A 144,179-nucleotide genomic window follows, 5' to 3' on the forward strand; every position below is an offset into this window, starting at 1 on the left:
TAGCTTCCATGCTATTGTCTGGCACTCTCTTAAGTACTTACCTAACCTTCATTAGCTTGGTTAATCCTTACAACAACCATCATGGAGGCTGAGAGGTTCTATGATTTTCTTATGATCACATAGCTAAAAACCTGCAGAGCTAGGTTTTATATCCAAATCTTGGACTTTAAGGTCAGTTCTAGTAACACATTTAGCTGATTTAGTCTCTTTGAAATAACATTTCCACTGTAAATCTGTCTTTGACTTAAGGTAGAACGAATCACTCCTTCCTTTGTGTTCTCATAACAATTGGCGTCTGTTTTCAACAATGCTAATGATAATAATAGCATTTATTAAGAGCACTTTGTTGAAAACTTTATATGAATAATCTCACTTAGACCTCACAAAATTCTGAGTTAGAAACTATTATCTCCAGTAGGTGAGGTACCTGAGGCTGACAGATTAAATAACTTGCCCAAGTTTACCCAGCCACAAAATGGCTGAGGTAGCATTTGACCCAGAGTCTAATGACATAGTTCAAGGTCTTAGCACTAAGAGACTACCTTCCTTGCTAAGCTGTGAACTCTTTGATGACAGAACAGGTTTTTGTTTTTATTTAGGCAACCCTAGATATTTGAATAGTGCCTAACTTATAGTGCATGAAGAATGGTAAGTGAGAAGTTAAAGCACTATCAACTTTCCTTTCTACAAAAAGAGCCAGATTGTTGGACTATATGTGAACTACCTCCTCTCTCCCACCCATAACCACAGTCTTCCTGATACATCCCTCAGAGGTACTGTAATTTCTTTTCCTCCTTTAGACATCATTGGGTGGTCATTTTCACCTCTGAAAATGTTGGTTTGGGGCTGGGTGAGGTGGAGCTTCAAGCTGTAATAGTTCTATTTCAAGAATTTCCTTCCTTTTTTATAGAACCTTTCAAGTGAAATTTTACATTCTTATTTCCTTAGCTACAACAACTTACAGAAGTGGGTAAAGAATACATTATTAACCTATTTCATAGGCTAAAACTAAGGACATTATTTTCTAGAGGTTAACACAGCTAGAATACAATACAGCCAGGACTTGAGTTTAGGACTTCTAATTCCCAGGTCCTGGACTCTTTTAAGACACGTTGTCAACTTCCACTTCCCTTAGGATTGCAATCACCAGAGGAAAGATTAAATCTTAGCACTTGGTGGCGATGGGGGAGCAGCATATCTTAGAAAAGGAGAAGAAATTGAGGCAAAAATATAAAGAAAGCTGAAGTAGGGAGCAAAGCAAGCAGGGCAGTTTGTGCAGCAAATTTTGAAAAATGAAAAACAAGTAGGATGTGGAAGGAGCACTCAGTGATGGACATCGGAACAAGACCAGAGTGGAGAGAGAGGATTACAAAGCACAAGAAGGTCCTGGGATTGGGAATCAAAGCACCCAGCAGCGCCAGGGCGGCGAAGGACACGCCACGGTCCGGGACAAGGGTGGCGGGGAAGCACACCTCCCGCGCGGGTCGGAGCCTGCGTTGCCCCGCCCCACGCCGAGTCCGCGCCGCCCCGCCCTCCCCCAGGTCTCTTAGGTGATGCTGCAGCCAAGATGGCGCCGGCGGCGGCCACGGCGGCTTGAGAGCGATGCGCCGGGTCCTCGGCAGCAGCGGCGGCGGCTGTGGCCTCGGCCGGGGCCTCCGGTCTCTCCCGGGCGTGAGCGCTCAGGCGACTCTCCTCCGGCCGGGTTAGTCCGGACAACGAGGAGGAGGCCACGAAGAGAGGAGGCAGGGAGAAACGCGGAGAGAGCGCGACGCCTCCTGCCGCGGCACCATGGCTGGGCTCATCAAGAAACAGATCCTGAAGCACCTCTCCAGGTCAGCTAGAGCCTCGGGCGTGGGAGGCCAGTCCGCCTCCGCCCTAGCTCGCCCGGGAGGCTGCTTGCAGCCTCGGGGGCGGAGGGACTGGCAGCCGTGCGGAAGGCGACTCGGGCTGCCAGGTCTAGCAGGGGCAGGGGTCGCGGCCCGGGTCTCCCGTCGCCTGTGGCTTCCGGCTCTGGCCTCAAGAGTCGGCCCCCTGGACGGGTTCTCCCCCAGCCGGCTCGCGGAGCAGCGCGGAGGGTGGCGGGGGGAGGAAGCGCGCTGAGATCGCTCCCCGACGCGGCGTCTGGGGGCGTCCCGGCGACCCCGCTTGGGCGGTCCTTTGCGGAGGCTGGGGATGGTTTATGTGGCAGGGTGAATCCGAGCTCCGTGCTTGCCTCGGTTCGGATCAGAGCGGTTCCGCTAACCGAGGGCATTTGGAGCAGTGTGGACTCTTAGGGCCGAGGCTTATCTTCTCCGTGAAATGTTAACCTTGTTATTTTCTGAACTCACCTCCACCTCGCCGTTCCCACTTTGATGCATTAGAGGGTGTGCCTGTTTGCACAGTTAGGATTTGTTTTAGGTAAATAGCCAGAGTTCCCAGCTTTGGCAAGTTCTTTCTGGAGTCGTTATAGTTCCACATCATTCTGGCAAAACAGTTTTTTGCTTTTTAAAATTTGAGATCCATAAATTAAGGTAGTCAACATCTGTGGTGATAAACACAATACTTGTCATTCTTTCCATTTCATAACGCGGTTTAGTCAGAAACATGACTCAGTAAAGCTGGCAGTTTGTTACTTCTGACTTCTCCATATTTGTCTCAAGACAGGCTAAATGTGGGATCTTGTTTCCGACTTGTTAACAGCGAATTCAAAGCACTTGGTTATGACCCTTTTCTCTGGTTTTTGTAAGTTAATGATATTAGGAAAAAACTTGGGTATACTGGTATGTTTATATGGTAAAAACATTTCCTTATTCTCCAGATCATTGAGTACCGCAGGTTGTACATTGGGGAACAAAATCAATATTTCTGTGAATCAGCAAATATTATCTAAACTTAAAACATTAAGCTATAACATCTTTTTAAAAAAGTAGCAAATTATAGCAGCATTTATGAATATACATTTCTTAATATCACCAATTGGAAAGTTTTAATATTTAATATATGGTCCAATACTGAATTATCTTATTTTGGAAAAAAAATTTATCTTTTTAATTATTATTTAGGTAATATCTGACTTAATCAATGGTCCTCTCGCCTCTCTCATACTCCATTCCGTAAGAAAATTGAGACCTAAAGAAAACGATTTGACTGTTTTTCTTCCGAGGATGATGGTATATGACTAGTTCCATTCCAAATGCTTGGGTGGAAAGTAATTCAGTCAATGATTGCCTTAGGGTGTTAGTTTAATTCTCTTGTAGAACTTCATTTGGGAAAGACTCTTAAAAATTAATAGCAAAGGTGATGACTTATTTCACAAAAGAGACCACAACTACATATTCAGAATTGAGTCCTTAGGAGTAGTTTTTAATCTGTATGATTTCTAATACCTTTGTGGTAAATAGTAATGAGGATTTTTGTTTTTGCACCTTTGGCCATTGGTATGCTTGTTTGCTTGCTTGCTTGCTTTCTATTGACTTACAGTTGTTACACAATGTGAACATTAGTTTCAGGTCTGTAACATAGTAATTTAACAGCTCTATGGGTTATACTGTGCTCACCAGAAGTGTAGCTACCAACTGTCACCATACAATGCTATTACAGTACCATTGTCTGAATTCCCTAATGCTGTACCTTTCATCCCTGTGACTTAATCATTACATACTGGAAACCTTTACCTCTCACTTTCCTTCACCCATTTTGACCATTCCTCACCGTTCACTCTGCCAACCATGAGTTTGTTTGTATTTATGAATCTGTTTCTGCTTTTTGTTTGTTTCCTCCTTTAGATTCCATATATAAGTGAAATCATATGGTATTTGTCTTTCTCTGTGTGACTTATTTCACTCAGCATAAAACCTGGTAGGTCCATCCATGTTGTTGCAAATGGCAAGATCTCATTCTTTTTTATGGCTGAGTATAGAGGTGAGTTTTTGAAAACACTAGAATCTTTAGTTATTTCATATTTCAAAACAACTCAGGTGATTGAAGAGTGTCAAATTCATATTCTTGGTTAATATATTAATCTTACTGTTATTGCTGTCAGCTCCTAAGAAAAATAGTTATTTATAAATGTAAAGGACAACAATAGATGAAACAAGGTGGGTGTTGTGATAAATTACAGTTATTGAAGTAAGGGTGAACTTTTGAAATTACCTGGGGTTAAGCTTAATTTTACAAATTATCCAGTAATAAAGATGTCTCTATACTGCAGTAATCATCTGGAGGACAATTTAGTAATTTTTAACAGGAAATACTTAGAACACATTATCTTGCAATAATAGACATTTCTTACGGCCAGTGGATGCCACTCATGACACCTCAAAGGAGGCCTTACCTGACAACCCTCTTCATCCTTCTCTGCTTGTTGTCTTCTTCACTTGAATGTAAACTACATGATGGCAGGGATTTTGTTTTGAGTCAAGCATAATGTAGGCACTCAACAACTATTTTTTTTTTTAATGAATGGCACCAAAGGGTTGACTTTCCCTCACATTTTCTTAACTGAGGGAAGACTATATGCCACCAGTATTATCACAGATATTGGGTATGACCAGTTTCCCTGTGGTTTTAGGAAAGTAACTGAATCATTGAATAAATGAGCCTTGTTGTCTTGTAAAGGAAAGACTAGGAAAATGACCCTTTCTATATGGGGGTCTTCCAGTAAGGAAGAAGACTTTATAGGAACCAACAGGAGTAAGAGAATGCTTACTCTGAGCCTTGAGGTTGAAGTATGGTGCAATTGTAACATTAAAACCAGTGTTAGGCAGGTATAGGGGCTTGAGAAACTGGTGTAGTGGAAAAGTATAAAAGAAATTCTTAAGAGATTAGCACTTTAAGTAAATGCTGAACTATTTGAGAAGTGTAAATCTGTATACTTGTTCCCTGCCTAATTGTTGTTTAGTTTGTATCCTAAGCATCTGTTGCATTATTAATAAAAATAGTTTGCGTACTTGGAACTGATCTGAAACTGAACAGGGAGGGAGGGAGAGAGAGGGAGCAGAGCTGGGTGGATTGGGCAAGGGGGCAGGGCAAGAGGGTGAAGGGAGTGTGTGTGTGGTGAGGGTGGGGGTTGGACTACTTACATTTTAAGAGAAGTGAAACAGGAAAAGCCTTTGAAGAGAAATTACTCTAATCTTTCATACTATAACCAGCACAGAATATGTTTTGGAGTCTTCTCCAGGAGAGTATTTTTTCACAAAGGAATGGAGAGTTCTAAAGAAAAGTTAAAACAAATGTAAGAAAGGAAATAAGAACAGGAGCTACCTTTCAAGGCCTCATGTTACTGTGGCATTTGTACTTGTGTGCTGGAGCAAAGGAGAAGAGGAGGAAAATAGAAAGTGGAAGATAGAGTATATTTAAGCCAGGACCTGAAAAGGAGTAAGAAAGATTCAGATACAAGTGCTTCCTCTTCCCTTCCCCCTATGCTTTCCCTTTGGCTCGTACATACTATGCTGGATGCAGGGTTAACTAGAGGTGGGAGCTGGCAGGACAGACATTCACCACACCTGGGTGGAGTCTTTGTATAGTTTAAAATCCTGGTTTTTCCATCAGAGGTGATTTTGCCCCTTAGGGGACGTTTGGCAACGTCTGGGTACATTTCCAATTGTCACAACTTGTGGGGCGGGGACAGAGGCTAGGAATGCTGCTAAACATGCTGCGTACACAGCACAGTCTGCCACAACAAGTAATTATATTGCCCTCATGTTAGTAGTTTTGAGATTGAGAAACTGGTTTGAAGTATACAAGCATGTCAGACGATTGAACTAGGGTACTGTGCTACTTAAGGTTATTTTGTCTGCAAACAACAAAAATCTCTGTTTAACTTAGGTAATAGGAGAAATGTGATAAAGCTGTTGGGGTGGGTCACCAAGTCTGGGGAAGGGCAGGACCTAACCACCTCCTAAAACCTCATTGGACAAGATAATTCTTTTTTTTTTTTTTTAAAGATTTTATTTATTTATTTGACAGAGATAGAGACAGCCAGCGAGAGAGGGAACACAAGCAGGGGGAGTGGGAGAGGAAGAAGCAGGCTCCTAGCGGAGGAGCCTGATGTGGGGCTCGATCCCATAACGCCGGGATCACGCCCCGAGCTGAAGGCAGACGCTTAACCGCTATGCCACCCAGGCACCCCTGGACAAGATAATTCTTTATTGTGAAGCCCTGCTCTGTGTTTGTGGGATGTTTAGCAGCATCTCTGGTCTCTACCCACTAGATGCCGGTAGCGCTCCAGGTATTGCCAAATGTCCCCTGAGAGTAAAATCTCTCTTGGTCGAGAACCACTGCTTCCACCTCTCACAACTCCCAGTCTGTGGTCTTTCCTATCAATTTTGAGATTCCTGGGGGAGAGAACCTGTTTGGTCCAGTTCTGCTTACCAACATGGATCAGTTAACAATGGCAAAAGGTCCTAAAGCAAAGATATGGTCATAGGGAGAACTGTTTTGAGTGTGGCTTGCTCTTCCATTTGGTGTCTTTAATAGGCACTGAACTAAATTAGATTGCAGAGGGCCTCATTTGCTACATTAAAGAAATTGAACTTCATCTCGGGAGGTGACTGCTTATAAGGAATTCCAGACAGAAGAGGGACATGATCTTTAAAGATGCTTGGTTATCAGTTTGGTTTTGGAATCCAGGGTTCAGGAGCAGTCACTGTGGTAGAAATGTAAAGTCTACAGAGGGTCTCTGATTAACTTAAATAGAAAAGTAATGTACTGTAAAGATATCATCCTGCAGAATTTATGGAAGGTTAGGGGACCATACTTGGAAAAGGATCGGATCCAGGCCAGTTTTAATGATCTAGGTAGGAGAAACCACTTGACAGTCTCAACAAGATATGGTCCCTAACCTGAAGGAAAAAATAGGGAGGGTGGCTTGAGAAGACTGTTGGATATTTGGAATATTTGTTAGGGAGATTAGAAATGGTTGAACACTTGCCAGGTCTTGTGACTGAATGGCAAAGTGATAGAGAGTTTAGGGTGCCTCATGGTGTATTCATGGAATAGTTTACCCTTTGCAAGGAAGAAAAGGGGGGAACAGCAGCTGATAGGCTGGAAAGAACCATCAAAGGATTGGAAATTTTATCTGAGTGGGAGAGCAATTGAGAAAAACAAATGAGAGAACTGGAAGGATTGGAAGTTTTGTCTAAAAGTATTAAAGTTTAAAATTTCAAAGGAGAATTAGGCCTAATTTAGGGCAAGGTATCCATTAAGACCATGGAACTAAATTGCTGAAGAGAAGTTAAGGTGCATATAATCTTCTGGAGTGAGGAGTGAAGTAAGTAGAGGAAGATGAGATCAAAGAGAAAACCGGGCCAGACCTTGTGGGGCCTTGTAATGACTAGGTCTATAATCATTCCTGAATTAAACATTCTTAAAAGGAAACACAATATGATTTAGACCGCCAGGAATTATTTTTTCAAATGATAATTTTGTATAATTTTTGATAGGCTAATTACTTAATCTTTCACTTTTATGGTAAAGCTCAATAAATAATTTTGAGAGTTTATGTTTATCAGGTTCTTGACCACTGGACATTGGAGATACAAAGATGGGTAAGACATGATCTCAGCTCTTGGGAAACTTCAGTTATTCCTATTGTGGCATAGCAAGCATGAGTAGGATCACTAAATGTAACCTATTTCTAGGAATATACTGCCATATGAAGTTTGTGAGATTTTGATTTACTTGGGTTGGGCAACTGGGAAAAAATCAAGTTAATTATTACCTTTTAGGAATAGAGATAAATTTACTTTTGTAAATTTGGGAATTCTTTAAAAGTAATTTTTAGTTACTTAAATTGACAGTATTCTTTTTAAAATAACCCCCCAAAACTGTTGATTTTGACACTAGATACATAACATTTATTTAACAACTGTTTACTGATTGCTACTTTGTACCATGCACCAGTCCATAGTGCTGTGGCAAGAATCCCTGCCCTCAGTGGAATTTACCTTTTTTTTTTTTTTAAAGATTTTATTTATTTATTTGACAGAGATAGAGACAGCCAGCGAGAGAGGGAACACAAGCAGGGGGAGTGGGAGAGGAAGAAACAGGCTCCCAGCAGAGGAGCCTGATGTGGGTCTCAATCCCATAATGCCGGGATCACGCCCTGAGCCGAAGGCAGACGCTTGACCGCTGTGCCACCCAGGCGCCCCACCAGTACTTTTTTAATATGATTATTCAATGCTGCCTACTCCGGCTATTGTACCTACCTAACAGTTTGCTTTTCTTTTACTCTATTTTCAGCATTTATTTATTATAAAATTTCAGTCTTACTACTCTTTCGTGGTATTTCACCATCCTGTTGCAGTATCCCTTAGGAGATTCTTTTATTATATGGAAATCCTTTGACTCTGTAGTCCTCTGAAGCTTGGGAAACATAGCCTTCTGACTTAGCAATTCTGTGAAGTTGGGAAAGCACAATTTCTCCTTTTCTTTATACTTGTATAATTTTTTTGCAATATTACACTTTGCCTTAATACTGCAGTTGCCAATCTAAATATTTCCTTAGTAGATCTCTTATCAGTTATATATGTTCTAAACGCTGCACATTATTTTGCATATATTAGGATGAATAATTTAATATTTCTGTTAAATATTGGCATTTAACTAGTTGTTATTAGTGACTGGAGCTCAGATTAAATGTAAGTTATAGGTGTAACTTTATGACTGTTTCCATGAGTGACATATGAGCAGTTATCACATCAGGACCAAGTTATTAAAACAAAATTGAGAGCTGCAGCAAATATGATTCAGGATATAATAGTTATTGTTTTTTTTTTTTCAGACATTAGATTTACTTTAGTCTGATAATTCATTGACTTATTTTGAAACTTCTCCCAGCCAAAATGAATGTTACACATAAATTTTGAATCTCTAGGTGAGTCCCTTCTTTAAGACTTAATTTTAGCTGTATGTGTATGTACTCTTTTCTACCCAAAAATACCATTAAGAGAGAGCTCTCCGGCTTCTTTTTGCCACTGCTAGCATGACATCAAGTGTTGTTTACCTCTACTGTTGTCTGTTTGTTAAACCTTTTGTTTGTAATTTTATTGTTAGGAATTAATATTTAGAGAGAAACTTAAAAATACCAGAAAATTCAGTCGTTTAAAAATTTGCTGAAACTATGTTGTTAGATATTAAATTCAGTTCCTTTTCCAAAGTTTTCTTCTGCTGTGATGGAATTTATATATAAATGAACTATACTATAAAAAGGGACATTATAAATCTAAGATTTATATTATCTTTAAGGAGTATTATAAGTATGATTATTCCCATTGATAAATCATTTATCCTTTCCACCAATACTTACAGAAGATCTATAAGATATATAAATGAACTTAAGAACTATAAATGCCTTCTGAAAACCGTATGGTAGATAATTAGATATCAGGATAAAATGTAGGTCTTAAGAGATAGGCACAAAGTACCATATGCAACTTTAATGGAAGTAGAGACACTGAGACAGAGATGGTCTAAGTCCAGAGAAACTGTAAAGAAGTAATGAAATAAAAATACATAAACAACAGTTTATGTGATATAAAATGGATAGTTATTAAATCTCTTTGCTTGAACAGTGGCATGCATACCAAGGGAATATTTAAAGTGGTTATTTAGAGAAGTTAGGGATACTCTACTTTTTTAAAATTTAAAAAGATATCTGTATTTACCCTAGAGAGAGAGCGAGAGTGTAGACACACGAGTGGGAGGAGGGCAGAGGGAGAGGGAGAGAATCCTCAAGCTGGTTCCCCAAGGTCAGTGGGGGAATTGGGCTCCATCTCAGGGCCCTGAGATCATGACCTGAGCCGAAACCAAGAGTCAGACACTTAACTGAGCCACCCAGGTGCCCCATTAAGGATACTTTAGATCCTAGAAACTTGGCTGCAGTTTTTTCCCCACTGTTTTCCAATGCTACACTTTCTGTCCTTTTTTCGGTTTTCGCCCATCTTTTGTTGTCTTATTACGGTAGCCAGATTGTCTACGTTCCTTCCTGCCAGTTCATCCTCTCGGGCTTCATTTTGCTTGCACATCTTACATAGGCAGCTTTAACTAAGTAGGCTAGTCTTCATTGGTCTTCATTTTTTAATTCCTTTAGGTTTTAAAATATTTTATTACAACAAAAATTTCATGTTTTTAGTCCTATAGATTGTCGTCTCTTTTTTTCTTTTTTCTTTTCTTTTCTTTCCTTTTCCTTTCTTTTCTCTTTTCTTCTTTTCTTTTCTTTTCTTTTCTTTCTTTCCTTTCCTTTCCTTGTCTTGTCTTTCTTTTCTTTTCTTTTCTTTTCTTTTCTTTTCTTTTCTTTTCTTTTCTTTTCTTTCTTTTGTAGGCTCCATGCCTAACCTAAGCCTTGAACTCATGAGTGTAGGACTTGAACTTGTGAACGCCGTGCTCCACAGACTGAGCCAGCCAGGTGCCCTCTAGATTGTCAGCTCTTTAAGGACAGAATCACTCTGACAGACTGCGTTCTGAAGGCAGTGATTGTGTTTATCTTGTTCACTGTTGTACCTTTAGCATCTGGCACATTATTGTTACACGTAGTAGTTGTTCAGAAACATTTTCAGCTGACTAGAGACTAGATTAACTTTGGCCTTTATAGAATATATAGGATATAAATTGGTTGCCCTGAATACATTTTTGGCAGATGACTCATATCCAAGAAATTTAGATTAAAAACTTTTTTTTTGATAAATACTCTAGTTCTCTGATTTGCTTTTGTATCTATAGATATAATTTATTGCTGGATCTCTCTTTGGTTTGTGGGTTACTTTTCATAGCTAATTTACTTTTTAGTATTCTCCATAAAATGAATTGAAGATTACAGTTTTAAATGGGCTTTTTAGCAGTTAAACTAATTTGATAATTTTTATTTGTAAATCACTTGTCTTTTAGAGTGTTTGTCCTATTTGATTTGATTTAATGTTGAATTACAGTAAAGTCTTCGTGTAACTTGTATAACAGAGCTATCTCATTTTTGTTAATGTTTTTAATATAAACATTTTTTAAAATATTGTTGGAGTAGTAGTAATACCAGTGGTAGAGAGAGAATGAGGGAAAGCACAAATGATTAATTTATCTTAGAATTTAAGCAGTATTTGCCTTTAGTTATTCCAGTGTGAAATACAACTGTATTTTTTTAAGTGCATCACAGCTAAATATTTTTATCATATCATTCCTTTCCTCTTCCTTCCCTTAAACTTGCTCCCTCCTATGTCCCCTGTGTACCCATTCCCTGCAGCGATCCCTGCTGGCTGTGGTGGAGATTGGTGTGCTGTGAATTTCATAATCAAGGAGTCTAAGAAACCCTGGCAACTGACTACTTGCTTTCACCAGGAATTAGGGACCTTTTGTCTGAATTTCCTGCCCTCAGGTAATACTTCTATTCCCCATCGTTTTGGGTTTCTTTTTCTTTCTTTTTACATATGCAAGCACTTATTTTGCCCCACATAAAGATACTTTGAGAATATTTTTTAATTCTTACTGTATTAGTCAGATACTGATTTCTTTTTCTTATTCCTTTTTTTTTGTTTTGTTTTGTTTACCGTAGCTACAGGCTCATGCAGTTCCTCTCTTAGAGTGTCTTTTCTAATATGTAAGGTTTGGCAATGCACTTAAAGTTATAACCAACTCTTTCTGTTGTTAAAAGAGTTTTATAACTTACAGTCAGCTATTTGGAAATAGTAATTAGCATTTGATCTACTCTTTAATGAGTAAGATTTCATCGTCTAATGTAATTAATGAGGTATGAAGGCTCTTTTGATAAAGAGAATGTTTTCATCACTTCTCATTGAAGGACTTAAGAGTTTATTTTGTGTATTTAATGTTAGTTATAATATTTATCAAAGATATTGAAGTGATTCTTACGAACAGTAGTGAAAATAGAGTTGAGGAATGTAGGACTTGCCACCCCATTTATTACTTCTCCTTACCCCTTTTAAAAATTCATTATCAGGGAAAGTAATTATGTTATAAAACCAGATTCAAGGAAATGACACTGAATTTCTTTCAAGTTGGACTTAATGAAAAACCTAGAAACTTATTGAACACTTGTAGTGCTTGGGAAATTTATCTGCATAAATACTTTGAACCTATTCTAAAAGTCTAGTGAGAAATTGGTAATTAAAGATTAACCATGATTGGGGCACCTGGCTGGCTCAGTTGGTGGAGCATGTGACTCTTGATCTGGGGTTGTGAATTCAAGCCCCATGTTAGGTATAGAGATTACTTAAAAAAAAAAAAAAGTCCTAAAAAAATGATTAACCATGAGCAGAATTATGCAACTCATTACAGAGGAGTAATGTGACCTTTGATAAACTTCCTGGCCATATGTTAGCAATTGTGTAGATATGATCAATTAAATATTGTTTTCCAGTATTCTTGTCTGCCTTGATTCTTTGCTATCATTTGGGTGTCTGGGTCTAAACCACAATTGCCAAGGGAAAGATGCCAAGCTTTAACCTTAGGTAGACCATTAGGGAAACCTTTGAGATTATCTTTAGGATATTGGTAGTTAAGAATGTTGTTTATAAAGGCATTCAAAGATGGTTCTGGTTTTGTATATACCTCTAGTAAATCCTCTGGGACCTTTGCCCCTGAAGTATAGCCATAGTTGTAATCCTTTGCTTTTTTTAGATTACACTTCCTTAACATACCTTTATTTGGCTTGGTTTGTGCTTAGCTTATTGAAGATGAGGTGTTACAGTTTTATTCTTAGTTTAAACCACAGCTATCCATTTGCTTATTCAAGTCACCTACGAAACTTAATTCCTTTTCTCTCTTTATCTTCTCATTTTATTCAATTATGATACCTTTTTATTTAAATAACTCTTAAATTTATCTTCCTTTTCCTGAACCTAGCACATAGCAGACTTCTTGGCATAATGTAGACATCAGTAAGACTTGAATATCTCTGTTGTCATGACCCAGATTTAACTTATCATTTCTTGTGTTACTCTTGCAAATAAACATTCTCATTTCCTTCTGGTCTCATACTTTTTTATTCTATCCTTGGCACTGTTACTGGAGAGATCTGTTCAAAATGCTAATCTTACCATTTAACTTCTTGGTAAAAATCTTTTTTTTTTAATTGAAGTATAATTGACACACAGTATCCCATTAATTCCATGTGTACATCATAGTAATTATTATTATTATTTTTTAAAGATTTTATTTATTTATTCGACGGAGACAGAGACAGCCAGCGAGAGAGGGAATACAAGCAGGGGGAGTGGGCGAGGAAGAAGCAGGCTCACAGCGGAGGAGCCTGATGTGGGGCTCGATCCCAGAACGCCGGGATCACGCCCTGAGCCGAAGGCAGACGCTTAACCGCTGTGCCACCCAGGTGCCCCCATAGTAATTATTTTTTAAATTTTATTTATTCGTAGAGAGAGAGAGCACAAGTAGGGGGAGCAGCAGGCAAGGGAGAGGGAGAAGCAGGCTTCCCGCCAAGCAGGGAGCCTGATGCGGGGCTCAATCCCAGGATCCTGGGATCATGACCTGAGCTGAAGGTAGACGCTTAATGACTGAGCCACCTAGGCACCCCCATAGTGATTTTTTTTAAAAAAAGTTCTTTTATTTATTCATTTGAGAGAGAGAGTGAGCTAGAGCCCAAGCAGGGGGAGGGTCAAAGAGAGAGGGAGAAGCAGACTCCTCTGCTGAACAGGGAGCCTGACTCGGGGCTCAATCCCAGGACACTGGGATCACAACCTGAGCCAAGGGCAGATGCCCAACTGACTGAGCCACTCAGGAGCCCCCATAGTGATGTATTATTTTTAAAGATTTATTTATTTATTTTAGGGGGAGAGAGAGAGAGAGTGAGAGAGTGAAGGGGAGAAGGAGAGAGAAACCCAAGCTCTACTGAGCGCAGAGCCCAGATGCAGAGCTCAGTCTCATGACCCCGAGATAATGACCGGTGCTGAAACCAATTGCTGAAATCAAGAATTGAATGCTTAACGGACTGAGCCACCCAGGCGCCTCATCATAGTGATGTTTTTATACATTACAAAATGAACCCCACAATAAGTCTAGTTACCATCTGTCACCATACAAAATTGTTACACTATTGTTGGCTGTAGTACCTATGCAGTACATATATCCTCATGACTTAATTATGTTATAACTGGAAATTTGTGCCTCTTAATCCCCTTCATCTATTTTGCCCAGCCCCCAACCCCTCCCCAGTCTGGTAGCCAATAGTTGCTTCTTATATCCGTGAGTCTCTTTTTGTTTTGTTTGTTCATTTGCTTTTTTTTTTTTTAGATTACACATATAAGTGAAATCAGATGGTATTTGTTATTGTCTGATTTATTTCATTTAGCATAAAACCCTCTAGGTCTATCCATGTTGCAAATGGCAAGAGTTCATTCTTTTTTATGGCCAAGTAATTTACATTATGTATTTATACCACATCTTTATCCATTCATCTATTGATGGATAATTAGATGGCTTCCATATCTTGGCTATTGTAAATAGTGCTACAGTGAACCTAGGTGTGCATCTGTCTCTTTGAATTGGTGGGTTTTTTTTTTTTGTTGTTGTTTTGTTTTCTTTGTTTTTTGGTTATATACCTAGAGGTATAATTGATGGATTGTGTGGTAGTTCTAATTTTAATTTTTTGAGGTTCGTTCGTTTTCTTTTTCTCTTTCTTTCTTATTTTAATTAATTAATTAATTAATTTGACAGACAGCCAGCAAGAGAGGGAACACAAGCAGGGGGAGTGGGAGAGGAAGAAGCAGGCTCCCAGTGGAGGAGCCCGATGCGGGGCTCGATCCTAGGACCCTGGGATCACGCCCTGAGGCGAAGGCAGACACTTAACGACTGAGCCACCCAGGTGCCCCTTGAGGTGTTTTTATATTGTTTTCCGTAGTGGCTGCACCACTTTACATTCCCATCAACAGTGTATGAAGGTTCCCTTTTTCCACACCTCACCAACGCCTGTTATTTTTTGTCCTTTTGATAATAGCCAATCTGACCGGTGTGAGGTGGTATCTCTTTGTGGTTTTGATTTGCATTTCCCTGATGATTAGTGATGTTGAGCATCTTTTCATGTGTCCATTGGCCTTCTGTATGTCTTCCTTGGGAAACTGTTTATTCACATCCTCTCCTCATTTTTAAATAGTATTTGTTTTTTTGTTTTGTTTTGTTTTTTGTTTTAAAAGATTTTATTCATTTATTCGACAGAGATAGAGACAGCCAGCGAGAGAGGGAGGGAACACAAACAGGGGGAGTGGGAGAGGAAGAAGCAGGCTCATAGCGGAGGAGCCTGATGTGGGGCTCGATCCCATAATGCCGGGATCACACCCTGAGCCAAAGGCAGATGCTTAACCGCTGTGCCACCCAGGCACCCCTGTTTTGTTTTTTTTATATATTAAGTTGTATAAGTTTATTATGTATTTTGGATATTCACCTCTTACCAGATACATGATTTGCAAATACCTTCTTTCGTTCAGTTAGGTTGCTTTTTCATTTTGTTGATGGTTTCTTCAGCTATGCAAAAGCTTGTAGTTTGATGTAATGCCACTTATTTATTTTACCTTTGTTGCCCTTGCCTAAGAAGACTGGTTCAAAAAAAAAATATGGCTAAGACCTGTGTCAAAGATTACTCTCTGGGGGCGCCTGGGTGGCTCAGTTGTTAAGCGCCTGCCTTCGGCTCAGGGCGTGATCCCGGTGTTCTGGGATCGAGCCCCACATCAGGCTCCTATGCTGGGAGCCTGCTTCTTCCTCTCCCACTCCCCCTGCCTGTGTTCCCTCTCTCGCTGGCTGTCTCTCTCTCTGTCAAATAAATAAATAAATAAATAAAATCTTTAAAAAAAAAAAGATTACTCTCTGTTTTTTTTCTAGGAGTTTCATAGTTTCTGGCTTCACATTCAAGTTCTTAATTCATTTTGAGTTTATTTTTGTAAATGGTATAAGATAGTGGCCCAGTTACATTTTTTTTACATGTAGCTGTCCAATTTTCCCAACACCATTTATTGAAGAGAACTGTTTTTCCCCATTGTGTATTCTTTCCTTCTTTGTCATAGATTAATTGAACATATATGTATGGGTTTATTTCTGGGGGTCTCTTTTCTATTCCATTGATACATTTGTCTAAGTTTTCATGCCAGGACCATACTTTTTTGATTACTTACAGTTTTGTAGTATTTGAAATCAGGAAGCATGATAACCTCCAGCTTTGTTTTTTCTCCAGATTGCTTTTGCTGTGCAGGGTCTTTTCATGGATCCAGGCAGGTTTTGGGATTCTTTGTTTTAGTTCTGTGAAAAATGCCATTGATGTTTTGATGGGGATTGCATTGAATCTGTAGATTACTTTGGGTAGTATGGACATTTTAACAATATTTTTTCATTCCATGAGCACAGAATATCTTTCCATTTATTTGTGCTGTCTTCAATTTTCTTCTGTCGGTTTCTTACGGAGTATATAGGTCTTTCACTCTCTGGTCAGATTTATTCCTAGATCTTTTATTCTTTTTGGTGCAGTTGTAAATGGGATTGTTTTCTTAACTTCTTTCTGATAACTCATTATTGTGCAGCCCATTTCTGTATGTTAATTTTGTATCTTGTAACTTTATTGAATTCATTTGTTCTTATTAGTTTTTTGGTGGAGTCTTTGGAATTTCCTATATATTGTATTATATCATCTACAAATTGACAGTTTTATTTCTTCCTTTCTAATTTGGATTCCTTTTATTTCTTCTTCTTGTCTAATTGCTCTGGCTAGGACTTCCAGTACTGTGTTGAATTAAAGTGGTAAGTGTGAGCATCCTTGTCTTGCCCCTGATCTTGGAGGAAAATCCTTCAGCTTTTCACTGTTGAGTATAATGTTAGCTGTGGATTTGTCTTTGGGCCTTTATTATGTTGAGGGGTACATTTCTTCAATATCCACTTTGTTGAGAATTTTTATCGTAAATAGGTGTTGAATTTTTCACATGCTTTTTCAGTGTCTATTGAGATGATCGTATGATATTTATCCTTTGTTTTGTTAATGTGGTGTATCATGTAAAGATTGGTAGAAAATTTTTAATGGCTTATGTTCAAGCTTTTTAAAAAAATAAATTTCTTTATAACAGTAGAAATTTTGTCCAAAGAAATATTAAAATAGAACTTAATTGCATAAGATAGGCAGAAAGTAGGGCTCCTTGTTAATGGAACAAAGACCATCTAGCTCATAAATTACCTTTTAGTAATTTGGTTGAATCAGTAATTAGGGTGATCAGCTATTACATCTTTTCCCTTTTTATTTCTTCTCCCAGCTACGTTGAATCATGAGTCTTCTTAGGAGCATTGTGGGAACAATACAGATGTGTAGGATGAAACCTACATTCCTTGGCATGGGATGCAAGAGTCCTTCATGATCTTCAGTCCATCTTTCAAAGTCATTCCGTTTTTTAACAAACTACCCAATGCCTTATATTTCATCCATGCCTACTGTATGTGATCCTGTAACCTTGAACATGCTGTTGCTGTGCCTAAAATGTCCTCCTCTCCCCTATTCACCTGGCAGAAACTTAACTCTTAAAAAACATAGCTCAAGTTTGGCCTCCTCCATGAAGCCTTCCCTAAACAGTGTTTTTAACAGATGATCACTATTTCTCGTGTACCTCCATCTTATCCTATTCTCATTTTTATTGTAATATCTGTCACACAGTGCTTTGCACATTATAAAACTATAATGTACTGCCATGATTTGTTTATGTGCTTGTAGACTATGAGGTTTTTGAAAGCTGTAATTATGTCTTATTTGTGTAAGTTACCCAAGAGCCTAATCATTGCTCAGTTTTTGCCATGAAGGATGCATGTGTAGTTGTGTCAGATCTTCCAATATTTCAACAAAATTAGGAAACCCAGATTTTAATACGGGGTCTACTCATTTTAAATGTTAGCCACCCATTTAGGTTTTTTAAAACACTGTGCAGACAGACAAAATGTATTTGTGGGTAAAACAAAGCTCATAGGCTGCCAGCTTATAACCTCTTCCATTTTTTAAAACTTTCAGTTCTTTAAATGTGAAAAAACTGGCTAGACAAGATTGGTTGATTTCCTTACATGTATATTATAAAAACAACCAAGCCAAACAAACTCTGTAAATTGAGAATACTAATATATGTGTATATATATATATGTGTGTGTGTGTGTATGTATAGAACATAACTTGATTCTTATTCTATTAACACTATCATTTTCTTTGAAGAAAATAACATTTATGCCTTAAATATTTAAAATGCCTCAAATTGACATTGAAAGCTCCTTTAAGATAAGAATTGCCATATACTCCTATAATGCCCAGGAAATGTTTATTAAATATTGTTGAATTGAAAATCAATCAGTATGATAATGAAATAGTAATTAATCTTGAAATACCTTGTAAGTTAAAATTATACAAATTTGATTATAGTCTTGGCTCTGGCTTGGTATGACCTTAGCAGTTGACTTAAACCCTTTTGGGCTTCACATTTTACACTATAAGATGAAGCCTGGATTAGTGGAACTTTTCAGGTGCTAAAATTCTAAAATTATTTGATATTTTTTCATAGTATAAAGGCTACTTATTGATCTACTCGGTTTTTAATTTTTTAATTTTTATTTTTTTAAAGATTTATTTATTTATTTTGAGAGAAAAAGAGGGAGAGAACACAAGTAGGAGGGGCAGAAGGAGAGGGAGAGAGAATCCCAAGCACACTCCGTGCTGCGTGATCTACTGTTTTTTAACTTGGCCTAAAATTGCTTCTCATATCTTCAGATGACAAATTACGAATGGTTTTCAAAACCCACGGTTCATATATCTTAAAAATTCTGATTTCCTTATATTTTATTAAGTAACTAGTCCATTTTCTTTTTTATTAGGAAGTATATATCCACCAGTATACGTAGGGTTGGAGGTGTGTGTGAGAGAGAGAGAGAGAGAGAGAGAGAGAGAGAGAGAGAGAAGGTGTGCTCGTGATAAATTACCTTCTTTATTGAGCATTCTCAATTTATAGTTTGTTTAGCTTGATTATTTTTTTAATATATAAGTAAAGAAAATCATTCTTGTATAAGCATTTTTTATATATGACTTAAACAGCTTTATTGAAATATATTTGGTTTATATATAGTGAACTGTACATATTTAAGGTATACAGTTTGATGAAATTTTGACATATGTCCTTAAGTTTCCTCATGTCTGTTTGTAATCCTCTCCTTCCTCCCCTCCTGCCACATCCTTTATTATTATATGATCTACTTTATTTCACTTAGATTAGTTTGTATTTTCTAGAATTTTATATAAATGAATCATATACCTTCTTTTGGCCTCTTTCCCTCAGTATAATTATTTTGCAATTAATATGTTTTGTTGTATGCATTCTCTCTTTACTGCTGAGTATATTCCATTGTGAATATTCCATAATGTGTTTATCCATTCGCCTGATGATGGTCATTTAGATTGTTTCCAGTTTTTGACTATTATAAACAAAGCTGGTGTAAACATTACACAATGTAAACATTTGTGAGGACACATGCTTTTCATTTCTCTTGGGTAAATGCCTAGGAGTAGGTTGATTGGGTTATACGTGGGTACATACATAAGTGTTTAAGAAACTGGTAAACGGCATTCTGAAGTGTACGTTTTATATTCTCACCAGTAGTGTGAGATTTCCAGTTGCTCCGTATCTTCAACAGTCTTTTAATTTTCTCATTTTAGTGGGTAAATGGTGGAGTGTTTTTAATTGCAATTCCCTGTTAACTGGCTATATTGTACATCTTTTCATGTGCTTATCTGCCATCTGTATGTCTTCTTTGGTTTGGGAGTCTGAATCTTTTGCTTATTAATGAGTTGTCTTATTTTTGAATTATAAGAGTTCTTTATATATTGTAAGTAAAAGTCTTTTTTCAAACATGTTTTGTAAATATATTTCCTCCCCCTCTGTGGCTTCTCCTTTAGTAACAGTGTCTTTTGATGGGTGGGGTTTTTAATTTTGATAAAACATAATTTATTGGTTTTTTGCTTTTATGATTTGTGCATTTTTGTTTTGTTAAATCTTTGCCAGGCTCTGGGCGCCTGTGTGGCTCAGTTGGTTAAGCATCTGCCTTTGGCTCAGGTCATGATCCCACTGTCCTGGGATTGAACCCTGAATCAGGCTCCCTGCTCAGCAGGGAGTCTGCTTCTCCCTCTCCCACTCCCTCTCTCTCTGCCTCTCCCCCGCTCCCTGCTCGTGCTCTCCCCCCCACCAAATAAATAAATAAATAAAATATTGAAAAAAACAAAAAAAAAGGATATCTTTGTCAGGCTCTAGATCACCAATATTTTCTCCTCTATTTTCTTAAAGCGATTTTATGGATTCAGTTTTTAGATTTTGGTCTGTGGTCTATTTAAATACATGTTTATGGTGTGAGGTAAGTATCAAGGTTCTTTTTTTTTTTTTTGGCAGTGCCTATACAGTTGTTCCAACACAATTTATTGAAAATAGTATTTTTTTTTTTTAAATCTACACGCGGTCTTAAGCTCACAACCCTGAGATCAAAACCTGAGCTGAGATCAAGACTGAGCCACCTAGGCACCCCTATTTTTTTCCCATTGATTTGCTTTTGCACCTTTGTTGAAAATCCCCTTACTATAAATTTGTTTCTATTTTGGGACTTTCTATTTTGTTCCATTGTTCACGGGTCTGTCTTTACACCAATCTTAACCATCTTGAATACTATAATTGTTTTTTTTTTTTTTTAAACTAAGCACTGTGCCCAACGTGGGGGTTGAACTCATGACCCTGAGATCAAGTTTCATGCTCTACCTACTGAGCCAGCCACGTGCCCCACTGTAACTTTTTTTTATATATATATATTTTTAAAGATTTTATTTAATTGTTTGAGAGAGGAGAGAGTAAGTGAGAGAGAAGGAGCAGGGGTTGGGGGAGGGGCAGAGGGAAAGGGAAAAGCAGACTTCCCGCTGAGCAGGGAGGCCGATACTTGGTTCATCCCAGGACCCTGGGCTCATGACCTGAGCCGAAGGCAGACGCTACACCGACTGAACCACCCAGGCGCCCCCCACTGTAGCTTTTTAAGAAGTCTTGAAGTACAAGGCCTCCCAGCTCTGTTCATCTTTTTCAAAGTTAGTTTGATATTCCACATCTTGTATATTTATATAAATTCCAGAATCAACCTGTTTCTCCCAAAAAGCCTGCTGGAGTATTTGCTCAGTATCTATAAATCTATTTGAGGAGAACTGACATCTTAAAAAATATTGAGCCTTTTGATTTACTTATGTGTTTCTCTATTTATTTATGTCTTAAAATTTCATCAACATTTTATGGTTTTCACTATATAGGTCTTGCATACCTTTTGTCAGATTTATCCCTAAAAATTTCATACTTGTCATGCTAGTGTAAATGGTACTTTAAAATTTTTAGTTTCCTATTGTTGCTAGGATATGGAAACAATTGATATTTTTATTGCAATAACTTTTTAAAATGAAATTTACATACAGCAAAATGGATAAATCTTCCATATGACGCTCAAATGATTTTTTTAAATATGATTTTTTGGTGGGGAATACTTTTAGGTTTATAGGAAGGCAGTAAGTATAGTATAAAGAGTGTTCATATACCTCACATCCCATCTCCCCTATTATTTGTGTGTGTGTGTATGTGTGTCTGAGAGAGAGATTTCCTTTATTATAGATCTTTTTATTTTTGTAGAAGGATTACCATGTAATTCAGTAAAACACTGTTCATACATCTCATTTTACTAGGGTATACTGGTCAGCTTCTCTACTGAAAGTCTCTATTAAAAATATCTTTCTGTGGAAAAAGAAAATAGGCTTTGGATTTCTTGTTTGTATTCACTCTGTAAAAATCAGTACCAGGTTGTCAGGTTTGGAAGTATTTACTTTGGGTAGCAGTTTTGAGGCAGTCATGTATTCCCCTGCACAATGCTCTCTGCTAAGTTACTAATAACAAAAATCTGGATATAAGAAATTCTGAAAAATTTTATGAATCAAGAAATAATATTGGTTGAGAGACCTGTAGCAAAGATTTTTATTAGGCTTCTCATAGTCTTAATAAGAATTTACTCCTGTATTATGCTTTGGGTTTATGCTCTCAAACACTTTTCATGAATCATTTACCCCTTTGAAATAAGGTATGCATGACAGATTTTCTATGGTTGAGAAAAACAGATTTTAAGAATTAGCTATTCATGGACTATTTGAAAAAGTTGAAAAGGACACAGTTCACTAGCATTGGAGTCCATCCCTTTTATTAATATGTTACATAGTATGGTACATTTGTCACAATTAATGAACCAGTATTTATAAATTATTATTAACTATAGCCTATACTTTGTTCACATTTCCTTAGTTTTTTTTTTACCTAATTTCCTTTTTTAGTTCTAGGATCTCATTGTGAATATCACATATTTTGTTATCATTTTGTTTTAGACTCCTCCTGACTATGACAGTTTCTCAGACTTTCCTTCTTTTTGATCTTGAGAGTTTTCCGTAGTATTGGTTAGATATTTTGTTCAGTGTCTCTCAGTCAGTATTTGTATAATGTTTTTCTCATGATTAGAATGGGTTATGGCTTTTAGGCAAGAAGACCACAGAGGTAAAATGCCATTTTTAGTATTTCATATCAAAGATACATACTATCAACGTGTCTTTTTGTTGATGTTGGCCTTTGTCAGATTCTCCACTGTACCGTTACTCTTTTGCCCACTTTCATACTGTATATTTTGGAAAGAAAAGCAGCCACAGAAAGGAATGAGGGGTTATGTTCCATTTCCCTGAGGTTGGAATAGAGAAAACCTACGTTATTTGGAAATTTTCTGTATGGAAGATTTATCTCTTCTCTCCCAGTTATTTATTCAATCATGTATTTGTATCTATATATACTCATGTATATTTATTTTATATTTTGAGTTATAATCTGATAATTTATTTTGTTGCCAAATTGTTCCAGCTTTAGCCATTGGGAGTGCTTTCATTTGATTCCTGTGTCCCTCCAACTGATTTCCTTTTTTATATTGTTCATCTATCCTATAACCTCGCTACACTCATTTATTAGTTCTGGTAGCTTTTTTAAAGGATTCTGTGTGGTTTTCTATATAGATGATCATGTCGTTGGGGAAAAAAGGCAGCTTTATTCCTTTCTAAACAGAATGTCTTATTTTTTTCTTGCCTTATGCTAGAACCTCCAATACAGTGCTGAATAGAAGTGGTAAGAGCAGATATCCTTGTCTTGTCTCTGTCTTAGCGACAAAGCATTTTAGTCTTCCATCTTTAAGTATGATTTTAGCTGTAGGATTTTCATAGATGTCCTTTGTAGTTTGGAGGAAGTTTTCTTCTGCTTCCAGTTTGTTGAGAGTTATCTTCCCATGTATGGTGTTGACTTTTGTCAAGTGCTTTTTTATGTCTCTATTGAGATCATCATGCGATTTTACTTTTTAATATGGTGTATTATACTGGTTGATATTTGAATGTTCATCTGGTCTTCATACTCGGTCATGATGTACTTATATATTTTTTTATTAAGCTGGGAGTTATAGCTTACTTTGTGAAGTCTGTGTGGTATGTTGTAATTTTATTTTATTTTATTTTATTTTATTTTATTTTATTTTATTTTATTTTATTTTTTGAAGATTTGTTTGAGAGAGAGTGAGAGAGTGCATGCACATGTGTTGGTGGTGGGGGAGGTGTGGAGGGAGAGAGAGCCTGACATGGGTCTTAATCTCACAACCCTGAGATCATGACCTGAGTTGAAATCAAGAGTCTGCCGCTTAACTGACTGAGCCACCCAGGTTCCTTGGGATCACTATTTTAAAAGAATGAAATAGAATAGAAAATACCAGACTGTATTAAACTATTGTTCTGTGAAATTTTCATCTTAATTGTGTGTGTGTGTGTGTGTTTCTGTATGTACTAGGCTGTAACAAAGTATTTCTTGACCTAGTTTATGTCAACATTTTAAAAAGTAACTAGTTCACTTTTTGACCCTGAAGTTAATATGGCATAGAGTAGGGCAAGAAAGCAAGTAGCCCCAAGAAGAGAGTGCCAGATTAAAAGAGGTACAACTGGGGTGAAAAAATGTGGGCTTAGATAATGGAGAAAATGAGGAAATATGGGTTTCTTTAGAAAAGCCTCATCCATTTCTTTCTTTCTTTCTTTCTTTCTTTCTTTCTTTCTTTCTTTCTTTCTTTCTTTCTTTAAGATTTATTTATTTATTTGAAAGAGAGAGAGGAACGAGCAGGAGGGGCAGATGGGGAGGGAGAATCTCAAGCAGACTCCATGCTGAGTGTGGAGCCCAATGCGGGATCAGTTCTGGGACACTGAGGTCATGACCTGAGCCGAAATCAAGAGTTGGATGCTTAACCAATTGAGACACCCAGGTGCCCCTGTTTCTTAGTTTTGAGTGGAGTGATCTTTATGTCTGCATGATGAAACCCATGGACTATAAAAGGATGTGATTAGTTGCAGGTTAATAATTTAATGTTCCTAGCCAAAGGACTTGGTAGTCTTTCAGATTTTGGGAAACATCCTCTTTTATTTGACTCTCTTATATGCTTAAGGTACTTTGTTCTCTTCTAGAAATACTGTTTTGAATAAAATCAAGCAAAAGCTGTTAAATTTGCCTAAACAAAGATAATTGGTTCTTATAATATCTCTTCATATACAGTGAGAATTTAATCCTTATAGGGATGCACAGTTTTGAGATACTAGCTAGTGATTTCAATTACTAGTTCATTTCATAGGTTTGAATTGGGCCCAATTTAGGAGAATGGAGCGGTGATGGGAAAAGAATCTTTATGGTCTCTTTAAGTTCTAAAGTATTGGATCTGTGTTTGTCTGGCAGTCATATTCCTTTATTATTTGTCATCTTGATACTAAGATAGTGTTGTAGTTTCAAATTTCTGTAGGAAAGAATCTGATTAAATAGCCTAGATGCCTTTTCAACTTCTAGATCAATCAGCTGTACACAAGGAAGTATGTCTTAGGTGTGCACTTTTCTCCTGTATTTACAGCCTTTCTCTGGAAAGATGGAATCAGTGGTAGCTGAGTAGCCATCCTAAAAGGGGTTTGTTAATAAGTTAATTATATTAAATAATAACAGTATTGAAAATCACCTTATAATACTGAAGTAATTTATTTTTTTTATGGTTAAAATTAATCCTTTTTCTTTAAGTCAATGGTTCTTTTTTTTTTTTTTTAAAGACTTTATTTATTTATTTATTCGACAGAGATAGAGACAGCCAGCGAGAGAGGGAACACAAACAGGGGGATTGGGAGAGGAAGAAGCAGGCTCATAGCGGAGGAGCCTGATGTGGGGCTCGATCCCATGATGCTGGGATCACGCCCTGAGCCGAAGGTAGACGCTTAACTGCTGTGCCACCCAGGCGCCCCTAAGTCAATGGTTCTTAATTAGCCTTTTTTGTTCCTAAAAGCCCCATTTGAAAATAGGATAAAATATCTTGGACCCCTTGAAGTCTATCCAGGAACTTCATATTACGAGTGCCTACTTTAATTTTCATAATCAAACAGTTTAACATGCGTTGTTAAATTCCCTGTAAAATCTAGTTGTTCAAGCTATAGCATGAAATATCACAGAATAGAAATGATTATTTCTAGTTACAGCTGTTATTTGAGAAAATAATTATCAAGTAGCAGAGCCAGTTATTAAATTTAGAAGAATAGTAGGCACTGATGTGAATCTTTAATAACATGTACAATAACAGGAACCATAAACAATTTCAGGACAAGGTGAATAACTCAAGAAATGCATATTTACTGATGAGGTTTGAAAAGAATTTCCCAGGGTTTTAGTATTTGAATGCAAAGAAGTAAGTGTAGAAGAAGGAAGGTAACTAGGTCAGAAAAGGGTCTATAACTGTGTTAAGATTCTTCTGAGCACTAAGATTTTATGATTCTACCTCCAAATAAGTGTATTTAGCCTGAATATGGTACATTTGAGAAGTCTGTTTCAGGTTGCTATAGCAAATAAAACAACTGTATTATCTTTGTTTTTATGATGTAGCTATAGAATGGATCTGATGAAAGTTCAAGTAAATCATGACTAAAATTTATAGTAACATTAGATATAAAATTTATGCTTTTTGATTTATGATCTGCATACTTAGTGTTTTATCAAGACCCCCAGTTTTTGGGGGGGGGGTAAAATTTCACCACCGGTTATATCAGGTCTCTGTGTTCATATTCCTATTTAACTTGTGTCTTTGTATTAGTAATAGCTAACACTGAGTTTTCCTGTGTATTAGGACAGTTCCTAGCATTTTACATATTCTAACCCAGTTACTCATCAAAACAGCCCTGTAGAAGCAGGTATTATTTTGTTATCTCCATTTCACAGACAAGGAAACTGAGGCATACAGAGGTTGAGTAGTAAGCGGCATTTTTATTCTTGCAGAGCTGGAATTCTTAACTTTTTGTGCATTTGTAGCCTGTTACCTTAAGCAAATTATAAATCTTTGATTATGGACCTACTTTCTTTGTTTTGCCGTAAGTGTCTACTTACTTAGCACAGTGCTTTGCATGTAATTTAGACTCTAATAATTATGTATTAATTATAAAATGCATAATCTAAGTCAAACGCGTTCTTTCCATTTGCTTGAAATTTTTATTCCTCTAGTTAGCTATTTCTGTTGTTAATACTGAAAAAAACTAGTAAGTGTATTTTCATGTATTATGTGTAATTAAAGAAGATTTTGGATAAAATGGAAGCCTGTTTTCATATTTTATATGTTTTCAAATTGTTACATTGTTAAAAAGATGGTAAAAGTTAACTAATAAAATATACACATTCACATTAAAATTTATTTCACAGGATACTAGAGTGAAGGATACGTTTATTTTAAAATAAACCTCTTTGCATGCCATAATGTACATAGTAATGAGTGTGTTTCTTAATTTTAAAAATGAAAAAAAATCAGTAAAAGTTGTGCCCTTTTTACATATCGCATGACTTTCTTCTGTGCTGTTGTGACTTTGATATATTCAGGTCAATCAGCTTTCTCCTTTATCCTCGTTTTGAGTCTTCATTAACAGCTACTTTGGTTTTATATATATGCTGTGCTTCATTTCTCCCACCCCTCCCTTTTATCTTAAGTAAAAAAAATAATTATTCAGAAGTTTAAATTCATTGACTTAAATTTCTGCCCTATTTTTAAAAGTTTGGTTTTAAAATGTTTGTATAACTCTTTAGAGCTTTAAATGGTTCTTTAGGGAGTGGAAGTGGTTTATTTCAGATAACAATTTATTCTCTTTAGGATCAGACCCTTCTCAATTATAATATTCAGTAGAGTAATACAATTATCTGGGGATTTCAGATGGCAATTAATTTGAAGAGCTGGAGCAACACTTGGAAAAAGTAGAAAAGGTAGAAAAAGGTAGAAAAATACCTCTTCCAAGCCTTAATGTTCTTTTGTGAGTTTCCCTCCCTTTGTTTGCCTAGTATACACTTAAAGTCTGCTTTTCCTTTATCAGTTAAATTATGAAAAATGTGGGGGCGCCTGGGTGGCTCAGTCAGTTAAGTGTCTGCCTTCGGCTCAGGTCATGGTACCAGGGTCCTGGGGTCGAGCCCCGTATTGGGCTCCCTGCTCAGTGGGGAGCCTGCTTCTCCTTCTCCCTCTGCTGCTCATGCTCTCTCTCACTCACTCTTTCTCTCATATAAATAAATAAGATCTTTAAAAAAATAAATTATGGGGGCGCCTGGGTGGCACAGCGGTTAAGCGTCTGGCTTCGGCTCAGGGCATGATCCCGGCATTCTGGGATCGAGCCCCACATCAGGCTCCTCCGCTATGAGCCTGCTTCTTCCTCTCCCACTCCCCCTGCTTGTGTTCCCTCTCTCACTGGCTGTCTCCATCTCTGTCAAATAAATAAATAAAATCTTAAAAAAAAAATAAATTATGAAAGATGTGGCTGAACAATCATTCTCCAGTTTCTGTTTTTGGAAGAAACATATTAGTAAATGATTGGGACACATTTGTGGAAAACTAAAATATGTGTAAATTAAAGCCTAACATGAATAATGGAAGATAAATAATTTGATATATACACTTTTTACCCAATGTAGGGAACAAGATGTTTAATAGCTGTGAATGTAAGTTACCAATATATCTTCTGCTTTCTAATTAAAATAGTTCAGTGATGAGCAGTATTAATTTAATATATTTTCCAGATTAGCTCTACAGCTTGACCATTTTGAAGTCCTTTTTGGATAAGCATGAACTTTTGATATTGCTTTAGCTAAAACTATAATCATTGTGTCCATGATTTAAATAAAAAGAGGGAAGGAAAAAGAGAACTCTTAATGAATATCTGTTTTGTACCAGATGCTTTACATATTATCTTTAATCCTCACTAAAAATTTTTTGAGGTTGGTATTATTTCCCCCATTTTATAGATGAGCAAACTGAGACACAGAGGTACCACAGTAAGTAGCTAATCAAGAATTCAGACTTGTGTGACTATTTAAGGCCCATGCTCTTTGCAGATGTTGTCCCTTTGGTATGAACTAAATTGAAGGTAGAATTTCTTGTTAATGACATGTCTTTTAATCTTTCCATCTTTCACTTTTACTCTTGCTAGGCCTGTCTTTTTGGGTTCTTGATGAACTTTTGTCTTTATAAAAGTGATATATGCTCCTTATTAAAACATTAAACAGACAGGAAAGTATTAAGACAGATCTAAAATTTTACCAACCATAGGTATAGGTACTCTTGATAGTTGACATTTTATAATGTATTTTTTACATAATTGAAGTCACAGTATGTAATTTTAAACCTCAAATTTTCACAGTATATAAGCATTTTCTTTATATGGTTGGCAACACATATTACTTAATATGTATGTAGCATGATATAATTAAAGGGATTATTTCCGTTTGGACATTTAAGTGCTTTCACTTTTTTCCCTTTGTAAAGGTCATTGAGATGAACATTCTTGTATATACCGGGTCAAGATGTTGCTTGATTTCTTCACTAACCCCTCCCACATGCACACACATACCCTTACATCCCTTCTTGCCCAGCACTAAGGATATATAGTCAAATGTTGTTACTCAGATTAGTCTTTGCCCATCTGTCCCTCTGTCTGTCCTTCCTCTCTTCCTCTTTCCCCTTAAATATGCTTATAGTATTTCTGAAGTATAATTAGGGTCATTTGTTTCAGTTTGCTTTCTGTTTTAGGTGCTTCCCCTCTTCTCATTCTTTCTCATTTTAGTTTTTACATATATAGAGTATTAACATGCTTTCTGATGTCAGAACTAGTCAAGACCAACCGCTCCTCGTGTATACTGCATCTGCTGTCTTCTGATCATGGATTTTGCTCTAGCGGTTGTCTGTCCTTACTGTACCATGAGTAGTTTTCATTTTTCTGCATCATTGTCACCAGTTTATAAGCTTCCTGAGTTCTCTTACCTTATAAAGAAAACAAAACTCGAGAGCAACCTGGTTTCTCTCCTGCCTTACTGGTTCTTTTTAAATCTCCTTTATTGGTTTCTTTCACATTTCTTGGCTTCTTAGTGGTCTCTGACCATAGTCCTTGACCTATTGGATTTTCTCTCTCCATCTTGCAACCACAGATGCCATCTATAACATTGGTGATTACCAAATTTGTATCTGCAGCTGCTGAATGAGATTTGAATTTTTACCTAATTGGCATCGCTTCTTGGATATGTGATGGACATCTCTTAAACTATTCAAAGCCTAAATTCTGATCCTTAATCTCAAACTAATTTCTCCCTCTATTTCTTTACCCTGATAAATGGTAACTCTGTCCTTCCATTTACTCAGACTAAAAACCTTGGAAGTCATCCTTGACGTCATTCTGTACAATTAAATCATGTTGGCTTTACTTTCAGAATATATCTCGACTGTTTCCTTTTTATCACTTTTTACTCTTTTTTTTTTTTTAAAGATTTTATTTATTTATTTGACAGAGACAGCCAGCGAGGGAGGGAACAGAAGCGAGGGGAGTGGGAGAGGAAGAAGTAGGCTCCCAGCAGAGGAGCCTGATGTGGGGCTTGATCCCAGAATGTCGGGATCACGCCCTGAGCCGAAGGCAGACGCTTAACGACTGTGCCACCCAGGCGCCCCTCACTTTTTACTCTTCCATCTTGATCCAGGGCAGCATCTTTTCTTACCTGGATTATTTCAGTAGCTGCCTATCTGGGCTGCCTGCTTCTGTCCACGTCCTACCTTTCATATATTCTCAATGGAGTGAACCTTTGAAAATGAAAGTTTCCAAGGGCGCCTGGGTGGCTGAGTTGGCTGAGCATCTGACTCTTGATTTCAGCTCAGGTCATGCTATCAGGGTTTGGGATCAAACCCTGCCTTGGGCTCTGCACTCAGTATGGAGTCTGCTTGAGATTATCTCTCCCTCTGCCCCTCCTCCCTGTGCTCGTGTACACACACTCTCTCTCCCCTTCAAATAAAAAATGAATATATCTTAAAAAAAAAAAAAGAAAAGTTTCCTATTCTAGTCAAAACCATCTCCAGTCACTCTCATTTTTACTCAGAGTAAAAGCCAGAGTCCTCAGAGTGGTTTTAAAGATCCTGTGTGATCTGGCCCCTATTATTTCTCTAACTTAATCTCATTTCCTTGTACTCTTGCCTTTCTGCTCACTTCCTCCAGCCGCATTGACTTTCTTGCTGTTCCTAGACATGCCAAGCATTTTCCCACCTCAAGTTTTTAACCCTTGCTTTTCCTTGGCCTAGAGCATTCTTCCTCTAGATATTTGTATAGCTTCTTCCTTCACTTCCTTCAGATCTTTGCCCAAATGTCATCTTTTCACTGAGGGTTTTCCTGTCCATCCTTTTAAAAATTAAAAGGTCCTCTGCTTATGTGTGCTATCTTACTATTTTGCTTTTTTTTTCCTCCATAGTCAGAATCTGACTTACTGTGTATTTAACTTATTTTTTTTTTCATTCTCCATGAAACTCTGTCCCCTTAAGCCCCATGAAAGCAGAGATTTTTTTTATGTTTCGTTTAGTATCATATCTCCACTGTCTGTTAATTTATAGGTATCAATTAAGATTTATTAAATGAATGATTGAATGAAATGGTGAAGGCCTTGTGGAATCAGTCCCTTCTTTGTCCCTTCTGATTTATCTTCTACTCTTTTTGTCCTCTTGCAGCTCTATGTTATACCATGCTCCCTCCAGACTGAGAACTTTTCTTTGTGTTTTATTCCCTCTACTTGAAATACTCTTTCTTCCTGTCTCCCTTCTTTTCCTTGCCTAGTTAACTTCTACTACTCATTCTCAGATATCATCTCAAAAGTCCCTGTTTTCAGTGAAGCTCTAGATTAAATCCCTGTACTGTATTCTCTCTTAGTCATGCTTTTTGGTGTTCTGTCTACCAGCTGAACTGAGAACTGCACAAAGGCAGGGACTCCTTGAGTGTACTCCTTGTCAGTTTATGTGTCTGAATAGTGAATTCTCAGCAAGTACTTACTGAATGCTCCCTTCTGCCTCTAATAATCTGCCTTGAGGTAGTGGCAGGCCATTCCTATATGATTAGGGAAAGCCTGTCAGGAAACATCATAGTATTAAACCAGACATGATTGGTGGTCAGTATAATACAACCCAGCATCACTGGTCAAATATGGGTTAAATGCAAATTCTGTGACAAGATATGAATCCTGATAAAATACGGCTCAAGAAATTCTGGTGTCGAGTCAGTGGGAAGCATGAAATGAAGCATGTGTATATTTATTGATATTCTTGTTGATGTGTAGGGCTTGTAAATAACCAGTACATTTTGTTACTTTAATAGTTTCAAAAAAAGTGAAAGACTGACTGATCACTCTTGTTAGCTGGTAGTTAATTTTGTCAGTAGTTTCATTTTTGAAAAAAGTACTTCCTCGGCAGAGTGAGCATTTTTTCATTTTTGTAGGGTTATTTTATGTATTTATGGTTTTCATTTGAACAGTTTTTATTTAAAGTCATGTATTATAACATTACTTTATTCCTGCATCTTCTCAATTGTTTCTTCCTTATATTTGCCCTTTTCTTTCCTACTTGGCAAGTTTTGGGCTTATGTTCAAGGATCTTTTTGTAGTCTTCATCCAGTGATAACCACCTTGCTGGGGTGAGTGGCCACATGGACAGTTGTGCTGTTCGCCTTCTCTCACTATACTTGTTCAGTGTAGGTGACGTATTTCTTCCTGTAAACCCGGACTACTCTGCCAATCTGCTGACCTTTGTAGTGTCCTTGCACAACCTGTACTTCATTCTCCTTTTGGATGGGCATGCATCGAACGTTGTACTTCTGTCTCAGCTCTTTGGAAAGAGGGGAAGACATAACCTTCCTGTGAATGTGGGAAGGCGCATTGAAATGTCTTTTATGGTTCTTGCTCTGCTCAGAAGTCACAAAGGGATTGAACTTCATTTTGGCTGCTGTTCCTTCAGTAATGGCTGCAAAAGGAAAGAACTAAGATTGCTGTAAGGATCAAATAAAGTGATACCTATGAAAGTACTTTAATGTATATGCATTATTTATTATTATTACTGTTATTGTCTTTATTAGTTGTGATATTGGGCAAGTAAGTTAGTTTCTCATTATGTTTACTTATCAAAACAGTGGGAATAAAAATAGTATTGACCTTAATGGTTTATCATAGGAATTAGATGAAGTAGTAATGCTTGCATTCAAAGAACCTGGTACAAGGTAAACCCTTGGAAAATGTCCAGTATTGTTTTAATTATTATCGTTATTTCCAGTCTCTTTTCTTAAATTTAAGAATTTTGATTTTTAATTCATCATAGAGAATCTGTGTTCTTTAATTAGAATTTAGGGTCCAGTCTCCCATGTGACTTTTGCTACTTTCACTAAGCCCTTTATACTTCATTTATCTTAACTCCTACAGAAAGGATAAATGGTATTTGTACAGCCAATTTAGGATTATAAGTAATCAGTATTTTTAAGTCTCACATAGAAAACACCAAAATTGTCTTTCAAGTAGAGTTGCATAATCCCCTTCCTGAGAGACCTTTTAGAAGAAGATTTGTGTACTTTAATTTATTCCTGAATTATTTGGGTCAGTTTCTGAAGCTGGGAATCTCTGGATGATTCTAAAAGGAGTGCTAATATCCTTTGATATTGTTCTTGGGATGATGAGTGGGTAGCAGCTGCTATTGCTACTTCTAAAGGGCCCCCTTATTCCCTTAACCTTCCTTGTAGGTTGGTTAGTAAAATAGGAATATCCTTTTCTGTGATGTGGTCTGTAGCAAAGAGTTTTATATATGTGGAAATATGATATTCAAATATATGCTAAAAACACTGTAGGCTTTGTGTAAGAGAGCTATGTTAAGAGAGATCAAAACAATAATAACAAAACCTCACTGAAGAACATGGATTAAAGTAGAGCCGGTCACTGAAGTTTTGTGTTTCTTTGTGCTGCCGTTACATTTTTAATGCCCCGTATATTTGCAGGAATGACTGGGGTACAGTAAGTGACACTAAAATGAATATCAATGTATATTCTCTTTCAGATTTACTAAAAATTTATCTCCTGACAAGATAAATCTAAGTACCCTCAAAGGAGAAGGTGAACTGAAGAATTTGGAGTTGGATGAAGAGGTGCTCCAGAATATGTTGGATTTGCCAACGTGGCTTGCGATCAACAAAGTTTTTTGTAATAAAGCATCTATTAGGGTGAGACTTTGATACCTGTGGAAAGCATTTTCTGTTTTCATTTTTTATTTCATTCTTATCTCTTAAATATTTTGTTTTAGATAGTTCTATAAAAAAGTATTTTCATTAACATAATTTAAAAAGACAAATACCTGTGTCTAAGTAATTGCATCAATGTGTGCCGGATAAATTTAACTGAAGTCATATACTAATATATTATTAATTTATAGTTTAATTTTTGCTTAAAGTTTAATATTAACATTTAAATAAAATATGGGTAGTTATTAATAAAATAATTGGTTAAATTTGGCACATATTCAAAGATATTTTTCATAGAATTTATTGTTAATAGAGACAATTTAAATTTGTAGTAAGTAAACAAAGACATGAAACTATAAATCCTTATCTTACTCTGTACATTATGCTTTTATTTGAAATTTTCTTTTCCTCATTTGTTTTTTCCTCAAGGATTTTTAAGTTTTCTATCATTATTATTATTATTATTATTATTCCTCCTTATTAAAATTTATTCCTGTGTACCTTTAACTCTAATTGTATGTCATATCACTTCTTGTTTTTGAAGACCAGTCTTTTTGAGAGTCTGCTCAGTAGAAATACTGCATGAGTAATCTGTTTCATAAAATTAAAATTGGACTCCAAAGAAAAAATTGTGAAAGGTTCCTATATTGTTCAATGGTCACCTTTAACCCAAATATCTATAAATATGTGACTTTTTAGTGTATGTTTGAACATTATTATTTGATATTGCCTACATTTTACATGAGTGGCCTTACCTTTGTATTTTTCATGACTATCTACAAAAAGATTGGTCAGAATTTTATTTTATTTTATTTTATTTTATTTTATTTTATTTAAAAACATTTTTTTAAAGATTTTATTTTTAAGTAATCTCACACCCAGCATGGGGCTTGGACTCATGATGCTGAGATCAAGAGTCATATGTTCTTCTTTTTTTTTTTTTTTTTTTTTAAGAGTTTATTTATTTATTCGACAGAGATAGAGACAGCCAGCGAGAGAGGGAACACAAGCAGGAGGAGTAGGAGAGGAAGAAGCAGGCCCATAGTGGAGGAGCCTGATGTGGGGCTCGATCCCAGAACACCGGGATCACGCCCTGAGCCGAAGGCAGACGCTTTAACCGCTGTGCCACCGAGGCGCCCCAAGAGTCATATGTTCTTCTAAGACTGAGCTAGCCAGGTGCCCCATGGTCAGAATTTTAGACTTTAAAAAACTTCAATGAGTAAAAGACTGATTATGCTTTGCTGGGAAATCTTAGTTTAAACTACAAAGTTAAGGGGTGCCTGGCTGGCTCAGTCCGAAGAGCATGTGGCTCTTAATCTCAGGGTGGTGACTTCAAGCCTCACGTTGGGCATGGAGCCTACTTAAAATTAAATCAATCAATCACGAAGTTAAAATGTATTTTAAGGTTTAGGAAAATAGAAACTTATGAGGACCTAAAATTCTTATTTTAAAAGATGACTAAGAAAATATGATTAGTAGTCTTATACAAAATAGGTACATCCGATTTCTAGAGTCTAAAAGAGTTGCTCAATTTATTACTTTGCATTTGAAAAAAAGTCATAAAATTTGGTATGTCTGTCACTATATTTAGAGAGCATCTGTGTTGATTACTGTTTTAAATTATTTTTTAATGATTGATTTTAAAGAAAAAAAATTTTGTTTGTTGTTTTTTTTTTTTTTTTGGTAGATTCCATGGACAAAATTGAAAACACATCCCATCTGTTTGGTGAGTCTGACTTGCCTCAGTAATAAGCATTTATATGTGCATATGATCTAACTACTCGCTAATATTAATTCTTTGTTTCATAAAAACACAATCTTCTGGCTTTTCTACAAATTGGCTTTCATTTTATTTGGATGGTACTTAGTTTTGTCAGCCCTTAAGTGAGAAGTTTGAACTTTAAAATGGGAGGGTCTTTAAAATTTTTCAGGTGTATTATGTTCTAAGTTGGTATATTTTTATTGTATCATCTAGCTCTTTATTGTCATACAATGACAGTTTTAGTAACATTTAATTCAAACTTTCTGTGTTTCTGATTTTATTGATCTACTAAATTAAATGAGTAATATGCACCTGAATATACTTTCCTGTTTTTTTTAAGATTTTATTATTTATTTATTTGAGAGAGAGAGCACACACATACAAATACACAAGAGTGGGGTGTGGAAGGGGAGAGGGAGAGGGATAAGCAGACTACCTGCTGAGCAGGGAGCCCAAGGGGCTGATCATAGGACCCTGGGATCATGACCTGAGGCAAAGGCAGATGCTTAATTGCCTGAGCCATCCAGGCGCCCCAGCGTACTTTCCTTTTTTAAGGAAAATTGAAGAAAGATTGGTCATTTGGTCATTTATTGATTCATTCATTCCATAAATATTTATTGAGCACCTACCCTGTGCCCTGAGGGAGCTTAATATTTTTGTAGAGGAGACCAACAACAAACAAGTATACAAGATAATTTCAGATAATAAATGCTATATTAAAGTAGAGAATGAAGAGTGACTGAGTTGTGTTAGTGATGACTACTAAGGACATTTGATCTTCAGGCAAAACTATTATCTTGAAAGAAAGTTTTTCATTATGGCAGTGTTTATTTTTTCACATTTCTTGCATATTTCATATTTTTCATTGTTGTATGTCTTAAATCTCAAGTCTTAGATTGGGATAAACTTTTATAGCTGCTTAAATCCCATTCTCTAACATATAATCTCATTTAGCAGTTAATAATATCCTACATTCTGAGATTAGAGATTGCGCTTCTGTAAAATCTGATGATTTCAGCAGCATATGGCTACTTGTAGTTTTTTTGTCTCTTACTCCTATATGCCCATAGCTTTTTTGTCAGATAGTAAGTGCTTTGAGAAAGGACTGAGCACATTTTCTGTTTTGGTATTTGTCTTTTTAGACTTTTAGAGAGACATTTAAAGTGACTCTGCTTACTTACTGTTTACATTGTTCCTAAAGAAATGAAAGAGAAAATAGTGTTACATGATATTTTCATAAAATACATAAAGTAACTAATTTTTTACATTTTTAATGGATTTTTATTAGTCCCTGGATAAAGTAATAATGGAAATGAGTACATGTGAAGAACCACGAAATCCTAATGGCCCATCACCAATTGCAACTGCTTCAGGACAAAGGTAAGCTATATCCATTAATCTGCATGACTTGCAAAGGGAGTTCTTTTCTGTAGTCACTCTGTTATCTGTAGTAATGGAACATAAAATAAAATTTCCTAACCTCACACAGTTTCTATTTTAGTCACCTTTTCCCATCAGACGTTTTGCAGTTTTGGTATTATGTTACCAAAGTAGTAGAATTGATTTTTAGCCTCTTTTATTCATCTTGCTTTCCTTGATATTAAATAGTAATGATCAACCAAAAGCATTCTATAAATCAGATAGTCTCTTAGTCTCTGAATAGTTTCTTTGCCTATCATTTATTCTATGCATCAGTGGAACTTTTATGACTCTTAAGGGTTAAAAGTTGATGCCTTAGAAAATTATAAGCCTTTTGGATTACTCTAAAATTCATGAAATATAGAATGTTCACACTTTATATAAATTGGATTTTGATAGATAAAAATCAGATGCTAATAAAGTAGAAGCATGGGGGCCATTTTGCAAAGTCTTCTTGAGAAGTTAGATCTTAGAAGAGTAGATCTTTTTTTTTTTTTTTTTTAAGATTTTATTTGTTTATTTGAGAGAGAGAGCACCAGGGCACAGGCAGGGGGAGGGAAGAGGGACAAGCAGACTCCCAGCTGAGTGGGAAGCTTGATGCAGTGCTGGATCCTGGGACTCCACGATCATGACCTGAGGTGAAGTCAAACACTTAACCAACTGAGCCACTCAGGTGCCCCTTAAAAAATAGATCTTTAAAAAAATTGCCTGTTTATTATTGCATTCAGTAAATTTGGCTCTCATACTGTATATCATTTCTTTAAGGCAGGATTTCTGTACTAATTTTTGTCTATGCACCTATTCATGGAAAATGTTCACTTAGATTTTAATGTGATTAGTTCCTGCTCAAGTTGTAGAACACAGCAGCCCTGAACATTTTATAGTATTCCAGGTGCTGTGTCAGACCAATGATAAAACTCTAATTTGGAATGAACGTACATGGGGTGCCTGGCTGGCTCAGTTGGTAGAGCATGTGACTGTTGATCTTGGGGTTGTAAGTTTGAGCCCCATGTTGGATGTAGAAATTACTTAAAAATGAAATATTTAAAAAGATAAAAAAGAGAAAGAACGTGCACATCAGATACACAGACACCCCCCCCCTCCACGCTCATTTCCACCTTTCCCTTTCACCAGGGTTGAACCACCTTTGCATTAGTGCTTTCTCCGAGAATACCTACAGCCTGATCAGTAGAGTTCCAGAGGAATCTGATCGTGATCCATCAATCCACTGCTAAGAGTTGACTGAAGGCCAGGTTTATCAGATGTACAGTTTATATTTGGCCTAGTGACTGGGAAAAGAGCTTTCACATTAACTTCTTTGTAGTTTATACATCATCCCGCAATTTGAGATTTTAAAGTTTTTGATTTCATCTGTGATAGAGTAGATTGGAGCAATTGGTCAAGTTGGGTAGAGTCAGAAAATTGGTGAAAAAGTAGAGATGTTTATAAGATTATTGAAAGTGGAAAAGAAGATCAGGAAAATTGCTGTTGTTGATAATGTTCTTCCTAACTCATGTTTTTATAGTATCAATAAGCTTTATAATTTTGGCTTTGTAATCATGTGATGATAATCCTTATATTTTTATGTATGGCAGTATGGTTAATCTATTTCCACATTTTCCAGACTTGCCTGATTATAGCAATCACTTAGGATGCTTATTAAATCTATATTCTTTTAGGTTCCTTTTTTTGAAATTATGATTCTTGCAGTCTAGAATGGTTATCTAGAATGTGACTATGTATTGTTAACAATTCTTTATACTTATACAACTTGGAGAAACACTGATTTATTTGATTTTGTCTCTATGAGATTAAAATACAGGGATATTAATATTTAACACGCTGGCCTTACCTTCTGTGCAGGACCTGTGAGTTGATTATGTTCCCATAGATTAATGATTTAGTAAGTTTGTAAGTTCAGAAATTTGACTTTATCACTTCGTATAGAGGAGATCTACATCTATGTGAAGATTAATCAAACTTAGAATAGACTTGTTTGAAAACGGGAATTTCACCTTTTTAATTGATAATGGATGACATAGCCAGAAACTTGTAGACTTTAGTCATTGATTCAGTCTTCACCCCTTTGGTGATAAATCCTTCAATACAATTGTAACACTTTAATGCACAAGTTAGAACAGATGAGGTTGGAAATTCCAAAGGGCACTGCCAGATAATTATTACAGAATAATATATTCTTTCCAACTCCAGGAATATTTCTAGCCAAGTGACCAAGTATTTGTCCTTGGGATTAAAGAAGCTTCTCCCTAGGATGCTGATGAGTTCTTCCTCTTTAGTTCTCAATAATACTGTAAATAATAGTTATATTTCATAAAATATCATCAATCAAGAAATGGGCTGTTTGGTTCATATGCATTATTTCATGTAACCCACATGTAACCTGCAAAGTATTACCTGATTTAAATGATAGGTCATCTGAGGATTAGGACGTTTAGGTAATTTATTCAGTAAGATAGTAAGTCAAGAAGCTTAGTGGCAGGTATAGGAGAAGGATGTATATGATCGATAAAAATGATGGGTTCACTTTTATACATGTTGGCTTTGAAATGTATGGAGGCAGCCTGGTGAAAATATCTGCTGGGCATTTGAATTTTAACACTCTGAAGTTCTAGGGAGAGATCTGGATAGAGATAGATTTAGGAATAATGGTCATAGTGGTAATAATTGAAGTAATGTGTTGTTTGGACAAACTTTTACTACCCTTCCTGCCAAAATATATTGATAGTCTATATTCCATTCATACTGTACTACTCATTATTCTCAAAATGTGACCTCTTCTTTCCTACTTTTCTGTGCCTTTGCTTGTATTTTTCCCTAATATAAGATTTCCCTTCTTCCCATCACCCCCTGTAGAAAATACATTTTTCTTTCCTGGATAGATTCCCTAACGATGAACAATTTCTTCCTCTACCAAGTGTAGTGATGATTCCTTTTTTAAAGCACTAAATTACAGACTGCCTAATGTTTCAATTCCTAGGGCGTATGTGTTTTTCCTCTCCAAGTAACTAGTGAGCCCTAGAATACCACAACTGTATTTTGGTTTTCCTTATGTCCCAGCATTGTGCACATGGTAGATTCTCACTAAATATTTGCTGAATTGCATTAGAGAATGTGAACTTTTTCTGACTTTATTCCTGAATTTGAGATTATATTATAGTTATAGTCTATAGCCTTCTTTGTGTCAGGAATTTAGTTCTCTTATTTACTTTATAGATTCCAGTTGTTTGAACATCTGACAACTTGAGTGTAGGCAGTTTTGATAGTGATTACAGTAACCTAATCTGAAGAGTAACCTTTCAGAGGGGCCTGGGTCACTCAGTTGGTTAGTGTCCAACTCTTTTTTTTTTTTTTTTAGTGTTTTTTTATTATATTTTGTTAGTCACCATACAGTACATCTCTGGTTTTTGATGCAAAGTTCGATGATTCATTAGTTGTGTATAACACCCAGTGCACCATGCAATACGTGCCCTCCCTACTACCCATCACCAGCCTATCCCATTCCCCCACCCCCCTCCCCTCTGAAGCCCTCAGTTTGTTTCTCAGAGTCCATAGTCTCTCATGCTTCATTCCCCCTTCTGATTACCCCCCTTTCTCTATCCCTTTCTTCTCCTACCGATCTTCCTAGTTCTTATGTTCCATAGATGAGAGAAATCACATGGTAATTGTCTTTCTCTGCTTGACTTATTTCACGTAGCATTATCTCCTCCAGTGCCATCTATGTTGCAGCAAATGTTGAGAACTCGTTCTTTTTGATAGCTGAGTAATATTCCATTGTATATATGGACCACAAATTTTTAATCCAGTCATCTGTTGAAGGGCATCTTGGTTCCTTCCATGATTTAGCTATTGTGGACAATGCTGCTATGAACATTGGGGTGTGTATGGCCCTTCTCTTCACTACATCTGTATCTTTGGGGTAAATACCCAGTAGTGCAATGGCTGGGTCATAGGGTGGCTCAATTTTTAACTTTTTAAGGGACCTCCACACTGTTTTCCAGAGTGGCTGCACCAACTTGCATTCCCACCAACAATGTAGGAGGGATCCCCTTTCTCCACATCCTCTCCAGCAATTGCTGTTTCCTGCCTTGTTAATTTTTGCCATTTTAACTGGCGTCAGGTGGTATCTTAGTGTGATTTTGATTTGAATTTCCCTGATGGCTAATGATTTTGAACGTTTTTTCCTGTGTGTGTTAGCCATTTGTATGTCCTCATTGGAAAAGTGTCTGTTCATATCTTCTGCCCATTTTATGATTTGTTTATTTGTTTCTCATGTATTGAGTTTGAGAAGTTCTTTGTAGATCTTGGATACCAGTCTTTTATCTGTAGCATCATTTGCAAATATATTCTCCCATTCTGTAGGCTGCCTCTTAGTTTTTTTGACTGTTTCCTTGGCTGTGCAGAAGCTTTTTATCTTGATGAAGTCCCACCAGTTCATTTTATCTTTTGTTTCTCTTGCCTTTGGAGATGTGTCATGAAAAAGGTTGCTTTGGCCGATGTCCCAGAGGTTGCTACCTATGTTTTCCTCTAGGATTTTGATGTATTCCTGTCTCACATCGAGGTCTTTCATCCATTTAGAGTTTATCTTTGTGTATGGTGTGAGAGAGTGGTCAAGTTTCATTCTTTTGCATGTAGCTGTCCAATTTTCCCAGCACCATTTATTGAAGAGACTTGTCTTTTTTCCACCGGATGTTTTTTCCTGCTTTATCAAAGATTAGTTGCCCAAAGAGCCGAGGGTCCATTTTTGGGTTCTTTATTCTGTTCCATTGGTCTTTGTGTCTGTTTTTGTGCCAGTACCATGCTGTCTTTGTGATCACAGCTTTGTAGTACAGCTCGAAATCCGGCATTGTGATGCCCCCAGCTTTGTTTTTCCTTTTCAACAGTTCCTTGGGGATTCGGGGCCTTTTCTGGTTCCATACAAATTTAAGGACTATTTGTTCCATTTCTTTGAAAAATGTCATTGGTATTTTGATCGGGATAGCATTGAAAGTGTAGATTGCTCTGGGTAGCATGGACATTTTAACTATGTTAATTCTTCTAATGCATGAGCATGGAATATTTTTCCATCTTTTTGTGTCTTCCTCAGTGTCTTTTAAGAGTGATTTATAGCTTCTAGAATATAGGTCCTTTACGTCTCTGGTTAAGTTAATTCCAAGGTAATGTATGGTTTTTGGTGCTATTGTAAATGGGATGGATTCCCTAATTTCTCTTTCTTCAGTCTCATTATTCGTGTGTAGAAATGCACCTGATTTCTGAGCATTGATTTTGTATCCCGCCACGTTACTGAATTGCTCTATAACTTCTAATAGTTTGGGAGTGGATTCTTTTGGGTTTTCCATATAGAGTATCATGTCATCTGCGAAGAGAGACAGTTTGACTTCTTCTTTGCTGATTTGGATACCTTTTATCCCTTTTTGTTGTCTGATTGCTGTTGTAAGGACTTCTAGTACTATGTTGAATAATAGTGGCGAGAGTGGGCATCCTTGTCGTGTTCCTGATCCTAAGGGAAAGGCTTCCAGCTTTTCCCCATTGAGAATGATATTTGCTGTAGGCTTTTCATAGATGGTTTTTATGAGATTGAGGAATGTACCCCCTATCCCTACACTCTGAAGGGTTTTAATCAGGAAAGGATGCTGTATTTTGTCAAATGCTTTTTCTGCATCTATTGAGAGAATCATATGATTTTTGAATTTTTCCTTTTGGATAAAATCTAAGACACCGATTGATTTGCGAATGTTGAACCACCCTTGCATCCCAGGGATGAATCCCACCTGGTCATGATGGATAATTCTTTTAATGTACTGTTGGATTCTATTAGCCAGGATCTTGTTGAGAATTTTGGCATCCATATTCATTAGGGAAATCGGTCTGTAATTCTCCTTTCTGATGGGGTCTTTGCCTGGTTTGGGGATCAAGGTAATATTGGCCTCATAGAATGAGTTTGGTAGCTTTCCTTCTGTTTCTATTTTTTGAAATAGCTTTAGGAGAATAGATATTATTTCTTCTTTGAATGTTTGGTAGAATTCCCCAGGAAAACCATCTGGTCCTGGAGTTTTGTTTTTTGGAAGGTTGTTTATCACTGTTTCAATCTCTTCATAATTAATTGGCCTGTTTAAAAAATCAATTTCTTCCTGTTTCAGTCTTGGTAGTTTATAGGTTTCCAGGAAGGCCTCCATCTCTTCCAGATTGCTTAATTTATTGGCATATAGCTGTTGATAAAAATTTCTAATAATTCTTCCAATTTCATTGGTGTTGGTTGTGACCTCTCCTTTTTCATTCATAATTTTATTAATTTGGGTCCTTTCTCTATTCTTTTGGATAAGTCTTGCCAGTGGTCTGTCAGTTTTATTAATTCTCTCAAATAACCAGCTTCTAGTTCTGTTGATCTGCTCTACTGTACTCCTGGTTCTAATTCATTGATTTCTGCTCTAATTTTGGTCAACTGCTTCCTAGTGCGTGGATTAGGCCTGTCCCTCTGTTGCTGTTCCAGCTTCTTGAGGTGAGAATATAAAAACTGCATTTTAGATTTTTCTATTCTTTTGAGTGAGGTTTGGATGGCTATGTATATTCCCCTTAGGACTGCCTTTGCAGTATCCCATAGGTTTTGGACCGTTGTGTTTTCATTCTCGTTGGTCTCCATAAATTGTTTAAATTGATTTTTTGATTTCCTGGTTTATTGAATCATTCCTGAGCAGGATGGTTCTTAGTCTCCAAGTGTTTGAGTTTCTTCCAAATTTTTCACTGTGGTTGAGTTCCAATTTCAAAGCGTTGTGGTCTGAGAATATGCAGGGAATAATTTCAGCCTTTTGGTATAGGTTGAGACCTGTTTTGTGACCCAGAACATGGTCTATTCTTGAGAATGTTCCAGGGCATTAGAATAGAATGAGTATTCTTTGGTTCTGGGATGTAGTGTTCTCTATATATCTATGAGGTGCAACCCGTTGAGTATGGCATTCAAAGCTCTTGTTTCTTTGTTGATTTCTTGCTTAGGTGCTCTGTCTATTGCTGATAGTGGAGTGTTGAGGTCCCCTACTATTAATGTATTTTTATCTATATGTCTCTTTATTGTGGTTAAGAGTTGGCTTGTGTATCTTGCTGCTCCCCTGTTGGGAGCATATATATTTATAATTGTCATATCCACTTGTTGGATACATCCTTTAAGAAGAATATAGTGCCCTTCTGTGTCTCTAACTATAGTCTTTAGTTTAAAATCGAATCTGTCTGATTTGAGAATTGGTACCCCAGCTTTCTTTTGAGGTCCATTGGCGTGAAAGATGGTATTCCATCCCTTTACTTTCAGTCTGAATGTATCTTTGGGTTCAAAATGAGTCTCTTGTAGACAGCAAATGGATGGGTTATGTCTTTTTATCCAATCTGCCACCCTGTGGAGTTATGGGAGCATTTAGGCCATTTACATTGAGACTGATTATTGAGAGATATGATTTTAATGATGCCATGTTGCCAGTAAAGTCTTTGTTTCTATCGACTGTGACTTTCTGTTCTGTATCACTCTTGGGGCCTTTTTACTTTTATAGAACCCCCCTTAATATCTCCTGTAGGGCTGGTTTCGTGGTTACGAAATTAGTCAATGACTGGCTATCCTGGAAGGTCTTTATCTCTCCATCAATTCTGAATGACAGCCTTGCTGAATAAAGGATCCTTGGCTCCGTGTTTTTCTCTGAAAGAGCTTTAAAAATGCCCCCCCACCAACCCTTTCTCTCATTCCAGGTCTGTGTAGACAGGTCTGACATAATTCTGATACCTTTGCCTTGGTACGTGAGAAATTTCTTTGCCCTGGCTGCTTTGAATGCTGTATCCTTGGATCTAATATTTGCAAAATGCACTATGACGTGACGTGGCGTATATTTGTTGTGGTTGAGCTTGGGAGGTGTCCTCTCTGCCTCTTGGACGTGAATGCTTGTTTCCTTTGATGCTAGATTGGTGAAATTTTCAGCTACAATTTGTTCAAATATCTCTTCTAGACCTCTGTTTTTCTCCACCCCCTCAGGGATGCCGATGATTCTGACATTGGAACGTTTCATTGAGTCAGTAATCTCCCGTAACCTACATTCTTGAGAATGGATTTTTTTTGAGCCCTGATTCTATTTTAGCTTTCTCTTCTACTAACCCATCCTCCAATTCACTGATACGTTGTTCTGCCTCATTCACCCTGGCCGTCAAAGCCTCTAGTTTTGACTGCATTTGGCTCATAGAATTTTTAATTTCTGCCAGATTCGCTCTCATTTCCGCCCTTAGAGATTCTGTATTCTCATTAACATTTCATTAATACTTTTTTCAAGTCTACACATTATCTTGAACATTGTTACTCTGAATTCCATTTCTGATAATTTGGTTATATCCATATCCATTAATTCTGTGGCAGAGGCCACAGACTCATTGTCTTTTCCTTGCTGGGGGGGATTTCTCCTTCTCATCATTCTGATGAGGGGAGGTTGCGGGGTTGTCCAGAGCCCACATTATTGACCGGGACCCAGGCAGTGCGCACTTTTTTTGTAGGGATCTTAGGGATGTGGGCTTCTTGATTTTTCGGCCTGCCTTCTGGGGGCGGGGCCTGCGCGCCGATACTTGGGCAACCCTGTTTGGGTAGAGTCTCCGTGTCCCCTGCGAGGGGGGATGGGGATGGGCACCCTGTGAGCCGGTCTTTCCAGGCTTTTGTTCTCTGGTGGCTTTCCCTGGCGGTTTGCTGTGCCTCTTCTGAGAGTCAAAGCAGCAGTGGCCGTATCTCAGCCTCTGTCTCAGAACAGATGGATCGCGGACCGTTCTCCACTGATGTTCTGGCCACTTTAATTCTGTTTCTGTTGGTGCTGCTCAACCCTGCAGCGTCCTGGGATGTCTGCCCCATACCCGGCGTCCCAGCCCTCACTTCTAGGGCCGGTGCGTCTCTGTCCATTGTGTTTATAACACTGCCCGCCACCAGCCACCAGCCACCAGCTGCTCCCGCGCTCCGGAGCTCCCGGTCTCAGTCTGGTTCCAGTGAGCGCACCGGAGCTCCGTTTCAGTCTGGGTGCGCGCGTTCCCCGGCTCACGGTCTCAGTCGGCTTTCTCGCAGGTGCCGGTCCGCGAGTCCGCCCGCTCCCCTGAGCAGGTGGCTACTGCTTCCCGGCGCCCAAATGTGGTGGCTCCCTCCCCCTTCCGTTCATCTTCCGATATCTGTGCGTGGTTTCACGGCTCCCCGCTTCGTACCTCAATACTCAGCGCTGGAGATGTTCATTTGTAGAGATCCAGATGTATCTTCTTGCGTCTCATGCTGATTCCGTGGGTGTTCAGGATGGTCTGGTACCTATCCAACTCGACTCAGGGGACCGGCTGAAAAAGGGGTCCCCTACTCCTCCGCCATCTTAACTGTAATCTAAGTGTCCAACTCTTGATTTCTGCTCAGGTCATGATCTCAGGGTCATGAGATGGAGCCCCGCATCGGTCTTCTTGCTGGGCATGGGACCTGCTTAAGATTCTCTCTCCCTCTGCCCCTTCCCCTGCTCATGCATGCCTACCCTCTCTCTCAAAATAAATAAATAAAAAGTAACCTTCACTTACACCTATCAAGATGGCTACAATCAAAACCGCAAGGAACAAGTGTTAGTGAGGATGTGGGGAAAAAGGAACACTTTGTGCACTGTTGGAAGGAATGCAAACTGGTGAGGCCACTGTGGAAAACAGTATGGAGGTTCCTCAAAAAATTAGACATAGAATCACCCCTATGATCCAGTAATTGCACTACTGAATACAACAACACTGGATACTACTGAATTGCACGAAAGAATACAACAACACCAATTAGAAAGGATACCTGCACCCCTATGCTTATTGGGGTATTATTTATAATAGTCACGATATGGGAGCAGCCCGAGTGTCCGTTGATTGATGAATGCATAAAGAAAAAGTGGTGTGTATCTACAATGCAGTATTATTCAGCCATAAAAAGAAAATGAAATCTTGCCATTTGGAAGGACATGGATATATCTAGAGCATATAATGCTAAGCAAGATAAGTCAATCAGAGAAAGACAAATACCATATGATTTTGAAATTTAAGAAACCAAATGAGCAAAGGGGAAAAAAAGAGAAACAAACCAAGAAACAGACTCTTAAGTATAGAGAACAAACTAATGGGTACCAGAAGGGAGGGGTGGGCAAAATAGATGATAGAGATTAAAGAGTACACTTATAGTGAGCACTGAATAGTGTATTGAATTGTTAGATCACTATTGCACACCTGAAAGTAATATATTACTATATATTAACTACACTGGAAATAAAATTTAAAACTTACAAAATAAACAGTAACCTTAAATTTTAAAAACCTGTTATCATTTTGAGAATAACATTTTCATAATTTACATGTAATCGGCCTAGATTATTGTTTTAACCAAAAATTTTTTTACATAAAAATGAATAATATAATGTCCCGTTTGTTCACGTATGTGAGAATATTAACAGGTAACCTTTTAATGATTTATTTTGGCTTTAGTGCATTATATTTTGTTTTGGTTTGTTTTTCCAGTGAATATGGCTTTGCTGAGAAAGTAGTTGAGGGAATTACTGTTTCTGTGAATTCCATTGTTATCCGCATTGGAGCAAAAGCTTTCAACGCATCCTTTGAACTTTCCCAGCTAAGGATCTATAGTGTAAATGCAAACTGGGAACATGGAGATTTAAGATTTACACGTATTCAAGATCCACAGAGAGGAGAGGTAAACATTTTTTTTCATTCTTTGTTTAAAAAATCTTTTAGTTACTAATAAATAAAAGAGGACATTTTAAAATAATTACTTCTTGTAGTTACCTAGATTCACATATTACATTTACTCTTGCCTTTTAACTATACTTTTCTCTGTATTTCTCTTAGTTATTTAATTTAAAAAGTGCATATTTTAGTGTTTTTACTGTAATGTTTCAATTTATAGAGTTAATGAACCCCATTTTTAATGAACCCCATTTTAACTTCTCAGCTACTCAGAATTCAATTTTAAATTTACAAAAATACACAAAACTAAACATACAAAATATACAAAACTAAACTGTTGTTTATATTTTTCTTGTTCACATGATTCAAATGCTCTTTGTACTTTATATCAAAATTAAAATAATTTTATAAATAATGACTATAATTGAAGATATGTTACTGAATTTGTGGTAACTATGCAATTTTAAAAAATAAAAACATAGTGAATATATCTAGAGTGTCATAAGAAAATTAGTAAAGACACAAAATTTTATTTAGCTTCTTTATTTAGCTTTTTTGTTTTTACAAATCTACGTGTCTTTCATTCTGTTTTGCTTGAGTAACTGAAGCTAATCTCTTTGTTCTCCTTAGGTTTTGACGTTTAAAGAAATAAATTGGCAGATGATTCGAATAGAGGCAGATGCTACTCAGAGTTCACATCTTGAAATTATGTGTGCTCCTGTTCGACTAATAACCAACCAATCGAAAATCAGAGTCACACTTAAAAGAAGAGTAAGTCAGCAGGGTTACCTTTTTGGTTCATGTGATAATTGAGAGGAAATTTTAAATAATTTTCAGGTGAAACATTGGAATATTAAAGGAAAATAAAAGGAAATATAGTGCCTAAAGCAGTATTTGAAGAAATATAGTGTAATAACGTTTTTCAGTTTTCTTGATTTAATACTTAGATTTTTACTTTTGGTAAATTTAATAGTTTCTCCATTGCCAAATATTTTTGAACATTAACTGTCTTATAATTTCATTTCTTCTATTGAATTTTATTTAGGAATGTGTAAACAGCAAAACCTCTATTATCAGTAGCCAAACTACTAGCTTTTAGAAGGTTATTAAGATATGAATGGTAATTTAGATAAATAAGGAAGATAGTTACTTGAAGATATCAGAAGTCAAGAGTTCACCATAGATTGTAATGAAATTTAATGAGGGAGTAATGACTTTTTAAAACATGGCTCAATTAAAGTCTCAACAATATGTTTTATATCATTAGACACAAATAAATATTCTAAATTGAAAAAATTTTTTTCAGAGTATAATGCTTAATACAGTATTGTGGAAATGTGGTTAAAATAGCATTTCAGTTTTTAATTTTTGTGCTTTCTGTACTAGAATTAGCACAATTAATATAGGTAATTTTATGATTTATTAGTTATAAATGCAGAATTAAATTATATAAGTACCTGTACCTGTATAATGTCCATCTGTTAAGGTACAGGAATTTATTAGTCTTTTTTACCACTGTATCTCCAATACAAGGAGATATTCCTTCTATAGGATAGGAGCACAATAAATATTTGGTGAATGAAGGAAGGATCCATATTTAATTTCATTCAGACATTTTAAATATTTTTAAAACAGTGCATTGTAAGTTTTATGTCTTGGCTTAATTTTATTAATCATTTTCTCTGACAGTTAAAGGACTGCAATGTTATTGCAACAAAGTTAGTTCTAATATTGGATGACTTGTTATGGGTTTTAACGGATTCCCAGTTGAAGGCTATGGTACAATATGCAAAATCTCTTAGCGAAGCAATAGAAAAATCAACAGAACAAAGGAAGAGTATGGCTCCTGAACCTACGCAGGTATGCTTTTAAGAGGAAAAACGCTTAATATGTAAATGGTTTAAAAATCAGAACGGTTAGTTGTTTTCTGTGTGAAACAGATTGTAAGACTTTGAGTCCAAGAATCTCTTATCTAGATATCTTACTGCATAATTTTCTACACATGGAATCTATATGGAAACATATATTAAGTGTGTTTCTGTCTATATCATGCTTATTTTGTTTGGAGTTCTGTACTAGGCACCATTGTTAATGATAACATAAAAGTATTTGATGTTATAAATACTTCTTTTCAGGAAGTAAAATACAACTTAAACTTACTAAAGTAAGGGCAAAAGGAAAAAACCTGGGTATAGTCAAGGGAGAAATGTGAGAATTAATATTGCAGAAAGTGTAAAACCCTGGGGAATTGCTGAAGTTCAGCACAAAACTGTTAGCATTGTATCTGTTTTTAATAAAAACAAGGGATATTGTGAAATCCTATTTCTACGAAGCTATTTCTTTGGAAACAGAGTAATATATCTGAGATATATAACTTGTTGGTGATCTGGTTTGGTACATGGAAGTAGCATACATTTTAGGCTTTCCTATGACTATTGAATTGGCATTAGTTACTATCTAGTTACTATTTAGGTAGGAACTCAGGGCTAGACACTGTAGATGTAAAAATGAATATTATCTGACCCTGTCCTCAAGAATCTCAGAGTATAATGGGAAGTCAAATATAAAACAAGTCATTGTAGTTCATCTTAAATACTAGAGTGCAAATAAAAAGGGGAGTGAAGGAACCATGGAAGCATAGAGAAGTTGTAGTCAACTGCCTGCATAGTTTGGAAAGGTTTCACAAAGAAGATAATGAAACTAAGTCTTAAGAATGAGAAGGTCACAGTGAGGGAAGGGGTATGTCAGATGAGGGAATGGAATCTGCAAAAGTATATTGTTAAAGAGCATGGTATTTTCTGATAAAAATTAGTTTAGCGTTACTAGAGAAGTCTTTTTGAGAGTTACATACACATGCCTCTCGGATGTACACCTTTCCACGTTTTAAGGAAATTGAGTTACACATATACTACTCTTCTCCTACTTGACGAATGAAAGGCCTTCTTACTTCTTACTCATTTTTACTATGATGGATTTCTCCAAGAATAGGGGGAGAAAAAACTAAAAAAGCTTGGGGTGACAAGATGGAGGTTATTTGAAATACTTTTATTCATATTGGAAGTCAGTGACTAATGACAAAGTAAAAAGTCAGATGGTTTCTACTTCCACTCTTTTGCTTTCAGTACATTAAAAAAAATTTTTTTTAAAAGATTTTATTTCTTTGAGAGAGAGTGAGTGACAGAGAGAGAGAGTATGAGTGGGGGAAGGTCACAACGAGAAGCAGACTCTCCGCTGAGCGGTGAACTTGATGCAGGCCTCCATCTCAGAATTCCAGGGTCATGACCTGAGTCAAAGGCAGACGCATAACTGACTGAGCCACCCAGGTGCCCCTGCTTTCAACACATTTGAAGGAGGATTTATACATATCAGCTACTAGATTATTAAAAATAATTTTTAAAAAATCATTTCATGAATCCTGGCATGTAACTTGAAGGAATTCAAAGAATCACATCATATTGCTAAAATAAAATTTTCATTCCAGTTTACCTATTTATATGAATAATTTTCTAGAGCTTTTAGCCACAAAAAGAAATAAAGAATTAATGGTGAACCTTGTATCATTCTACCAATAAATAATATTTATCCAATGAGATATCTTTATAGTTCTCTGGGGGAACCTGATTTTTTTAAATTAATTAATTAATTAATTTATTTATTTTTAATAATATTTATTTTGTTATATTAGTCACCATACAGTACATCCCCAGTTCTTGATGCAATGGGGAACCTGATTTTAAAAGTTTGATGAGCAGGGGCGCCTGGGTGGCTCAGTCGTTGAGCGTCTGCCTTTGGCTCAGGGCGTGATCCCGGCATTATGGGATCGAGCCCCACATCAGGCTCCTCCCCTGGGAGCCTGCTTCTTCCTCTCCCACTCCCCCTGCTTGTGTTCCCTCTCTCGCTGGCTGTCTCTCTCTGTCAAATAAATACATAAAATCTTAAAAAAAAAAAAAAGAAAGAAAGAGAAAGAAAAGTGTTTGTAGAGAGATTGATGTTTATGTTTTCGTTTATATCAGTATTTTTGTGGATAAAGAAGATAGAAAACATGGTTAAAGAAATACAGGAGAATTTTTTCCTTCAAAATAGTACAGTCATAAATATAAATAGTAGTCTGTTAAAACTTTGAAAGTAGAAGAACATAATAAGTGATTTGTCTTGGGGCACCTGGGTGCATCAGTTGGGTAAGTGTCTGACTCTTGTTCTCAGCTCAGGTCTTGATTCACAGAATTTAAACCCTGTGTTGGGCTCCATGGGGGGCTTGGCGCCTACTGAAAAAAAACCCTAAAAACAAAAATAAATGATTTGTCTTATGGAAATTACTTTGACAATTAGTAAAAAAAATTTTCTCAAGCCCTTAGAATTTAAGCCTTCACAATTATATTTCATCTTTCCTTTTCTTTAATTACTGTGGGTCTTGATCATTTTCTTTGAGAAATTCTCATTTACTGAGTATACTTTGAAATTCGTTTACAGGTAGTTCTTAATAGATAATGTGTATATATGTGTACATACAAAATATATATACTTTAATTTTCCATACATCACTAACTGTGCATTTATTAATGAATTGTTCTTAATTAGAAACTTTTTAATATTTTTTGATGAAAAATTTGGTCTCTATTTTGTTAATTATTACCAAAGTTTCATGTACAGTTCTATAGCTTATATAACAGATGATCTTACAGTATGCTTACATATATAGAATCATTTTAGGCTGTTAGGTTCACATCAGTCTTTATAGTTCAGCAGTATCTATGCTTCTTCATTTTTTTTGTTGTTAAGATTTTATTTACTTATTTGACAGACAGAGAGACAGCCAGCGAGAGAGGGAACACAAGCAGGGGGGGTGGGAGAGGAAGAAGCAGGCTCCCAGCAGAGCAGCTGGGAGCCTAATGCAGGGCTCAGTCTCAGGACCCTGGGATCACGCCCCGAGCCGAAGGCAGATGCCTAACAACTGAGCCACCCAGGCGCCCCGATGCTTCTTCACTTCGGGGAGAAAAGAATTTGACTTCAGAGTCTATTATAAATCTCTTCTGCTTTCTGGCTGCTTCATATATCCACATTCAAAGGACATGCTGCATCTCTTATGAGCGCTTACAGTACCAAACAGTATCACAAGCACTTTAAAAGAAGTAATTTATTTTTGCAGGATATATAACAGTTTGTACAGCTGATGTATACAGGGCTCACGTTTGTTTCTCTTTTCTTTCTTTTTTTTAAAGATTTATTTATTTATTTATTTGACAGTAGGGGGTTGGGGGGCGCTGTACATGGTGTGGGAGGGGTAGAGGGAGGGAATCTTCAAGGGGACTGTCTGCTGACTCCACACCTGATGCCAGGTTCCATGTCAGGACAGGTGAGATCATGACCTGAGCTGAAACCAAGAAATGGAAATGTTAAACCAAAATAACAAAATGAGGGATCCAGGTTAAGTAATAAGCAAAAGAATAGAGAAAAGTGTCTTCTAAGCTTTTTTACATTTCTTACTGTTTATACTCCCTCATAGAATAAGCTGAATTATGTTATTTAAGGGGAAAACTCCTCCACTGACTGAGCTACCCAGGCGCCCCTGTTTCTCTTCTATTATGTAGAACTGATATTATTTGAATAAGCTGCCTTTAATAGTTAATAAATATATTTTCTAGAATAAGGGCTATCAATATAACTATTCAGGTATTTATTAAAATACATTGGTTTCATATTCGAATTGTATAGTTCTCCAGTTTTTAGATTTAACTTTATTCTCATATAATTCAGAAAATATTTGGAGGAATTAAGTTATTGATAGAAAATATATTAGCTTATTTTTCACGACTTCATTACTACAGATGTTTAAGTTTTCTTGCTTGTGGAATTTCAAATATTTAACTTGAAGTGATAAGGCAGTTCAAATCTTTTAGAGCTCTACGGTAGCCCCATCTGCCCAACAAGTGAAGACACCACAGGCCTCAAACGCTCCTGATCTAAATGATGCAATTGTGAAACTATTCAGTGACTTTGACGTTAGAGAAACCTCTCATCACTTGGTGATTTCTCATCTAGATCTACACATATGTGATGATATTCATGCTAAAGAAAAAGGTAATAAAAGCTGCTTATTGCAAACTACTTTGGTTTTTCTCGGATTTCCTACAACACTGGATTGTTTATCATGTGTAATATATAGTATGTCTGGTATGATACCTGGTCATAATTTTATCATTTATATGAGACACATAGAAGAAAGTTGTAATTTTAAGCAATATGTATTGGTATGAAATTTTATTTTGCTGTAGTACTTAGCATGTCAGCACAATTAATTGTTAACTAGTATTTCACCAGATACTACCAGTAAAATTAGGTTTAAAAAAAAATCAAGGACTAAATAGATGACATCCTTGGAGGATGATGAAATATTAGACTTGCCTTTGAATTAACTTTTTCATAATTTTGAAATTGTCTATAAATTAAATTTGAGTCCATACTCAATTCATAATTATTTGTACACATGTTTTCCCATGGTGGTCTGTCTGCATTTTTCTGACCCCATGTACATGTAAACACAGCTGTGTGGCTGTTTACCATTTCTTGTGTCTCTTCGCCAGTAATCCTCCCACAATTTGCCTAGGAAGCTAAATTCCAGTTAGTAAGTTTTTTTTCTTTACTTTTAGCTTTTGTTTTTCTTATTCTTCCTTATTTAGTAGACACAGGTAATGGAGTAAATGGGAAGCTGCTGTTGGTCGCTTTGAAAATCTGTGCTTCCGTAATATAGGCACTAGGCATTTCTGTTTCTCCATTGGAGAGTGTTCCTGCTCCATAGTGTTGGGAGGACTCATCAAATGGGCCTTCTCCTAGGACAGTAGTTCTCAGACTTTGGTGAGCTTGAGGATCAAGCTGAGGATCTCTTTAAAACCAGGATATTTATATCTGACTAGTCTACCTCAGACCTGATTCTCAGTCTGTATCTGTGAAAATTGTTGCTCTATATTTTTAAAGTTGAAAGAGTAAATATTGAGACTGATCTGGATATTTAGCAGAAGTTACCCTGCCTTCATCAGATAAGGCAGCCAGATTTCAGTGACTAGATGAAAGAGTGGAACAAATAGGTGAGGAAGGTTTGGAGTTTAGAGAAGGATTTGTTCTCTTTTCTTTTGTGTACCTTTGTGTCATTTGGCTTAAAGTTGTCATCTTCTGCTTTAGTTAGGTGAAAGGAAAATGGAAAAATTAAAATAATCCAAAATAATAAAATGAGGGGTCAAGGTTAAGTAATAAGCAAAAGAATAAAGTGTCTTCTAAGCTTTTTTTTACATTTCTCACTCTTTATAGTCCTTCATAGAATAAGCTGAATTATGTTATGTTTCCCAAGGGGAAAACTCCACCAAAATATTTCCCTTGTCATACAGCTCTGTTCTAAAATCCAGAATGTTCTGAAATGAATTATATTCATTTGTACTTAGTTGTATATTAATTTGTATTTTCCTTACTTCCAGTTGACTTATTCATGCTGTTTTAAAACTTGATTTTTATGTTGGAGTCACACTGAGTTGTGATCCTCTTCTAATCATCATATAGCTGTGTTAATTTGGACAGTTTACCTAACCCAATGGGCTAAATTCCCCCTCAGTGAGAGATAGGATGATATGGTATAGTGGTTAATATTTCCTGGGTTCCAAACCAGCTCTATATTTCTTGGTTAGTATGACCTTGGTCTATTTAATTACCCTCTTTGTGTCTCAATTTACTTATCTAGAAAATGGGGATGACAATGATAATAATAATAGTATCTATCTCAGGGTTGTAAGGAAGAGTAAATGAGCAAGTATGCTTAAAGTATTTAAAACAATGCTTGGCATATGGTTAGGGCTGTAAATATAGAAGTTCTGCTCTTTTTGTATCCTCACCTTTTGGCTTGGTACCTTGCAAATAATAGGGGCTTAATAAACACTGATTTGATTGAATTGCATTTCCTGAAATCCTTAATGTATTATCTATGATAACGGAGAGACAGTTAACCACTGCTTAGACTGTGAATATGATAAATGAAGTGTTTCTGATACTTGCTTAATGTTTCTTTCTCTCAATTCCATTTTTTTTTCTTTTTCCAGAGTCAAATAGACGTATTACTGGAGGGGCTATGCAACTGTCTTTTACACAGCTAACTATAGATTATTACCCTTATCACAAAGCAGGTATGTATAACAATTTCTTTAACAGACGTAAATCTTGCTTACAAGTTATATAGACAGTTTCTCTCATTTCCTTTTGTATTTATTATTTGTCTTAATGTAATTAATTTCATTTTGTATTTTGTTATTTCGTTTTAATTTAATGTATATTTTTATTTTTTATTATTTTAATTCCAGTTAGGTAAGATACCGTATTATATTAGTTTCAGGTGTACAGTATAGTGATTCAGCAATTGCATACATCACTCAGTACTTATCACAACAACTGCACTCTTCAATCCCCATCACCTATTTCACCTAACCACCATCCACCCCCCTCCCATCAGTTTGTTCTCTATAATTAAGAGTCCGTTTCCTAATTTGTCCCTTTTTTTCCCCTTTGCTCTTTTGTTTTGTTTCTTCAATACCACAAGTAAAATCATATGGTATTTGTCTTTCCCTGACTTATTTTGCTTAGCATTATACTCTCCAGCTCCATCCATGTCCTTGCAAATGACAAGATTTCATTCTTTTTTATGGCTGATAATAGTCTTGGGCTGCTCCCACATCGTGGCTATTGTAAATAATGCCGTAATAAACTTAGGGTGCATATATCCCTTTGAATTAGTGTTTTTGTATTCTTTGGGTAAATACTCAGTAGTGCAATTGCTGGAGCATAGGGTAGTTCTATTTTTAACTTTTTGAGGAACCTCCATACTATTTTCCAGAGTGGCTTCACCAGTTTGCATTCCCACCAATAGTGCAAAGGGTTCCCCTTTCTCCACATCCTTGCCAATTACATGTTGTTTCTTGTGTTATTGATTTTAACCATTCTGACAGGAATGAAGTGCTATCTCATTGTAGTTTTGATTTACATTTCCCAGATGATGAGTGATGTTGAGCATCTTTCATGTGTCTGTTGGCCATCTGATGGCTTCTTTGGAAAAATGTCTGTTCGTGTCTTCTGCCCATTTTTTAATTGGATTACTTGGTTTTTGGGTGTTGAGTTCTATCAGTTCTTTATATATTTTGGATACTAACCCTTTATTGGATAGGTCATTTGCAGATATCTTCTCCCATTCCATAGGAATTGCTTTTAGTTTTGTTGATTGTTTGCTGTGCAAAATTTTTTATTTTGATGTAGTCGCAGTAGTTTATTTTTGCCTGTTTCCTTTCTTCGGGAGACATATCTAGAAAAAAGTAGCTATGGCTGTTGTCAAAGTGGTTACTGCCTGTTCTTTTCTAGAATTTTTATGGTTTCAGGTCTCACATTTAGGTCTTTAATCCATTTTGAATTATTTTTGTGTTTGGTTTAAGAAAGTGGTCCAGTTTGTTTCCTTTGCCCGTTGCTGTCCAGTTTTCTCAACAACATTTGTTTGAAGAGACTGTTTCTTTCCCATTGGATAGTCATTCCTCTTTTGTCAAAAATTAATTGACTGTATAGTTATGGGTTTATTTCTAGGGGTTTTCTGTTCTATCGATCTATGTATCTGTTTTTGTGCAAATACCATACTGTCTTGATGATTACAGCTTTGTTATATAACTTGAAGTTCAGAGTTGTGATGCCTCCAGCTTTGCTTTTCTTTTTCAAGATTGCTTTGCCTATTCGAGGTCTTTTGTGGTTCCATATAAATTTTAGGATTGTTTGTTCTAGTTCTGAGAAAAATACCTTTGGTATTTTGACAGGGATTGCATTAAATGTGTAGGCTTTGGATAGTATAGACATTTTAACAGTACTCTTCTAATCCATGAACATGAAATGTCTTTCCATTTCTTTGTGTCTTCTTCAGTTTCTTTAATTAGCGTTTTATAGTTTTCAGAGTATAGGTCCTTTGCCTCTTTGGTTAAGTTTATTCCTAAGTATCTTATGGTTTTTGGGGCAATTGTAAATGGGATTGATTCTTTTATTTCTCTTTCTGCTGTTTTGTTATTGGTGTATAGAAATGCAACAGATTTCTATACATTGATATTCTATCCTGTGACTACTGAATTCGTTTATCAGTTGTAGCAGTTTTTTGCTGGAGTCTTTCAGGTTTTCTATATATAATATCATGTCATCTGCAAATTGTGGAAGTTTCACATCCTCCTTGCTAATTTGGATGCCCTTTATTTCTTTTTATTGTCTGATTGTTGTGCCTAGGAATTGCAGTACTATGTTGAATAAAAGTGGCGAGAGTGGATATCCTTGATTTGTTCCTGACCTTAGTTAGGGGAAAAGCTCTCAGTTTTTCCCCATTAAAGATGATGTTGTTCACTGTGGGTTTTTCATGTGTGGCCTGTATTATGTTGACGTATGTTCCCTCCAAACCTACTTTGATGAGGGCATTTATAATGAATGGATGTTGTACTTTGTCAGATGCTTTTTTTGCACCTGTTGAAATGATCATATGGGTCTTAACCTTTCTCTTTTTAATGTGATATATCACATTGATTGATTTGCAAATATTGAACCACCGTTGCAACCCAGGAATGAATCCCCACTTGTTCACAGTGAGTGATTTTTCTAATGTATTGTTGAATTCAGTTTGCTAGTATTTTGTTGAGGATTTTTGCATCTGTGTTCATCAGGGGTATAGGTTTGTAGTTCTCTTTTTCAGTGGTATCTTTACCTGGTTTTGGTATCAAGGTAATGCTGGCCTCATAGAATGAATTTGGAAGTTTTCTTTCCTTTTCTATTTTTTTGGAATAGTTTGGAGAACAATAGGTATTAACTCTTCTTTAAATGTTTGGTAGAATTTGCCTGTGAAACCATCTAGTCCTAGGCTTTTGTTTGTTGGGAGTTTTTTGATTACTGATTCAGTTTTGTTGTTGCTTATCAGTCTGTTCAAATTTTCTTTTCCTGTTTCAGTTTTAGCAGTTTATATGTTTCTAGGAATCTATCCATTTCTTCTAGGTTGTCTGATTTGTTGGCATATAGTGTTTCATAGTATTCTCTTATAATTATATTTCTGTGGTCTTGGTGGTTATTTCTCCTCTCTCATTTGTGATTTCTCCCTCTCCTCCCCTCCCCTTCCCTCCCCTCCCCTCTCCTCCCTTTCCTTCTCTTCTCCTCTCTTCTTTTCTCCTCCCTCCTTTTCTCTTCTTTCTTTCTTTCTTTTCTTTTCTTTTCTTTTTTCTTTTCTTTTCTTTTCTTTTCTTTTCTTTTCTTTTCTTGGCAGCAAATCAGAGTTTATTGAGTGCTAGTAAAGTTTATTGAATGATAGAATATAAAGCTCCCGAAGAAAGAGGGACCCAAAAGCATTGCCCTCTTTTATTTCTTCAAATGAATTTCCTGCCTCCATTTCTATCTCTTCTTTTTCTGTGACTCCTATAATATTATGTTTGATGTTACTATGTTTGATGGAATCACTGAGTTCCCTAAGTCTATTCTCATCTTGCATAAATTTTTTCTCTCTCTTTTGTTCAGTTTGATTACTTTTCATTAATCTGTCTTCTAGGTCACTAATTTGTTCCTCTGCTTCTTCCATCCTGCTGCACATTCTACCAGGTGTGTTTCTCATTTCATTCATTGAGCCTTTTATCTCTGCTATGTCATTCCTTATCTCTGTGTGAAGGGTCTCACTCATGTCTTCCACTCTCTTCTCAAGTCCAGTGAATACCCTTATAATCATTACTTTAAATTCTCTGTCAGTCATGTAACTTATATTTGTTTCGCTTAGCTGTCAGGCCATGCCCTTGTCCTGTTCTTTTACTTGAGATAAATTTCTCTATCTTCTCATTTTATCTAAGTCCCTGTGCCTGTTTCTCTGTGTTAGGAAAGTCAACTATGTCTCCTGTTCTTGAGGGTAATGGTCTTATGTAAAAGAGGTCCTGGAGTGCTCTGCTTTCTGGTGTTCCCTGTTCGCCAGGTCCTGGTGCTTCTGGGAGTGCTCTGTTGTTGTTTCCTGGTTGCTTTATCCATCAGGCCAGTTGTCTGCCGAGGCTCTCTTTTCCTGTTTTTGGCAGTGTTTTGTCCCTGGCCTGAATATGGAGCATTTTAGCTAGGTATGCTCTGGTCTGCTTGTGAAACAAGACCTGTTGCCATGACTGCCAGAACAGAGGCTCTTCAAAACTCCCATTTAGGGAGATGCAGTGTGAGCAGGGGTTTGGGCGGGTCTTCTGGGGAAGGGGGTCCACTGCACTGGGACTGAGGCAAGTATGAGTGAGAGGGGCAGTTCCACTGGAGTGTGTGGAGCAAGGTTTGATGTAAGCAAGTTGGGTAGTGAACGTCCACACTAAGCTGATTCCTGCAGGTTACCCTGTGCTTATGCTGAGCAGTGTGGGAGGGAAGTGGTGCTTGCCCGTTCTTTGTTCCCAGAGGGGTCTCTCCATGAATGCTTTCTCTCCAGGACGCAATCCAAGATGAGTGAATAACTTCTCTAACGTATGCTTCAGGTGCTCTTCAGATTGCTGTTTCCATGCTATATGTTTGTGGGTTCTTTGCCTGCCTTCTTTACAAGAGCTGCTTCAGTGTCCTCCGAGCTTTCCCACAGCCAGGCATGCTGACCTTCAGAACTCCAGGCTTTAAGCCTTGTTGGTTGCTAGAAGTCATGAAGTTCGGCCCCTCTTGCTTTCCAAGTCAGCTGCTTATGGGGATTCATTTTTCCCATGTGCTCCCCTGTGTGGTTTGTATCTCACCTGTCTCTGTGACTGTGGCTCCCTCCCTAACACAGCAGCCACGATCTGTTTCTCTCCCAAACCCTGTCACCTCACTTTGTACCTTCTTCAATGTGGCCTCTTCTCTACCTTTACTGTGGCATTCTGCCAGTCTTGAGGTCAATTTCTGGGGTATTTAGGATGATTTGATAGTAATCGAATTGTATTCATGGGTTGAGGTGAGCCTAGAGTTCTACTCTACTGCCATTTCTCTCTTTAATTTAATTTTTTAAGGAAAGAGACCAAGACATTTGTTTTTTATCTCCAGTAATATCTTAGCAAGAAGATATAAATGCCATAGAAAATATTTATGCATTTTATAGAGTTTTATGTGATTATTAGAAAGTTAATTGTTAGCATTTGTCAGTATTCTAAATAATTGATTAAAAACTTAAAATCAGACTATGGAAGACATCTTTTGTGCTATTTTATTCTGTTCATTGTGGCAAAAGTAAGTTATTAATATGTTTTGAATTTTAAAAATTAGTTTATTATTAGTATATTTAAAAAATCAAGAAAGAATATAAAGTAAAAGGATAACAATGATTTTAGCTACATTGTAAGATTCCTGGAACGTTTTTTTAACTTTACTATATTTTCTAAGTTTCATTAATAGATTTTTTACACTTGATTTTAGTGAAAAGCCTGAGAAGTAATACGTAATATACTTTTGAATAGTTGAATATTGGTAGGTTTTTTCTTCCAAATAATAAAATCAAAACGTATATATATTTATGGCCAAATTAAGTAATTTGACCATATGCCAATCTGCATTTGGTGATATGTGGCTTTTTTTTTTTTAATTCACAAAAATAAGAACAAGTATAATGAATTTTTCAGGACTTTACGAAAGTGATAAAAGTTTCTGTTCATGAATTTCCATCTCCTACTCTTTGTTATTTCTGTATCTGTACCTGACAGAATTTAAAGCTTTAACTATTTGTTTTGATTTTTGTTGGAAGACTTTGTTGTATATTCTGTTCTCCTAATTTGTGAGTTACTTACATATACATTAAGTATTTTTTAACTACAGAAATAATTCATATATTGGAAGGTAAAACTCTTAGTCATGAAGATTTTATTTTCTTAGCCCTTTTACGTACATATTACTTTTCTCAGTTTTTGCTGCAGAGAAGCCTAATAATCCTGATTTTTTATTTTTCCTCCAAAAAAATCTATATAGGTATAGATATATCTATATCTTTATGACTAATGTCTATCTTGAGATATTTTATTTGAGATATTTATTTAGTGTTTTAATAATATTCATCTTACCATTTTAAGGATAGGGTTTATTAGCCACTTTGTAATAAATCTTTGATGAAAGGACTTTTTTCTGTGATAGTATTTTCTGGGGTTCTTTGTAACGGAGGTATACCAGGTGGTTGAATATTCAGTGAAGGTTAACCAGTGGTGCTGTTTGTAATTGAAACTTTGAGTGATGTTCTACCAATGGTGGGTCTTGATAGAAACCTTTTAGATAATTTGCTTTTGACATTCTTTCCCTGAATTCTAAATGTTTTGCTCATATTTTCTGGGTAGGTTAAAAGCTCTTGTAGGTGACAGGTGCTCCCTTGAGAAAGACTCCCTTGGAAAATGAATAAATCTCATTAGAAGCAGTTCTATAATAAAACAAATGAAAAGTGTGCATTTTCCAGTGAAATACCTGTCATTCATTTTACAGGAGATAGTTGTAATCATTGGATGTATTTTAGTGATGCAACCAAAACAAAAAATGGATGGGCCAACGAGTTGTTACATGAATTTGAGTGCAACGTTGAAATGCTTAAGCAGGCTGTAAAGGATCATAATGTAGGTTCACCTCCTAAATCCCCAACACATGCCTCTCCCCAGCACACACAAACAGGTATTTTACCTATAACAACATTATGGCATTCCCCTGGTATTAAGTGTCTGTGTGTGTGTTTGTGTGTGTGTGATCATAATATGATATTTTTTGTGGATAAGTATTATGTTTAATTCATATCTGAAACTTCTGAACTTTATTCGGAACATAGGATTATAGACCAAAGCACTTTTTAAATTAATATGACCAATAAGAATATTATCCAGATAGAATATCTGAGACTGTTAAATGGCTAATAGGTCTCTTTTTTTACCAAGAATTTCAGGCAAAGATTACTGTACAAGAATATCTTAAATGTGATGTAAGTATGATTCATGTTTAAGGAATAATCACACACACAAAAGAGGAATCATTGCAATAACTTACATTCCTACATCAGTTTATATATAAAGTATTTTCACAGGTATTATCTTATTTGACAAATTATGAGTTCATGTATATTTCTAATAGCTGTCTTAATAATAAAAAAGTGACTGTTATAAAAATAATTTTGCAATAAATTGAAAGGTTTTTTCATTTCCCACAGAGAAAGACTCAGCTCTGAAAGGGACTTCCAGAACACCTTCAGTATTATCTCAACAATCCAAAGCTAAGTTAATGTCTAGTTCTGTTGTGGTTAGACTTGCAGATTTCAATATATACCAGGTATGCTTTATTTTTTAATTAGATCTTCTGATAAACACCTTCTGCAGGCATCTCTTATAAATTCATGCCACCATTTTATTTAAAAATATCTCGACTGGGGGCACCTTGGGTGGGTTAGTTGGTCAAGCGTTCTTCTCTTGATCTCAGAGTTATGAGTTCAAGCCTTGCATTGGGCTCTATGCTGGGTGTGGAGCCTACTTAAAAATTAAAAAACAAACAAAAACCCCACATCTTGACCAGTTTTATGAAATAGCTAAACTATACAGAAAATTTCAGTTCATTAATTTTTGTTTGTATGGTTGCTCAGAATTAACCAAACTGTGAGGTTAAGAGCGTAGTCCTGCAGACTGCCAAATTTGCACAAGCCTTCTTATAACAATTGCGAGTTCAGGAGTCTCCTCTAAACTACCTGTGGATTCAAGAATTAGAATAACTCGCAGAACTCACTGAAATTAATTATACAAAGAAGCACATTTATACTAAGAATTATTATTACAGGGAAAGGATATAAATGAGATTTAACCAAGAAAGAGAACCTGAATAGGGCTGGGAAGGTTCCAAATTGAAACTTCGTTCTCCTCAGGACATGTTAGCTTCCTGGCATGGATGTGTAACAATATGCATTAAGTATTACCCTCGTAGATGAACTCAGTCTCTACGTAGATTAATACCAGGTTACCCAAAGCCCCCACCCCCTAAAAACTACTAAGATTATCAAGTCTGGCCAGCCCCACTTACAGTCATCATTGTAAGCATAAACTATCAGTTGAATTTAGAATTACCTCCCAGCAGCAGGGATAAAGGCCAGACCTCTCTTTAGAAGGCCAAGTTCCTTATTACACAATGCTCTCAGTGGAAGAAACTAAAATACTTTTTTTGTCTTACTGAACTACCAAGTATTGGCTATTTTGTGAACATAACTTCATGGCTAAGACCTCTGTCCCATTTATATTCTTCAGGCTGTTATCATAAAACATGGTCTAATATTGCGATCCTTGATACCAACAATAGAATATATAACATTCTTAAGTAAACAATTTCAGATAATGTGTTCTCATCTGTGAATTGTTGTGGTTCATTTTGATAAATTTATTTTTATTTTACTCTGGTTTTCATCTGGGGCTGATTTTACCCCCTGGGGACCTTTGGCCATTTCTGAAAACAGTTTTGGTTGTCATAACCAGAGGGGGTTGCTGCTGACATATAGTGGGTAGAGAGCAGTGATGCTGCTAAACATATTAACAAGGCACTGGGCATTGTTAGCAGTGCCCACAACAAAGAATTATCTGGCCCAAAATGTCAATAATGACAATTTTGGGAAAACTCAGACAGTTTTTTTTTCCTATTGTACAGTTGCTTCTTGTTTTACATTCCATGTATACTGCATCTTATTTGAAGCTAACTTTAAATTATAAGATATAAATAAATACATATGAAATTGGAGAGGGGAATCACCCATAATCCAAAGTAGTTGAGGATGAAATACAGTAAAGAAATCCCACACATACAAATACACCAAAACAAAATAAATAAAAATAACTGGAAGAAAATAGAATGTTTATCCCAATTTGAATAACTTTTTATCTGTTGAAGGAAACAGGAAGTAAGCTATTATCTATTACAATAAGATGTACTTTGAGTTGAAAAGGATTCGTTTCCATATATGCAGAGAAGAGCTTCTTAATTAGATAATGCAAGGAACTGACTTAAATTTATAAAGACTGTATAAGTATTCAAAAGGTTTATAAGCAGTTTAGCCAACATGAAATATAAACTGTTGAAAAACTATTCTACTTCATATGAGGAATATACATGTTTGTTGAATAAATGAAAAAAATTAACCTTGAATTACATCGCTGGGTATATACTAAATAAGTACAAATAAATGAAATTAATAAAACTATTGGTTGAACTTTGGGGAAATTGGTATGTACATTTTGTATGTAAATTTGCTGTTTTGTGGGAGAGAGTGAAAAAGTGCAATAAGAACCTTAAAACTTGTAGTCTTTTTATTTTTTATTTTTTTATTTTTATTTTTTTAAAGATTTTATTTATTTATTCGACAGAGATAGAGCCAGCCAGCGAGAGAGGGAACACAAGCAGGGGGAGTGGGAGAGGAAGAAGCAGGCTCATAGAGGAGGAGCCTGATGTGGGGCTCGATCCCATAACGTGGGGATCACGCCCTGAGCCAAAGGCAGACGCTTAACCGCTGTGCCACCCAGGCACCCCAGAACTTGTAGTCTTTTTAGAAAAAAAAGAGATGAAACTATTTGACAGAAGCATTTCGAGTTGTATTATAAGTTAATTTTTATTGTAGTAAAATATGCATAACATAAAATTTACCATTTTAACCATTTTTTAAGTTGAATTATAATTGAGAGGAGGAAGGCAAGATGGTGGAAGAGTAGGGGACCTCATTTCATCTGGTGCCTTGAATTTAGCTAGATAACTATCAAATCATTCTAAGCACCTATGAATTCAACCTGAGATGTAAGAGAAGAATTGCTGGAATTCTGCAAATAGAAAAGCCACCACTTTTTGCAAGGTAGGAGGTGCAGAGAAGTGAATCTGAGGTGGGGGGTGGGGAGGGGTTGGGCAGGGGAGGAAGAAGGTTCCATCAGTGGGCTGCCGGAAAGTGATGTAGCAGCAGAGCACAAAATCAGAACTTTTAGAGGTCTGCTCCAGTGAGAGATGTCCCTGCCTGAAAGGTGCTCAGTTGGTGAAGCAGGGCAGAATCCTAGATTGGACAGTATATTCTCAGGATCCCTGGGGTCACAGAAAGAACGGTAGGAGTGTGTGTGTGTGTGTGTGTGTGTGTGTGTGCCTGAGCCAGAAGATTTCCCAAGCATTGGAGCAGGAAACCGGCTACAGTCAGCGAACCTGGGAGTGGGCTCTCAGCTTGGTTTGCCATAAACCTTGAATAGTGGCTCCACAGGTCCAGTGCTTTCCATGCCAGGGCCCTGCAAAGGGCAGAAACGCAGCAACCCTCTGCTTCCCCCCGGAGGGGTGGCACTGGTGCACACATGATCTGGCAACCACTCTCCATGCAAGGCCCTGCAAGCGACAAGCCTGTTAGAACCCTCCTCCCTTTCTAGGGGATCAGTGCAGGTGCACACCACAGGAGTCTGCAGAGTTGGTGCACACAAAAGTGAAGAGACTTTTCCCTGACGGTTTACTAAAGAGAGGAGGCAGCTATCATTGAGCTCTGGCCCTGGAGATCCAGGCGCGGCCATTTTTATTTTCATCCTCTAATGCGTCATAGAAATCCTTCAGGGGAGCAAAAGCCACATAGAGCAACCCAAAGCAGCTTAACATTGAGCCTGGCCCTCCCCCCCCCCCCCCCCGCAAGGGGCGGTGCAACTCCTCCCCAACAATGACACCTGAGAATCTGCTCAGCAGTCTTCTCTCACAGAAGACCAGCTGGAGCATCAGGCGAATACCAAGTTTCCGAGAGCACACAGAACTGCAAAACTCCAGCACTAGGGGAAAATAGTACATACAATTTGAGGTTTCTTCTCCTGATTCTTTTATCTTTCTGTTTAAAATTTTCCTTTTCAACTAGTTTCTTATTTTACCAATTCTGTTTTTAAGTCTTTTTTTAACTTTCATTTTTACATTTACATTTTATAGATATATTCTTCATTTTGGTTTCCTTTCACTGTATTCAATTTTATTCTTGTATATATATGTGTGTGTGTGTGTGTGTGTATGTATGTAAAGATACAATTTTGGAATTTAGTGTCTTCTAACAAACAGACTAAAATACACCCAGGACCAAGCGGATCGCCCTGTTTTGTCCACCTGGGAGATTATATTCTCACTTTTCCCCCTTTTATTTCCTTTCTCTTTTCGTTTTTGGTTTCTGACCTCTTTGAATTTGTCTAGCGTGTATTTCACTTGGGCCATGATTGATATCTTTGGTTTTGTTATCACATTCATCCATTCGTGTCTGGGAAAAAATGGCTAGGAGGAGGAATTCACAACAAAGGAAAGAACGAGAGGTAATACTCTCTGCCACAGATCTAATTGATATGGATATAAATAAAATGTCAGAGGTGGAATTCAGGATAATGACTATAAAGTTACTAGCTGGGCTTGAAAAAAGCGTAAAAGACACCAGAGAATCTCTTAATGCAGAGATAAAATCCAATATTATGAATAACTGTATGCCAGTAAATTAGGCAATCTGGAAGAAATGGATGCATTCCTAGAGATGTATAAAGTACCAAACCTGAAACAGGAAGAACTAGAACACCTGAACAGATCCATAACCATCAAGGAAATTGAAGCAGTAAGCAAAAATCTCCCAACAAACAAGAGCTCAGGGCTGGATGGCTTCTCAGGGGAATTATACCAAACTTTAAAGAAGAAGTAATACCTATTTTTTGAAGCTGTTTCAAAAAAATAGAAACAGAAGGAAAACTTCCCAACTCTTTCTATGAGACCAGCACCACCTTGATGCCAAAACCAGCCAAAGACCCCATCAAAAAAGACAGTTACAGACCAATATCCCTGATGAACATGGATGCCAACATTCTCACCAAGATACTAGCCGATAGGATCCAACAGTACATTAAAAGGATTCTTCACCGTGACCAAGTAGGATTTATTCCTGGGCTGAACAGGTGGTTCAGCATTTGCAAATCAATCAGCATGATACATCACATTAATAAAAGAAAGGACAAGAATGATATGATCCTCTCATTAGATGCAGAAAAAACATTTGACAAAATACAGCATCCTTTCTTGATTAAAACTCTGCACAGTGTAGGGATAGAGGGAATGTACCTCAGTATCGTAAAAGCCATCTACGAAAAGCCCATAGCAGATACCATTCTCAATGGGGAAAACCTCAGAGCTTTTCCCTTAAGGTCAGGAACATGGCAGGGATGTCCACTGTCACCACTGTTGTTCAACATAGTACCAGAAGTCCTAGCCTCAGCAATCAGACAACAAAAAGAAAAGGCATTCAAATTGGCAAAGAAGTCAAGCTCTCAGTCGTCACAGATGACATGGTATTCTGTGTGGAAAACCCAAAAGACTCCACTCCAAAATTGCTAGAACTCATACAGGAATTCAGCAACATGGCAGGATACAAAATCAATGCACAGAAATCAGTTGTGTTTCTATACACTAACAATGAGAAAAAAGAGAAATTGAGGAGTCAGTCCCATTTACAGTTGCACCCAAAACCACGATACCTAGGAATATTCCTAACCAAAGAGGTAAAGGATCCATAATCTAAAAACTACAGAACTCCTATGAAAGAAATTGAGGAGGACACAAAGAAATGGAAAAACATTCCATGCTCATGGATTGGAAGAAAAGTATTGTTAAAATGTCTCTGCTTACCCAGCACAATCTACACATTCAATGTAATCCCTACCAAACTACCATAGACATTTTTCACAGGGCTGGAACAAACAATTCTAAAATCTGTATGGAACGAGAAGAGATCCCAAATCACCAGGGGAATGTTGAAAAAGTAAACCAAAGCTGGCAGCATTATGATGCTGGATGTCAAACTGTGTTACAAAACTGTAATCATCAAGACAGTATGGTACTGGCACAAAAACAGACATATAGATTAATGGAACATAATAGAGAACCCAGAAATAGGCCCTCAACTCTATGGTCAACTGATTTTCGACAAAGCAGGAAAAAAGATCCAATAGAAAAGGACAATCTCTTTAATAAATGGTGCTTGGAAAATTGGACAGCCACATGTGGAAGAATGAAATTGGACCATTCTGTTACACCATACACAAAGATAAACCCAAAATGGATGAAAGACCTCAGTGTGAGACAGAAATCCATCAAAACCCTAGAGAACCACAGGCATCAATCTCTTCGGCCTCAGCTGCAGCAACTTCTTACTAGACACGTCTCCAAAGGCAAGGGAAACAAAAGCAAAAATGAACTATTGGGACTTCATCAAGATAAAAAGCTTTTGCACAGCAAAGGAAAGTCGACAAAACCAAAACTGACAGAATGGGAGAAGATATTTGCAAATGACCTATCAGAGAAAGGGCTAGGATCCAAGATCTATAAAGAACTTATCAAACTGAACACCCAAAGAACAAATAATCCAGTCAAGAAATGGGCAGAAGACATAAACAGACATTGCTTCAAAGAAGACATAAGATGGTCAACAGACACATGAAAAAATGCTCCACATCACTCGGCATCAGAGAAATACAAATCAAAACCACGATGAGATACCACCTTACACCAGTCAGAATGGCTAAAATTAACAAGTCAGGAAATGACAGATGTTGGTGAGGATGTGGAGAAAGGGGAACCCTCTTAATACCGTTGGTGCGAGTGCAAGCTGCTGTAGCCACCCTGCAAAACAGTATAGAGGTTCCTCAAGAAGTTAAAAAAAGAGCTACCCTACAGCCCGGCAATTGCACTACTGGATATTTACCCCAAAGATACAAATGTAGTGATCTGAAGGAGCAAATGCACCCCAGTGTTCATAGCAGTGTCCACAATTGCCAAACTGTCAAAAGAGCTAAGAAGTCCATCGACAGATGAGTTTATAAAGAAGAGGTAGTGTATGTATACAGTGGAATATTACTCAGCCCTCAGAAAGGATGAATATTTACCATTTATATCGACGTAGATGGAACTGGAGGGTATTATGCTGAGGGAAGTAAGTCAGTCAGAAAAAGACCATTATCATATGGTTTCACTCACATGTGGAATATACAAAATAGAACAGAGGTTCATAGGGGAAAGGAGGGAAAACTGAATGGCAAGTCATCAGAGATGGAGACAAACCATGAGAGACTCTTAACTCTAGTAAACAAACTGTTGGTTGCTGGAGGGGAGGTGGGTGGGGGATGGTTATTAGGTGATAGGCATCAAGGAGGGCACATGATGTGATGAGCACTGAGTGTTATACACAACTGATGAATTATTGAACTCTACCTAGGAAACTAGTGATGTACTATATGTTGGCTAATTGAATTTAAATGAAAAAAATGAGCTATAATTGACATGTAACATTATATTAGTTTCAAGTATACAGCGTAATGTTTTGATAGCATTTCACTATTTTTAAGTGTTGCATTCATTGGCATTATTTATTCACAGAGTTGTACAGCCATCATCACATCATCACATCATCCATCGCCATAATTTTATTATCCCAGCTTGAAACTCTGTATATAGCTATATTATTTTTCATAATAATAAGTTGTGATAAAGTATTAATGTAAATACACACCAGGGAAGCAGTCTGTTCTTGTGGACTGTGTCGTTTACTTATTTCTGTTTTAGAAATATTCTTGTATTTTACGGCTCAAAATAATAAGTTTGCAAGGACTATTGTAAAGAGTTGATATGATAAGCCTTTAAAGAGGTAATAGTTTTCTGAATAGTTGGTATTATTAAAAATAACTTAATATGAAATTAAATATAAAAGTTTGCATTGGAAATTAACTATTAATTATTTGAAGTAGTTTTAGGAGTTTTATGTGGCATAAATTGTTTGGAAAGGGCTTTATTCAGTGTTACTTCAATACGCTTAATTATTTTTTCAGGTCTCTACAGCAGAACAATGTCGTTCTTCCCCCAAGAGTATGATATCTTGCAATAAGAAATCCCTGTATCTTCCACAAGAAATGTCAGCTGTCTATATAGAATTCACAGAATATTACTATCCAGATGGAAAGGATTTTCCAAGTAAGAGAGTTTCCTGCTCTTTTATTACTTGTCCATTACTTGGGAAGTTGTTTTTTTTTTCTTCCTAAGTTTTTGAGCTTTATAAATGTGAAAAAAGAAAAGTCCATTGCTCTTTACTTGTCATTGTACTTAGTATATAACTATAGTATAGCTTTTTTTAAGATTTTATTTGTTTGAGAGAGAGAGCGAGCAAAAGAGTGAAAGAAAGAGAACACAAGTAGGGGGAGCAGCAGAGGGAGAAGCAGACTCCCTGCTGAGCAGGGAGCCCAACACAGGGCTTGATCCCAGGACCCCCGGATCATGACCTGAGCCGAAGGCAGAGGCTTAACAGACTGAGCCACCCAGGCGCCTGTATAGTATAGCATTTTTTACATACTCTGATTATTCATATTTTTTTCTCACTAGCTTGTAGCATCCTTTTTTTAAAAAAATCTTTTTAAAAAATATTTATTTGAGAGAGTGAGAGACAGAGAGAGGGATCGCATGAAGAGTGGGGAGGGGCAGAGGGAGAGGAGAAGCAGACTCTCCACTGAGCAGGGAGCCTGATGTGTGACTCCATCCCAGGACCCTAGGATCATGACCTGAGCTGAAGGCAGATGCTTAACCAACTTAGCCACCCAGGTGCCCCAGGCTGTAACATCCTTAATGTTGGGAATCACGTAGTAGTCATGCTTCAATTTATCCCTGAGGTTTGACTCATTTCTTTACTTAGTAGCTGTTTGTTAAATGAAAGAATTGATGAAAGTTAGGTTATTTGTAGAATAAGGTCATTTTTTTCCCTTTAGTAAAAGCCTATTTATTTATTTATTTATTTATTTTTAAAAGATTTTATTTATTTATTTGACAGAGATAGAGATAGCCAGCGAGAGAGGGAACACAAGCAGGGGGAGTGGGAGAGGAAGAGGCAGGCTCTTAGCAGAGGAGCCTGATGTGGGCTCGATCCCATAAGGCCGGGATCACGCCCTGAGCCGAAGGCAGACACTTAACCGCTCTGCCACCCAGGCACCCCTAAAAGCCTATTTATATTTCAGTTATATAAAACTATATTTCATTGAAAAATTAATGGAGTTATTCTTTTAGCTATAGAGAAATTTTTGCTTTTTTTTTGTGCAGAAATGTATACTTTGGACAACCTTTGGCCCTTGTCTTTAGTTAGAAACATTGAGTTACATGAATTTTTATTTGTAAGCTATTTTGGGGTCCTAAAGTTAAAATAATTATACATTTGTGTTCTTTGAATGGTATATTTCTATACTATTGTCTCAGTTCATGCAGGAGTTCTGCAAAGTAAAATTCGCCTTTGTTTATGTGGTACCTTTTTGTTTAACTGTTTAACCATTTAATCCTAGTTTGTTCCAAAGTTTTTGGATCTAATTCTCACCATCTTCATGCTTTTCAGCAGTCTTTTGTGTATTTCTCATTTGTTTCTCTTTTCTACCTTCCTGACTAAAACAATGAGGAAATTAAGACATTTGTTCAGCACCTTAGTAAGATGGCACAGCGGAAACTCAAGCATGGGTCATCTAAATCAAAATTAATTGTGTGTCTTCCATCCAGTCCCCAGCTATATCACACTGCCTTCCTAGGATATTCACCACCATTTGTTTATAATTGGAGAACCCCATTGTTTCCAGCCGTCCTCACCCCTCACAAATAATTGTTTTCTCTAAGTAATGCTTTACTGAACTAGTAATTCTTCAGAGTTAAGACTAGTTTCCGGGATTTCTGATTTCTAATCTAGGTTTATTTATTTCTATCAGTTTTATTAACATGTGCCAAAGGAATATAATCTCATTTTATAATATATATATTTTTTCTGATAAAAATATAAAATTCCTTCTCAGCAATTTAAACCCTAGCCCCATAGATACTTAGGAGTGGAATTGCTAGGTTATGTTTAACTGTGTCTAACTGTTCATTATCAAAAACATACAGAACAATAGAGTACATTGAATCCCCACGTACAAAGATCCATTTTCAGTCCTTACATTTCATCTCTTTGTTAAGCAATCCAAATTTTAAAATATATCACTTTTTAAATATTGTAAATGTAATATATGTTATTTTTTTTAAATGCCAAAAATAAAATATTGCTCAGAAGCCTACAATTTAGAGATGACTTCTGCTATAACATAAGTATATAAATTTGCTAGGGCTGTCATAACAAAGTACCACAGGCTGGGTGATTGAAACAAAAGAAACATATTTCCTCATAATTCTTGAGGCTAGAAGTTCTAGATCAATTGTCAGCAGGGTCGTTTCTTCAAAGACCTCTCCTTGGCTTGTAGATTTCTGTCTTTTCACATGGTCTTTCCCCTGTGTGTGTTTCCTAATGATCCCATCATATTGGACTAGGGCCCACCCATATGAACTCATTTTTACTGTGATTGCCTCTTTAAAAGTTCTGTCTCCAAATACAGTCACATTCTGAGATGCCTTGAGTTAGAACTTTATTAGCATATCAATTTTGAGGGGACATGGTTCAGATCATAACCATAAGTATAGTGTTCCCTGTCCTGTTTTTAATATATTTCTATTATATATTTTATATACATCCTGTCGTTTCCCCTTGATGATATGAGCATATTCCAGGTTTCTACAGGTTTATTTTAAACATCTTTAATAACTATAATAATCTATTTCCCCTCTTAGATACTGTGTAGATTTTTCTACTGCTTAGTACACCAGGTCTCTTTCTCTGTCCCAGATCTGCAGAGCCCAGGTTCTTCTTTTCTTCTGTACTGTAGCCTTGGGGACTGCATTTGCTTTCTAGTCCTCTCTGTAGGTGTCATCATTACTCAGTGTATACTTAGAGGCCTTCTTCCTTCTTTCCTTCCTTCTAGAGTGCGATGTGATCTCCTCAGCATCCCGCTGCCTTTCTATTTTCAAATACAAGTAATTGGCTGTCTCTGTTCGACTTGAATTACAATTTTTCTACCTCTGTGTCTGTCTTGAATAAAAACCTACACATTTTTTATTACTTTGTGCTTAATACCATACACAAAATGTAGTTGGTGTTCAGTGAATCTTTGTTGAAAGAAAATGAATGATGGAATGAATGAACAAGCAGTCCATGAATGCCAAAAATGTTCTATTCAGGACATTATTATAATGCTCTTTACTGATATCCTGTACCTTGGGTTTATTTTCCTAAATTACTATTATCAAAAAGTTCTAGATGTGCATGCTATTTGCTTTACTAGAAGTAAATAGGTCTGAATGTTTGGAATAAAAGATTTTTTATAAATAAAAAATGCTCTGTAATATTAATAAAAAATGACCTGAAAATAATAATGGCTTTCATGGTATAAACAAAAGGATTTCAGGAAGTGATGTATCCTATAATTGTGAATATTTGTTTAATATAAATTAGCATTAAGAGATTTATCCAGCCCCTAAGCATTCTAATATTTGGGAGGAGCTATAAAAAAGAGTATGTTCCTTTTATTATTTACTTGAGTTTTTATTTTGCACCAAGCACTATTTCTAGGGTTAGGATTAAGTGGAGAGTAAAGTGAATGGCCTCTCAAGGAGATCTGCCTTGTTTACTACTTTCATAAGATATTAGTCATTAGACTTGGTTCTCTTAGAGGATTCGGATTGCATGCATGTATTAAAAGTCCTTATAGAACTATCTGATTAAGGGCCACAGCTTTGATGTGATACTTCATCAAGAAGGTAAGTTTTTTTGAAGTTTGCTTCTTGGTGACTATAACATTAGGAAAAGAGATCTAAATAGTACTTCCTATTCATACAGATAGTTTTAGATTAAGTAATATATTTTCAGTTAGTTAAGCATGGAAAAATCTTGTTTTGTCTATCTAAAAGTTTGCAGTCATCCACATGTCACTTTAATTTTGTAAATAAAATTTCAAAACCTTATTATCTTAAAAAGAATAAAAGTTGTTAAAAATGTTTTCTCTTGGGGAAGTTATAGACTATCTGTTCATTAAAAATTAAAAAAAAAATTTTTTTTTTCTCTACAGTTCCATCTGCCAACCTTTATAGCCAACTGAATGCACTACAGTTTACTGTGGATGAAAGAAGTATTCTATGGTTAAATCAATTTCTGTTGGATTTAAAACAGAGTCTTAATCAATTTATGGCTGTATACAAGTTGAATGACAATTCAAAATCTGATGAGCACGTTGATATTCGAGTTGATGGCTTAATGCTAAAGGTACCATATAAGCAAGTGGCTGTAACAACAAAACCATTTTTCTTTTCTTTTTTTCTTAGATATTTACTTATTTACTTGAGATAGAGGTGGGGGCAGGGGCAGAGGGAGAGTCTCAAGCCATCTGTGTGCTGGGTGCAGAGCCCAATGTGGAGCTTGATCTCATGACCCTGAGGTCAGGATCTGAGCTGAAAACAAGAGTTGGATGCTTAACTCACTGTGCCACCCAGGCACCCCCCAAAACTGTTTTTAGAGAAGCTAACGGCATTAGAATTTCGAGGATTTAAGATGGGTACTCAAATATAAATCAACTTTATTGTAATCTTAATTTTGATTTTGAAATTTCAGCTTTAGATTTAAAAAGCTTTAAGAGACTGTTTCCCCCCCCCTTCTTTCTCTACCTTCCTTTTATTTTATTTTGTCATGCTCATCCATTTGGAGGTAAGTAGAAATAAAATTTAAATCAGTCATTTTTTTTCCTACTTCTTACCAGACTGGATAAAATTTTTCTTTCAAAAGTGGTAATTAATACAAAGAAACTATTAAGTTAGATCTGGGTTTTATTTGTCCACAGTTATTCTGTTACTTATATCCAAAGATAATAGAAAGTTGCTTTGTATTATAGCCAAGTAGTTGATAATCTGAATCCCATGGATATTTAAACTCTAAAGGAGGGAAGTTTTTAAAAACAAAAGAAAAACAGAGATAAAAACAAAAACAAAAACAAAAACAAACCCAGCTACTATAGTGTAGTACATAGAATAAGACTTGGACATGGATGAAAAGTTTCAGTTTCTAGGTGTGTTGCTGGTACTCTGAATTTCTATACCTTTAATTTCTTCTCTGTAAAATGAGGTTATGAATAAAACTCATACATTGCAGAAATGTTTTAAAGATCTTCTCAAAGATCTTACTATATTCAATATAAAAAGACACATTTTTTTTGAAAAAGACACATTTTATAACATTTACAGTTATACTTTAAGGCAGTTATGTAATGATCTTTACACTTTCTCAAAATGCACAGTTTAAAAACCAGTCATTTTGAACTCTTTGATGTGAATATTTTGAGGACTGAGGTTAATTATTTCTGAAAAATTATTTTAGTAAATAGTTTGACCTATACTCTTAACTTTATTTTCTTAATAGTTTTATCCCAGAAAAGTCATTCTAATGACATCTATCCAGTCATTCCATTTACCCATCCAGTCATCCTCCAAATCTCTTGGATTTAAAATATCCTAAGAAAAAGTTCCTTTTTCCAAACTTAGCACTTATGTACTTCGGGTATAGTAAGTTTTTAGTAATACTGATTTACTTTAGTTTAATTTTGTTGTTGTTGTTTGTTTTGTTTTGTGTTATGTTATATGCAAATATGCATATACGTTATGTTCACTATTATTTATGGTTTAAAAAAATTTTTTTTTTCTTGGTGGTTAATCAGTTAAGTCCCTTTTACTTGATTTAGTAAAAATACTTGGGGGGAGAGAGTTAGTATTTTATGTCTGGATAGAAAAGTAATGTTTTTGGGGGAAACACCAAAAAGAATTCCTGAGCTAAATTATGTTTCTGATTATTTTATCTTCAGGATGTATATGGATTTGTAAGTTAGATTAATGTTTCTTCTCTTGTAGTTTGTCATTCCTTCGGAAATGAAATCTGAATGTCATCAAGATCAACCACATGCAGTTTCTATTCAGAGTTCTGAAATGATTGCCACAAATACAAGGCATTGTCCAAATTGTCGGCATTCTGATCTAGAAGCTTTGTTTCAAGACTTTAAAGATTGTGATTTTTTCAGTAAAGCATATACCAGCTTCCCCAAATCTGGTGACAATTTTAATCTTTTGCATCCAATCTTCCAGAGGCATGCTCATGAACAAGATACTAAAATGCATGAAGTTTATAAAGGAAATATTACTCCCAAGTTGAATAAACACACTCTTAAAACCGCTGCTGCCACAGATGTTTGGGCTGTGTACTTTTCTCAATTTTGGGTAGATTATGAAGGGACAAAGAGTGGAAAAGGGCGACCAATAAATTTTGTAGACTCTTTCCCTCTTTCCATCTGGATTTGCCAACCAACAAGGTATGCAGTGTCACAAAAAGAGCTACACTCTTGTAACCAAGTATCTCTGAATACATCACAAAGCGAATCTAGTGATCTGACTGGCCGACTGAAGCGAAAGAAGCTCTTGAAAGAGTATTACAGTACAGAGTCTGAGCCCTTGACCAATGGTAGTCAGAAACCTTCAGATACATTTTTAAGATTTTCCTCTTCATCGTCAGATGCAGATGTTCATGTCCTGATTCACATTCATAAACATGTCAGTATGCAGATCAATCACTACCAGTATCTGCTTTTGCTTTTCCTCCATGAGTCACTTATTCTGCTTTTGGAGAACTTAAGGAAAGATGTAGAAGCTGTGACTGGCACTCCTGCTAGTCAGGCATCCATTTGTATTGGAATTTTACTTAAAAGTGCAGAAGTGGCTCTTTTGCTACATCCAGTAGATCAAGGAAATACACTTAAGTCTCCTGTTGCTGAAAGTGTGAGCCCAACGGTTCCTGATTATTTGCCTACAGAAAATGGAGAATTTTTGTCTTCCAAAAGGAAACAAGTTAGTAGTAGTATAAATCAAATTAGAAGTGTAACTGTTAATCACATGTCAGACAACAGGTCTATGAGTGTTGACCTAAGCCATGTGCCTTCGAAGGATCCTTTGCTTTTTAAATCAGCTAGTGATACAAATCTGCAAAAAGGTATTTCTTTTCCGGATTCTTTATCAGATAAAAATTTAGGGAAAATAAGTGAAGATGAAAGCAGTGGAATTGTCTGCAAAAGTGGATCAGGAGAAATTGGATCAGAAACAAGTGACAAAAAGGATTCATCTTATACAGATTCAAATAGTGTCTTAAACCACAGAGAAGATTCAAATTTGCTGTCCTTTGATAATGCTGGTAATCAAAATATACTTTCTAATAGTTTTAGTAGTGGAGGACATGAAACCATAGAATCAGTCTTTAAAGCTGAAGATTTGCTTCCAGAAACAGCGTCACTCTCTGAGAACCTAGAAATTAATCAAGAAGAAGCACCGACAGTTAGGACACTTACATCTCAGTCATCTTTAAGGTAACAACATATGATTGGAATTTGGGGGGTTTTTGGTTTTCTGCACGTATGTGTGTGGTGAGGGGCATATTTTGTTTTTTGGGCAGAAAACCTCATGACAAAATAAGGCATTGCTAGAGTTAATACATAGAAAAATAGGTTTTATGTGATGTTTTTCTAATAATTTTTTAACAGTGGAAAGCCTAAGGAACGTATCCCACCCAACCTGGCTCCACTCTGTGTTTCTTATAAGAACATGAAGAGAAGCTCCTCACAAACCTCATTGGATACCATTTCACTTGACAGTATGATATTGGAAGAACAATTGTTAGAAAGTGATGGAATTGATACTCATATATTTTTGGAAAAAGGTAAAGCAATACAAGTTTAAGAATTCATATTAAGTATACAAATCTTAGAAGTGATGTTTGAGTATTTTTAATTCTGTTCAGTAATAAATTATAGCCCCCAAAAGACTTATTTCATTTACATGCATACATACATATATAATACAAAGAGCATTGTACCTAACTTTCTAATGATTGTTCTGTTGCTTCTTTTCTATGGCCACGTCCCTCAATTATTTGTATATAGTCATTTAGAATGTAAACCAAACCACGTGAATGCTATTAGCCTCTTGTCATAGAGACGCCTTTATGTGAAATTTTGGTTAGGTGGGCTTAATTTGCTTGATGAATTCTCAATTATGTTGGTCCTATGACTGGAATTTTTCCAGACTGGATCTACTTATCTCCATAACCAGGATTCTGTCATGTACACAATTATGAATGATGGAACTACATGATTCCCCCATTTTACTCAGAGGCAACTAATGCCACAGTAAAGACTATTAGGAATGACTTGGAAAGTATTAAATGCATTCCCATCACTAAGACATTGGGGACTTTGTGAACAGGAATGAAAACATGGGCCATAGCTAGAGATTAGTTGCCAGACACTGAAGTAGAAGAGACCAGAGGTAAATGCATATTACTTTATGAATGCAAGATAATAAGCCTATTGTTGATTATGTTGAAAACAGTTTAGGGTAAGGAAGTGCTCATAGCTTCAGAAACTGAAGCTTAGAGAATTAGTATACAGTCAGGAAGTAATAGGGGCAGTTTTGGAACTCAGCTAGATGGACCCAAGAGCCTAAGATTTTAACCAACCAGTATGTTATACTAGATCCCCACACTTGGGAAATGATTACCACATGTGTAGAAGAGGTACCGATATGGGTCATAGAACTCTATTCTAGATTCACAGATAGCTCTGTTGCCTAGTTCCTCAGCCCCCTTAATGGTTTAAAATCCTGCCTTTGCAGATTTCTGCTTTATGATCAAAATATACTTTAAAAACAATGTTCCTATAGAAAATATCCCTAATTGTTCTCAAAAAGCATCAGTGATTTCCTTATTATTATTTCTAAAAATTAAATAATAAAAGTGACTACCACTCAATATAGAAAACTTGGAAAATATATACAGACAACTACAATTTGGAAAATAAAATAACCCAATGTCCCACAATTAAAGATACCATCATTTATTCTATGACTTTGTGTATGTATCATATATGTATGTATTTGGTGTCATACTATATATATATATATATATATATATATATATGGTTTTTTAATCTGCTTTTTATCACTTGTAATCATTTCCTAAACTATTTAAACTCCTTTGAAAATGTTTTTAAAGTCTATATTAAATTGACATGAAAATGTACCATGACTTTTTTTTTTAAAGATTGTATTTATTTATTTACTGAGAGAGAGCAAAAGGAAGGGGCAAAAGGAGAGGGAGAGAGAGAAAGACAGAATCCCAAGCATGCTCCACCCCCGGCATGCAGCCCAGGGTGGGGCTCCAGACAGGCTCGATCCCATGAGTCCGAGATCATGACCCCAGCCAAAATCAAGAATGAGGCATCTAAGCAACTGAGCCACCCAGGCACCCCTGTACCATGACCTTTTAATAATTTCCCTGATAGTGAATGTTTAGATTGTTTATAGTTTTCTGTGGTTATAAAAATGCTGTAATTAATACCATTGTTCACAAATTTTTGCATTTCTAATTGCTGCCTTTGAATAGATCCAGCAGTGGACTGTTTTTTGGGTCTTGAAAATATAAGGGGATTGATTCTGTGTGTAACATTTATTACTTAGAGAGTGAAAGAGCGGGGAAGGAGAGGGAGGGAAAGAGAATCCCGAGCAGATTCAGCGCTGAGCACGGAGCCAGTCGCGGGGCTTAATTCCACCCCCTGACTGAGATCACAACCTGAGCTAAAACTGAGTCACTTAACCGACTGAGCCACCCAGGCGCCCCTGTGTGTAATAGTTAAATGATATTAACTATAAATTCCTAGTTCTCCTGAACCATAATGATTTTCTTTATGTCAGAGGAATTGATTTGCATTAGGAAAAGACTCTTGTTTTTTGTATTCTTTTGTTTTATTTTTATAAGAAATATACGAATACTTTCTCATTATAAAGAAATCAGGTATTATGGAAATATCTGGAATAAAAGTTGAAAGTGTCACTTTAATACCACCCTTACTATTCCCCACTCTAGAAATAACTGCCATCAACTTTTTGTGTATATATATTTCCAGACATTTTCCTTGTGTTTTTATATACATATATGTATGTTTATATATGTACACACCACACATATGTGTACAGATATACAGTACATATGATGTGTATACATGTTTTTGAATATATATATATATATATATATATATATATATATATATATATATATATTTCATGGACAAACATGTAGTTGGGCTGCCATCCCACCACAGGCTCCTAACTATCTTCCCATTTCTGTTCTTGTCAATTTCCAATTCATTCTTCGTTCCATAGGCACAATACTCTTAAGAATGTAATTATCACGGCTCCTGGCTGACTCAGTCCGTAGACCATGTGACTGTGGATCTCAGGGTTGTGAGTTCAAGCCCCATGTTGGGTATAGAGCTTACTTCAAACAAACAAACAAAAGTGTAAATACTATTACATTGATCCCCATTTTAATCCTGATAACTTCTCACTGCTATAAGACTATTAAGTTTAAAAATCATAACATTACTGACAATGCTCTGTGTGATATGGCCCCAGCTTAACTGGTTCTGCTGTTTACCTGTGTGTTTGCTATACTTCAGGTATACTATAGTACATATTACTCCTCTAAATTCACTCTTCACAGGTTCTTCACTGTGACATTTTTCTACCTCAGTGTCTTTGTACCTGTGCCTAGAATGCTCTTTTTCACTTCAGTTTATATATTGTTTCATCAGGGAAGCCTTCTGAACCTCTAGAGCCCCCTGTGAAATGGGAATTGTATTTATATGTATCTTCCCTGGCCCCTAAACCATTGTTTTCTTTCATTCAGTAGATGAAAGATGGAAACTGTGTTTCCAGGCACTGGGTTAGAAGCTAAATGTGTAGTCGTAAATGCAGTCGACCCTTGAACAACATGGGTTTGAATTGCACAGGTCCACTTATATATGGATTTTTTTTTTCGATAAATTCAGTACAGTACTGTAAATGTAGTTTCCTTGTGATATTTTTTAATAACGTTTTCTTTCTTCTAGCTTTTTTTATTGTAAGAATTCAGTATATAATGCATGCAAAAGATGGTAATTGACTGTTTATGTTATCATTAAGACTTCAGTCAATAGTAGACTGTTAGTAATTAAGTTTTTGGGGAGTCAGAAGTTATATGTGGATTTTTTTTTTTTAAGATTTTATTTATTTATTCGACAGAGATAGAGACAGCCAGTGAGAGAGGGAACACAAGCATGGGGAGTGGGAGAGGAAGAAGCACGCTCATAGTGGAAGAGCTTGATGTGGGGCTCGATCCCATAACGCCAGGATCACTCCCTGAGCCGAAGGCAGGCGCCCAACTGCTGTGCCACTCAGGCGCCCCTATATGTGGATTTTTGACTGCATGGGAGGCCAGCACCCCTAGCCTTCACACTGTTCAAGGGTTAACTATAATAATTTAAAAACTGAGGCTGTGGCATGACTTGGGCTTTTCTAATCCACTTTTTCAAGTAATTCATTTTTATGATTTTTTTTTTTTAAAGTATTGGTCTGTGAGGGCACAGAATTTTTTAAAGATTGTCTTTGACCACAGAGTTTGAGAAATAATGAAATACAGCACACTGAGAAATTAAGGCAGGTAGGTAAGAATAGAGGATGATCACATTGGTAGTGGTGGCATTAATGTCATGTAGATGATAATTAGAAGTTACTGTAGGCTACTGAAAGGGGAAATGAAGTGGTTACACTGGGACTATTCAAAGTAGGATAGCATAGAGGGAGGCAAAAGCTGGCTGACCAGGAGCCTGCTGCCCTAGCACTGGACCGGCAATGAGGAAGCTGTGGTCAGCGTTGTAGATTTCTTTTCATACTAAGTTTAGGGCTTTAGTCTCTCTAACATTTTATTGTGGATGTTATTTCTTAATATTTGCTAGCTAATCTCAATTTAATTTTTCTTTGCTTATTGTCTTTTAAACAAGCCTTTGCTTGAGAAAGAGTGAAGGGATGTCCCATATTGGTTAGATAAATGTGACATTGTTGGATCACGTGTAAAACTGATTTTAATTTGTTAGTTTATTTCTTTATTACTTCAGGTATTAAAAAGAATGTGACTACAAATTACCCGAGCCTTGCAGAGAGTGCAAATGCCAGTGCAAATCTACAGAATTTTGGTGAAACCTCTCCAGATGCCATCAGTACAAATTCAGAGGGTGCTCAAGAAAATCAAGACCTGGTAATCATTTCAGAGAGATTCTGTGAAGAGAAATGCCAGCCACAAGGCTGTTTTACCTTTATTTCATATTTAATATGGGCACATTTTATGACATATATAAAGTGAATTGCGATAGTAGTGAGTGATTCATTTTGCTCTTTCTGCTCTTGAAACTTCTTCCTTCCCTCTTATTGAATTGTTTTTCTCTGAATTTCATTTCTCTAAATCTGTTTTTCTTGCGCTGAGGAGGGGAGGTTCTGTCTTTTTCTATCTTTTATTTTTTGACCTTTATTGTAGTTCCATTTAAATACATTTTGAAAACAAGTTTGATGGTTGATGGTAGTCAGTCCTTATGAGGAACTTCCTACAAAAGAAGTATGCTACTGGTTTAACCCCTTCCCACCCAGTCAAATATTCTTACAGATGACTTAGAATATATGTTCAGCCTTCAGTGAAAATAATTTCACATGGAAATGTCATATAATTTATCTTTGTGACCGAAAAAAATTCTCTCTTGACTGAATAAGAAGAAAGGAAGCTGAAGTTTGTCACTATAATGTATAACCACGTTTTGCTGGTCAAAAGTATATTTTTGGTTATATTAGGTCACAGTTTTGTTTTTAGAAGTTATAGTAGTTTCCTGTGTCATTTCTTAAATTTTGTTTTGAATTATTTGGTATGCTAATATTATTTATGCAATCATTATTAGATGTCAGTTGTGGTGTTTAAAATTACTGGTGTTAATGGGGAAATTGACATCCGCGGGGAAGATATGGAAATCTGTCTTCAAGTGGACCAAGTGACACCAGATCAGTTAGGCAATATCAGTCTTCGGCATTACCTTTGTAATCGTCCAGTAGGTAAGACTTTAATATGACTTAAACTTTTTTTGTTTTTATACATATGTTTCCTTAGCAGTTCTGTCTTTGGTATAAATGAATTCAAGGAAGATTACATTTATTTATAATGTAAGAGATTCCTTTTAGATTACCTTATTTTCATAAAGTATTTTGGTTGTTAGAAATATGTGTTGAAGATGTATTCGCTAATTTCTTTTTGTTTTGTTTGTTAAGTGCCATCTTTTTTAGTCTTCTCATTCTTTGATATAATAGGTTTAAGAAAACTGAGCTCTTTTTTATATGAAAAGAATGATAAAGTAATCCTAGAATGTCAACTTAGTTCTCTGCTGGAATAAATGTCAATTTTTGTATTCCATTATCTTGCTTATAAGCAAACATTTCCTGAGTCCAGCATGATACTTGGTGTTTGGAAAAATCATATATCACGTTCTTGTGGTCCTTCATTCTAAGATCAACACATTCCCTTGGACGTAGAGGGATATGAACAACAAAACATGCAGTGTATGATGAGCAAACCACATAAAACCACCCCTTTTTCAAAGTTTATATGCAGTTATCACTCATGGTTTTCAGTCATTCAAAGAAATAGATTTTTTAGAATAGTTCTAAGCATTTAAAATGACAATGTTCAATTTTTTAAGTCTTTAAAAAGTCACTGAGCTGTAATATTTTTCTTTGCTATATATACAGAATGCTAAATCTGATACATAACATGTTGAAATACATAGTCCTGCATGATATCAAATAAGTTTGCTATCACCTCACATCCTGGGAATTGCAGGTAAATGTGCCATTTGTCTTTAAACCAGCATCATAGAAAAAAATTGTCTCCTGGCTTTTTTCTATGTATAGGCCTTTCAGTTTACAATGTATCTGTTAAAAAATTACAAGACTATTCTATTAGAAGTATAAATCCCAAAAGCATGCGAAATAGAGGAAGCTAAATATATAATTGGAAAGGTTTCGTAGTGGACAAAAGAAATTTCAAAACCTAGACCCTGTTCTATTCCCAGTCCAAACACTTTTCAAATTGTACACTCTTAAGATTATTTCCAGTTGCTCAGTTGTTTTTACTTATTTTTGTGGGTCACTTAGTCCCATGTCCTATTACTTTGTTTCATGTTTTCCTTACTGAGGAAATCATTTCAAAATGCCTAGTATGTATGGGTTGTATAGTCAGTGCTAATGCCTTATTTTTCTCAACTGTCTCAGTTGTTTGTTTAAAGATAAACAAAAAATAAGAGGAAGAAAACAGGGAAAAGAAAGGAGCAAGGGGAAATGGGATAAAAGGAAAGGGAGAAAAAAATAGTTTGGCTTGAACATTTCAAACAATAAGCCATATGAACAAAGATTGACCTACAGTTTATATCTGCTGTCACTCTGACATGACCAGTGAAAATTGCAAAGTTGTTTTTGCTTTTGTTTGTTTTTGTTTTCTATAATGTGTGGATTTTGGAGTCCTTTAGTAGGAAGACCTTTATATAATAGTTTCATGGCATAAAAGGTAGAAGAGAGGAATGTGTTTTGACTAATGAAGATTTTGGTTGATCTGTGCTCCAAATAAATACTCTTTTTGTTTGAAATTATTTCTGGCTCTCAGCTCCTTAGAGTGAGTAGGTATCTCTCTCTCTCTCTCTCTCTCTCTCTCTCTTTCTCTCTGTATAGTTATGTAGATAAATAGGTAAAAGGCAGAACAAAATCACTTTTACCAAGTTGTTTCTAATTGCTCTTATTATTAAATAGACTAATTAACTCTTGTTTGTCCTGATATAGGAAAGAACACTAACCATTATCAGTTTGTGGCTATTTTACCTTTTATTTTTAAAAAAATCTGAGTTGTTAATTGTTTAAAATATTATTTAGAATTTTATTTGAACTCTTCTTATATCTGTATTATTTATTTTGAATGTTAATCTGTAGCACTAACATTGATTAAACATCCTTCTGTACCTGAAATAAAGCTATAAAAACAACTCTCCATTATGAGTTGTGTATGGAGTTCTGTCCTTGGTGCATTAATATATTTATTTTCTTACATCCCCTTCCCTTCACAAACATGTGTACATTTGACTTCTATAAGACAAGTATTCACATCCATGCTGAGGGAAAATAAACATCTCCCCATCATGAATTTAATTAGTTAGGGTCTTAAGACAACTGAGACGATAAATTAGATACTTCAGTAATTGAAACAGTTTCACTTTTCCAGAACATTTAGTTTGTTCTTAACTCATGGGGTTCTGTGGATTGTGAAATTGATCATATTTTTCTCTTTGCTGCTAAGAAGTTCATTTTTAGTTCACCTGTGGCACAGAAAAGTAAATAATGTGTTTAGAGTTATTAATCTTACTACCCATTTCTCTTCTATCCTTTTCCATTGCTTACTTATTTTTTATATAATTATGCCATGAACATGTTGCCTCCTATTCTTTTTGGAACTGGGTATTATAAAATAAAATAGTTACCATGAGGGTCGGTTCTCTTAAGTGATTGCATTGGGAACTTTTTTTTAAAATCAGATATTCTGTGGGTGCTTTATTTAAATTTTAAAATTTGTTTTTGAATTCAGTGTTTATCTCTGTACACCACCTCAAATTCTTTTTTGGAGCAAGGCCAAGGCATATTTATACAAGTATAAATATAAATATATATATATATGCATAAATTATATATATATATATATCCTTTGCTATAATTCAGTTTTAAAATTGTCTTCTAATAGAGGCATTTTAATGAGGTCTTGTCTATTTACTTTTCTAATTATTTAAGGACCTAATTTTAATGAAGAAGGTGTAAAACTTCAGGCTTTTGTTACTTCTTGAGAAATGGCTTAAGAATCACTTTAAATGCCATGATTTTTTTCTTTATCACAGTTGTCAGTTATAGATGTATAGACAGGTACACACTCAGATGGATTGTATTTTAGATATGCATCATTTCAGATTTATATCATGGTGTATGTTTGCATGGTACCAAAAAATAGAAAATGTAGACAACTCAACATTACTGCAGTGGAAGGTCATGTATAAAAATTGAAGTTAGGGTTATGTATGGTATATTGTATACGTACTGTAAGTATCACTTAAGTGAAAGGTGAATATTAAAACTTTAAGATACTATTGCTTCAGCATTGTACAAATGACAATAATGTCTTAATGACAAATAATTGAGAGTGACACTTTTGAGTAGTGCTACAAGTTATAATTTTTGTGTGTTCTTTTTCCATAGGTTCAGATCATAAATCTATAATTCATTCCAAATCATCTCCTGAGATTACTCTGAGATTTGAGAGTGGGCCTGGTGCTGTAATACACTCTTTACTTGCAGAAAAAAATGGATTTCTGCAATGCCATATAGAAAACTTTAGCACTGAGTTTTTTACATCTTCTCTTACTAATATTCAACATTTTTTGGAAGATGAAACTGTTGCAACAGTGATGCCAATGAAGATACAAGTTTCTAACACAAAAATTAATTTAAAAGTATGTTTATAAGTATTTTTATATGTTCTTCATGTTGTAAATGTTCACTTTGCTTACCTGGACTTTGATTCATGTCTAAGAATATGTCATCTCTATAATATACACTCTGTTAACATATTGAAATGAATTTGTGGTCATTGTGGGGGAATGATGAAGAGATCCTTCTTAGAAATTAGAAAACATAAAAACAGAATGGGCAGTATTATCATTCTATCAATTGAAGCATATAAAGATAAATATCTAACTCATTAAAATTATTGACTGAAGTAATGTTTGTTAAGGAAATGATTAATTTTATCATTTACTTTAATAACAATATGCTGATGTTATTTCTCCTTTTTGTAGGACGACAGTCCTCGTAGTAGTACAATATCCCTTGAACCAGCTCCTGTAACTGTTCATATTGACCATCTTGTGGTGGAGAGAAATGATGATGGCTCTTTTCATATCAGAGGTATATATGAAAAACATTGTAACTGAATACTTGCTGACATTTAAAATTAAATTATTTATATGCTGACTGTTTACTCATACTTCCTGTTTATAAATAAATAAATAATATATATATATATATATATATATATATATATATATATATATATATATATATATATGTGGTAGTAGATGATTGAGGGACACTTTCAGTACTTTGCAATAAAATATCATCTATGTATGGACCTCTTACTTCAGAAATAACTCATCCACAGTTGATTTAATACCTGTTCTACAAAAGTGTTTTGAATGAAAGTGACAGAGGCTTTTATGGTCTTACATGGCTCTTGAGCTTACTTGGGTCTCTTACTTGATCTCCTTCTTTACTTTGTTTCCCACTATTCTTTTATATATAGTCAAGTAACTTGGTATACTCCCTGTAATGGAATTTTTCATGTACTTCTCCATCTCCATGTTCTTATTTGCCTTGTTATTTCTCAATAGAATTGTATGTTTCTGTCAAGATTATCTCAAGCTTCTCCTTTTCAGTCAACTGTTCTTATAACCTGATGTGACTGCTTATAATTCTTGCATACTTATTCTCCATACATTAGTTACTTATAGTATATTTCTGTGTATTTAGTTCTGCTTTAGTATCTTGATTTAAGAATTAGTATCTCCATTCTAACAAGATTTTTAAGGTCTCAAGTATAAGGGCTCTATCTTACGAGGTGGTGTGGAATAGAGGAAAGAGCTTGACTTGGTAGACAGGTATTTTAGTCTCACTTTGTTAATAGCTTCTTGAGAGTGAAATATCAGGGACTGATCTATGCATCTGTTTCATCTATCAGAACCTCATGAAATGACATGTTAAAAAAGGAACAAAGTCATAACAGTACTGCAAAAGAAAAATAAGTACCTTCAGTGGGTCAGAAATCCTTAAAGAGCACAAAAAGCAATCCAAAAAGGCAAAACCAGAAAAGTCTATAGCCATAAACCCATCTAAGAGAGAACTATTGCTAAGGTAGGAGCAATTCGTGGGGAACTCCTAATCAATGAGTCTACCCTTCTGGAGTTTGGGATCAACTAGAGCAAACAAAGAAGCCAGGCCAACAAAGATAAAAAAAGCTCACATGGAGCAAATAGTGTAGGAAGATGGATTTGCCGTATGTCTCTTTCCCCCAAATACTTTTGGTCTGAAAACTGTAGTTCTGTCTTGTAGAGAAAGCAGAATAGAAGGCATCCCTTTTGCAGGCAAGGCTTATACCAAAGTGAGGAGAGACTTAATCACACAAACACACACAATTACTTTTTCTAAGCTCATCAGTCAGGTAAGTCATACCTTCTCCCCTGTAAATAAGTGAGAAGGGGGGCCAAGAGAGTACAGGAGAATTTTCCCCTCAAAAACAGGAGAAATCTTCCCAACAGAATGCTGAAATTCGAATAGATCCCTGAGGTAATAGGGTGAACAATGTAGGCCTTTCTTTTTGGGACCCTTTCCTGTACTTCTACCAAATAGCAGACTTCAGTGAGGTTTGCATATAGACTAAAACATGGAGGGTAGATTTTACCGCTGCCAGGCCGCAGGAAGGGAATGATTGTGTTATACCCAGTTGACAAACTTGGTATCTCTCACCCCGGCAGCACAACCTCTCCCTCCTCCCACCCCATCACTGGATGTCAACTACGGCACATCGAAACAACATCCATAGTAAGAAAATGGGTTAAGCATACATCCAGGAATTCTCAAACATTTGGTTGATTGTAAACAGACAGTAGTCATGATCGTAAGCAAGAAATATACTCTAGCTAATTAAGTAGAAAAGGAGTTTTATAAAGTATTGGAATGGAATAGAATTAAGAGACCAGAAATAAACTCTTACATTTATGATTAACTGATTTTTTACAATGGTGCCAAGACAATTCAATGTGGGAAGGAATAGCCTTTTCCACAAATGGTGCTGAAACTACATGAGAGCTACATGAATGAAGCTAGACCTCTTCCTTTTATCATTCACAAAATGGACTCTTTGTACAGAAATCTTAAAGTAAACTATGTAAAACTCTTAAAACATAAGAATAAATCTTAATGACTCTGGATTAGGAAGCCTTCTCGGATACCACACCAAAAGCATAAATGACAAAAGGAAAATGTAGATGAATTGGACTCATCAGAATTTAAAACTTTTATGCCTCAAATGATACTGTCAACATGAAAAGACAGCCGACAGGATGGAAGAAATATTTATAAGTCATACATCTGGTAAAGGCTTGGTATTCAGACTATGTAAAGAACTCTTCTAACGCAAAACTGAAAAAGATAAGGAGATGGCTTTGGGCGCTCTTCATGCCTGGTCTCCTCCTCTTCCTGTGCTGGTTAGCTATGGCGTCTGTGAAGACTGAACCCCATGGCCTAGGTGGCCTGAGCCCAGGCGGCCCTGACCGTCAACATCAGCGCAGCCCAGGGGCTGCAGGACGTGCTGAGGACCAACTTGGGGCCTAATGGCACCATGAAGATGCTTGTTTCTGGTGCTGGAGACATTAAGCTTGCTAAAGATGGCAATGTGCTAATTCATGAAATGCAAATTCATCACCCAACAGCCTGCTCAGTAGCCAAAGCAGTGACAGCCCAGGATGACATAACTGGTGATGGTATCACTTCTAATGTCCTCGTCATTGGAGAGCTACTGAAACAGGCGGATCTCCACATTTCTGAAAGTCTTCATCCCAGAATAATAACAGAAGAATATGAAGCTGTAAAGGAAAAGGCACTTCAGTTTTTGGAAAGTCAAAGTAAGCAAAGAAATGGACAGGGAAACACTTAGAGACGTGGTCAGAACACCTCTGCATACTAAAGTGCACACTGAACTTGCTAATGTCTTAACAGAGGCTGTAGTGGACTCCATTTTGGCCTTTAAACAACAGGATGAATCTATTGACTTCTTCATGTTTGAGATCATGGAGGTGAAACATAAATCTGAAACTAATACAAGCTTAATCAGAGGTCTTGTTTTGGACCATGGGGTGTGGCATTCTGATACGGAAAAGAAAAAGTAGAAAATGCATACATCCTCATATCCAATGTGTCATTAAAATATGAAAAAATAAAAGTGAATTCTGGCTTTTTTTGTTTACAAGTGTGCAGAAGAGAGAAACTTGTAAAAGCGGAAAGAAATTCATTGAAGACAGTTAAAAAAAAGAACTGAAAAAGGAAGCCTGCATGTTTCAGATAAAGGATTCGTTGTTATTAATCAAAAGGGAATTGACCCCTTTTCCTTAGAAGCTCTTGCAAAAGAAAGCATAGTAGCTCTGTGTGGAGCTAAAAGGAAGAAAATGGAAAGGCTGAATCTTGCTTGCAATGGAATAGCTCTAAATTCTTTTAATGACCTAAATCCTGATTGATTGGGACATACAGGAATTGTCTATGAGTACACATTGCAGAAGAGAAATGTAACAGTCCTGGCTCTGTCACATTGTTGGTCAGAAGGCCAAATAAGCACACACTCACTCAAATCAAAGATGGAATAAGAGATGTTTTGAGGGCTGTTAAAAATGCTATTGATGATGGCTGTGTAGTTCCAGCTATTAGTGCAGGAAAGTAGCAATGGCAGAAGACTTGATTAAATATAAGCCCAGTATTAAGGGCAAGGCCCAACTTGGGGCCTTCTGCTCATTATTACCATGGTTCTTGCTCAGAACTCTCGTTTTGACCTTCAGAAACACTAAAGTTCAAACAGAACATTCAGAATCAGATCAACTTGTGGGTGTGGACTTGAACAAAGGTGAGCCACAGAAGTAGACATATGGGATAACTATTGTGTAAAGAGACAGCTTCTTCATTCCTGCACTGTGACTGCTACCAACACTCTCCTGACTGATGAGATCATGTGAGCTGGAATGTCTTCTCTAAAATGCTGAATTGAAGCTCCCTTGTGTCATCTGAATGAATCATGAAGACTCTACAGAGTGATCCTAAGAATATAGCTGTAGAATTTGTCCAAGCTTCAAGTTTTCTTTTCTTTTCTTTTTTTTTAAAGATTTTATTTATTTATTTGAGAGAGAGCACAAGCAAGGTGAGGGGCAGAGGGAGAAGCAGACTTCCCGCTGAGCAAGGAGCCTGATGCGAGGCTCTATCCTGAGACTCCAGGATCATGACCTGAGCCGAAGGCAGATGCTTAACTGACTGAGCCACCTAGGTGCCCCTCAAGTGATTTTCAAAAGTGTGTTCTTTTCCCATATGAAAAAAAGAGAGAACACTGACACTCAATTATAAAGTTCTGAAATTATAATCAAATGGTATTTTTTATATTGCACTGCAGTGTACACACATTAAGCAGACCCTTTTTACCCAACGAACAAGATGGTTTGCTTTAGCTTCAGTGATTTAAAAAATTTTAAGTACCATGTTAGATAAGCATATGTTATCTACATTGTTATTAAATGTTCCTTGAAAAACAAATGAACAAATGAACAGAAACTGAAAAAGATAAATAACCCAATTTTAAAATAGGCAAAGATTTGAACAGATATTTCTCTGATGAATATATAAAAATGGCCGGCCAAAAGCACATGAAAAGATGCTTGACATCATTAGCCATTATAGAAATGTAAATCAAAACCACAATGAGATAACACTTCAAACCCACAAAGATGACTAATCAAAAAGACAGATGATAACAAGTGGTGGGAGGATGTGCAGAAATTGGAACCCTCCTACATTGCTGGGCTTGTAAAATGGTGTGGGTGCTTGGGAAATAATTTGGCAGTAACTCAGAAAGTTAAACCATTACTTATGACCCAGCAGTTCCACTCAAGAGAAGTAAAAACAGAGGTCCACTCAAAAACTTGTACATGAATGTTGATGTTGACAAGGACAGTATTCATCATAGCCCAAAAGTGGAAACAACCCAAATATCATGCTATAAATGGACAAGGAAAATGTGGTATATCCATACAATGGATTATTATTCAGCAATAAAGAGAATAAAATACTAATACATGCTATAACATGGAAGCTTTGAAAACATTTTGGTAAATGAGGAAAGACAGTCATGAAAGACCATATATTATATGATTCCATTTACATGAAATGCACAGAAGAGGCAAATCTGTAAAGACACAAAGTAAATTAGCGGTTGCCTAGGGCTGAAAGGTGGGATAGAAAAGAATGGGAAGAAACTGCTTATATGTACGGTGGATTTTGAGGGTGGTGAAGACGTTCTGGGTGCCTGGTGGCTCGGTCGGTTAAGCATCTGCCTTCAGCTCAGGTCATGATCCCAGAGTCCTGGGATTGATCCGCCTGTTGGGCATCCTGCTCAGCAGGGAGTCTGCTTCTCCTGCCCCTCCCCCTTCTTGTTCACTCTCTCTTTCTCTCACTCTCTCAAATAAATAAATAAATAATCTTAAAAAAAAAAAAAAAGAAAATGTTCTAAAAGTGATCGTGGTGATGATGGTACCATTGGTGAGTCACACATTCTAAATGGATAAATGGGACATGTAAATTATTTTTTAACAAAGCTTTTTAAATATATTTTAGAATCACAAGAGATCTGGAGAACCAGGCTCAAGGTTTACCTTCCAGATCCATGCCCCCAAACCATAGTACAGTGTAATCTGGTGTGATGGGAAACGCTGCTGCCTGACACTGGCCACTTGATTTTACATTTTGCACTACTGTCACTATTGTTGTGTAAGTTCAGCTTTACTGCAGCTGCTGCAGCCAGCAGTGTTTGAGCTTTTTTACTTAGGAACTTGACTTTGCCTCTACTGTCACTGCTGGTATCCCCAGAAAGAGAAAGTTCTCTTCCTTTCCTTTAGTATCTGAGGGAAATCTAGAGTGAGTACAATTTGATTGTACTGGGTCACAGGCAATAATATCTGGGTCACATGCATGAAAAGGAATCTAGAAATTTTGGTAGTATTTTCCAACATTTATTGAAGGAAGCAGATTTTTTTTTTTTAATGATTTTTTATTATATTATGTTAGTCACCATACAGTACATCCCCGGTTTCCGATGTAAGGCTCGATGATTCATTAGTTGTGTATAACACCCAGTGCACCATGCAATACGTGCCCTCCTTACTACCCATCACCGGTCTATCCCATTCCCCCACCCCCCTCCCCTCTGAAGTCCTCAGTTTGTTTCTCATAGTCCATAGTCTCTCATGTTTCATTCCCCCTTCTGATTACCCCCCCCTTTCTTTATCCCTTTCTTCCCCTACTGATCATCCTAGTTCTTATGTTCCATAGATGAGAGAAATCATATGATAGTTGTCTTTCTCTGCTTGACTTATTTCACTTAGCATTATCTCCTCCAGTGCTGTCCATGTTGTAGCAAATGTTGAGAACTCGTTCTTTCTGATAGCTGAGTAATATGAAGGAAGCAGATTTTACTCCCCAAAAAACTCATAAAGTATGAAATTCTTCGAATACGGAAAGGGATTCTGATGTTGGATGGGTGAGATAAATGACAAAATGCCTACTTCAAAAATCCGTAAGAGACAAAAAAATAAATGAATAATAACAGTTGATGCTAAAGAAAAGTGGAGACTCTTAAAGATACATGATAGGATTTTGAGTTCATAAAATAAGAACAAGCTCTTATGGAAAATAACCAGTTAAAAATCTTTGAGAAAATAGCTTACCTAAAACCCACCAGATCTATCTTTAAGAGATAACCATAGTTGGACCTTTTCCCACCATCTATAACGCTAGCACTTTCAAAACTGCTTGAATTATTATAATTAATTCCTAAGTTGTGTGTCTTCTGCCTTTGTTTCCCTACATTGTTGTCAACCCAGCAACCAGAGTGCCATTTTTTAAATGTAATTTATATCAAATAACTTCTCAGCTAATGCCTCTCCACTGGCTTCCTTTCTCAAGTCAGTTAAAATTACTGAGGTCCTTCCAGGGACTTACAAAGTCCAACATGATCTTATTCTTTGCTTTTCTCTATCCTTACTTCCTGCTATCCCTTTGCACCATTTACTCCTGTCACTTTGACCTCCTGTCAGAGGCATACTCCTATTTCAGGGTGTTTTTACTTGCTACTACTTTTGCCTGTAATTCTCTTCCCTCAGATATCCCCCTGCCTCACTTCATTACTTTTTGCAAGTCTCTGATCAAATCTCCCCTTACAGAGATTTTCTTCCATCCATCCTTCTCCCATCCTCAGCAGCTCCTTTTCTCCCTAACCCTGCTTTATTCTCAGTGAATGATTAGAACCTTTTGATATACTATATTCTTTCTTTCTTATTGAGTAGAATGTGAATTACAGGAGAGCAGGAATTCATTTGTACATTGCTATCCCTATCTGCTAAAATACTGTCTTACCTAGTAGATCTTCAAAAGACATACTTGTTTAATGACTGGGTGAATAAAGACAGCTTAAAAACAATGGATACAGCTAAAGGTTGACTAGGTTGTCTAGAACAACAATGTACAGTAAAACTTCATGCTCATGGAAATGTTCCATAACCTATAATGAAGTGGCTATTGAGCACTTGAAATATGGCCAGTGCCACTAAGGAAGTAGATTTGAATTTTATTTAATTAATTTAAATCTTAATAGCCACATGTTTCCAAATGGCTGCTGTTTGGATAGCACAGATATAGAAGACTGAACAAAATATACTCTAAAGAAAGTGGGAGGAAGTAAAAACAAGCTTAAAAAATATGGTAAAAACATTGAGATAATTATTAAGAAAGACAAACAATAGGGAAAGAGTGAAAGGAAAATAGGCAAAGGAGCTCCAAGGTCCGTAGTTCTAGCAAAACATAGTTCAGTGTGCAGGAGGTATCTTGGGCCATGGGAACAGGGAAAGAAGTCTAGGGGAAAGGAATCTATAAAGATGTGGAGGTGTGTGGATAGGATAGGAGGGCATTTAGTAAGAGAAACATATCTTTTTTTATTTTTAAGATTTATTTATTTGTCAGAGCGAATATGCATGAGAGCACAAATAGGGGGAGCAGCAGGGAAAGGGAGAAGCAGGCTCCCTGCTGTGCAGGAGCCCGATGCTGGACTTGATCCTAGGATCCTGGGACCATAACCTGAGCTGAAGGCAGACACTTAACCAACTGAGCCACCCAGACATCCCAGAACATCTTTTTTTGACCTTTGGTGTTCAGGAGGCCAGATACACACACACACACACACACACACACACACACACACGAAGGATAGAGCCAGAAATTCTAGCATGTATCTAAAGAGTTCCAGAAAGAACAGAATAAAAAGACGTAGAAAACATCATCAAAGCAGTAATGAGATGTCCCAAATTTGAAGGAAGAAATAAGCCTTCAAATTGATAGAGCCAACTAAACGCAGAGCCAAGTGAGTGAAAAACAACTCTTACTTAGACATATTGGTGACATTTCATAAACTGAGGATAAAGAGAAAAGTCTTAAAATCTTCTAGAGAGAAAAAGAAAAAGGATGAAAATCATTTATTTGCATCAGACTCTCCATTGGCAACATTGGATGCTAAAAGACAATATCTTCAGAGTTCTATGGGAAAATAATTTGAACCTTAACTTTTTTTTAAAGGCAAAAATAAGGACAATTTGCTTAGTTAAAATGAAAAATTAATAAGGAACAATAATAAGTAAAGAAACCAGTAAAACTTGGAGTTAAAATATTTGTTCATGTATAGGGAAAATTGGCTTTATTGTGTAACTAAAATTCTAAATGACCTCTGTAATAGAGGTTGCAATGGGGGAAAAAGGAAGGGGAATAGGGAATAAAATAGTGCTAACTTTTTTGTCTTTTTTTTTTTTAAGTTTTTGTCCTTTTGAGGGGGAAATTACACTAGACTTTGGTAGAACAATGTGTGTTTAAGTAATATGTGCTGATATTGTATATATAACCTTAGATGACCAAAGATAATGAATAATCTTTAAACCATTAGGACTAGGGAAAAACCTGGATAAAAATATCCAGTTAATCTAACAAAAGACACAGGGTGCCTGGGCAGCATCTGCCTTCAGCTCAGGTCATGATTCCAGGGTCCTGGGATTGAGCCCCATGTTGGGCTTCCTGCTCAAAGGAGTGTCTGCCTCTCCCTCTCCCCCTGCTTGTGCTCTCTCTTGCTCACTCTCTCTGTCTCTCATAAATAAATAAATCTTAAAAAAAATATCTAACAAAAGGCAGAAAATTAAAAATGGAATAAAAAGGAAGCATGATAAGTAGATAAAATTAGAATACAGCAATGAAGTCATTGTAGTAAATATGAATGGTTTAAATTCCCTTGTTAAAAGATAGAGGCACTAAAATAGTGTTAGGGGAAAAAATTCCAGGTATGTGTGGCAAGAAGATAGTCCTTTTAAATAAACTGACAAAAACACTGAAAATAGGTGATGGAAAAAAATATATATACCAAAAGCTTAAAAAAAAGGAAATGAGTATCAGAAACATTAAATTTAAAACTAAAAGTAGAGAATGGGACAGAGAGGTATTTTTTAGATGTTTTTTTAGAGCATTTTAAGGTTTATAGCAAAACTGAGCAGAAGGTATAGAGATTTCCCATATACCTGTTGCCCCCACAGATGCATAACCTCACCCATTATAAAATGTTCCACCTGAGTGATAACTTTTGTTACAGTTGATGAACCTACACTGACACATCGTTATCGCTCAACGTCCATAGTTTACATTAGAGTCATTCTTGGTGTTATACATTCTGTCTGTAAGTTTGGACAAACATATAATGACATATATCCACCATTATAGTAACAAACAGAGTAGTTTCACTGCTCTAAAAATCCGCTGTGCTCTACCTGTTTATCCTCTCTCCCCACCCCAACCCCAATGTTATTACTGTCTCCGTAGTTTTACCTTTTCCAGGATGTCATATAGTTGGAATCATATGGTATGTAGCCTTCCTAGATTGGCTTTTTTTCATTTAGTAATATACATTAAAGATTCCTACTCTTTTTTTTTTTTTTCCCCCAAGGCTTAGTAACTGATTCCTTTTTAGAGCTGAGTGATATTCCATTGTATGTACCACGGTTTATCCATTCAACCTATGGAGGAACATTGTGGTTTCTTCCAGTTTGGGGTAGTTGTAAATAAACTACTATACACATCCATGTGCAGGTTTTTGTGTGGACCTAAGTTTTCACCTCCCTTGTGTAAATAACAAGGAAAGTGATCGCTGAGTTTTATGGTAAGAGTATGTTTCATTTTGTAAGAAAGTGGCTGTGCCATTTCATACTCTCACCAGCAGTGAATGAGAGTTCTTGTTGCTCCACCTTGTCTCTAGCATTTGTTGTCTATTCTGGATTTTGGCCATTCTAAATCATTGTTCAGTGGTAAGTTGTTTTAATTTGCATTTCCCTGATGACATGTGATGTGGAGCACCTCTTCATATGCTTATTTGCCATCTGTGTATCTCCTTGGTGAAGTGCCTGTTAAAGGTATTGGCCCCAAAGAAAGATTTCATATTGATTAGAGACCTCCCAAAACACACACCAGTCATAAACCTTGATCCATCTAACAACATAACTGAAAAATATAAAGCAAACCTGTTTGGAATCGTTCTTATTAAGATACTATAATCATTGAGAAAATTTAACATGCTTCAGAGTACATTTAAAAATACTTTAGGGGCGCCTGGGTAGCGCAGTCGTTAAGCGTCTGCCTTCGGCTCAGGGAGTGATCCCGGCATTCCGGGATCGAGTCCCATATCGGGCTCCTCCACTGGGAGCCTGCTTCTTCCTCTCCCACTCCCCTGCTGTGTTCCCTCTCTCACTGGCTATCTCTCTGTCAAATAAATAAATAAAATCTTAAAAAAAAAAAACTTTAAAAATAAGTACATAAAAATCAATTATGGAGAATTTGAATAACGTATTTAACAGCTTAAATTTTATGTATATATACATGTATATGTGCATATATCTATATGAGTATGTATTTGGATTAAAAAAACAGGAAATTTTAAATACTTATGAAACTTCTATTTAGTGAATCTCAAGGAAATATCAAAAAATTCTAAGCCATTACAGTTCATGCAGACCGTTTCTCTCCTTTCAGTGAAATAAGGTTTGTCATTAACACAGAAAAGTAGCAGAAAATAAAATATTTATGCTTGATAAATTTTAAGGCATCCTTGAAGTAGTTCAGGGGAATTATTGACAATGGAGTGAGATTAGATTCTTTTTCTTTTTTTTAAAATAATTTTTTTTATTATGTTAGTCACCATACAGTACATCCTTAGTTTTTGTTGTAGTGCTCCATGATTCATTATTTGCGTATAACACCCAGTGCTCCATGCAATATGTGCCCTCCTTAATACCCAACACCGGCCTATCCCAATCCCCCACCCCCTCCCCTCTGAAACCCTCAGTTTGTTTTCCAGAGTCCATAGTCTCTCATGGTTCATTCCCTCTTCTGTTTACCCCCTCTTCCTTCTTCCCTTCCTTCTCCTACCAATCTTCCTGCTATTTCTTATGTTCCATAAATGAGTGAAACCATATGATAATTGTCTTTCTCAGCTTGAGTTATTTCACTTAACATAATCTCCTCCACTCCCGTCCATGTTGCTGCAAATGTTGGGTAATCGTTCTTTCTGATGGCTGAGTAATATTCCATTGTATATATGGAGCACATCTTCTTAATCCAGTCATCTGTTGAGGGGCATCTCGGCTCCTTCCACAATTTGGCTATTGTGGACAATGCTGCTATGAACAAACTCAATACACAAGAAACAAATAATCAAATCAAAAAAAGGTGCAATTATCACCACAGTTTTAGAACATTTTCTTCACCCTAAAAAACCATCCTTACCAGCAGTCTGTCCCTAATCCTTCTCCAGCCCTAGGCAGCCACTAATTTACTTTTTGACTCTGTATATTGGCCTAGCCTGGACATTTCATATAAGTGAAGTCATACAGTATTACTGCCTTTTGTGACTAACTTCTTTCACTTGATATTTTCAAAGTTCATTAGTGTTGTTGCATATATTAGTACTTCATTCCTTTGTATGGCTAAATAATATATTTATTTTATGGGACATACTGCATTTTGTTTATCCATCCATTGCTTGATGGATATTTAAGTTGTTTCTACTTTTTGGCTATTATGAATTGTACTGCTGTAAATGTTTGTATAAGTTTTTGTTTCTCTTAGGTATATATCTAAGACTTATTGGGACATACAGTAACTATTTTTAATCATTTGAGGAACTGCCACACTGTTTTCCAAAGGGGCTGCACCATTTTATGTATTTACCACTAGCAGTGTTTGGGGGTTCCAACTTCACTTATTTGCCAACACTCATTATTCTATCACTTTTCGATTATAGGCATCTTGTGGGTATGAAGTGGTTTATCATTATAGTTTTGGGTTTACTTATTTATTTCATCATGATAAGTGTATTCTTTAATCCCCATCACCTATATCACCCATCCCCCCACCCACTTCTCCTCTGATAACCATCAGTTTGTTCTCTATAGTTAAGAGTCTGTGTCTTGGTTTGTTTTGTCTCTCTTTTTTTCTTTGGTCATTTGTTTCTTAAATTCCACGTATGTGTGACATCCTGTGGTATTCGTCTTTCTCTGACTGACTTATTTTGCTTAGCATTATACTGTCTAGCTCTGTCCATGTTGTTGGAAATGGCAAGATTTCATTCTTTTTTATGGCTGGTAATATTCCATTCTCTATATAGACCACGTCTTCTTTGTCCATTCATCTATCCATGGACACTTGGGCTGCTTCCATAATTTGGCTGTTGTAAATAATGTTTCAATAAACATAGGAGTGCATGTATCCCTTCGAATTAGTGCTTTTGTATTTTGGGGCGGTAAATACCCAGTACTGTGATTACTGGGTCCAAGGCTTGTTCTATTTTTAACTTTTTTGAGAAACTTCCATACTGTTATCCACATTGGCTGCACCAGTTTGCATTCCCACCAACAGTGTACAAGTGTTTCTTTTTCTCCACATCCTCCTCAACAATCACTGTTCTTGTGTGTTTGGTTTTAGCCATTCTGACAGGTATGAGATGATATGTCATTGTAGTTTTGATTTGCATTTCCCTGATAATGATGAATGATGTTGAGCATCTTTTCATGTGTCTGTTGGCCATTTGGATGTCTTCTTTGGAGAAATGTCTGTTCATGTCTTCTGCCATTTTTTAATTGGATTATTTGGATTTGGGGTGTTGAGTTGTATCAGTTCTTTATATATTTTGGATACCAACCCTTTATCAGATGTGTCATTTGCAAATATCTTCTCCCAGAGGCCCCTGGATGGCACAGTTGCTTAAGCGTCCAACTTTTGGTTTCAGCCCAGGTTGTGATCTCAGGGTCGTGAGATCAAGCCTCACGTCTGGCTCCAACCTCAGTGCAGAGTCTGCTTGAGATTCTCTCTCCCTCTGCCCCTCTTTTTTAATTTAATTTAATTTTATTATAATAATATTTTTTATTATATTATGTTAGTCACCATACTGTCCATCCCTGTCCCTCTGCCCCTCCTGTTCATGCTCTCTCTTTTTCAAATAAATAAATAAATAAATAAATAAATAAATCTCCCATTCCATAGGTTACCTTTTAGTTTTGTTGATTGTTTCCTTTGCTGTGCAGAAACTTTTTATTTTGGTGTAGTCCCAGTAGTTTATTTTTGCTTTTATTTCCCTTGCCTCAGAAAACATATCTAGAAAAATGTTTCTATGGCTGATGTCAAAGAGACTACTGAAAACTTGTAGTTTTCGGAGCATAAGTTTTATACTTTTTTTTGTTAGATTTATTTTTAAGTATTTCTAAGTTGATTGTTTATTACATGTGCTTAGAATAACAATTGAGTTTTGTATATTGACCTTGTATCCTGCAACCTTGCTGAAATCATTTGTTAGTTCCAAGATTTTTTAGTGGATTCTCTAGTTCTATGTATGTATGTATGTATGTATATATATATATATATATATATAGTCCTAGTTCTTTCTATCTATCTATCTATCTATCTATCTATCTATCTATCTATCTATCTATCTGATCATGTCATCTGTGAATAGAGATAGTTTCATTTTATCCTTTCTAATCTGGATTCCTTTTACTCTGTTTGCCTAATTGCATTGGCTAGAACCTCTAGGACAATGTTGAGTAAAAATGGTGAGAACAAATATCTTTGTCTTATTCCTGATCTTAGTGGGGAAATGTCCAGTTTCTTACCATTAAGTATGGTATTAACTGTGGGTTTTTTGTAGATGCCCTTTATCAAATTGAGTAAGTTCCTTTCTGTTCCTAGTCTGCGGAGTGTTTTTAATGGGAAAGTGTTGATTTTTTCAAAAGTTTTTTCTGCATCTACTGAAATGATCTTGTAGCTTTTATTTTATTGTATTGATGTGATGTATTACATTAATTGACCTTTGGATATTAAATCACTCTTGCATTCCTGGGATAAATTGCCCTTGGTGATGGTGTATAATTATTTATATATATTGCTGGGTTCAGTTTGCTAATACTGTATTGAGGATTTTTATGTTCATATTTATAAGCATATTGATTTTAGTTTTCTTGTGGTTTCTTTGTCTGGCTTCATATAATGAATTCAGAAATGCTCCTCCTCAATTTTTAGAAAAGTCTGTAAAGATTTGTAGTTAATTGTTATTTAAATGTTTGATATAATTCACCGTTGAAGCATCTGGGCCTGGACTTTTCTTTGTGGTTAGTTTTTTTGATTCTTGATTCATCCTCTTTACATGCTATATGTATATTTGCATTGTCCATTTCTTCTTGAGTCCATTTTGGTAGTTTGTGTTTTGGTTAATTATTCTGTTTCATTTAAGTTATCTAATTTATTGGCATACAGTTGTTCATAGTATTCCTTTTAATCGCTTTTATTTCTGTAAGATTAATAGTAACTTTACCTTTTTAATTTCTTTTTTTTTTTTTAAGATTTTATTTATTTATTTGACAGAGATAGAGACAGCCAGCGAGAGAGGGAACACAAGCAGGGGGAGTGGGAGAGGAAGAAGCAGGCTCACAGCGGAGGAGCCTGATGTGGGGCTCGATCCTGCAACGCCGGGATCACGCCCTGAGCCAAAGGCAGGCGCTTAACCGCTGTGCCACCCAGGCGCCCCTACCTTTTTAATTTCTGATTCTAACAATTTATTTTCCTTTCTTGTCAGTTTAAACTTTTGTTGATTTTGTTTATCTGTTCAATATTCAAGCTTTTGGTTTTATTGACTTTATTGTTTTTCTATTTAATAATAATGTCTTCATACTAATAGAGATATATTTTTAAAAATTAGTTTTTCACAATAGAACTTAATATTTATCATGTATTTTACAATGTTATCTGAGCATTTTATTTGATCAGATTCTCAGATGCTTAACACTGGAAATGATTTGAAAAAAAAAGTCAAAAGTGATTCAGTGCTGCTTACCAGTGAAAAGTATGATCTGAAGAAACAACACAGTGTCACTCAAGCCACTCAGACGAGTCCAGAGGTTCCTTGGCCTTCTCAGTCAGTTAACTTTCCAGAGTGCTCCTTTGATTTTACTAGGGAACAGGTAATGGGAAAGCTAATTTATTCTCATTCAGTTTTGACAATTAAAAAAAATATTAGATACTAAAAAGTTAAAATGTTATTTATTTACTTATTTAAATGATGTTTCTTGAGTACCTGTTTATGAGTGCTTGCCCAGGCACTGTGTTAGATGCTATGGAAATAGTGTTGAGCAAGACTGGAACATTCCCAGTCTTCACAGAGGTTATAGTTTAATGGAAAGTAGAGGAGTGAATGTGGGACAGTACTAGTTCCTGGAATCTAGAAAAGATTCCTGGAAGATATATTCATTTTGTTATCTTATTGTTAAGTTTGCAAAAGTATTATAATATTTCAAAACATTGGAAAAATGTTTTTAAACAACTTTAATGCATTCTAACTTTCTGTGGTACTATCAATATATTTAAAAAAATTTTTCCTCTCAGGCTCTTTTCCATAATTTTTCAAAACAATTATTATTCTAGTATATATACACTATATATTTTTTTATTTAACATGGTTTAACAGATATTTTTCCATATTGCTACATATGCTTCATATTTATTGTTAACGGCAGAGTAACATGGATGTGAATGTACTGTTATTTCTAATCCTTCCTCTTAATATTTGTTAACATGTTAACATTTGAGTTCTTTTTGTTATTATTATATCCAGCAGAATTTTAATTCTCTATGTAGAACCAAAGAATGAGTTCATTCATCTGTTCACCAGAATCTTTTGGATGTCAGCTTTGAGCTAAGAATATAAAATTGAACAATATATCATCCCTATCAAGAAACTCAAAGCCTAGTGGGAAAGTTGAGGGTGTGTAATTAAGGTCATAACATACTGTGTCAAGTGCTGTGCTGGGGATTGGAGAACTATAGGGAAATACCCAACTTGGTCTATAAAGGCAAGAATTCTTAAGCTGGGACTAAGAAGTCTGACAACTCTTTGAAATTAAATGTTTATATATTAGTATATCTATATAAATATATTTTTGGGGGGAGAAAGTTCTTAGTTTTATCATTAAATCGTCATAGATAGGGGTTAGGGAATAGTTCCAAGAGGATAATGTTCTTGAGCTGAGTCTTAATGTGGGGAAGGAGACCTATTGGCCATCTAGATGAAAATATTTAGTGAGAAATTCAGAATATGGGTCTGTAGCTCGAGACGGAGGTTCATGCTGGATCAAGTTATGTGGTAGTTAGAACCATAGGAGTAGATGAGATCATCTAAGAGAGTGACTCAATTGATAAGATGACCAATTATGGAATCTAACAACATAGTAAAATTTAAGGGTTCTTAAACAGCAGAGGAAAAGAAGTAAAGTCTGTAGGTGGAAAGAGATAAACATGAAGGAGCTGAGGCATAAAAGGCAAAAGAGAGAGGCTTAGGAAGGAAGAGCAAGGCCAGCAGTGTGTAGAAACACAGAGAGGTCCAGAGAAACTGAAATTAAACAAAATCACTATTAGATTTGGAAACTAGGAGTGAATTCTTGTTTTAAATTGCTGGGTCAAATCTATGAATATTTTAAAGTGTGCTTCTCAAAGCAATTTCAGCTTAAGTGTACTCTCACCAGTATTGGGTATTTTTACTGTCCCAAGTGTCACACCTTTAGATACTATATGAATAGTCTGTGTTTTCTGAAAATGATTAAATTATCTTATTTTCCACATTTATCATTTCAGCTCATGGAAGAGAATGAATCTCTTAAACAGGAATTGGCCAAAGCTAAAATGGCTCTTGCAGAGGCTCACTTGGAAAAAGATGCTCTTCTTCATCATATAAAGAAGATGACAGTTGAATAGCAGGAGTGGCAGTCAAAAATTGAAATTATAGCTCTGGTGTAGGGAGGTTATATTTATGTTATGTTACCAGTTAGTGGAAGACTTTCCTTTTCATGAAAAGACAATAAAATAAAATAGAATGTGATGAAGTGGTGACTGTTCCAAAGCCAGTTTAGAAAGTAGGAGGTACGGCATTACAGTCTTCTGGTGGTTTTGTGTTTGGGGGTTTAACCAAACTCGTTTAAACTGGTATGAGAGAGGGAAGTCAACACATACTGTAAAATAATCACATGCCTAATGGAAAGAAGATGTCATTTCCTAATTTTGATATCACATTATAGGCACTTTTTAAAAAGAAAAATGGAAATCTGTTGTGTTCTCACAGATTGCTGATTTTGTTTATCACTATTTGTTAATAATTTACTATTATTTACAAAGATTCAAATGCTTTTAGGGCTAATGTAATTTAAAAGGAGGCTTACATTTTAAATGTTATTAGAATTATGTACTTAAATCTATAATTATTTAATTACTGTGGAAAAGTCCAATCAAGTTAATAAATTATATTGACTGGGTTTGAAAATTCGAAAATCATCACCCTACTGATCTTATAAAGTAACTTGAGAATGTGAAAAAGAAATCATTTAAAATGATGAATAAATTGTATAAGTTAAAGGTATAGTTTTCAACTAAAAGGATCATACAAATGTAAAAATAAAAAGCACAAACTGTAAAAAAGCAAAACATTACAGTATATGGCCAACTGATTTAAAAAGCATTACTTGTACATTCCTTTGAACAGTTATTGTTAGAACTGAAAGAGTAATTTATCCTAAATTTGGCAGCATTTGTAAATATAAGAATTTTAATTAATACTATTTCTATTATTTCTTTATCCTTTCTCTGTTTAAGGAGGGGAATGTTTTCAGAGAATTTTCTTTTCATATACGTAAAATAATTTCATACCATTCTTGTAGTATCATTAGGTAGATGTTTGCACATATTGTATTTATAAAGCTAGTTTTGATTAAAGGTGTATGTGACACAAATACTATCTTCTATAATAAGAATAATTGGTAAATTTTGAATTCTATTTTCCAGGGATTGTTAAGGTTGAAACCAACACGAGAGAGAAAATCATGTGTTATGAAATAAGTTTATGAGTGCTTAAGAAACAGACATTTTTAAAGATTTAAAATATATTTCTGATAGAATTAAACTAAGTAGGGTCTATTTTAACATTAACATTCTTAAAACATAAATATATCTAAGCTATAATATGAAACAGCTCAGACTGCTCTTTCTTTAAGATACTTGAAAATTTTAAACATTATGACACTTTATGGTGCTTTGCTTGTTTGGCATGACTTATATAGCCATTCCTATATCTGAATACTTAGATGCAAATACATGTTTCATTTACATTAAGTGTTGGAGTGATTTAGAGTTCACTGAAAACAATACTGGCCTTTTTTTTTTCCTTCTGTGACATCCATTTTCATTGATATTATTTAAAAATACAGACTCTGGGGCGCCTGGGTGGCTCAGTTGGTTGAGCGTCTGCCTTCGGCGCAGGTCATGATCCCGGGGTCCTGGGATCGAGTCCCACATGGGGCTCCCTGCTCTGCAGGGAGCCTGCTTCTCCCTCTCTCTCTGCCTCTCACTCTGCCTCTCACTCTGCCTACTTGTGCTCTCTCTGTGTCAAATAAATTAAAAAAAAAAAAAATACTGACCCTGCTTTTGGAGCTAAGGATACAGCAAAGAACAAATTAAATTGTTAATTTTTTTACCTCAGAGTATTTTAAAAATCCCATTAAACCATGTTAATTTAAAACTATATCGTAGTCTTAGATTAAAGCAAAGGTCTGGTTAAAGATTTAAAACATACAGCTTGTATCTATAGTGTAGAGTACTTTTGATTTGTAGGTATGTATTCAACAAAACAGCCTCTTCTAGAAAAGCAGGATTGATGGGACATTAATGTCTTCAGAGCTGACAGTTTCTCAGGATTGACCTATTTGCTCCATAGAAGTTTTCAATTTATGGTGTAATCATTTAGCGTTACAGAAGCTGAATATTTTCCTTATTCCTTTTCAGTTTACTTGGCCTTCTCAAGAAAAGTATATAAACAGTAGGGGTGATAATTAACATGGGTCTGAGCGTTTTGTATGCTTTGTTGGATTTTTAAAAATTTATAGTGAGTACTGTTTTTATAGAGATGTAAAATTCATTAAACACTTTCAGAAACATTATCTCATGTAATTCTCACAACAAATCTGGGAGGTAGGTATTACTGACATTTTAGAAGTTAAAAAAAAAACCTAAGGCTTAAAAAGAACAAGCGATTTGACTGAAATCACAATGAATAACTTGACCTTTTGATTTAGATCCCAGATATATGCTTTTATTTTACCTTCATCATTAGTTCACAGATTTTGCCAGAGGTAGGGAGAGGAATCACTTACTTTCTTTTATCTGTTTTTCTTTTAAAGATAAATATATTTTTAATTGTGTGTGTGTGTGATGTGTGTATATTTTTTCACACTATTTAAAAGATAGTGGGAGAATTTTTATGTTAACCCCAACTTTTTTCACAGTGTGAGAAGTATAGGAATAACCCTAGGATAGACTTACCAGAGTTATTTAATGACCATAAATTAGAAAAAAAGTTGCCATATTTTGATTTTTTTCCCTAAATCTCTAGCGGAGATGTTAATGATCAGGGAAGGAAATGGTAATCATATTTTGCCTTTTAATTTTTTGTACATCAGAAACATTTTCTCGGTGTCTTGTCTTTTTTTCTTTTCTCGTTTTGTCCTGGAATTTCAGAAGACCACCATGTGACATTAGTTGTGATGAAGTGTTATTTTAATTTAAGCCACGTAGGAATGGCGATGTCTGATTGCACAAAAATATATGTGGAAAAATTAACCAGAAACTCCTTTCTGGATTTTTATTGTAGTTACTTGATATTTGTCACTACAGGAGTTCCACTTTAACAGGTTTTTTTAACCTCCACTCTAATCAACGTATTTCCTATTTCAGTGAATGGTACCAATATCACCCTGGTTCCCAAACTAGTAACCTTGAACTACTCTTGGACACTTTCCCTAACTTTTCCCCACACTATCAGTTCTTTACCAGGTTCTGTAACCTCTCAAATGTGTCTGCGTCTCTCCACTTCTCACCACCTCCCTCGCTATAATCAGCATCTTTTGCCTGTTTTACTGCAGTTGCCTCCTCACTCGTCTTCCTACAACTCTTCTGGCCCTCCTCTGATCCACCCTACTGCAGGCAGAAGTCTCTTTTGAAGTGCAGTTTTAATCAAGGCAGCCCCTGTTACCCCTATTCTCACCCCTAGCTTAAGATATTTTAATGGCTTTTTCTTGCTCTTAAGATGAAAACAAAAATATTTATGTGACCTATATATTAGAGCCACTATTTACTTTTTAGTATAATTCTGAGCATTAAAAGAGTTAATGTCTCAAAGGCACATAATTTTAAAAACACTCAATTAGGGCACCTGGGTGGCTTAGTTGGTTGTGTCTGCTTTTGCTCAGGTCATGATCCCAGGGTCTTGGGATTGAACCCCATGTTCAGGGGTGCCTACTGGCCTACATGGGGAGTCTACTTCTTTCTCTCTCCCTCTGCCATTCCTCCCACTTGTGCTCTCTGGCTGTCTCTGTCAGATAAATAAAATCTTAAAAAAAAAACAACACTCAGTAGAGGTTAGTTGTTATTACTACCACTTAGCCTCATTGCATACCATGTTTCAGTTACTTATTGGTACTCATTGCCCTTGAAGTATATGGAATAAGTGAGAATTAAACTGCTTCTTCTACCGTAGGAACATTGTGTTTCTTTGGCTTGAAATGCCTTCCCCTGTTCATTGCCAAGCTGAATTCTTATTTGTATTTCAGATCTTAGCTCATTCATCACTTCCTCAGGGAAGCGTTCCTTAATTTCAGTCACACAGTAAGACCCACTGTTGTATATTATCACATGAACACATACCTCTCGTTAGCATTGAACATCTTCGTAATTTTATATGTATTTGATTAATGTAGACTTTAGACTGTAAACTCCATGAGGACAGGAATTGTGTTTTTGTTGTCCGTGTTCAACTTTGTATTCTTTATGCCTCATACAGTGATTGGTACATAGTAGGTGCTCAATAAATCACTGAAAGACTAAAATGAATGGATAAAGTATCAAGGATGTTTTTAATGCATTAAGTTTTCCCTCTCAGTTGGTTTGAGAGGAGATGGGGCATAGGCAGAAAGTAGGTGGTGGTAGTTTTTTAAAGGGTCAGACTCTTTGAGTCCATAGGGAAAGAAAAAGGTGGGGAATGGAGAAATTTGCCGTACTGTTTTCTTCAGAATTTTTAATATCTGGACTTGTAGTTGATTTATCTCCAACCATCACAAAACAAAATTAGCACATCACTTCATAAAACTGCTACAGTGCCAAAATGTCATCTGGCTTTGATTGTAACATATGGTGTTGTGGCTGTCAAGATCTGACAGTCCTATCAGCTAAACAAAATGGAAATAAGGCCGAAAGAGTAGTGGCTGAAATAGTTTCCAATTTTGACAAATTGACTAATACCCAGGATGAGTTGTGCCTAATTCCTTAAAGTACAATCTCATTTCAGCTTGTGCCTAGAGATGCTAAGGAAAGTAAATTTTTTTTTTTTTAAGATTTTATTTATTTATTGGACAGAGAGAAACACAGCGAGAGAGGGAACACCAGCAGGGGGAGTGGGAGAGGGAGAAGCAGGCTTCCCGCTGAGCAGGGAGCCCAATTCGGGGCTCCGTCCCAGGACCCTGGGATCATGACCTGAGCCGAAGGCAGATGCTTAACCGACTGAGCCACCCAGGCGTCCCAGGAAAGTAAATTTTGAACTACACTTCAGTTTACTTTTAGAAAATGTAAAATACTGAAAGCTGGATTACACAGGATATAGAAACTCTAAAGCAATAATTAATGTTTTAAAAATATTCATTTCTTTACTAAATTATAATAATTGATAAATTTTTTATTTTTGCTGCCTTTTTTAAGAAATATAAAAATTAAGGTAGCAGGAAGCAAAAATGTAGGCATGATAGTTTTTATCAACCATTAGATATTATCTAATGAATCATTGTACAGTGGAGGGAAAATCGTGTTACTGTTACAGTATTGAAATTTAGCATATGTGTTGCTAACAGTTGTATAGTTGTATCAGGTGTGAGAATTTGAAACTTAGGAAAAATATATGAAATCAACTTAATGCCTTTTTTCTATTTGTATAATAAAACTGTGGGATAATTTTTGTTCTTAGAAGAAAACATCACTAAATCATCAGGAAGAATTAACTGGGTTTTAAAAGATTTGAAACCATTTAGATAAAAAGTACTATAAAACTTATAAATTATATTTTATTTTCAGTTTGCTTATGTCATCAATCAAAAGTCAATTCATTCTTTAAAAGTTATACTAAACTGAATGGTAAGTAAAATTTCTCAGTTCTTTACTATGTATATGAAAAAATATTTGCTCCTTTAGTGAAGAAATAGTTGAGCATTATGGAGATTAGGAAAGTACAGTGAGGTGATTTAGTCTTTATCTTGTGGCCATTCGGCAGAATTGTGTTGGCTGATAAGACAGAAAACTCAAATACTGAATCACAAATGTCATCAAGAGTAAATGAGAATGAAAAATAAGTATATGAAAGCTTAAGTAAGTAGAGACCAGAAGCATCTCTAAAGGAGATGAGTGAAATTATAGGGGTATGATCAAAGCCCATCATTCACAAAATCACTCCAATTAAAATAGATACATAGTATAATCAGTGCAGAAAATTTTGAAAGTAACCATAGTAAATTACAGTGTAAGGAAAAGCATTGGGCAGTATTCCAATAATAAAGCACTTGAAAAAGATTTATGGTAAAGAGTTCACTTGAATTAAAACCTAAAACAAAAAATTGGTATGGAAATTCTTAAATTTAATGTGCAAAAATTGGCACATGGAGAAATTCAATTCTTCAATAAATGATATGCCCACAACTGTTAAGATTCTAATTTTTTTAATGTTTATTACATTATGTTAGTCACCGTACAGTACATCCCTGGTTTCTGATGCAAGGTTCGATGATTCATTAGTTGCGTATAACACCCAGTGCACCATGCAATACGTGCCCTCCTTACTACTCATCACCAGTCTATCCCATTCCCCCACCCTCCTCCCCTCTGAAGCCCTCAGTTTGTTTCTCAGAGTCCATAGTCTCCCATGCTTCACTCCCCCTTCTGATTACCCCCCTTTCTTTATCCCTTTCTTCCCCTACCGATCTTCCTAGTTCTTATGTTCCATAGATGAGAGAAACCATATGGTAATTGTCTTTCTCTGCTTGACTTATTTTACGTAGCATTATCTCCTCCAGTGCCGTCCATGTTGCAGCAAATGTTGAGAACTCGTTCTTTCTGATAGCTGAGTAATATTACATTGTATATATGGACTGCAGCTTCTTAATCCAGTCATCTGTTGAAGGGCATCTCGGCTCCTTCCACGCTTTGGCTATTGTGGACAATGCTGCTATGAACATTGGGGTGCATATGGCCCTTCTCTTCACTACGTCTGTATCTTTGGGGTAAATACCCAGTAGTGCAATGGCTGGGTCATAGGGTAGCTCAATTTTTAACTTTTTGAGGGACCGCCACACTGTTTTCCAGAGTGGCTGCACCAACCTGCATTCCCACCAACAATGTAGGAGGGATCCCCTTTCTCCACATCCTCTCCAGCAATTGCTGTTTCCTGTCTTGTTGATTTTTGCCATTCTAACTGGCGTAAGGTGGTATCTTAGTGTGGTTTTGATTTGAATTTCCCTGATGGCTAATAATTTTGAACATTTTTTCATGTGTCTGTTAGCCATTTGTATGTCCTCATTGGAAAAGTGTCTGTTCATATCTTCTGCCCATTTTATGATTTGTTTATTTGTTTCTCATGTATTGAGTTTGAGAAGTTCTTTGTAGATCTTGGATACCAGTCTTTTATCTGTAGTATCATTTGCAAATATCTTCTCCCATTCCATGGGCTGCCTCTTAGTTTTTTTGACTGTTTCCTTGGCTGTGCAGAAGCTTTTTATCTTGATGAAGTCCCACAAGTTCATTTTATCTTTTTTCTCTTGCCTTTGGAGATGTGTCATGAAAAAGGTTGCTTTGGCCAATGTCGTAGAGGTTGTTGCCTATGTTGTCCTAATTTTGACATGAAAATTGAGTGAGGATGCTCACTGCTAGTGGAGACATTTCATTGGTATAGCAGTTCTGTCCAAATTCAATATATTTGCTTCATAATACTTATTAGCATTATTAGCACAAGTATGATAATCATTTGCTGCTGTCTTCACTCTGATTATTTTTAGTTTCTTCATCCCTTGCAGTTGAACAAAAGATTTTCCATATGAAACATTAGAGTTACAAAGGCAAAAGAGTCTAAAGAGGGATATGGAATAAGCAAGGTAAGCAACTTTTTATATCCCATTTCTATAGATTTCCAAAATCTAAGGCATTTCCATATTATAGTATCAATATAAAAACATGCCAAGGCCAAGTATATCTTTATTAAAAATGATAGGTTTTTGCTGCATTAGTACAGACATTTGAGAATTACTATAAACATGTATGTAAGCCTTTTCCATAATTTTAATGGGGGCACAGTTAATACTTTGCAATTTTTACATGTATCTTTAATAAGTCCCCTCTCCCCCTTTTGGCCTTCAGAATTCAATTTCTTGTAAAAGTATATTTTGCTGAGTAGGCTTTAACTTTAATTTTGTGGTTGTTCACTTTTTGCACAGCTTCGTTAATATGCCCAGAGGCCATTATATTGTGACCAATTTTAGAAATTGAAGCACAAATATTATAAAAATATACATTGGTGATTTTACATTCATTCTTCCTTCCTGCTTGTACAATCAGTATTGCAATATATTAAACAATAAAATTGTGGAAGAGTTGGAAGGAAACTTAGGAGTCCTCTAGTTCGGCCTCCCACCCAAAATCAGTCCAGAGTTTCCAACAGGGAGTCACCAAATTACAGCTGAAATTCCTAATGAGAAAACATTCTACCCCATAAATCTTTCTGTTTTAAGTAGTTCTAATTGGCCGTTTTTTTCCTATTCGTGAATTAGGATATCTCCCTCTTACTACATGTTGGTCCTACAGTTTTCACTCCCGTTACAAAAGCTGTTTTGTCTCTTGCCAAGTCTCTTTTCTAGGCTTAGCATCCCGAATCCCTTACTCTTCGAAAGACAATTTCCAAAGACTTCACCATTATTTGTCATTTGGATGTACCCAAATTTGCCAAAGTCCCTCTTAAAATGTCATTTAAATAAGTTTGGGTGCTTTTGTCTATAACTTAAAAGAAAACCCACCTAAAAGTAGTGATACCTTGAAGTTTTAAATAGAAGTGGTTTATTGTTTAATATTACAAAACAATACATCTGGAGATAGGGTGGCTCTAGACGCTCACTGATGTTAGCAAGGATTCTAGGCTTTCATTTCTGTCATCAGTGCAGGGCGTTTTAGCCTCATGCTTACCTTCCTGTGGTTGTAAGGTGTCACAGCCAACTCCAAGAAAACCTCTACACAGTCACACCCATAGGCAAGGGGGAAGAGGGTGTTTTTCCTCTTTTCCTTTTAAATAAAACTCAGAAATTCCTCAATAGATGCGCCCTTATATCCTATATTGAAATACATCGCATTCCTGCCTAAACCACCACTAGCTAAACTTGACCACTTTCAGGGCTTCCCTGAATATGTGGCCTCACAGAGGTGAGAACTTGGTTAAAAGGGGCTCTGCCTACCAGACTGTAGGAGAAGGAGATGGATTTGAGTAGGGAATCAACAGTACTAGTCACTGAAGCCAAATACTTCCCACCGTGAGGTCTGACTGGTGCATACAATGGGATTTATTAACACAAAATGTGCTTAAAAACTAGTACATGACAGGCAGAGGGCCTGGTGTTAGGATACCAGCTACGTATTCCTGCCCACATGGATTCAGTCTGGTGGGGGAGATTCACAAGTAAATTTCAGTTTCAATATGATGTGTTACGTGCCATGATAAGTGCATGTAACCCAGGGATCAGAATGCTCCCCAGAGGAGATGTCATCTAAGCCAAAGTCTGAAAGAAGTATCAATTGACCAGAGAAGTTTTCAGCAGAGAACAGGTTGGAGATGAGTATACATATATTGGAGCTTGGTTGCTTTCAGGAGAACCGCACTACTAGTCCAGATGCTTCTTTTTAGGGTAGTCCAAGAGTATTTACTTGGTTTTCAAGACATTTTCTCCTTCCATATGTAATTTGTGCTGATTTGTAACCGTCAGGACTTTTCCATTCATGCGCATAACTGTTGATTTAGGTCTCCTATCCTGAATATTTGTAATTTATTTCTTGAACCTGAACGTAAGTCTTTCCATTTACCTCATTCATTTAAGCCCAATTAGGCCAGGAGTGAGCACAATTTTTTTCTGTAAAGAGCTAGATAGTATTTTTTTTCCTTTAAATTCAATCAGCCAACATATAGTAGTACATCATTAGTTTCAGATGTAGAGTTCACTAATTCGTCAATTGCATATAACACCCAGTACTCATCATGTCATGTGCCCTTTTTAATGCCCATCACCGAGCTACCCCATTCCCCCACCCAATTACCCCATCCCCCCATCCACCTCCCCTCCAGCAACCCTGTTTGTTTCCTATAGTTAAGAGACTCTTATGGTTTGTCTCCCTCTCTGATTACTTCCCATTCAGTTTTCCCTCCCTTCCCTTATGATCCTCTTCACTGTTTCTTATATTCCACATATGAGTGAAACCATATGGTATCTGTCTTTCTCTGATTGACTTATTGCACTCACCATAATACCCTCCAGTTCCATCCCCGTGGATGTAAATGGTAAGTATTCATCCTTTCTGATGGCTGAGTAATATTCCATTGTGTGTGTGTGTGTGTGTGTGTGTGTGTGTGTATACATACATACCACATCTTTATCCATTCATCTGTCGATGGACATCTGGGCTCTTTCCACAGTCTGGCTATTGTGGACATTGCTGCTATAAACAGTGGGGTGCAGGTGCCCCTCCAGATCACTGCATTTTGTATCTTTGGGGTAAATACCTAGTAGAACAATTGCTGGATGATAGAGTAGTTCTATTTTCAACCTTTTGATGAACTTCCATATGTCTTCCAGAGTGGCTGTAATAGCTCACATTCCCACCAACAGTGTAAGAGGGCACCCTTTGTCCACATCCTCGCCAACATTTGTTCTTTCCTGTCTTGTTAATTGTAGCCATTCTGACTGCTGTGAGGTGGTATCTCATTGTGGTTTTGGTTTATATTTCCCTGATGCCGAGTGATGTGGAGCATTTTTTCATGTGTCTGTTGGCCATTTGGATGTCTTTTTTGGAGAAATGTCTATTTATGTCTTCTGCCCATTTCTTGACTGGATTATTTGTTCTCTGGATGTTGAGTTGGATAAATTCTTTACAGATCTTTATCTGATATGTCATTTGCAAATATCTTCTCCCATCCCAGAGGTTGCCTTTTAGTTTTGTTGACCTTTCCTTTGCTGTGCAGAGGTTTTTATCTTGAAGTCCCAATAGTTCATTTTTGCTTTTGTTTCCCTTGCCTTTGGAGATGTGTCTAGCAAGAGGTTGTTGTGGCCAAGGTTGAAGAGGTTGATGCCTGTGTTCTCCTCTAGGATTTTGATAGATTCCTGTCTCACATTCAGGTCTTTCATCCATTTTGAGCTTATTTTTGTGTGTGGTGTAAGAAAATGGTCCAGTTTCATTCTTCTGTACATGGCTGTCCTATATTCCCAGCAGCATTTATTGAAGAGGCTGTCCTTTTTCCATTGCATCTTCTTTCCTGCTTTTTCAAAGATCAGTTGACCATAGAGTTGAGGGTCCATTTCTGGGCTCTCTATTCTGTTCCATTGATCTATGTGTCTGTTTTTGTGCCAGTGATGATTACAGCTTTGTAATATAGCTCGACATCCAGCATTGTGATGCCCCCAGCTTTGGTTTTCTTTTTCAGCATTCCTTTGGCTCCTTGGGGTCTTTTCTGGTTCCATGCAAATTTTAAGATTGTTCCAGGGGCACCTGGGTGGCTCAGTCATTAAGCGTCTGCCTTAGGCTCAGGGCGTGATCCCAGAGTCCTGGGATCGAGCCCCACATCGGGCTCCTCCGCTGGGAGCCTGCTTCTTCCTCTCCCATTCCCCCTGCCTGTGTTCCCTCTCTCACTCGCTGTCTCTCTCTCTCTCAGATAAATAAATAAAATCTTAAAAAAAAAAAAAAAGATCGTTTGTTCCAGTTCCGTGAAAAATGTCGGTGGTATTTTGATAGGGATTGCATTGAATGCGTAGATCACTCTGGGTAGCATAGACATTTTAACAATATTTACTCTTCCAAACCATGAGCATGGAATGTTTTTCCATTTCTTTGTGGCTTCCTCAATTTCTTTCATAAGTGTTCTATAGGTTTTAGATTACTGATCCTTTACCTCTTTGGTTAGGTTTATTCCTAGGTATTTTATGGTTTTGGGTATAATTGTAAATGGGATCAATTCCTTAATTTCTCTTTCTTCTGTCTCATTGTTAGTGTACAGAAATCCAGCTGATTCCTGTGCATTGATTTTGTATCCTGCCACGTTGCGGAATTCCTCTATGAATTCTAGCAATTTTGGAGTGGAGTCTTTTGGGTTTTCCACATAGAATATCATGTCATCTGTGAAGAGTGAGAGTTCTTTGCCAGTTTGAATGCCTTTTCTTTTTGTTGTCTGATTGCTGAGGCTAGGACTTCTGGTACTATGTTGAACAACAGTGGTGACAGTGGTCATCCCTGCTGTGTTCCTGACCTTAGGGGAAAAGCTGTCAGGTTTTCCCCACTGAGAATGATAGTCAATGATTTTCATAGATGGCTTTTATGATATTGAAGTATGTTCCTTCTATCCCTACACTGTGCAGAGTTTTAATAAAGAAAAGATGCTTTATTTTGTCAGATGCTTTTTCTGCATCAGGAAGATCATATGGTTCTTGTTCTTTCATTTATTAATGTGATATATCACATTGATTTGTGGATGCTGAAGAGGATGTTGAAGCACCCTTGCAGCCCAGGAATAAATCCCACTTAGTCATGGTGAAGAATCCTTTTAATGTCCTGTTGTATCCTATTGGCTAGTATCTTGGTGAGAATTTTGGCATCCATGTTCATCAGGGATATTGGTCTGTAATTCTCCTTTTTGGTGGGGTCTTTGTCTGGTTTTGGGATCGAGGTGATGCTGGCTTCATAGAAAGAGGTTGGAAGTTTTCCTTCGGTTTTATTTTTTGAAACAGCTTCAGAAGAATAGGTATTACTTCTTCTTTGAATGTTTGGTAGAATTCCCCTGGGAAGCCATCTTGACCTGGACTCTTGTTTTTGGGAGTTTTTTGATTACTGCTTCAATTTCCTTGCCGGTGATGGGTCTGTTGTTTTCGATTTCTTCCTGTTTCAGGTTTGGTAGTTTATACATCTTTAGGAATGCATCCATTTCTTCCAGATTGCCTAATTTATTGGCATATAGTTGCTGATAATATGTTCTTGAAATTGTTTTTATTTCCTTGATGTTGGTCGTGATCTCTCCTCTTTCATTCATGATTTTATTAATTTGGGTCCTTTCTCTTTTTCTTTTTCTCGATCTTATTAATCCTTTCAAAGAACAAACTTCTGGTTTCGTTGATCTGTTCTACTTTTCTTTTGGTTTCTAGTTCATTGATTTTTGCTCTCATCTGTATTATTTCTCTTCTCCTGCTTGGTTTGGGCTTTATTTGCTGTTCTTTCTCCAGTTCCTTTAGGCGTAGGGTTAGCTTGTGTATTTGAGACTTTTCTAGTTTCTTGAGAAAGGCTTGTATTGCTATCTACTTCCCAAAAGCTAGATAGTATTTTGCGGGCTGTGTTTTCTCTGTGGGAGCTACTCAACTCTGCCACTATAGAGTGAAAGCAGCCATGGACTATGTAAAGGAGTGGACATGGCTATGTTCCAGTAAAGCTTTATAGAAGGAGGTACTTGGCCATCGTCTGTCAACCCTGATTTAAACCTAGACTACCTGTGTTATTCTAGTCCCGGGATAACTTAAACACAGCACAGGAAAGTGAGATTCTATATGTCTTCCTAGTCAGTCTTGCATAGAGATGCTGCCTGAGAAAGAAGTGAGACAATGTGTAATTAATCGGTAATTAAATGGTTGTATTAACCATACGACTTGATCAGAGTCAGTAGACAAAGTACATTCCCAGATACTTAAGCTCACAAGTTTGTTCAACATTTATATTTACAATCCCTTCCTTAGTTATCTCTCTTACTTCTACCCACATTCCCAAGCAGTGCCTTTATGGCTGACCAAACAGGTTTATCCCCTCATTGTCATTATATTAGAGGGGCTTGGTGCCTTTGACAAACTGTTTTGTCCCTTTCCAATCCTTCCTTGGTGATAACTCTACTGCTGTTAAGTTTTCTTCCAGAGTATGCATGTCCCTATGGTCAAAAATATGTGAAAACCTAGGGCACTGATGGCATTCGTTGTTTGACTGACCTCCCACGTTTCACCCTCTGTATTGGGTTTTTATTGCTGCCCTAACAAACTACCACAGAGTTATTATTTCGCAGTGGAGTAGGTCAGAAGTCTGGGTATGGTGTGGCTCAGCTGGGTCCACGTCTTAGGGTGACGCAAGCCGAAATGAAGGTGTCAGCAGGGCTGCATTTCTTTCTGGAGTCTTTGGGGTGAATCTGCTTCCAGGCACATTCAGTTTGTTGACCAAAATCAGTTCCTTGCACTTTTAGGGCTGCAGTCTCCTTTCCCTGCTTACTGCCTTTCTCAGCTGAGAATTGTTCTCAGCTTCTAGAGGTCACCACATTCTTTAGCTTGGGACACCCTTTCTCTGTGTTCAATGTCAGTAACAGCAGGTTGGGCCTTTCTCACACTTCACATCTCTCTGACCTCTCCATTCTGTCTCATCTCTTCTGTCTCTACCTGGAGAAAGATCACCACTTATAAGGGCTCCTGTGAATAGTTTGGGCTCACTTCGACTATACAGACTAATCTCTCTGTTTAAAGGTTGGGGACCTTAATTATATCTGCAGCGTCCCTTTTGCCATGGAAAACACTGTAAAGTTCTGGGGAGGGAAGTGAATCTTTGCAGGTCATTATTTCACCTATCACAACTATCTTGTAGTTTTGGTTCCTCTCTTTCTTTTCCTCCCTTCTTCCCTCCCTCTTCCCCCTCCCCTTTCCTTCCTTCCTTCCTTCCTTCCTTCCTTCCTTCCTTCCTTCCTTCCTTCCTTCCTTCCTTCCTTCCTTCCCTTTCTTGCATCCAAGTAAACTCTACTCCTAACATGAGGCTCAAACTCATGACCCAGAGCTCAAGAGTCCCATAACTCTACCTACTGAGCCAGCCAGGCACCCCTCCAATTAGTTCTAAAATATCTTCTGAGCATACTATTTTTAAAATGTTACTTCTCATTATTTTATTTTCCAATTATACAAATTACTTGACATTTACATTTATGTAATCATGAAATACTTTTTGTCCTTGATAGATCATGAGCATTTCCCCCATATCACTTGGTTCTTCATAATTTTAATTATTATCTAATACTTCATTGAACAGATATACTAAAATTTGTTTAACAATTGCTCTATGATTAATCACTTGGATTTTCCCCAATTGTCAATAATTCTATAATGAATATTTTTGTGCCCAAATCTTGTCTACATGTTGAATTATCTTCTTAGGATAGGCTTTCAAAAGTAGAGCTGCATTAAAGGCCATGAATTTCTTATGATAGAAACTACTTACCAAAAGGCTTAAACAAAGTTTGTGTCCTCAGAAGCACTCTTAACTGTCATGAATGTCATCACTAAAAACAAAGCAAACAAAATCGAAGTGAAAGGACGTTACACAGTAACTTAAAGTCATATGAAGAAATTAAAATCTCAGTAAAGGTAAATACATAGGCAATTATAAAAGCTAGTATTATTGTAACAATAGTGTGTCACTGTACTTTTTGTTTTCTACAAGATTTAAGAGACTAATGAATTTTTAAAAAACAATCATTAGTCTAAAAGCTAGTATTACTGTAGTTTTGGTTTATAACCCCGTATTTTATTTTCTGTATACTTTAAGAGACTAATGCAGTCAAAAATTATTAGTTTATATTTTTGGAGACACAGTGTATGAAGATGTAATTTTATGTGACATCAGCAACTGAAACAAGTAGAGACAGAACTGTTGAAAGAGCAGAAGCCGTGAGAAGTGGTTGGAACCAGAATATGATTTGAAGGTGCAGCCATTGGGGAATTACCATTGGATTGGATGTGGTTAGTGAAATGTGAGTCTAGGGTTGGTCTGTGGTTTCTGACCTGAGCAATTTACTGCAATGCCTAGTGGAGTGTTCGACCTCTCTGGACCTGAATCATTCATTTGTGATCAAACATCCACATTCAGCAAAACAAAATCCCTGCAGATAACCCTCTTCCTTAGACAAAGTTAGGAATCATCTACTGTTCCTTGAACACATCTCTTTGGCGGGGATGGCATTGTGGGGAAGGTATAATGGATTCTAGCTTCTTCCCTAAGTAGCTTAGGAGAATGGCAAGGAGGGAAGGAGTACAGATAAAAAGCAGAAGAGGTTTAAAGACTAAGCTCTTTGCCACTCCAGTGTTCAGAGGTTAGAGAGGTGAGAAAGAACGAGGACAGGGGACCCAGAAGCAGTGACAGGAGGAAAATCACAAGAGTGTGGTGCCCTGAAAGCCAAGTGAAGAAAATGTTGAAGTGGGGAATGATTGGCTGTGTTAAATGCTGCTCAAAGGTCAAAAAGATGAGGAATGAAAATTGACCATTAGATTTAACAATATGGACATGGTTGGTGGCTTTCAAAACAGCAGTGCCATTAGAGTAGTGGAGGCAAGACCTATTTGCAGTGGGGCACAGGGGAGGATAAAAAGTGAGAAATTGGAAAGAATGAGCATGCATAACTGTTTGAAGGAGTTTTACATTAAAACATAGGCTGATCATGTAATTTACAATCCAAACAGGAACGCATTTGAAAAGAGCACCATTAATAATTAAGGCAAGATTTTCTGAAGTAGTAATCGAGTATAAACACAGAAGACAAATGATTAAATGTCATTTCATGAAGAAAGGAGAGAGGGTTATATCTGAAAGGGAAGAGGGATAGAAAAGTTTGGTTTGTTAGTTGTTTTCTTTTGTTGTTGTTGTTTTTTAAGGAAGGGAGAAATAGTAGCCAATAGGATTGATCTGATAGGGAAAGTTTTATGATGGAGGCGAAAAAAGACATTTTTGAATTTTGGAGCAATGTCTTTGGGGAAGAGGGGATGGTGTATGGTACACAAGTGCAAGGGCTGGTTTTAGCCAGTAGCACAGATAGAGTGCAAGGAACATGGGGACAAATGTAGGTAGATGAGGTGATGCCATGGGAGCTCAAAATTTTCTTATGTAGATTTGTATTTTCTCATTGAAGTAGATGGTGACGTCATTAGCTAAGAGTGAGGATTAGGGAGGTGTAGTTGGAGGCTTTAGGAGAGAGAGGATGTGAAAGAGTTTTGTAGGGAAGAGGAAGAATGAATGGAGTAGAGAAATACAATATGATTGCCAAACAGCATTAGGGTCCGATTGCAGTAAATAATCATGTATCTTAAGTGACACCAATGGTCGTGTATTTTACTCAAGCCAGGTTTTACCATACAGATATAGTCATACAGCTAAGAAGTAGATTTATTCAGGGTTTGTTTTTTTTTTTAACCAAGTACAATAAAATAAGAGGAAGGCAAGAGAATTTAGAGTGTATGCAGGGGAATGAGTTTTATCATTTGACCATTTAATAATTTTTATCATGTGACCATATATAATTTAACCTGGTGTATTAGTTTCATAGGGCTGCTGTAACAGAGTACTACAAAATAAGTAGTTTAAAGATTTATTTATTTGACAGAGAGAGAAAGAGAGCACAAGCAGGGGAAGCAGCAGAGAGAGAGGGAGAAGCAGACTCCCTGCTGAACAGGGAGCCTGATGCAGGGCTTGATCTCAGGATCATGACCTTGGGATCATGACCTGAGCCAAAGGCAGATGCTTACCTGACTGAGCCACCCAGGCACCCCAACTCTTGATCTCAGCTCAGGTCTTGATCTCAGGGCTGTGAGTTTAAGCTCCTCATTGGGCTCCCTTAAAAAAAGAAAAAAATAAAGAGCAACTGGAATGATCTTAATGCAGATATGTCACTCCTCTACTTAAAATACATCATTGGTTTTCAGTATACTTAAAACTGCAAATCCTTAACATGGCTCCAAGGCTTAGCACAATTTGACCCCTGCTTAACCTATCTGGTGCTTACCTCCACTCTAACCTTAGGAAATGCTCACATTGTTGTTTCTTCTGTCTGCAATGTTCTTTTCCCAATTCTTCGCTTGTCTAAACACTTCTGTTTTCAATATCATTTAACTGTTTGGTTTTCAATATAATTTGTAGAGATACTTATTAAAAACAAATAATTACACTTTTCCTGGATTTGTTTTGTTGGATTAATTACCATCAGCTCTTTCATAACATGATTTCAAGCATGGTAACATAACACACTCAGCCCTTTCTGAGTTGTTTTTGTTCTTTTCTCAGTCATCTGTAATATTTTCAAAAAAATTTTCAGCAAGGGCATGTGGGTGGCATTTTTTTCCTAAGTATTTTTATGTCCAAGAATCTGCCCTCATAAAAAAAAAAAATGATAGTTGAGTGGGTTTTTAATTTCGAATTACAGTATTTTCTTCTCTTGTGAAGGAGGCACTGTTGGTTGCTTAACCAACAGCCATTTCCCCTTCCTTCTTATTAAGAGAACTCTGGTTTTGTTGGGTAATCCACCCTTCTCCACCCAGCCATGCACTTTACTAAGCCAATTGCATTCCCCTTAAAAATGGTTGGTTTAGGAATGGGCATGTGACCGACTCTAGCCAGTGAGAACTTTCTTCTGCTTGATGTTGTCATGTCTCCTTGTAATGCCTGGTACTGTATGACCATCTTATGAACAAAAAGTTGAGTAACTCAGGATAAGACTGATCCCCTAAGCTTGGCAAAGCAGAATGATGGAAGGAATCTAGGTCCTTGAGCCACTAAATTAACCAATCTCAGAGCCAACTTAGAAATTCTTAGATATAATAAATCTGCTTTATTGTTTATACTGATCATGTTGGGTTTTTTATTTCTCCTGGTACACAACTTTTAATTTTATATGCTGTTTCATTACCCCTTCAGGGGAGAATGAGGTCAGCATGATACTGGTTTCTTTACATACAACTTGTTTTTCTTGATAGTTAAAATTATTCTTAAAATATTTAAAATTAAAAAAAACCTCTACAGCACATAAAATCGTTGGTTTCTATTTTTCTTGGCACTTGGCTTTTTAACTTGGCAGATTCAAATCTAATACTAAAAGTTTTCTTCAACTGTTTCAACAATTCTTGCTTCTTTTCCTGATACTTCTGCTTATCTTGCTTTAAATTTAAATAGATTCTTTTTTTTTTTTTAAGATTTTATTTATTTATTTTTGAGAGACACAGAGAGCATAAGAGGGGGAGGAGGGGCAGAGGGAGGAGCAGACTTCCCGCTGAGCAGGGCTGGATCCTAGGACCCTGGGATCCTGACCTGAGCTGAAGGCAGATGCTTATCTGACTGAACCATGCAGGCGCCCTGATCTTGCTTTAAATTTATAGCCACCAAACAACACTAGATCATCAGGGCTGCCTAGTAATCCCTTCGTATTCACAGTTCTACTCTTCAACTATTTCATGCTGCTTCTCCTCTTTTCGCAGAACTCCAAAACTCCTTCTCTCTTTCCGCTGAAGCCCATGTCTTTGCTTGTTATTTCACTGTGAAGATCAAAGTAATCAAAAGAGAATTTCTACATCTTCCTATTTCGTGCCATGTACCCACTCAGATCTGCCTTCAAGGAAGGATGCTTTGCCCAGTTGCTAGCTATGTGCTCGGCTCATTGCTTTTAGCTGTTAATGTCTTTGGTGTCCACGTCAGCTTTCAACCTGAGGCCGTGGGCTTTTTGAATGGCCCCCAGTCAATGACAGAGCGAGGTAGTAGGCAAAGATCTATTCATTTCCATTCAAGGTGGGACTCCTCTAATGAGCGATCTTAGCTCTATAGAGCCTGGCCAGCAGAGATTGTCAGGACAGCATCACAGAAGTCTACATCATATCTGATGGCTTCCCCTGACCCTTGTCTTTTCCTTTTATAGGAGTCACTCCCCAATAATCATTTTAGACTCTTCATTCTGTCTCAGTGTCTGCTTCCAGGAAACCCAAACACCTTCTGAACCTGAAAGTCCCTAAATCAATCTAACGATGTCTATGCCTATATACACTACCTTGTGTGAGTGAATCCCACAGGCTTCCAACTTTGGCCAAATTCTCAATTCGCACACTGAATACTATTAATTCTAAACCATTCAAGACTTTTTCTTCTGAAATGTTTTCCTTTTTCTCCTACATAATCAATTTTTCTTTCTATATTATTATCAATATACAAACATGTAAATTTCTTTAACCTACAAAACAAACAAAAGACTTCCCTTGGCCATACATTCCTTTAGCTTCTGCTAATTTCTTCTGTTCCTCTCTATGGAAAGACTATTCAAAGTATTATTTGTCTCTTTTTCATCCTTTCCCATTTTATCTTGAACAAACTCCAATTACGCTTTGTCCCTTCCATTAAACTGAAACTATTCTTGTCCTATCTCCACTTTGCTTCAGGTCTCTGTCCTTGTCTGGTCTCTCAGAAGCATTTGACACAGTCTATCATTTCTTCCTTTATTTTATTTATTTATTTTTTAGAGAGGGAGAGAGGGGAGAGAGAGAGAGGATGAGAATTCCCAGCAGGCTCCAGACTCCACACCCAGCTCGGAGCTCAACCTCACAACCCTGAAATTATGACCTGAGCCGAAACCAAGAGTCAGATACTCAACCAACTGAGCCACCTGCTTTATTTAGCATTCAGGACACACCCTCCTGTGTCTTTACTTTTACCTCACTGGCTGCTGGTCCTCAATCTTATTTAATGAATCTTCCTTATATTTTCAAGTGTCCCAAGACTCAGCCCTTAGTCTTCTCTGTCCATATTCACTGTCTAGGTGGTCTGTTCTGGTCTCATGGATTTAAATACCAAAAATACATTGACTATTCCAGCCCTGTGTTTCCCCTGGACTCCAAACTCATATATTTGACTTCCACCTGGCTATGTCTAAGTTTATACTTAGTGTCACTCAGTTGATACTTAGTCTCAGTTTATACTTAGTTTCACTTCCACCTGGCTGTGTCTCAGTTTATACTTAGTTTTATGATTATTGCCTACCTTGCCCAGAGCAGGGCGCATCAATTCTATAATTTGAGATAGTTCTGTGTCATCTAGATTTTCTGTTTTTGTTTGGTTTTTTTGTTTGCTTGTTTTTAAGATTTATTTATTTATTTATTTATTTATTTATTTATAGCGATAGAACATGGGGGAGGGGGAGGGATAGAGGGAGAGGGACAAGCTGACTCCATGCTGAGCACAGAGCCCAACTTGGGGCTCTGTTCCACAACCCTGAGACCACAATCTCAGCCAAAACCAAGAGTCAGATGCCCAACCAACTGAGCCACCCAGGCACCCCAAGATTTTTTGTTTTTTAAGTGTAGATTTGTACATATTTTTAAAATAGATTTTTTTTTTTACTTCATTTCTTTCCTTTCTTTCCATTATGTGATTTACCAGAGAAAGCTTTGGTGTTGCTTTATTTTAAAAAAAAATATTTACTATTTATTTACAATTATTCAGGATCTGTGTTAGCATTTTCAGGTGTGCAATTTAAATAATTTAGTTTGGTGTAAAACCCATATTATTTTCTAGTGATCACTCGAAAAGATGTGTATAAACTATATGCTTCATCTGTTCTATAATTTTTCCAGCTTTCAGTGTCATGCTTATCAGCATTTAGTTTCTGGAGTCTATTTTTTATGTTTTGAAAATGGAAACATCTGTTCATCTTCTATCTTCTGGCAATTCTCGAGTTCTTCTCCATTTTTTAAAATTACTGACAATGATTCTATCATTACATTACCTAGTATTGTTTTATACTAATGTAATTCACCTGTGTTTAAGGGCGTGAACCGGTTAAAAGGAACAATGTATATTTTTACTATGCTTCAATTGTCCCATAGTCATGTTTATTCAACCCTCTTAAATTTGAAAATTTGAAAGTTCTGTTTTTTTTTTTTTTAATTAGGCTTTATGGCCAGTGTGGAGCCCAATGCAGGGCTTGACCTCCTGACAGTGCAATTGAGACCTGAGCCAGGATAAAAGTCAGAGGCCTAACCAACTGAGCCACCCAGGCACCCCTGATAATTCTTTTTTCTTTTTTTTAAAGATTTTTATTTATTTATTTATTTAAGAGAGAGAGTGCACAAGCAGGGGGAGGGGCTGTGGCAGAGCAGGGAGCCCAGACAAGGGGCTTGAACCCAGAATTCTGGGGTCACGACCTGAGCCAAAGGCAGATGCTTAACTGACTGAACCACCCAGGCGCCCCTGAAATTATTATTCTTAACGAATATAATAAGCAACACAGTAGTTAATAATAGTTTACTACCTCAAGCAATAAGTTTTTCCTTCAAATATTTTCTAGATCCATTAAAAAAAATCTTAAATGTTCTAATTACCACTTTTCTTTTAAACCGTGTAGTAAAGAATACATTTTGTTTTAAAGATTCGATTTATTTATTTGACAGAGAAAGAGGGAGAGTGCACAGGAGCAGGGGGAGGGGAAGAGGCAGAGGGAGAGAGAGAAGCAGATTGCCCACTGAGCTGGGAGCCTGACTCTGGCCTCCACCCCACGACCCCGACCCCGAGATCATGAACTGAGTCAAAGACAGACCCTTAACTGACTGAGCCGCCCAGGTGCCTCATGAATATGTTTTTTTTAGAAATATTAATCATACTTGTTTGGCTATTATGGTATTTAAATTTTGATAAGTTGTATGCTTCAGTGGAAGGTATTGAACATGATTATTTTTCTCTAAATATTATCCTGTTCTGCAGGATTAAAAATGAAAGGATTCATAAGGATAGACATATAGGTCAATGAAACAGAGCTGAGAATCCAGAAATGAACCTATACTTATGTGGTCAATTGATTTTCAGTAAAGGTGTCAAAGAAATTCAACAGGAAAATAATGGTTGCTTCAAGAAATGTTTTTGGAATAACTGAATATCCATATGGAAAAGAAATGCAGTTGGATCTTTCTTTATACCATACACCTAAATTAATTCAAAATGGATCATTGACCTAAAGGGGCAAAATCACATACATCCTACAGAATAAAGCATAGGAGAAAAATCTTTGTGACTTTGGGATTAGACACACACACACACACACACACACACACAGGAACCATAAATGAAAAAACTAATAAATAGACTTCAAAAAATTGAAATCTTTTGCTTGTCTACAGATATGATTAAGAACTTTTACAATTCAATAATAAACAGCTCAATTTTAAGAAATAGGAAAAATATCTGTACAGGTATATAACAAAAAGCTGCTCAACTTCGTTAGTAAGTAGGGAACTGCAAATTAAAACCGCAGTGAGATACTACTAGACACCCATTAGAATATCTTAAATTAAAAAGACTGGTGTGGCTCAGTCAGTTGTGTCCAACCCTTGATCTCGGCTCAGGTCTTAAGCTCAGGTCTTGAGCTCAGGGTTGTGAATTCAAGCCCTGCATTGGGCTCCATACAGGACTTGGAGCCTACTTAAAAAAAAAAAAAAAAAAAAGACTGAAATGCTGAGGCACCTGGCTGGCTCAGTCAGTGGAGCACGTGACTCTTGCTGTCAGGGTTGTGAGTTTGAGCCCCATGTTGGGTGTAGAGATTACTTAAAAAAAAAAATCTTAAAAAAAAAAAAGACTGAAATGCCAAGTGTTGGAAAAGATGTATACAAATGGAACTCCCCTACATTGCTTGTGGAAATGCAAAGTGATGCAATTACTGGAAAAGTTTGTCAGTATCTTAAAAATTGAAACATAGACCTACTACATGACCCAGCAATTCCATTCTTATTATTTACCTAAGAGAAATGAAAGTACATGTCCACACAAAGATTTGTTTGTTTTTAAAGATTTTATTTATTTGACAGAGACAGCCAGCGAGAGAGGGAACACAAGCAGTAGGAGTGGGAGAGGAAGAAGCAGGCTCCTAGCAGAGGAGCCTGATGTGGGGCTCGATCCCAGAACGCTGGGATCACTCCCTGAGCCGAAGGCAGACGCTTAACGACTGTGCCACCCAGGCGCCCCACCACACAAAGATTTGTACACAAATGTTCATAGCAGCATTATTCGTAATAACCAAACAATAGAAACAACTCAACTATCCATCAACTGATTAATGAATAAAAAAATAAGGCATATGTATTTGATAGAATACAACTTAGCTAATAAAAGAATATAACTATTGGTATATAGAACAATGTGGAAGGATCTCAAAAATGTAAGGGCAAGTAAAAGAAACCAGACACAAAAGACGTACGAAATATGAATACAAAATTCTGGAAAATGCAGAAATATAATAGCAGAAACCAGGTCAGTGTTTGCCTTGTGGCTGGGGATGAGGGACAGTTTGACTACAAAGGTACATAGAATTTTGGGGGTGAGTAAACTGTCCTGAAACTCAATTCCAGTGGTGATTGCACATCTTGATAGATTTACCAAAACTCATACAGCCTTACACTTATAATGGATGAATTTTATGTTCTATAAATATGCTTCAGTAATGATTTGAAGGGTGTATACATTAAATCTCAAGGTAGGTTCTTTCTCTCTTTCTTTCTTCCTTTCTTTCTTTCTTTCTTTCTTTCTTTCTTTCTTTCTTTCTTTCTAGGATTTCTGTTTAGCAAATTAATTGTTGCTGATATACATCAGTTTAAAATGCGTATGGGGCACCTGAGTGGCTCAGTCGGTTGAGCCTCTGACTCTTGATCTCAGCTCAGGTCTTGATCTCAGGGTCATGAGTTTGAGCCCTACTTAAAAAAAAATGCCCAACAATTCATTTTCTATAAAACATAATTGTCTTTGTTCAGGACAGTTATAATATTTAAAAATCTACAATCATATTGTAAATTTGAGAGCTATCATGATTTGAGTAATAGACTAGGAACTGTGGGATTATTAATTTAAAGTAATAGTAAACATAATAAAAAATAATAAATTAATAAAGTTTCCAGTAAAACTCCATTTATTTGAAGTTTAATTGTTTCTTAATCTCATATATCTGTAACAAGTTCAGGAATATGTTAGTAATAAAAAAATATGTTTTGTTCAGCTAATTTTGAGATCACAATGTCTATACATTAAAATTACAGAAATATTTTTGAGGTAAGTTTTGGTCAAGTCACTGTGAAAAACATAGTACATTATTTGCCAAAACAAATAGAATATACAGGGAATAAAAATTTATAAATGAATAAATCTATATATTTAACCATTTATTTTCCATCAAATTTGCCACCACTGTCATCATCTACCATTAGAAGAATAATATTTTTTTATTTACTTCTGATTCTGAGCCTAATCATATGACTTTAGGAGCAGTCCAAAAGGATGGCATTTCTGTTAAAAAAGAAATGAACACATTGCCAACCATCAATAATGCATTTCAAAAACGGTTTTCTGGAAAAATAGTTTATCAAAGTAACAGTCATTTAAGGAGAAATGTAACAATCATTTAAGATTTAAAATAACGATTTCCAAGGCTGTATATAAAAAAAAAAAAACCCTTTTTCCTTTTTAGATAAATATAAGAGATTAATTTGAAGTTTTAAATATTATCTTCAAAATGCCATTTATTTATGAGTATTGTCTTGAAAGAAGTCATTTGCCTCTTAGATCAAAATATAAAGCAAACTTAAAGAATTAGGAAAGATGAAATACATCTCTGTAGTCCTATGCAATGGCACCTCTGCAGGTTCTTAATCCATACAATGATACCTCTGCTAGAAGTTTGTTGGACAATTTATTTACAGGTATACAGACAGGAATTATTTTGCATTGCTATCAGTTATCTGCAATTTATTGAGTTGTGAAATAGCTCAAAGGCAATGAAAGACACAGAACCTCCCTATAATCAGAATCATACAACCTAGAAGGGTATGCTCTAAATGCTGCATAGTTCTCCATGAAAGCACGCATTTTCCCCTACAGTTTTAGGAAGCGGCTATTTACTCAGATGAGCAAACTGTTCAGTTAAATTTATTGTAACGAAGTCGCTGAAGGAAACACTGACATTATTTATTGGTTCATAGAATTATCTTCCTGGAGTAAAAATTTAAGTCATTTTGACACAGATGACCTCAGTTCTCAGTGCTAATAGTTAAGCTGTATGGGGGCAGGTGGTCTCAATATTCTTACAAATGTAAGTGATGTATATTTAGAGAAGAAAGTTACCCAATAGAATGAGTTTTAAATGTTTTATGTGAAGATATTTTAATTTTTTTTAGTTTTTAATTTTTTAAAAAGATTTTTATTTATTTGAGAGAGAGAGAGGTAGAGTGAGAGAGAGCAGAGGGTCGGAGGGAGAAGCAGACTCCCCACTGAGCTGGGAGCCCGATGTGGAACTAGATCCCAGGACTCCAGTATCATCATGAACTGAGCCGAAGGCAGTCGCTTAACCAACTGAGCCACCCAGGCGCCCCTACGTGAAGATGTTTTTAGTGTGCTAGTCTATTTTACAGTGTTTTAAGAAAAGTAGCTCACCAAGTCCCTACCTACCCCAGCAATCTGAATGTCTCAGTATTTTATTTCCTCATCCTTTCCTCATTCCCAAGATTCGTTGGAATTTTCTTTCTGCTGCCTCCATAATTATGGATACTAGAAAATAATTCCAAGCCCCCCCACACCCCTATTTTCTAATCTCTAGATATTTACAATGTCTTTCTTATCATGCTGGGCTGTAATGATCTACTTTGCATGTAAGTTCCTTCACCTAAAACAACATATACCAAACAGGAAACAAAGAAGTGAAATGCTTGTTTCAGGTTGCAAGTTGTGTAAATGATTTAATTCTTTATCCTCTTTCATTCAAAATCTTAGACCAAATTTATTTGAATCAAGTGATATCTGTATTTTTCTATTAGTAAATGTGATGCTTCATAGCTACTGAAAGTCATCAAGAAACAGGGCTGATGTTTTTTTGAGAAAAGTAATCCAATGACTGGGGTATTGGGGAGATCGTTATCTTTCCTCTTTAATGCCTATAGTAGTTCCCTGCAAAAGTACTAAAAGGTTCACCTATTTTATGTATTACTGTAGTATTTATTGAGGTATTGATGGATTTATTAATACTACCAGAGTATTTTTCTGAACTTGAAGTTTTACTGTGTGTATGCATACATACACACATACATACATACACATTTACACACATTTGGGATTTCTGAGTCAAGCAGTCAAACTTAAAAGTTTGACTCTTATTTAGAAATAAAACCTTGAGTAAATTTAATTCCAATTACTGAATGTTTAAAATACTCGGAATTCCCCAAAAGAAATATTTATGATCTTGATGGACAATCTGATCACATGGGTACTGAAGGAAAGTAACTTCCCCTTGATCACTGATGAATTTCAAAGGCAACAAAGGCATTAACTCAAGCATTTGAATTACTTCCTTACAAGATTGTAGTTGTGTATCTCTAAAGAAAATACAGGTTTCTTATTTAATGTTTACCTTCAACACCAAATGTTTCTGCATAGCTTTACATTAGATAACATTAGAAATAATGGGTACTTCAAAAATTACTTGTGTGGATTTAACTAGCATTTATTGAACATCTACAAAGAAACAAATGCCTTCGCTTCTTTGGTTTGGTCTCATTTAATCTGATCCTAAAAACATCAATCAACCCTATTATGAACTGAATCGTGTCCTCCCCAAATTCATATTTTGAAGTAACCACAAGATATCTGAAAATGTGAATGCATTTGGAGAGAGGGTCCTTAAAGAGGTAATTAAGTTAAAATGAAGTTATTAGAATGGGTTCTAACCCAGTATGACTGTTGTCTTTGTAAGAAGAGAAGATTAGGACACATGCACATAGAGGGAAGACCATGTGAAGACATAGGGAGAATTTGGCCATCTATATTATGCAAGGAAAGAGGCCTCAAAAGAAACTAACTAACCCTGCTGACACCTTGATCTCAGACTTCTAGAACTGTGAGGAAATAAATTTCTGTTGTTTAGGTCCCCAGTCTTGGTACTTTGCTATGGGAATTCTAGCAAACTAATGCACCTGTAGAGGTATAAACACTTCTCCATAGACACAAATTACTCTAGAAGTTTCTAAGCTAAGAAGAGGTCACACAGGGATTGAAACCCAGGTCTTCTAATCACAATTCTAGTGCTTTCTCTAATACAAAACCATAATTTGTGGTTTAATGGAAAGAGTGCTTTGGAAAGCATTTAGGTACCAATGTAGAAGAAGACACATACATTAGTCAGATAATGTTAGCTACTGAGTCCAGGAAAACCTCACAATTACTCCCCTTCTGTTCTTGGCTGCAAATTCAGCCCAGCTTGATCCTCCAATTGGCAGGCTTGGACCTCAGCTGGGTAACAAGAAGAAGCTGGCCCATGAATATGGAAGGTGGGAGGACTCTGGATTGTGGCAAATAAATAGAGAATTAGTTGCACATGTTTCTTTGTTAGTATAAGAATTAAAAAGCATATGCATGCTGGACAATTAGAATGAGAATTAATGGTTCATTTTTTCATATTCAGCTTAGCCTTGTTTTCAAGTTGTTTCATGCAGCTAATAACCTTGCTTATTCATTGTTCCATAAAGTATACATAGACATTTAAAAAAGTACAAGCCATGGCTTACTGATTTTGGTTTTCTTCATATGAAGAAAGAGGAAAGCTTCTGTGAAGTGGACAAATATCAACTTCAAAAAGGAGTTAGAGGGGCACCTGTCTGGCTCAGTCAGTAGAGTATGCAACTCTTGATCTCAGGGTCATGAGTTCGAGCCCCACGCTGGGTGTGGAGCTGACTAAAAATAAACAAACAAAAAACCATTAAAAAAAAAAAGAAATTAGAGACCATACACAACTGAAAAAGCAACTTTATTTCATTTTTTGAAAGAATACTTGAATAATATTTTATATAATTTTGAAATTAAGAACATTCAATAACAATAGCAAGCTTAAATTTCATAAACAATGCAAACATGATTAGGAGATTTGAGTGAATAAACCAAGGTAGAAGTGGAGGTAAAGAAATATGGCAGGAGGTAACACGGAGATTTAGTTCTGAAAGTATAATTGCCTACTGCCCTTTTAAAGGCAAAGCGTAGTGATTCTCACACAGCTCTTGCATGGAACGTTCTTTCTGCACCTCCTGTTTCCCTTTGCCACTTATCTCTCAGGTCCCGGTTTGACTATCTCCTTTGGAGACAAGTCTTTGCTCACCTCCCAGATTTAATTAGGTGTCCCTGTTATTCACACCAATAGCCTTTACGGCATCTTCTTTCTAACAGTTGTCACATTTGTTAGTGCTCATTCCATGTCTCTTCCTGAATAGAATGTAAGCTCCACTATGGCTGTGACTGTATTTGCCTTGTCACTGCTGAATCACCAGCATCTAGCAAACTTCAGGCACATAGAAGGCACTCAGTAGGTGTTGAGTGAATGAAAAGATGAGAAATTCATACTTTCATTGTATCCTCAAGGCTAAAGTAAGTTTACTTCTCAAAGTACTTTGTGAAGGCAAAACTAAGCTCCATATTTCCTATGCCTGCTTTCATGTGATAATAAATGAAATGGTTACAAAAGGAAATAGAGAATGGTTTACTTTTCCTTAATTACTGGCATTATCATTTTCTTGGGTTTTTTAAAAAGATTTATTTATTTGAGAGAGAGTGAGAGAGTGCACATGTGTGTGAGCTGGAGAAGGGGCAGAGAGAGAGGAAGAGAGAGAATCTCAAGCAGACTCTCTGCTGTTCAGGGGAGCCCAATACCGGGCTTGATCTCAAGAACCTGAGATCATGACCTAAGCTGAAACCAAGAGTCAGGCACTTAACTGACTGAGCCACCCAGGAGCCCTGGCATTGTCACTTTCAACTGAAACTCCATGAAGGCAGGGACTATGTTTTTACTCACTACTCTGTTACCTAGAGCAGTACCTGGCATATAGCAAGTTCAATAATACAGATGCACACATATCTCTTGTAACAAAAACATTTGGAGAAAATACTGCTAAATATCAATAGAAATCAAGGCAGAAATATTAAAGAGTAATGACCAGGATGCAAAAAGATCACAAATATGTCAAACTTTAATTTGACTTGGTTCTCTGGGAGCTAAAGTGGAAAGTGGAAGTCAATTTCTTAGTTATTACCAGAAAACGGAATTCTGAGAGGTAGCAGAACTTTCCTAGTATAGTTTGATATCTTTGTAAATGTGGGGCTCAATATAGAATTCACTAAAGTATGAGACAAAGTTTCCAAGAACATTCCTACATATCATATGACAACTAGATGTCATATGGCTGCTGATAAAAGTCAAGACATGGCATTACAATGCAATTCAGTGAAATCTACTCTTTGGGTCAAGGGGCAGAATTGGTCAAATGGTAGCCTACTGGTTGCCCAAGGTTAGACTACCTAATGCAATGTTCCTAATGTTCCCTCCTGGAAGATGCTACATGAGGGAAAAAAAGCCTGCATTTTTTAGATGCCATTTTAGATGCATATATTTTGTTAGGATTAAATGAGAAAATCCATGTAAAATATCTGGCACATATAGAAGTTTCAAGAAGTTTTAGCCATTATTTCCCATAGAATAATCACCTGAAGGGGGTTTCTCTTACCCAAATCCTCAATATCATTGTACCTTAGTGGACTACCGTGTCCACTTTACCACTGGCAACAGGATCATTAATGGCTTCATACCTAATCAGATCAGACAATCAGTTCTGAATAAACCAATGCAGGGAATCCACTCTTAAAACTCTAGTCTCCTGGGGCACCTGGGTGGCTCAGTTGGTTAAGTGTCTGCCTTTGGTTCAGGTCATGATCCCAAGGTCCTGGAATCAAGCCCCGCATTGGGTCCCTTGCTCAATGGGAACTTGCTTCTCCCTCTCCCTCTGCCTGCTGCTCCCCCTGCTTGTGCTCTCTCTCTCTCTCTCTCTCGCTCTCTCTGTCATATAAATATATAAAATCTAAGAAAAAAAAAAAAAAGACTCTAGTCTCCTGCACATGTCCAATAGGGTTTCATTAGGGAAGTAGAACTATTATTAGTGATAGGGAATTACAGGATTTTTTTTTAAATTTTTTTAAAGATTTTACTTTTTTATGTGACAGAGAGACAGCCATCGAGAGAGGGAGCACAGCAGGGGAGTGGGAGAGGAAGAAGCAGGCTCCCAGTGGAGGAGCCCGACGTGGGACTCGATCCCGGAACGCCGGGATCACGCCCTGAGCCGAAGGCAGACGCTTAACGACTGTGCTACCCAGGCGCCCCTACAGGATTTTTAAAATAGAAATTTACCTTATATGATTTTGGGAGCTGGTAAATAAGTTTAGGTAAGGCTGTAGCCCAAAGTTATTGTAAGTTAGTAAGGCCAGCAGTTGGGAAAAAGTGTAAGTGGGAAGTGACAGATCAAGGACACACTGGAACCCATGAGGACAAATGGAACCCATGAAGACAAACAGGAATTTGCATCTGTCTGTCACCTTCTCTAATGTCAATGATGTGGGTGGCCTACAGAAGGATCTGGCACCCTTCGCCATGGAACTACACATGAACCTGGCCCAGCACTAATGGAATTTGCAAATAAGAGATATTGAAAAAGATACTGAAGGAAGAGTCTTAGTGGCTGCCTTATACCAACAAATTGAGACAGATCAATGACAAAGGGTGTGAGGTTCAATAGTGCATGGCTACACTGCACCATCCTCCAGAGTACACTATTTTACCTCTGCCTTCCAAATATCATGCAAATGTCTTTTGTGGCTACTCCTAAAATGGTACCAGGCAGAGAAGAGAACTTTAGGAAAGTTAGCTCCAGCTTTGTAATGTGACAGTACAAAAATACCATACCTATAATTGTACTTTAATTTATGAAGATATTTAAAATACTTTGGATATAGCTCTTGGCCTTAGCGCCATCTTCTTGGAAACCTCCGCTCCATGAGAGCCAAGTGGAGGAAGAAGCGAATGCGCAGGCTGAAGCCTAAAAGAAGAAAGATGAGGCAGAGGTCCAAGTAAACCGCTAGCTTGTGCACCCATGGAAGCCACAGGAGCAGAAATAAGGAAAGCCAGAGGCTAGGGATGCTGGTACAAATTGTTGGACTGCATGCCTACTTTCTAGAGCTTGATTCACTGGATCTAGAACATCCATTGCCATCTGATCACAATGACCACCTTTAAGAGACCTACCTTGCTCATACCAAAACAGTCCCTTTTGGTCCTCTGCCCTGCAACTGTGACTTTCAGGACTAATTCTGTTTTCATTTGTGGCTGAATGTAACATGTGTACAAGAAATCATCTCTTTTGCTGTCTTAGCTGAAGAAAAAAGTTCTCTGGATATAAAAATTTATTTTCTAATATTTAGATCTCTGTGATCAACTTTTTTTGCATTATTTCTATAAATATTTTGTCCTAGACAGTTCAAAGATAATTTTATGAAGCTCTTGGTTTAAAAATGAATTGGGGTTTTCTCCTACAAAAAGTAGTATAAAACTTATTTGTGTTGAAACACACTTGCCATATGCTGGCCCATTCACCCAAATGAGCCAATTCCTTTGAATATTTTTGCAATGTTTTTCAATTATTTGTTCTGCATCCAATTTTACTCCTAACCAAATGGAAGGCATTATTTTCTGGGTAAGGTTTATAAATCAATGGAAAGAATTGAGGTGATGATAACAATATCAACTCAATCATGTTATATACAGTGTTCTTTTTATTTAAAATAATCCCAAAACATGGTCTCCACACACACCCCCTCCCTTAATGTTAGAATTAGTTATTCAGAATTAATTGACAAGAAGTTTCATATTTAATTTTTTAAATCCAATAAATTATTAGTACATAATCAGTAGTATTTTTTTATTTAAATTCAATTAACCAACATATAGTACATCATTAGTTTCTGATTAGTGTTAGTAATTCATCAGTTGCCTATAACACCCAGTGCTCATCACATCACGTGCCCTCCTTAATGCTCATCACCCACTTACCCCTCCAACCACCTTCCATTCAGCAATCCTCAGTTTATTTTCCAGACTCAAGGGTCTCTCATGGTTTGTCTCCTTCTCTGATTTCTTCCCATTCAGTTTTCCCTCCCTTCCCTTATGATCCTCTGTGCTGTTTCTTATATTCCACATATGAGTGAAACCGTATGATAATTGTCTTTCTCTGATTGACTTATTGCACTTAGCATAATACTTTCTAGTTCCATCCACATCAATGTCAATGGTAGGTATTCATCCTTTCTGATGGCTGAGTAATATTCCATTGTATATATGAACCACATCTTCTCTATCCATTCATCTGTTGATGGACATCTTGGCTCCTTCCACAGTTTGGCTATTGTGGACACTCCTGCTATAAACATTGGGGTGCAGGTGCCCCTTCAGATTACTACCTAGTAGTGCAATTGCTGGATCATAGGGTAACTCTATTTTAACTTCTTGAGGAACTTCCATACTGTTTTCCAGAGTGGCTATGCCAGCTTGCATTCCCACCAACAGTGTAAGAGGGTTCCCCTTCAATAAATGGTGCTGGGAAAATTGCACAGCCACATGCAGAAGAATGAAACTGGACCATTTCCTTACACCATACACAAAGGTAAACTCAAAATGGATGAAAGACCTAAATGTGAGACAGGAATCTATCAAAATCCTAGAGAACACAGGCAGCAACCTCTTTGACCTCGGCCACAGCAACTTCTTGCTAGACACGTCTCCAAAGGCAAAGGAAACAAAAGCAAAAATGAACTACTGGGACTTCATCCAGATAAAAAGCTTCTGCACAACAAAGGAAACTGTTGACGAAACTAAAAGGCAATCTCCAGAATGGGAGAAGATATTTGCAAATGACCTATCAGATAAAGGGCTAGGATCCAAGATCTATAAAGAATTTATCAAACTCAATACCCAAAGAACAAATAATCCAGTCAAGAAATGGGTAGAAGACATGACAGACATTTCTCCAAAGAAGACATCCAAATGGCCAACAGACACATGAAAAAATGCTTCACATCACTCAGCATCAGGGAAATACAAATCAAAACCACAATGAGATACCACCTTATACCAGTCAGAATGGCTACAGTTAACAAGACAGGAAACAACAAATGTTGGTGAGGATGTGGACAAAATGGACAAATACATTATTAATGGTATTTCTTAATGAGAATCAATATATTATTTAATTTTTTAACACAATTGCCTGACATTATTTAATTTCTTAATTCTCTATATTTCCATTGTTTTCCATATCTCTGATTCTCTCTTTAGTGTAAGCAGCAGAATGACAACTCAAAATGACTATGATTTGATGTGAGTTCCACTGGTAAAACCAGATCATACATCTCCCAACCACCACCCATTCACTCCTTCCTCTCAACATCTCCCAACCCTCCCACACAGCTGAATAAGTGTTGTGAAAAACAGCAGAGTAAACATTTAGTTATAAACTATTAGAAATTAATGAACATTAAGTCCACTGCTTCTAACCTGCCTTCTTGCCATTTTTCTTCTGGTTTTAATTATAAGGTAGACTGCCCTTCAACATTGGAGAAGCAGGAGAAAAATTGTACTGACTTAAAGAAAATCATCTGATGAAATCATGATTCATTTTATTATGTGGAGGAATGTAAGGTACATACAAATAACATGTTATTTAATGTAAACCTTCCATTTTAACAATATGTCCTCCATGTGTTTCGTTCTACCAATAACTGATGACTAATAAAAATGAGATTCTGGAATAGTTTTCCACTTGCATCATTTGGAGAAAAAAATGTTTATAAGGGCTTTCTGATTTTTTAAATAAACACAGCACTAATTACACAAATTGATATGACTCTAATACAATGGTTGGCAATCCCTGACTAGCTTATTCTAATTTCCTAACAAAATGTTTATATGGAGACTGTATTATTAATTTCCATTTGCTATCTATTCTACATTCACATAATACTTTCAATAAATCTTCTTCCTAAGTTTCAAGCAGGTGCTTGTTAAGTTCCATGTTATAAATGCAATGAAATAATGGAAATATTATTCACCCAAATTAAGGGAGGATGTTTCCTCTTCGAAAACAGTAGGAATGTATTGGGCTATAACTGGACTATAATTCTCAGTTGGCAAGGGGAATCAACTTCTGGATTCAGGAGCCTTTAAACTTTAAACAGAGTATAACAAAGACAGCTCTGATTGAAGAGATGAATAAAAGGTTTAGCAAGTGGCTGATGAAATTCTGTGAGAAACAATGGTCATTCTTCAAAATTTTCAGAGAAAACAATTGGAACCTAGTAATGGGTAGAGTTCTCCACTAGAGTGGAGTGGGAAGTAGAATTCAGGAGTGGACAGAAGACCAGGAGCCTGAGGAGTGAGGATAGGAAATCAGGAATTCTCTGAAGTTGTGGGCAGGACATTAGTTGTAAAATTAGAGATGATGGAGGGAAGAGTTGGAAAGTAGTTTAACCTAATTTTCAAGGGGCAGTTAGGCCAGTTATTTCACTATCGTCTCTTAACTTTAAACCCATTCTCATGTTCTGCAAACCACATTACTGCTGCCCCCAGGTCTCCATTAGGGTCTCTGGATAGCGGGCACCTGAGGGAGAGTGCACTTCCTCCAGCTACACTTCTTCAACCTGGTATGGCAGTTTGTTAGAGAAGGAGCAGCTGAATCCAGTTTGCAGTTTTTCTAATATGCAGCATTTATTGCTTCCCTTCACACATCAACACCAACCAGCTGGTTCCCCCTCCTAAGAGGTCTGGGTCCGTGTCTGAGGTCAGAGATAACAGCATCAGCTCTCTCCTCATAGGCTGAGTTTCAGCTGAGGGAAGAGTGGACCTCCTCTAAGCTATTTGCTGTGATCCTGGCAAATAAGGGCACATCCATGGAATACCAAACAAACAAACAAACCAAAAAAAAAAAAAAAAAAAAACCCAAAACACAAAACAAATAAACAAAAAAACACTTTAGTAATATTACCATAATAGAGATTCTGAGAATGGGTCTTGAGATATGAGAGAATCAGAGAGGATTTGCCGATGGGAAGGGTTCCTGTCTGTCCAGGCTGGGCGTATCTGGCTGCCTTAGAGGGGACAGTTTGATTCCAGCCTCTCATCTCCCTTCCCCTCTCTAAATAATCAGGCCAAGCAAAGAAGCAGTATCCCTCAAAGGGGCTTTAAAATAAATTACTCCTAAATCTGTAGGCTTATGGCTCGTGGGCCAAATCCTACCCGCAGCCTGTACGGCCAGTAGACTCAGAATAGTTTTTACATTTTTAAATAGTTGAAAAAAAATCAAAAGAAGAGTATTTTGTGACACATGAAAATTATACAAAATTCAAAATTCAGCATCCATAAATAAAGTTTTATTGGATCACAGCCACACTCGTTCATTTGGATGTTACCTATGGCCACGTTCATGCTATAATAGCAGAGTTGAGTAGTGTGACATAGACTGTGTGGTCCACAAAGCTGAAAATGTTATGTGGCCCTTTACAGAAAAAGTTTGCAAGCCCTGCTGTAGGAGAAAGACTAAAGAAGATGCAGTGTAAGGAGGAGACAGATTGGGATTAGCCTTTGGGGAAGATGAGTTAAGATGCCAAAAGTGAGTACTGTGTTCTCGTGTCTTCTTAGCTGCCCCTCTGAGAGATTGTGTAATAGGTTTACTAGAATGCTAGCTATTTTCCTCAGAAGAAAATAAAGAGACGGTGAGAATTTATTGGAATTTCAGGGGGCTCCTTTCTGTGAGATAACTAGTTTGAAGTGGAAACCAGACTACATTTTTCAGTGGGCTGTGTGCTGGGTCACCCTTGGGGCACAAAGGTTTTCAAAAGAAGTAGCAAGTAGGTGTGGTGGCTCTGAGAGAGGAGTGAGTTAATGATAGAATAAACAAGATGGTGATGGAATGTTGTATGGTGTGAAGATCTTGGGGGAACACTTATTCTTCCTCATCAAATTTCCCTAATGGGGAAGAAATTTCTGCTTATCTTTCCAAAAGGAGTTGTATTACATTGAATACTTTTTGGTTTCCATTGGAACCCTTTACCAATGGCTGGGGTTACCGTGCTTTCAAAACAATGTATGTTCAGTTGTGGCTTTCTTTCTCTCTTGCCATGCCTGTCTCATGGTTCACTCAAAGGCAGTGGGTTTTCCTCTGCTTCCTACCCCAAGATGGTGAGCATACTTGGATCAGGACCTACCTCAGAATGCTTTCCAAAGGCAGTCTGGATACCCATCATTCTCTCCAGTCCTTTGACTCCAATGTGAGACAGGATTTAGCTTGGCTGGGTATATGAAGTCATATTTGTAATCTAACTTCCTTGATAGACAAGTCTCAGGGTGCAACTTACAGACAGCTAATTCCTAGTCTCATTTTCAGTCTAATTTTAGTAGTAATCTCCACACTTTGTGGGATATTAGATACTAATTGACCCAGTAGAAGATGGGTGATTCACATTCCATGGCCTTCAACACTCATGACCATAAACTTAGAATGACTGCAAACATCATGATATGTTTGGTGTTTGGATTTCCTCAGGGAGATAAGAGGCAGAGTTTGTTCTAGGCATAGGAGACAAACTTAAATGGAGCAAGAACTCGGCTTCTGTTCAGATGTCTAGTATCTTCATATTCTGTAAGCTGGAACTGTTGACTTCTGTCCCACAGCCCATCATAATAGCCCCAGATATGCAGAGCTCGAAATGGAGAAAGTAGATATTTTCCAAACCCACTCCCTTAAATCACAGTATTACCTTATCTTAGCTCAGTTTATGTTATAAGGACAACATCTTCCTCACTGCAAACAGACTTTGGTGCATAGTTCTAAGACTCATCTGGATTTATGTTCCTTCATTTATTTTATATTTCCAAAGTCTTTTTTTGTGCATGTGTGTGTGTGTGTATACAAACACTGTATTTGCTTTGACTCCCCTTTCTAGTTTTAACCCCTAGTCCCTTCTTTTATTAATCGACCTCAAGAGGAGTGACTTGCAATATGTATATTGGAGCAGTAATTCTCAGCTTGTCAAAAAGTATAGAATTAGGTCTGTGTATATTAGAATTTAGAATAAGGGATTCAGAGGTTCTGTAGGAATTATATTATCTACCTCACAGGATACATATCATGTACCTATAGGAAATATAATGCATATTATGTTATCATGTACTAGGAATGATACTAGATTCTTTGTCTCATTTAATCCTGACTGGTACGTGTGTATATGTGCACATGTATAAAACATATATACAATAATATACACAATGACATATATACAACATATATATAAATATGATATATATCATATATATAAAATGAGAAAAAGACTCTATTATCATTCCTGGACCATAATATGCATTTACTATTATCATCAATACTGTTCATGGAGAATAGTAAAGATAGATTTTTTTTTTAACTTTTAAAGATTTTATTTATTTATTTGACTGAGAGAGAGAAGGAGAGAGAGAGACAGAGAGCGCAAGCTGGGGGAACAGCAGAGGTAGCCTGATGTGGGGCTTGATCCCAGGACCCTAGGATTATGACCTGAGCCAAAGGCAGACGCTTAACTCACTGAGCCACTCAGACACCCCAGTAAAGATAGATTTTTATGGAAAAAGTTTAAATTTAAAAAACGGAGGATAGTATATTTTTATTTTTGTAATTAAAGACAGAATAGAAATTGATCTCAAATCTATCCCCTTACTTGATTTCTAGCTTCAATTATGCATATAATTTAATGGACTAAGTCCATATTTCATCATACGCATAAAATGCTAAGACTGTAAAGGCCAATGAAGACCATCAGATACAACTTTTGAATTTTACATATGTGCAAATTGAGATGCGGCCTATTTAAATGGTTCCCAGGACTTTCTGGCTTTTTCCACTTATACACAGATGCAAAATATTTTTTCTTTTTTTTTTTTTTTTTTAGATTTTATTTATTTGACAGAGAGAGATGGTCAGTGAGAGAGGGAACACAAGCAGGGGGAGTGGGAGAGGAAGAAGCAGGCTCCCAGCAGAAGAGCCCGACATGGGGCTCAATCCCAGAACTCCGGGATCATGCCCTGAGCCAAAGGCAGATGCTTAATGACTGCACCACCCAGGCGCCCCCAGATGCAAAATATCTTGATGAAATCTGGATGTTTAAAAAATATGCATTTTTTTCCTCTTCAGATTTTTGGAAGAATGCTTTCATTTTTAATTTGTATGTTAGTTTCTATGCATTCAAACTCCTGTCCTCTTTGATAAGAGGCTACGATGTAAGTAAAAACGAGCATTCAGAGTTGAAATGCTGACTTTGAATATAATAAACCACTAGAATGCATGGAACTGTGGAACTGATTCTTACAGTTAATCATTACTAATGGTTTTCCCAATGGGGGTTGATTTCTGATAATAACTCACTAGCCTCCGCATCACTACATCAGCCATGATTAAATGTTGCTTGTGAAAACTTGAGGGTGATTTTTTAGCTCTGACCAACTGACTACTTATGGTATATTCTGAGAAAGGTGTGTTTTGCTTGGGTGGTAACATTAGGAAAGTAGAAGAAAGAGTTCCCTAGCCATTTTCAAAATGAATTCAATAGCTCTTTACTTTGTTTCTTTAACTGGTTTGCTAGTCTCATTATATGAAGGATCATATTGTTAGCACATATAATATCATCTTATCATTAGAACAGATTCTAAAACAAAAACAAACAAAAAGCCACACTAGCTCAAAATCGATTTCCTTCAGTAAACCTCCTATACTTTACCTACTACTTTGAACCATTCAAATGAAATCTCAGAACATTGAATTCCATAAAAATTTTTAAAAATATATTTGTTATTTATCTCTGAATGTGTTGTAAGTTTTCCCCAGTTGTGTACTTAAAATCTCTGCCTATAGCAGGCAGCTCTGGATTTGAGTCTTGGTTCAGTTACTTTCTAGCTACATATTGGGCTAATCTGTTTGCTCATCTATAAGAATAAAAATGGTACCTGTCTCATGGAATTATTATGATGGTTGATATAACATATGGAAAGAATGTGGCATAGTGCCTGATACATAGCGACCGCTCAGCAATGTCTGTGATAATTGTCAGCCCATTTTATTTTTTCATGGGGGCAGTAAAGTGTATTGGGAAGAGCATGGGCTCTGCAGACGGTCAGTTCTGGGGTCCAGATCTGTCCGGCCACTTACTGTGTGCAGCATCTTGAGTAATTTAACTAGCCCTTTGAGCCACTAT

The 144,179-nt window shown here is 36.5% G+C and overlaps 1 protein-coding gene and 2 pseudogenes across 3 annotated transcripts; 2 read left to right on the plus strand and 1 right to left on the minus strand.

Moving 5' to 3' along the window:
* The first annotated feature begins 1,503 nt into the window (after positions 1–1,503).
* Positions 1,504–105,649, plus strand: BLTP3B (bridge-like lipid transfer protein family member 3B). 3 transcript variants are annotated; one of them, XM_044384491.3, is made up of 23 exons: positions 1,545–8,133; positions 8,762–8,854; positions 11,210–11,341; positions 33,445–33,607; positions 35,313–35,351; positions 36,676–36,767; positions 47,346–47,535; positions 48,159–48,299; positions 49,218–49,388; positions 53,426–53,606; positions 55,610–55,693; positions 61,989–62,171; positions 62,698–62,816; positions 70,364–70,505; positions 74,492–74,685; positions 76,317–77,815; positions 77,990–78,165; positions 82,436–82,575; positions 83,264–83,414; positions 86,643–86,896; positions 87,242–87,350; positions 102,642–102,835; positions 104,502–105,649. In XM_044384491.3, the coding sequence occupies exons 4-23, from the start codon at positions 33,545–33,547 to the stop codon at positions 104,619–104,621; spliced, it is 4,242 nt and encodes a 1,413-aa protein (XP_044240426.1). In that variant the 5' UTR covers positions 1,545–8,133; positions 8,762–8,854; positions 11,210–11,341; positions 33,445–33,544; the 3' UTR covers positions 104,622–105,649. The 3 variants fall into 3 exon arrangements, with proteins under 3 accessions (XP_048073739.1, XP_044240426.1, XP_026355616.1); XM_026499831.4 differs by lacking the exon at positions 8,762–8,854 and having other exon boundaries at positions 1,545–1,832; XM_048217782.2 differs by lacking the exons at positions 8,762–8,854; positions 11,210–11,341 and having other exon boundaries at positions 1,504–1,832.
* On the minus strand, positions 31,916–32,362 carry LOC130544506 (60S ribosomal protein L26-like; annotated as a pseudogene).
* LOC113256106 (T-complex protein 1 subunit zeta-like) lies at positions 87,523–91,246 on the plus strand (annotated as a pseudogene).
* Positions 105,650–144,179: the final 38,530 nt, after the last annotated feature.

The sequence above is a fragment of the Ursus arctos genome, unplaced genomic scaffold (assembly GCF_023065955.2).
Source record: "Ursus arctos isolate Adak ecotype North America unplaced genomic scaffold, UrsArc2.0 scaffold_21, whole genome shotgun sequence".
In the NCBI taxonomy this organism is placed as follows: domain Eukaryota; kingdom Metazoa; phylum Chordata; class Mammalia; order Carnivora; family Ursidae; genus Ursus; species Ursus arctos.

Bases quoted from the DNA above. Each gene is read 5' to 3' on its own strand.
- BLTP3B (XM_048217782.2), top strand. From the start codon at position 1,789: ATGGCTGGGCTCATCAAGAAACAGATCCTGAAGCACCTCTCCAG. The intron at 62,172-62,697 runs GTATTTTACCTA...CATTTCCCACAG, and splicing joins TCCCCAGCACACACAAACAG to AGAAAGACTCAGCTCTGAAA. The intron at 70,506-74,491 runs GTAAGAGAGTTT...TTTTCTCTACAG, and splicing joins AGATGGAAAGGATTTTCCAA to TTCCATCTGCCAACCTTTAT.